The sequence below is a fragment of the Coloeus monedula genome, assembly GCF_965178545.1.
Source record: "Coloeus monedula genome assembly, chromosome: W".
Lineage (NCBI taxonomy): Eukaryota > Metazoa > Chordata > Aves > Passeriformes > Corvidae > Coloeus > Coloeus monedula.
The window spans coordinates 21772918-21917096 of NC_138821.1; the positions used below are offsets into that span (position 1 = coordinate 21772918).

General features: G+C 44.1%; 1 protein-coding gene across 5 annotated transcripts; it reads left to right on the top strand.

Moving 5' to 3' along the window:
- The first annotated feature begins 12406 nt into the window (after positions 1-12406).
- LOC309584569 (uncharacterized protein) lies at positions 12407-94398 on the top strand. 5 transcript variants are annotated; one of them, XM_082300653.1, is made up of 13 exons: positions 24840-24973; positions 27606-28878; positions 32070-32193; positions 32485-32600; positions 52503-52667; positions 53686-53864; positions 54476-54606; positions 57681-57795; positions 67881-68000; positions 73143-73646; positions 91619-91705; positions 92399-92528; positions 93870-94398. In XM_082300653.1, the coding sequence occupies exons 4-13, from the start codon at positions 32538-32540 to the stop codon at positions 93978-93980; spliced, it is 1605 nt and encodes a 534-aa protein (XP_082156779.1). In that variant the 5' UTR covers positions 24840-24973; positions 27606-28878; positions 32070-32193; positions 32485-32537; the 3' UTR covers positions 93981-94398. The 5 variants fall into 5 exon arrangements, with proteins under 5 accessions (XP_082156776.1, XP_082156777.1, XP_082156779.1 ...); XM_082300650.1 differs by lacking the exons at positions 27606-28878; positions 32070-32193 and adding an exon at positions 12407-12573; XM_082300654.1 differs by lacking the exons at positions 24840-24973; positions 27606-28878 and adding an exon at positions 29637-31064.
- Positions 94399-144179: the final 49781 nt, after the last annotated feature.

Genomic DNA, 144179 nt, shown 5'->3' on the forward strand with positions numbered 1-144179 from the left:
AAAAAAATCATACCACACCTTCAGAACTCTTCTCCTCCCCCCACCTTCCTCCCTTCTCCCACTGACAATGTAAAAAGACAACCCTTGAGATGTTCAGTCTGTTTACCACTTCCATAATAACCTTGTTCAGTCCATTTAGGAAGAGGAGTCTCTCTTGCCCATGCTATGAACACATTATCACAATGAGACAGCCGCCCACTTCCAAATAACTTTGTTCAGTCCATTTAGGAAGAGGAGTCTCTCTGCTCGCATGTGAGTCCCTTCCCCCCAACTTGCAGCTTTTCCCACAACTGCTTTCGAGGGTCCACTCTTGAAGGTTTTTGGGGTACAATTTTAAGGTTGAGCCATTCAGAAACAAAGGTTCTCTTCACCCATCTCTGGGAGCATTTCATCTCTAAGAAATCTTTGGGAGCATCTCTAGGAACTGAGGTTTTCTCCTTTCCCATTTGGAGCAAAAGTCCTCATCGCTTCCATCTCTCCCTGTTCAAACTTCTCATGAAATTACAGCTGCTTCAGCATCTGCCTATCTCAGTGCAGGTGCTGAGATCACAAGTACGAGTTGAACACTCCACCCCCCATATCTTCATGAAATTACAACGGGTACTCTGATAAATCATAGCTTTACAACAGAATTTCAGCTTCAAGCATCTCCTCTTTCCCTTCCCTCAGGTTTTCAGCTCTTCACAGCACTAAAAGGGTTAATCTCACCTAGGCCTTGCAGCTGGAATGTGGCTTATCGCTGTTGGTCACATGACCTCTGCCAGACAGCAGTGCAGCTTTAGCTGAATCTTGGCCACAGTGGGGGGGGGGGGGGGGGGTCCGCGGGTGGAACAGGGCCCATCGGCTCCAGGATGGCTGTGGCCCGGCCCAGGCCTGCTGGCCCCCGCACAGGGCCCGCAGCCACCTGTCCCAGCACCGGAAACGAGACAGAGAGGCTCTGCCTCGGAGTTTCCTATTCTTAAGTGTGGATCACAGAGGCAGTCACAACTTTAAGTGGCTTAAAGAATTGTCCGTATTCAAACTGGCTAGCTGATAGGTTCTGTTAGGCCACAGAGAAAGCTGTAAGCACCCCTTTGCAAGAACATCACTTCTGGGACTATGCTTGCTAACCCGTGACAGCTTCCCCAACTTTTTCTTTACCTCCCACTTAATAGGATATTGTTTTTGCTTTACTTGTCTGGCTTCAGGTTTGAGAGTAATCTTCTCTGGTTTAGCCCCCTTTGGTAATCCAGGCATCTCAGTTGCCCATACCAACAGGGTTACAGCATTCTCTGCCTCCTCTGGGATTTCTTCCAACTCTTCTGATTCCTGTAACATAAAATCTTTGCCTTGACGGCTTTTGATTCTGGTGTTTGAATTTGTTTTTCCCCATCCCGGAAAGTTATTTGAGCATCCAATTTTCCCAATAAATCTCTCCCCAACAAAGGGGATTGGGCATTCAGGCATATACAAATTGGTGTTTCCTCTACTGTTTTTTTAAATTTAAATAGTAGTAGTTGTAAAAAAAGGCCTGTTCTCTTTCCTCCCCGTTGCACCCACAACGCTTACAGGTTCCAAGCTAAGTTTTCCTCTGCACATATTCAGTACTGAATAAGTTGTTCCTGTATCAATTAAAAAAAATTACCTTTTAATTTCCCAGCGATAATGTAACCAGGGGCGCAGCTGAGGATGATTTTGTTGGTCCCCTTCAGGGGAATTCTTCATCTTCACTTAAGGTCTTAAGCTTGATGACTTGAAGATCCGGGTTTAGATTTTCTGTCCGATTTCCCCTGGCTTGGGGACACTCCCTTTTCCAATGTCCCCTTTCTTTACAAATTGCCAAATACGCTGCAACCACCAATCATCACAATGCAAATTGCCAAATATACTTCAGACACTAATTAATACAAACTACCAAAGTATACTTTAGCCACCAATTATTATAGTATTCAACCAATTGTTTCCGAGTGAGGGGGGTCCTGAGTTCTAATTGTGGTTTCAAATTCTTTAGCAACTCTATCCAGATCTTCCCTATAAACTCCTGCCACCTTTCTCCATGACATTAAATCCACTATTAAAAATGGGGTTTTTACTGTTACTGGACCATGATTCCCGACTGCCTGCTGGAGGGAGACCATCGGAATTTCCCCCCCCCCCATTCTTTGCTTCAGAGAAATCATCAGCTCTATATCCTCCTCCTCCTCTCGCCTGCACTTTAAACGGCTCTGTCCTATGCTGCATGCAGAACAACATCTCTTCAACCCTTTGCCTGTCTTTTCCTTTTCAAGTGCTAAAATTAATGGATCTTGTGGGGTCCTCCCACATTCCTTTTGCCATTATGGATGATTTCTTAGGGTGAAAACCAAGTCAACATAAAGAATTTCATCCCACTTTTTTTCCCTTCTACAAAACGACATTAAATGCAATATCGGGTTATACTGTAAGGTTCCATCCTTAGGCCACTTCTCTTGATCTCCCAGCATGTAAAGTGGCCACTGCTGATTACAAAATTTTTAGTTTTTCACGCGTGAGAGGATCACCCCCAATTTGTTTCCAGTGTTTCAAGATACATCCCAGCGGTGACACCTGTGATACACCTTTCGAGGTTTTGTTTCCCATTATAACAAATTACTGTTTAGGAGCTCCTTAGAAGGGACTCTAACCCTTCCCTTTTCCCACCTTAGGTACCTTTAAACCAAACCCTGCATAGCTTTTGCTGCACCTTACTGGCAGGTTAACAGTTAACACCTTTAAAGTAAAGTAAAGAATGCCTTTATCTCATCAGGGGCCTTGCTCCGATTTCCTTCAGACCGGGGGTTGAAGGTTCTCCCCGAGAATCCCTCAGTGCCAGCTGGAGGTCCTGTGATCCCTCAGATCTGTTGAAATTCAGAAGTATGTTTCACCTGGGTTGCCAAAACTGTTACCAAAAATTCGGTAAAATAAAAAAACTCCTTAACACCAGTGTAGCATTAAGAAGCAGGCATTCTTTATTCAGCTGCATGCTGTCCTGGGTTGCAGTGTATTCTATTACCATCCTCAGGAGCTGTTGAAATCAGGTGGGGCAGTGTTTCCTTGCCTCCTCCCCCCAGACTATCTTTCTGTTAATGGCCCATCAATGCCATGCCACATGACTCAGAGATAACTCCCTCTGGACCATCTTCTGTTAATGAGCCTAATCAACACTTGGCCTCATGACTCATTATCCCATTGTGAGATGCTCCACCCAGAGGAAGGAACCCAGCATTCCATCCTGGATATAATCTGAGATTCTGAACACCAGAGGCAACCTTTCCATTGGATTTCCAGAGGACAGGAGCTACATAGCCACCACTGGATTTTCTGAGGAAGAGCAGACCTTCTTTCTACAGGATCACTGCTTCAGGAGGACTGCAGCCAACATTCTGCTGGACTGCTACCACCACCCTGATTAACAGGGTGTCCGGTTGTATCCTGACTCTGTCAGTTTAACACAGTGTTATCTGCCTTTATATTTTATTTTTTTCCTCTTTTTATTTCCCTATTAAATTGTTATTCTGATTTGGTGTCTCCCACTAGTTTGTTTTCATACTAGTACACATGCACAAGGGGATAGCTCCTCCTAAAGCTGTGCATGCTGAGTACAGGAAAGTTTCTGTTTATATACTGTATTTTACATACATATTAATTGATTGTCCCAGAATAAACATGCATGTGATAATAATTTCCACAAAATCATTAATATATTTTCCCTCCCCTTTATGCATGCGTTCTTCTCCAGGACAGAAGAACTGGTCTCTCTGGAGGTCCCTAGTAGTCATGGACCCCAATGTTACAGCTGATGTAGTCAACTTGGCAGGGTACTGGGGCTGGTGAACGTCCAGTTCTTCTTACACAATGGGCATTGTGCAGTTCCATAGGCCAGCAGTTTTGGAAGAACAAGCATTGTGTTAGCTCACCAGGTGTAGACAATTTATCATCTGGTAACATTTTCTTTGAATGTTCTATTAATTCTATTTCTCCTGAAGACTGGGGGTGTGTCCTGGGTACAGAGGCGAGGGAGTGGAGTTTTCAGTGCTGTTTATTCAAATATCATTTATGTCATAGTCATGGGCATGGTTTCGGCAGGGGAGATTCCATGGCTGGAACCGGAAGGGAGTTCTTTTTGTCTGGCTCACTCCAGTGAAGGGATGAGCAGACCTTGGCACTGCACGCCTGGTGGGTCTCTTCCCATTTCCCATCCCTCTAGGATGCTTCTGCAGGACAAGGGGGTTGAGAAGAGGCAGCGGGGCTGCTCCCGAGCCACAGTGCTGAAGTGACAGCTCCAAACCACAGCCTGGACCGGTGGGGCCACGGCACAGTTTTCTAAGATCATCAAGTCCAACTGTTAACCCAGCACTGCCATGTTTACCACTAAACCATGTCCCCAAGTGCCATCTCTACATACCCCCTGAACACTTTCAGGGATGATGGCTCCACCACTTTCCTGGGCAGCCTGTTCCAATGCCTGACCACCCTTTCAAGTGAAGAAAATTTTCCTAATATCTAATCTAAACCTCCCCTGGCGCAACTTGAGGTCGTTTCCTCTCGTCTTGCCGCTTGTTACCTGGGAGAACAGACCGACCCCCACCTTGCTACAACCTCCTTTCAGGTATGAGCTGCTTTACTGCGAACAATATTTATCTGTAAAGGACTATTTTGACCTGCACCAAAACCATCTGCATTTTGACCAGTTATCCCAAACAGAGATGGAAAGAGGATAAAGATGGCTAGGCAATAAAAGGCATTTTACCTGGATTGTAGATGTCCTGGATTCAACTGCTACCTCTGCAAGATTTTCAGCATAACACAGAGCATCTCTTTTATGCTGCTCCTATCTCTTCCCATCTACATAATAAAATAATAATGCTTATTTTAAATTGCTTTTTATGGCATGAATTACAAAACAGTGTTAGGAAGGCAATAAAAATGCTCCCAAATCAGCTTGAGACAGGAGTGAACGTGTAAGTAAATTCAGTAACGGGAAATGCTCAGATCTTACAGAAATAAAAATATCAAGAGACTGATAAGGATCTAAGAGGGATTTTTCCATCTGTAATTGCCCAGATGCCACAGCTACTTTGCTCTTTCCATTACCTTTTTCCTGACATAGGAATTCCATCAATTCAGTCACTTTGAATTTTCTATTCAGCCCACCATTTTATTGTAAAATGTGTAAAATTGCATGAAATAAGGGGTACCATCCAGCTTGAAAATAAAGAGAAGAGAAACATCTGAGTCCAAATTTCCTGTAAAGTGAGATTTTAAATAATCTGGACAGCCTCTCTAACGCTTTCATTTTTTGTAAGGCATGTGCCACCTTTAGGGAGTGAACAGCAGAGAAGCAAGGTCAGCTGTGAAATTGGCCAACAACTCACCAATGTGCAGCTCCAGCAGCTCCGCATCTCCCAGATGTTTGCACTGCTTGATATCAAAGTTATATTGAGGGGTCCTAGAGGGACCCCCTTCCCTTTCCTGCAGCTGCCCACCACCTCAAGACATGGGAACAGCTCAGCTCTCCCTCCCGCACCTCCAGGACTGAGTGACGGCCCTTCTCTGTCCACCTGGCAATTTTAAAGGGACTCAAAATCTTTGCTCTTTACCCTTTCTATAAGCATTTTATGGCTCACTTGATAATAAATAACTAAAAAGGAGAGGAAGGAAGGTGAGAGGTGACAGATGGACATCCAGATGGAACACTCACATAACCTTTATTTCTTCGGCAGCCTAAACCAACCTCCAAGCCAGCAGCGAAAAAGAGTTTTGAGGTCCAGCCCAGCTGTGATGCAATGTGACAGCACAGAGAGACAGGTGGCAATTGTGGCACGATGGAGCATCAACAAGCCCGTGGTGCCATCCCAAAGCTCAGCTGGGATCTACATTGCTGCTCATCAATGCACCAAGAGCTCAAACAAGGTCTTCCAGGAGTGAGACGGCAAAATCTGCTGTGGAAGAGCAGCAGCTTAAACAGGTAAGGATGTGTTTAACATCAAGGAAAGGCAATGTCTACACAGGATAAGAGATTTATATGTGTTAGTTTCCTCTCCCTGTCTCATAGAAACGGCTGGTTTAATAAAGCCTGTGAATCTGCAGCATAGTAAGCAAAATCATCCTGGAACTAGAAAGCTTCAGGTGCCCTGTGTGCGATGCATGCTGTACACCAAGGTAACTCAAGGACAGCACTTTTAAGAGAAAGATTTGCAGTTACTTTGACCTTGCATGCACTTAAAAATAAGCCATATGACTGTGCCCAGCATATAAATATTTTGTGGAGATGTAATTTTTTAACAGTAAGTTTCTCACAATCAGCAGATGACCCAGCCGTTACTTCCAACATAAGCAGGCAGGCTCAGCATCCCACTGTGCATAAGCCTTCGGGAGCTCATGAAAGGCATATCTATTATTGCTGAGACAGATCTGGGGCTCTGTTCATATATAACTCAGTAAAAGCCCGCATAAACTCACTAGACTTGTCCTGTGCACATGCTAGTTTTAGGAAGACAGGTACACTGGACCTCTGCTCCCAACCTGCTACTCCTATTCCACATCAGGTTGAATGAGCTAAAACCCAAGGGATTGGGGCTAAAAGGCACTAATTGCTCTTTCTTCCATAGAAATTTCCTACAACTTCCTAAGCTATGAGCGGGGCAGAGGTAAGATGGGAAGGATGTTTTCTTCTGTGCTGGGGGGAAGAGAGTGTTTTGCCGGTGGGCAGGGTCAGCACAAAAGACACAGACACCAATTTAAGGAATAAGTGTAATTTACTATAATGCAAAACTGCAAAGAATTACAAAAGGATAAGCTAAGCAATGCACCTAATCATTACTACAAAAGATTGCCTATAGTGATTAAGAAAGATACATCACCAGTTACCCCAGTACTTAAGTATCATTCAGGGCTGCACATCATCTGGGGGAAGCTGTCACAGCGAAGGACTGAAGAACCACTCCCAGTAACTGGGAAATCCTACAGGTACATCCACCTACAGGCAACAAGGCTTCTGACTTTGCTGTGAGAGGGTCCTGTTTTTATACTGTTGAATAAACAAGTGTACTAGTTTGAAAACAAACCAGTGGGAGGCACCAAGTCAGAATAACAATTTAATGGAAATTAAAGAAAAGGGGAAAAAAAGTAAAAGAAAACACTGTCAAACTGACAGAGTCAAGGTACAACCTGACACCCTGTTAGGCAGGGTGGTGGTAGCAGTCTGGTAGAATGGTGGCTGCAGTCCTCCGAAGCAGTGATCCTGTAGTAAAAGAGTCTGCTCTTCCTCAGAAAGTCCAATGGTGGCTGTGTAGCTCCTGTCCTCTGGAAATCCAGTGGGAAGGGTTGTCTCTGGTGGTCAGAGTCCCAGATTCTATCCACGATGGGATGCTTGGTTCCTCCCTCTGGGTGGAGCATCTCACAATGGGGTAATGAGTCATGAGGCAAAGTGTTGATTAGGCTCATTAACAGAAGATAATCCGGAGGGAGTTATCTCTGAGTCAGGCGGCAGGACAATGATGGGCAATTAACAGAAAGATAGTCTGGGGGGAGGAGGCAAGGAAACACTGCCCCACCTGATTTCAACAGCTCCTGAGGATGGTAATAGAATACACTGCAACCCAGGACAACAAGCTACCATAACTTCTAGTGCAGGAAGATCTGGTTTCATTCTCCTATTGGGTTTCTCCCAAAGCCTGGCCAGGGCTCAAGGAGGAACCAAGGGAGTTGTCTTTGATCCTACACCCCCAAACAAGGCCAGATGTGGCCTTGTCCGGTTTCTAAATACAGAAAGGTATGTTTTGCCAATGAGAGGATACGTATATCATATTGCTAATAGTGCTTCGTTAATGAGTGGATGCATATAACATCTGGTTGGAAGGTTCATCTAGAGGTCAACTTTGGCTCAGGGCCTGTTGTTCAGGCCTTGGTACTTCAGAGAGTCATAGAAAATAGAAAAAATTCAATTTCCATAGACTATAATATGTAGCAAAACAATGGTCTCACTGAAACAGTGGGGGAAAATGGTATTGCTCCCTGGTCCTGGCTAACACCTGCCCCCAAAGAATCCTACTTGTTATGTCTGTAGCACCAAATCCACAATATCCAGCATTTCTCTCCCCAGAGTCCACACCAAGCCTAGGGAGGGGACAGGACAGCGCTGTAGAGGTCTCAGCTCTGTTATACAAAATACAATACAACCACTGAAAGAGTCACTGTCCCAGTGAGGTGATGTGCTGCCCATCCAGCAGGTCCAGAACTCAAGAGTGATGGACACCAGAGACGCAAAATACCAGAAGGCTTCTTGTAATCTGCCCTCCTGGGTCCATTGGTTTTTAGAGGTGAAATTACCACTGCTTCTAAACTGCAGGAGACTGAAGCACTGACCCTACTTGGTCCTAAAGAGAAACTGAGCACAAAATTAAAGATTTCATTGGCTACTGGAATGACCAGACACAAAAATGGTAAAAGTTTTTAAACCCAAGAATGTAAGCCCTAGATCAAAACCCCAGTATGAATTCATCTTTCATGGCAGTTTATTCCATTTTGTATTTTTAACTTTGATCACCCCATCTGACTGTCTTTTAAACCCTTTATGGCAGCTATTGCATTTTTGTGAATTCTAACCAAATTTGTCAGGAGATTAAGGATCTCAAATAAAGGAAGTTATCACGAGTTTAATGAAAATCAGTTCTTGGGTGCAGTGTCCTCACTGATCAAAAGACTTCAACAGGAAGTTAACAGCTCTTTACTCAGAGGGTGGTAAAACACTGGTACAGGTTGCCCAAAGAAGCTGTGGCTGCCCCATCCCTGGAAGTGTTCAAGGCCAAGTTGAATGGAGCTCTGAGCAAGCTGGTCTAATGGAAGGTTCCCTGGCCATGGCAAGGGGGTTGGAATGAAATGATCTTTAAGGTTCCTCCCAATCCCAACAATTTTATTATTCTGTGACTCCTGAGCCTGATATATGGGCTGAGTACCAAAAACATGCTCCTCTATCAGCTGCCTCTTGGTAAATGGTACTCAGAGGCATCAAAAGTGGTGAGGCTGATGGCATTTATAGCTGCTGGGACCTCCTGGGGTGGGAAAAGGGGTCAAAGGACCCCAGTGAAGGTGACTGCGGTCTCGAGGCACAGGCTTGTAGGATACAAGTCTATAAGAAAGTGGACTTCATCGGTTATGCTGCTCCTAGAACAATTTTTCCACCAGACAAGTAACAAAATTAGTAATCAAGAGGATTCACAACCTGAGAGAATTAGTGCTTCTGATCTATAATAAACCTATTAGAAAGCTCAATGGCAGATTGTGCTGCCACAGAAAAAACAGTCAGCAGAGATTTTAGTGCCCTGTCCTTACTAAATCCTCACCTAAACCAGGTTAAAAAATAGCAATCCAATGGGTTGAATACTGATTTCAAGACTGTTATCATGGTACAACGCACTGAAAAAATTTAGCAACGTTACACATTTCTTAAGGTAAGTTCTTTCCCAGGATACTGAATTTACAGATAAAAACAATTTACAGATAAAAGCAAGAAACCAGCAGAACTAATCTATACATTAATGAAAGTCACTGTGCCTCATTAGAAAGCAGTTACTCTGAGACAACAAGAATTAAATTTATAGTGGTGTGTAGTGATACTAATAGTTTTGTTAACATTATCTACTTTGCCATAGACTTAATTATCCATAATAGTGGTAGTTATGGTAGCATAGTAAAAATTGCTGGCTTTCTGCCATTCTAATTCTCTCTTCAATCATCTGCAATTTTCAACCTTTTTCTCACCTATTAGGTTGCAATTTTTCAGTGGAGAACCACCCACTATTATTTTGCAAGAAGGATACAGAGAATCTAAGGGAAGAAATATTTTACTCAATACAGGGAAAAAATATTTTAAAAATTATTTTACTTTATATAAGAGCTACTGAGTCAAAATTTGATCTGGAAATAATTCTGCTCCCTTAGGGGACCAGACAGCACAGATGGGCTCCATCAAGGAGAGGAGCAATGGGTGATGGCCAACCATGACAGTGTCTTCTGGGGAAGCCTGCCTTGATTTTACTTCTCCCCCTGCATCCTATTAAGGGCTGTTAGGATAGGCTTTGCTCTGTTCTGGTGTACTGCAAGTTGTTTGAATAATCCATAAAAGAACTTAAAAGGATCAGAGCAAAACAAAGATGAAGTTTAGGAGCACAGGCTCAGGGGATTTTGGAGGGACTTGGAGGTGAAGCTGAACACAAACAACCTTCAAAATCCATTTTGTCAGTTCAAGTCTAGGGTATGGAAGGTTTTAAAAGCTAAAATATTAATGTCTGTAACCTTAAGTCTTTCAGTGCCAGTTCTTTAACACCTAAGCAACACTGCAGTTAGATCCTTAATACTGATCACTCACATGCATAGTGCTCAGTCTCATTTTCTCCAGTCAATTTAACTTTTAAAGAGAACTTGAACTGTAACTCCAGGTAAAATCAATTTAATTGGTATAAATTCCCAGTCAAGTTATAACAAAATTTGTCCCAAAATGGATCCTTTTGATGCCTTTTCCTGGTCTTAAAATCAAGAGTCACACAGGGTTAGAAGGGAAAAAGGGATTTTACCTTGGCATTTATTTTAAGGATCCTTAGGTGCACACATCCAGGTCAAATGCACCGAAATGCACCCCACAAAAATGCCCCCCCAAAAGATCTGGGATAACATTATAGGTTTTACTAATTAGCATATCTTTCAAAGATTCCCCAATGAGAGGCTCGAGTGAGCCCCCTTCCCCAAGGAACCCTCCCCTGGATGGTTCTATCTTAGTTTACAGAATGTGTTCTGGAGAGGACCTTGGGGTCTGGGGCACACTGATCCCTAGCGACGAAGCTTCTAAAATGTTTAGTCTCTTAGCTTGACAAACAAGTCCAAGAATGTAGGCAAAAAGCACTAAAAATACAGAAGTTGTAAAAAGGTATAACAGGGGTATAAAAGAAAAGGCAAAAAATCTTCATGGCATCACTTTCACCCAGTGTACAAGAGGCCAATCCACACGCTGATTTATTTACAGTCCTGTGCAGAAAGGGGGGCTGGGTGGCAAATGCACAAAGCCAGCATGATGACTATCAAAATTTTTAACTATTTATACATTTTAGCAAACAAAGGAATTAGTGTTCATTGGCTACAAGTTACATTGTTCTCTTATTAATTAGAATTCTATCTTTTATTGGTTAATGATTCTCTCCCTTTCCATGCTGATTAGTCCGCATGCTCAGTCTCTCTTCTTTTGGGTTGGTGGTCCATGAGTCGGTGGTGGCGATCTCCCCCTGCTAGAATTACCTTTTACCCAGTCTGTGCTGATTTCAGCACAGTTGCTGAGTTGGGTTTATTAATTTCTTCTTTATCTTGGGAGTTCTGCCAAATGTCCTTACGGCCCATAAATACTGCATTCTTTGTGTCCACTATCAGTGGTACATCCTTTTTACCAAGCTTTGTTAACCTCCCCCTAGGTCTGAGATCATTGAAGCATGTCAAGCCGTAAACCTTAACAAGGCAATTCTACCGACAAGCAATTTATCTTTCTAACACCTGGACATCAAAACCATTAACAACTTATTCCATTACAACTCTTCTTGTTTAAACATAGAGCAAATTTTCAAGGGTTTACTCCCTAGGGTAATTAAACTGCCTCTTATTGAACTTGGCTTCCAAAAGAGCATTTAAATGGGGAATCTATTTTCCCTTCCATTTCTTGTGGGCATGTTTTAATTTGCTGGCAGAGCATTCCATGAATTTCATGCCAAATCGATTAATAGAGCTAAACATGACCTATTAAAGATGAGGTTTTGTACCTAGACTCTGGTATTCCAGTTCTAAAATAAGAAGCCTTTTGCTTTGCTAAAGGACAAGGAAACCAGTTAACAAGGTACTCAGGCCCTGTTCGTGCAAGAATTAGTCAGGCGCTCGCAGCTGCACCTTCCCCACGTATGATGGAACTATCTAACCACCCTGCGTAGGGCGTCCGGGCCGTCGTGCTTGCTTCCTCCGCTATGCGACCTCCCCATCGCAGGATCTATGATCCAGTCTCCTGGCAGCCTGGGGCAGGTAGCGCGTGTGAAGGGAGGCCGGGGGAGGGGGTGGACGCGGTCCCGCCCTGGTAACGGCGTCCTGGGTAGCTCCTTGGGAAACCGGAGGGAAGAGGGTTTTTTTTCCCCCTCCCTTCTTGCAGGGGAACTCGGAGTCCCGTCGGCGCGGAGCGAGGGTGCCTGCTCCACCGTGAGCCCCAGCTAGCACGGGAAGAACGGCTGCCCGCCCAGAAACACCTCCAGGGAGCAGTCGAGTCCGCCGCTAGAGCGCCCGCATAATAGGACGCTCTGGCAGGCGCCACGCGCTTCTCTCTGTCGTTGGGCCCGCCTCTCCGACTGTGTGGCACTGTCGCGAGCGGAGCAGTCGTGCAGGCTCCGCCATGATGAGCAGTGGAGGGATCGGGGTGCCGCTAGGCTTCCCTTTGGGCCCCACGTCTGTCATCCAGATCACGAACCTCTCCTCGGCAGTGACCAGTGAGCAGATGCGGACTCTCTTCAGCTTCCTGGGAGATATCGAGGAGCTGCGCCTCTATCCCCCGGAGTAAGCAGGGTCTGCGTCGGCCTCCAGAGCAATAGAGACTTAGGATGAGGAAGAGGCTTAGAGGGGTCGAGAGGATGGAGGGAAAGGAAGAGGCAGAAGGTCCTATGTGCCATCTTGAGTGTGGGCACCAATCTCCCGCACGTGGGGATGTCTGTCACGTGGTCCCACCCCTTTGTATGGGGCAGGAACGTTAGGGGAAAGGGGCTATGCCTGGACCTAAGATGGCGGTCTCGGTCCGGAGGAGGGGAGCAGTCGCGGTATCTCTGGAGCGGCCTGTAGGAATACGGCGAGTTTTGTGTTCTGGTGGCGGTCAGAGCCGCAGTCACCCGGTGGCGGCTGTCGGCACTGAGTCACAGCTTAACAAGACGCGTGCTCGCAGGCTGCTCCGAAGCGCTTCCTAGGCGCAGGTCTCGTTTCCCCCGTTTTCCCGAAAACCTGTTTTCTGTGCCTCACTTTTCGCTCGGATTCATCCCAAGTGGAGGGGGTCAGGCGGGCGGGAGTGCCCCAGGCCTGACCCCCGCCCGGCTGTCTGGCAGGCCGGCCGCGCCACTCGGGCAATGCATGCCGGCGAGACCAGCTCTTTTTGTTCGAACGGCTGTTTTCTCCCGCGAGAAAAGGCCACTCGAGCAGAAGTCAGCGTAGCTGTTAACAGAGGAACGGTACCTGCCCTGTGCTTAGAAATGTTTCCGATAGGACGTTTGCAGTAAGTGAAAGTTAATAACGGACATTACACGTTTCTCTAAATTGTAGCTGTCCTCATTATGTCAACTGCATGCAAGGGATCTGCTCAAATGAGAGATAATATTGTTATTTTGCAAACCTCAATGTTTCTTCCAAGCAGATGGAACAGAAGAGGAAAAGAAATATTTTTTTCTTAACACGTCTGTTGTACTAGGAAGTGAATGGCAGACCGGCCCTTTCAAACCAATTATATATATATATATATATATATATATATATATATATATATGAAAATTAAATAGGAATAGCAGAAAGGGGCAGGGGGAGTCATTCACATTCAGACTTCAATTTTAATACAAAGAAGACAGGAATAAAGTTTCATTATAAAAAAAAACTAGCAAAAGAAGATGGTATTTGTCCATTTTAATGTGTTACTAGATTATACTTAGCTAGATTTGGATGAGGAACGTTCAGAAAAATTAAATGTGATTTGACATATATATAAAGTATGTATAGTAGGCATCCATTCATGTCAAGGTAAAACAGCTTTACCTAGTTTTAAACACTAGTAGATTTATGGTGATTTTTGCACAGTTTTCTAGGTTTTTATTTTGGACTTGTTCCACAGTACACTTAAGATACTTATCATAGAATAGAATCATAGAGTGGCTTGGGTTGGAAGGGACCTTAAAGATCATCTAGTTCCAACCCTCCTGCCATGGGCAGGAACACCTTTCACTAGACCAGGTTGCTCAGGGCCACATCAAATCTGGCCTTGAACACTTCCAGGGATGGGTACAATGTCTCCTTTTTTCCAGTCACCTGGGACTTCACCTGACTGCCAGGACTTTTCAAATATCATAGAGAGTGGCTTGGCAACTACATCAGCCAATTCCCTCAGGACTCTGGGATGCATCTCATCGGTTCCCATAGACTTATGTACATTCAGGTTTCTCAGGTGGTCATGAACCTGATCTTTACATACAGTGGGAGGGACTTTGCTCCCCCAGTCCCCATCCTGCTGTCCATCCACTCGAGAGGTGTGGAAAGAGAGGTTGCCATTGAAAACTGATGCAAAGAAGTTGAGTACCTCAGCCTTCTCATCTGTTGTTACCAGTTTACCAGTGTCATTTATTGGGTGGTGGGGTGGGTACACCTTCTTTGACCTTCCTTTTCTGATTAATAAACCTGTAGAAGCCCTTCTTGTTATTCTTTGCATTTTCTCCTGCCTTAATATAGTTTTGTTATAGCTTTTGCTTTTATCTTTACTCAATTATATAACAGATTTTAAGGGAAATAGATATTTGCTTGACATTTGTATGCAAATAATGTTTGTGCCTATGTATAAAAATCTGCCAGTCTGTGTATACACATAAAATATTATAATCCAGAACCACATCAGGGTTTGACTTGGAAATCCAGTAAACATCAGTTCGAAATGATTAATTTAGTTTTCAGAGAATAGGATGTGGGATTGTGATTACTTATTTTACTCTTGATTTTGTTTACAATTTTTATGCATAACTTTTAGAAATATGCATTTCCTTGTCAAATAGTTCTGGAAATTTAACCTGACTTTCAAATTATTACCTTGGAAAAAAATTAAGCATTTAATGTCTTTCTTGTGAAACAGTAAGAACATGCTTTCTATTGTCTCTCTGAAAATATATTTCAATAATATTGTTATAAGGTCAGAAAATAGTGTTTCATTGGCAAGTGCATGGGTAGATAAGGTATCCCAAGCAAAAAGATGCTACAATATATGTCTGCAATTTGTTACAATTATTTTCTGCTCCTATTTTTTTCTTAGGTATTTAAGGATGTAAGGCTTAGAGTTTTTTAAAAATATTTTTTTCTTTTAATTCAATTAAAAGGAAGTTTGGTTTTTACATTAGAGATGAAATCAGACAAAAATTCATGTCATTCCAGTCAGCTTTAAACTTCTGATGTATTTTAGAACTCATGAATTTCATTACCTTCAGGGAACAGTGGGAAACTCACTTTTTCAGTCCGGTTTCTAGCTGAAAACCTTAATTAAATAAATTGAATTAGTGAATTGAAGGTTTCATGGGTGTCGACTACTGAACAATAAATAATAATTTGCTCTTTTAAATTTATTTTGTGCTGAGGAATAAGAGAAAGGTGACATGGTAGCTTCTGGTCATTCCAGAATATTTGTGTTACTTAAGTAAAAGTTTTCATTGAGACTGGGAACCCATTTGCTAGTCTTAGTACAGAACCACATAATTAAATTAAAAAGCCAACAGTTCTTGTTTCAAGAATAATATATAGTATAATATTAAAAGAGTATTATCCTAACTTTTTTATAGATGACAGAATCATAGAATGGTTTGGGTTGGAAGGGACCTTAAAGATCATCTAGTTCCAACCCCCCTGCCATGGGCAGGGACACCTTCCGCTAGACCAGATTGCTCAGGGTCCCATCCAGCCTGGCCTTGAACACTTCTAGGGATGGGGCATCCACAACTTCTCTGGGCAACCTGTTTCAGTGCCTCACCACCCTCACAGTAAAGAATTTCTTCCTAACATCTAATCTAAACCTACCTTTTTTCACTTTGAACCTATTCCCCCTTGTCCTGTCACTACATGCTCTTGCAATAAGTCCAGCCTTCTTGTAGGCCCCCTTTAGATACTGAAAGGTTGCTATAAGGTCTCCACGATGTCTTCTTTTCTCCAGGCTGGACAGCCTCAGCTCTCTCAGCCTGTCTTCATAGGAGAGGTGTTCCAGCCCTCTGATCACCTTCATGGTCCTCCTCTGGACTCTCTCCAACAGGCCTATGTCCTTCCTGTGCTGGGGACCCCAGAGCTGGATGCAGTGCTCCAGATGGGGTCTCACAAGAGCAGAGTAGAGGGGCAGAATCACCTCCCTCACTCTGCTGGCCATACTCCTTTTGATGCAGCCCAGGATACAGTTGGCTTTCTGGGCTGCAAGTGTGCATTGCCAGGTAAAGCAATGTGATGAAACAAAGTTGTATGTTGCATTGTGTAGAATTGTAGCCTGTTTTCTCTCTTATTCTGTATTGCAAATATTCAGCATACACACAAAATATTTTTACTTAGTCAAGCATGTGTTTGCAGAGTACGATGAAGTTGTGTTCTCTTCTGTATGCATAATTTTATTTATTTTTAAAAAAGGGCATTCAAGTTAAGAGATTTACTGTAATATTTGTAATCCCATTGCCTTTGCTGGGCATGTTTATTTCTAATAGATATGAACTTGTAGTTCTGTTGATGTTCAACAGTAAACAGAATATATAGACATCTATATGTATATGTACATGTGTATATACACTATAAATCATATAAACTCTCCTTTTTCTAATTCAGCATTATGATCTTTCCAAATAAAAGTATCAATTTTCCTTCACCTCTTCGAAATGTCATGTTTGTCAGCCTTCTACTTTTCCCCTTAATCTGCTGAAGTCTAATACATAAAATCTTATATTAAATACTCAGTAGTGTTGTTATTAATTTTTTTTTTTTTTTGCTTGAAAGGAAATAGGTCTCATTCTGGTATTTGTGAATTAACTTGGTCAAGAACATGGACCATTTTGAAGTATTGATCTTGGTAATTTAATTTATTTTTGAAATATTTTTCCCCATTCTTGGAAGATGCAGCATTATATGTTTAGCTGTGGATTATTTTTTTCTTCCTAATTCTCTGATATTTTGCTCTGTCAGAGCAATCCAAGAGATTTATAGAAGTGGTGAATTTGATCAGGTGATCATTTCAACTTTATAGGAAATTCCTTTGATAACACTTTTCCACTATAGTTAATTGTGTAGCATCCTACTGCTGACTTGAATGAAAAAAAAAAGAGATTTATGACTTACTGGGGAGTGAGGATGATGTATCTTGTACGTATAGGCTCTTCAATGATTGTAGAACAAAGCATAGGGCTGTGCTATGAACTAGCATCATGAGAGAGAAGTTCTTTTTTAGCAATTTTCTACATTTTTCCAGGCTCTTGTTGTTGTCTCTAAAAGTGGGATTTGTCACCTGGTGTGCAGTAAGACAATCACACACAGAGACGAGGTATTTGTTTATTTCATATTTGCACAAAGGTGGGTGCTGGGTGGTAAATCCACAAAGCTAGCACACAGAGCAGAGAAGATGATAATTATTTATACGATGTTAATCTAATATATTCCACCTATCTACTACATATTCAATGTTTACTACTCTACTATTGATTACTCATAAAAGGGCTGATTGCACAAGGTATTTTGTAATTCGTTATTAGCTACTGCGCATGCTTGGGGCTCTTTCATTTGAATTGGGGGTCATTTGGTGGTTGTGATGTCCTCCTGACAGAATTACCTTTTACCCAGTTGGACCTGATTTCAGTACAGTTGATGAGTTTGCTTTGTTAGTTTCTTCTTATCTTGGGCAAATGTCCTTTTGGTCTGTAAATTCTGCATTCTTCTTGTCCGTTATCAGTAACCTCCCCCTAGGTCTGTGGCCCCCAAACCATGTCCAGCCCCAAACCCCAACAAGGCGATTCTATTGTCAAGCAACCCATCAAAGACATCATTGTCATTAACATATCCCTTGGTTTCATAGGGTGCAATGGAATATTTCTTAAAAAAACTAACAGGAAGTCTCAATTGTTGAATATAATTACTTGCACTTTAAATAGAAAACATTAATGTTAGATTAGTTGTCATATATGAAATGGAGTGTTGGCCTTTGCATATGAAGTGATGCCTTTTCCTGGTCTTAAAATCAAGAGGCATACACGGTTAGAAGGGGAAAAGGGATTTTACCTTGGTATTTATTTTTAAGGATCCTTAGGTGTACACGTCCAGGTCATATGCATCGAGATGTACCCCACCAAGTCTTTCCCTGTGTCTCTGTCTTTCTTCCCGTGTCCCTCCCAACATTGGGTATAACATTATAGGCTTTACTAATTAGCATATCTATCAAAGATTCCCCAATGAGAGGTTCAAGTGAGCCCCCCCCCTCCCCAAGGAACCTTCCCCTGGATGGTTCTATCTTGGTTTACAGAATATGTTCTGGAGAGGACCTTGGGGTCTGGGGCACACTGATCCCTAGCTACGAAGCTTCTAAAATGTTTAGTCTCTTAGCTTAACAAACAAGTCCAAGAATGTAGGCAAAAAGCACTAGGAATACGGAAGCTGTAAAAAGGTATAACAGGGGTATAAAAGAAAAGGCAAAAATCTTCATGGCATCAAAGTGTTTTCAACTTTTAATTGTTAATTGTTTAATTATTGTTTATTCAAATTACCCATCAACCCAGTTGAGAGTTATTAAGTTCCAAAGTTATTCCCCTGATTAGTTGGTTAAAGAGTGTTTTACATAATTCCTCGTTAAAAATCCTTTGTTAATATTAAGTTCCACAAGTTTGTTCCCCTCTTTAGTCCCTAAAAATTGTAAAAACCCACAATGTCTTAATTCCTGTATGTGTCCAAGTTAATTACCCTGTTTTTAAGAGTTCTCTGAAATACTTATAACCCAATTTTAGACCTTTTACCAAGTGTTCTTAACCTTTGTAAGTTTTAAGTGAGTTTTGAGCTTTGCCAAAAAGTAGACCTTCTAACTGACAGGGAGCTATTTTTAGAACCTGGCCGTTGGCCTGCAACTCAGCACCATGGCAACCTGGAATTTTAATGAGGACTTTTCCTGCCTTTGGAGCCGATGACATCTTTCCCTTAGACAGCAGCGAGCCATTGGCAGACTGAGATTACCTCACCTCAAGACACCACCAATCATCCAGGACCATGGAGGCTGGACAGTGGGCGGTCATGGGCGGGACCCAGACTTTATAAAACTGCTGGACACCAGATCAGAGGGGCCATTTTCACCTCTGATTAGCTGCCGGGGAAGCCCAACGCTGGGAGCACAGGCCTCTACCTCTTTCAAGAGGCAATTTAACCATTCTGACTTTGGGCTAGCTGAAGTCACCCCAGCATTGTAAGGTCTCTGCCTTGGGACTTCTGAGCCGGTTCGGCCAACAAGGTCTCTAATCACTGCAGACCCGGTTTTTGGTTTTTTTTTTTTTTTGGCTTTATAATTAGTTTGTACTTGGATTTTTTTTTTTTTTTTGCTGATTGTTCTTTTAATAAATTGTTCTTAATTATTTTAATTAAGAACCAAGAGTTGTCTCATTCCTCACATTAGTTCACTTAAAGTTCTTGTACGGATGCACAATGTGGAGAGGAAGAGAGAGAAACCACCCCAATTTTTTAATGCATTGAATAAAAGGCAGGTTCTTTAAGATGACTCTTCAGTATTTCTAGTGAGCTTCCTGAACCCAGTGACTTTTCCCAGCAATTAATATCTTAAGACTGGGGTTTTAAAGTAGCAGTTTCTGACAAGGTCCTTTATTTTGTATACTGAATTGATTGGGATGACTTTTATGAATGTTGAACCAAATCACACTATGCTCTTTGGTAGTTAGTCACTTCATGTTTTATTTTCATTCATCAAAGCCCTTCAGTTTCTTCAGTCACTGCTAATCAGACATCCCATTAAGAAGGATGGATTTCATATCTGTCATTTTCCTGAAAGCTTAGTTCTCTGTGAGGAAGTGTCTCATGTATTAGAGGTTTTCACACTTTATGCAGATGGCAGTAAATGCTATTTTATTATTGTTATTTTCTGAAGAGGCCTGCGTGAACTGCGAATAGTCTGCTTTCAGATTCAGCATTGAGGGCATTGGAAACTCTTGGTGCTGAAGAAGTTTCCATGTGGTCATCATTCTGATTTTAGCTATTTGTCAGTGAGACTTCATTGACACTGAAAACAATATTTCTTTTTATTGAAAAGCTATTGTGTATCATATTTCAGTAGGCCATAATGCTTGTTACTGATGGCTGTTTGTATTTATTTTCTTACAAGAAAAATTTAAATTTGACTTGACTGTACAATTATATACTGTTCTGCTCTCTGGAAGGCTTTAAATGGAAACTTTAATCTAAAAATTGAAAGCACCTATTTGATTAATAACATCAGTAAACAAGTTATGTGGAGGTGGGAAGAGGGTTGGGGTTTTTTTAATCCACTCATTTTACTCTTAAGTAATTTGTATTTGATTATCAAATCTTAAAGAGACTAGCTGAGTGTATATTTTATCATGTTGCAATGGTCTGCTGTATTGTTTTAAAATTGGTGTCAAAAACTTGCCCAAGAAACTTTGACTTAATGAGATTTTTAACCATTTCCTTATAAGACCTGTCTCTTATAGACTGCTGTAAGTAGCTTTCAGTGCTCAAAGACCCCTTTTGTTCCATTTCATTACTATTGCCAAGCATTTTGGTTACCTCTTCTTCCCTGTCCCATAAACAGAGCTTTAGCCTCAAGAAGTATGTTCAGAGAATTTGTGGGGTTTTTTTTCTTTTCCTAACTGTTCAGAAATGAAAGTAATGGATGTTTGTAAAATCCTTTCAGAAAACAAGATTTCAATGTTGTTGACTTTTTTTTATTTACTTGTATGTATAATATTTTTCCCTTTTGCTTACATCTTGAGGAAAATAGGAGGACTGAATTGCAGGTTTCTAATTTTACCAAATGAGATCTGGTTTTTTTCTGAAGCTAAAGACTTTAATATCATAAAGAAAAGTTAAAGATGTATATGAAAATGATTTGGAAAATTATTATTAGATAGGGTGAAGCTGTTAACAAGAACAGAAGATAATATTACAGTCGCAGCCTCAGTAAGAGAATTTATGTCCTAAGAGTTACTACATCAGGGCCTTGGTGTGGATTTTCCACTTGTGTGTAGAAGAGGGTGGCTTTAGTGGGGCTTCTGTCATCTTCAGTGATATTTTGTCATCAAAGTCTGAGGAAAAACTCCTGACATTTTGAATATCTGTGTATGGTCCTGATTTAGGTAGAGATCTAAATTCTCATGTTGAGAATGGAGAATTGCTGTCATTGTTTAACAGGTGCTCCTCAGTTTGCCATTTGCAAAACCATGCTTTTGCGTTAGGTTTGTCACCCAGTTGAAATCTGCGTTTCAGAGAAGCCTTTAAAATTACATTTGTAGTGATAAGCCTTCAAATGTGGCTGTAAGAGGATTTTTGATCAGTTAAATATTGAAAAGCTTTATAGAAACTGAATTTTTGCAGAATAAATTGTTTGAAAGCAGGGAGGCACAAAATGTCTGCATCAGGTGTTGAAAGCCCTGCTATAATACTGTTTGCTTCCAGGTGTTCTGGAGTTGTCTTGGAAGCTAATACACACGAGTGTTTCTTAGGTGTTATATCCTGCAGTGGCTGCAGTATAGATAAAGCCTTTGAGATAAAATACATAGAGCCTTATTTAAATGTGATCTGCACAATTATTCCAGAACATCTTATTTTGACAGGTTGTTAATTTCTGTTGTTTTCCCCACCATCACCACCCTGAGAAAATTTGGACCCTTAGAGGGATGTTTTGTAGCCTTTTATTTGGTTTTTCACTGTAGATTTCTGAATAGGTAATTTTTAAGTTTTTGGTTGGTTTTTGTTCTGTTGGGAAATGGATGTTACTGTCTCCCTACAAAGGAAAACAAAAATGGTAGAAACATCTGAATACTATTCATATCTTTATTTCTTTTTGAGTTTTCTTGCATTTCTAAAGAAACTGGATTATAGTAACCTTAAATCAGAGATGTAGGACTTGCTTTTTTGCATTGGTGCTTTGTAACCGTAGGAAGAATATGACTACTTCAATTCAGCCTTGAAAAGGATTGGCAAAAAAATAAATCAAAAAAATGGGTTAAAACAGAATAGGACTTTTCTGCTTTAAGAAAGACTTCTTACGAAGCCTACTGGAGAAGTTTAGGAGGCCCACTTTGTAAAAGAAGAGGACTCGGTCACTGTGAAACTTTTTAGAATTTTAGAACTTTTGGATCTTAATCGTCTCCCTCGATGTAGATGCAGCATTGATGTATTTTCAGCAGAGGTGGTCTCCTTTATAAGAGAATTTCTCGTTTTCATCACTTCTGCAGTGAATCTCATTATTAGCTTAACTTTCAGAAAACACTTTGTAGCAAAGCTTTTTTTTAGAGCCTTGTTGCAGTAGTATTCTTATGTTAATATATTGTAACACGCTTCTCAGATAGCTTTTGTGATTGAAATCCAGGAAATACAGAGAAGGAAATATAGAAATGACACTTGTCATAACTGGCTCTGTAGTTGAAATTTATAAGGTTTATTTATGGAGCCTGGAACTGCCTGGAACAGAATTATGTTTTTGAGTTACCAATGAAAACAATAAAGAAAAAAGCTAAGAGATGTTAGAAGTTTGAACCAGATAATTTTCAATGGAGGCTTCAACCGTTTGGGTTGTAACACTGGCATATGTATTAAATAAACAAACCCCAAATAACAATAAAAAAATCAAAAGACCCTCCCCCTCAAACTTACCCACACAGGCCCCCATCCCCCCCAACCCAAAACAAACAAAAAAACCTGTGGCCATTAAAAAAAAAGAAACCCTTTGCAATGAGCAAAGTCTGGCTCTTCAGAATATGTAATATTACAAGTTGCATGCAAACATTTCTGCTGAGTACTGAGATAGTCATAGCTCTTTGTCAGCTCTGATGGCAAGTGTTCTGAATCAAGACCTTACAGATGGCTCAAAAGCCATTTTTATACATTTATTTCCTTCCTGAATATGAAAGCTTGAAACTGGGAAAACGTGGTCCACTACAGACAGACAAATGGACAGAAGAAATGTAGTAATCTTGCAATGTTTTTATAAATTGCATAAGGTTGACTTTCATATTTATGTTTCTCCCCCTTCCTGTTTATTTTTCTTCCTCAATGTCTCTGTTTTCACAGAATTTTCCATCATAAATGTTTCTGATTGCCATTCTGAAGTTGACCAGCTCTCTAGATATTTTATCTAAATGTTACCTTTCTGGTAACCAGAGACATACCAATCTGCCTGCCTCAGACTAAGTTCTGGGTTCATTTATGCAATTAATATGATGAAATAACGTGCCTAAAACTTGTGATTTTTTATTTAAATACTAAAGCCTAATTATTTCCATACAACAACTTTGGAAGTACCTGCTTGGAATTTGAGGGACTGCAAGATGGATTGGACTAAACTTGAACTCCTTCTGGTACTTCTGAAAGTTGATAAGTGTTATAGTTAAGAGGGTCAAGATAAAACAGTTCAGACAGTGTATTTTCCATGATTTACTATTTTTCTAGAAGATAGATGGTTTTTAAATGGAACTTGCTGATGTTTCAGCAATATCCTTTTGTATTGTCTGAAGGTTTCACCTGTACTTACTTCATATGAAGAAATAAACTAATTGTGTAAAGAGTATAAATCTTCACTAGGGAATAAATTTTTTAAAGCAAACTTTGTTTTTGATCAAGATTACAAAATTTGCATATTGTGCTTTCTGATCTATCTGTTGGTGTACTTTCTAATGGAAAAGCAAGTTACCCAACATATGTATTTTTAATTTTCTTCTTTATTCTAGTCTAATAGTGAATTCTTCCTACTTCCTCCAGTGTTATCCTGTACCACACTATGCCAAACTAAGGCAGATGATAAAAAGGATTTTTGTTACATTAGTGAACTAAGACATAACAATTGTAAGAATTCTCAAGAATGTGTTTTTATCTTAATATGATTTAACAAAATTTCTTTTGTGAAGGCCTAAGAAAGAGTATCAGTTAATATGGGCTAATATCCAAAAGATCCACTAAAAATGACTGGGCTTACTATCATAGAATTTTAGAATACCCTGAGTTGGAAGGGACCCACAAGGATCATCAAAGTCCAACTCCTGGCCCTGCACAGCACCATCCCCAAGAATGACACCATGTGCCTGAGAGTATTGTCCAAATGTTTCTTGAACTCTGTCAGGCTTGGAGCTGTGACCACTTCCCTGGGGAGCCTGTTCCAATGCCCAACCACCCTCTGGATGAAGAACCTTTTCCTAATATACAACCTAAACCTCCCCTGGCACAACTTCAGGCCATTCCCTCAGGTCCTGTCACTGGTCACCGCAGAGGAGAGAGCAGTGTCTGCCCCTCCTCTTCCCCTCACAAGGAAGTTGTAGACTGTGATGAGATCTCCCCTCAGTCTCCTTCAGACTGAACAGACTAAGTGACTTCAGCTGTTCCTTGTATGGCTTCCCCTCAAGGCCCTTCACCATCCTCTTGGCCTTTCGTTGGACACTGATCTTTTTAAACAAGGTTTATTTGGAGGATAAAAGATAAACTATAAATTATTTACTCGAAAAATGTGTCCTGTAAATATGCTACTTACAATAGCAATGTAATTTTGTTTAGCAAGATTTGTAAAGAAAATCAGCCTTGTTAATTTGGGCTTTTGGCTTCTGTAAGTTTCCATTAAAAAGAAGGAGGGGCTATACTATGAGTTTTTAAGTGACAAGGCAAATTAGTAAATTTGTAAATGTTGTAAAAATTAGTAATTTTTTAAGAAGGCAAATTAGTAAATTTCTATACTTGTCTTTTGGGTAACTTTTCCAGGAAATCTAAAATTTTTTTTTATTAAGAAATAGTAGTTAAAAATATATGCATACATTTATTTAATATGGCTAATTGTTGTTTTTTTTCCTTTTATCTTACAGCAACGCACCTCTTACTTTTTCCTCCAAAGTATGTTATATTAAGTTTCGTGAAGCATCAAGTGTTGGTGTGGCCCAGCATCTAACTAACACGGTTTTTATTGACAGAGCTTTGATAGTTGTGCCCTGCGCAGAAGGTTGGTATTTTAGACATTCTTCTGTAGTGTTGCTCTTTGTCCTGTCTGCTAATTGTTTTAAGCTTTCTATCTAAAGAGGCAGTGCTCTGTTATTTTATTTTATTTCTGTAAAAAAAAAGTCTTGAAACAAAATTGAAAATCGAATGAAGAAACCCAATTATCTAGATTAAATTGAAATCCAGCATTAGAAAAAAAATAGTTGATTTGAATTAGGATAGTTCAATTTTCCACAGTTATTACATATTTTGTGGGAAAAGAAGGTAAAATAATACTCTTCATTATGGTTTGTGTTGGCAACCTTATTCCCACACAGAGTTCTCTCTGAAGTCAATGGAGCACTGAAAAGATAAAACAGTTTCCTGGCACTGTGATAACACTGCAGTTTGGATCTTAATGTGTTGCCCTTGGTGTGGTGTTTTGGTTTTGGGGTTTTTTTTAAGATAGTAATTATTTTTCTTCTTTTTTGGACCAAATTCCAATTTTGTCTTGTAGAAGTTATATATGAATTTGACTATTTTAGATTAATCTAATCTTACGTATTTTGCATTTGTGATTATAATTGCTGTTTGAATATAAATATTTACCTGCTAATTTAATAAAAAGAGTTTCAATTTTCCTTTCTTGTTCCTGTGGAAAATATTACTTTGTGTGCAATAAAAAGGCTTTCTTATGCATACTGGTACTCTTCTTTGATTTTAGATATCTTTAAAAATGCAATCAACTGTAAAGAATGCTTCTAGTGTAAAATATTTTTATAACTCTTAGTAAAGTGCTTGGTGAATACTAAATTTACAAGTGTTTCTTTAACTGGCTTTGAGGTCCTGCTTTTACATATGTGTTGAATACAAGGTAGTTCTTATTGTTAGTATACTATCCCAGATTTAAATGCAGTTCTATGAAGCATGGAGTTGGGCAGAGCCCCATTGACTTCATTGTGATCATTGTGGGAATTGAGCATTTGCCCATTTGGATCTGGATTGACTCTTTGGAGTGTAGTATTCCAGTTGATGGAGTGAAGCTAACTTCACATGGTAGCTGTTTTGCCATGAACAAAAATATTTAGAAAGATTGATCCATAAACTGCAGCAAGTCCAGAAATATCTGCTATTAGCAGGACTTTTATAACTGCAATAGTCAGGTTTTGGTTCAAAAAATACTGTTGACTTCTTGGAGTTTGTTAACAGTGGTCCCAGAGTACCATTTTTTGGCATTTTTGCCACATCATGGTCTAGATAGTATGAGATTAATGCTGCTGCAATGATGGTCTGGGGGTTTCCTAGCAAACTCTGAGAAGTCTTAAAAATGTCATAGACTCATAGATGACCTACAGTATACTGTCTATTCTTGGAGCCTTGTTAACATGGGCATATTGACAAGTCTTTGTGAAGCCTAGATTTTTAGTTGCTTTTATGGTTTGTTTGGGGAGCTTTTGGCTTTTATTTTTGGAACTTGTTCTTAAACCACAAAGAGGATATTGCTGTATCCACTTGAAGCTTTGTAGAGGCTTTGGGTAGGCAAAATGTACCAGAACAGAGTTTTTATTGAAAAATTGCCCTTAAGTAATTGACTGCAAATTCTTCAGAATCTTAGTTTTATGTTTCATTGAAAAGACCTTAACACTGGTTCAGTACTGCCAGAGAGGAAAGATTGTTACATAATGAATGAACAACACTCTGGTGTTTTTTCTTGAGATCACTGCATAACGTGATATGACAACAGGCAGGTAGAGCTACGTTTTCCTGTGTCTCTTGATGGTTGGCAATGAGGGGAAGGAGAATAAAATCAAAGTTCTGAGAAATCTTGTTCCAACCCTGTTTGTAGCTGACTTATTAGGCATTTCTCAGAAAATGTATTACAGAAAAATTGTCACTGTTCTAGACCATTCTGGACCCCACAGAGATTTATACATAATTAGGTGAACAAGTGATTGGGTTGTGAGGTCAATTATTTTTTTAAAGTCAGAGTGCTGTTTCCATGTAACTTTCTAACAGAATCACTAATTTTAATTTGCAAAGATGTGAATTCATATAGGTTTAACTTTCTGAGAAATTTATTCTGTGGGATAAGCATGGCTTTCAAGACCATAGTGTAACATTTTTTATTCACTATGTATAATTGTTAATGGAATCAGTGGAGTGTATAATGGGCTTTAAAAATAACAATGGCTATATTCTACTGGAAGGTTAAATTATATTGGTGGCCAACAGTGCCAGCAATAAAATGTTTCATGTTCTGAATCAAACATATAGGAGGGATAAAATGAAACTCTGAAAACTTAGTTTTAAAAAACAGAATAAAATCTGAAATTTGTAGTATATTTAAACAGTGGTAAATTAAGAGTATGAGGAAGGAATCACTACACAGTGAAATCAATGTTAATTTTGTGATATTTAATAAACAATTTAACAAAAATAGAATTGTAAATGAATTAACTAGTTGTCAAAATATAACTTTCTTTTGTATGTATCATTAGGTTTTTCTTTAAACATTATAGTTTGAGAACACAAAAGTTGAAAGATAAAGATACCACCCTAATAATTCTAAATTTTATGTCCACATTGTCTAGTAGATGGATTTTGACTATTAATTTGGTTTTGTATGTTTTCTCTGTGTGATATTTGTGCATTATTAGATGACTAGACTGGCCAAGGCAGACCTGTTACACTTGCCTGAGTTAGGCATTGTTTGCCATGCCACTAAACCTGCCGCCAAGTGAAATCTTCATGGGGGAAATGAGATTGAAGTCTGGCCTGCTGAAGATGGACGCCCTGTCTCTGTTTTTATTTTATTTTGCTTTCTTTCCTTTGTTTCTTTTATTTTTACTTTTAAATTTTTTTTCCCCTTTTTGTTTTGTTCTGTTAAATCCCTTACCCTTGTACTTGTGAACTGGTAATTCAGCACTGAAAAAAACGATGTTTTGTAAAGGATTCATAGTGTTTCATTTTGAAATTGACCTGAAGCTACTTGTGGATGGTATACAGAGAATTTAGGATATGTTTAAGTTTTATGCTGTGAATTATGGATAAATTTTGTTTGGAATACATTTAAGCATCTAAATTCAACAGATGAGCACATTGTGTCAGACTGGAATAGTGAAAACTATATCAGTTTTAAGATGCATTCTTTCATATGTTATGCTTTGTGAGCTTATCTTGAAAGAGGAAAGTTGAAACTTTCTGGAGAAATTAACTTTACAAAGTAAAATCATGATTTTTCTCTGCTATTTTTCCTTTTCTCAGCAGAGTACTTTTAGGTTGCATGATCTGTTTAAAAGAAGGCTTTCTATTTATATCTAATATGAAGTGTTTAAAATAACTATTTCTGATATTGAACTTTTGCGAGTATTGAATGTCATGAAATATTTGTTTGCTTCTGATGAAACCTTGCTCCAGTGAGGTCAGTGGCAGTAAGATTTCATCCTTTTGTTTTTGTAATTTTTAGAAAAAACTGTTTACCACTCATAAGTGCAAATGCAGCCTGAGATTTTTGTTGGAATGTGTTGTGAGGCACATTGTCTTTCAACACTGTTATTCATGGGAAGATTGAAAAGTTGTGTGTGGGTGTGTGTGTGTATTGCACTTTTACATACTCCAGTGGTCATTATTTCAAGAAGAGTTTTTTAAAAAGTATCATCTCACAATCTCAGAAGCCCTGGCGCAGTTCATGCTGGAGTGATTGAGAAAGTTCTCATCCCTAAATGATGTTTGTTCTTGTGAAACAGAAGCCCTAAAACAGAAGTGCTGGACCAGGTGATGTGTCTAGTCCTCAGGCATTGCTCTTCCCAGCCAGCTGCATTGGGACCAATTGGCTTGACTCTCATAATGCACCAAGCTGTGAACTGTAGCTGGGAAGAGCCTCATGATCTCTGTTGGATTTAGCTGTGCCAGTTGAGGTAATTACAAGTAGTTGTAATCTCTTTAATCTCTGCTGCTAAATCCAATAAGAATCATGAATTGAATCACACAGAAATTATTTTATTTGTAAGTGTGCATTTTCCATTGATTTAAAATAGTAGAAAAATAACAATTCCTTTAAAATTCTTTCAAGTAGATGGAAAAAAAAAAGTATTTAAAAAAGAAATGTATTTAGTTATTTTTGAAGCAGTTTTGGGGGGATGGGAGGATTAACCATGTAGTTTCAGTATAAAGTGTAAGAAATTAATTTCTGAGCACATGGACAGTGATAAAAATACTGTGATTAGTACCTGCTTAACACAGATATTTCTGTTCAGCATTTAGCAAAATGGATTCTGGTACAGACTAGGTTGACTAGGTCTCTTAAGCACTTACTTAGGAAAACTGTACATTTCTGAAGAAGCATAAGGTACCTCTAGTTAATACAGAGCTAATCTCATTTGCTTCCAGATTCCTTTGCAAAGTGAAGAATAAATAAATAAATTAATGATCATAGAATATAATTTACTAAACACTCATAAGATTCAAATAAATATTTCTAAGGGTGTGGTATAGATGTGCCATATTTATTTTGCCTGTTTCCCTTATTAAAAAATAAATATATTTGCCTCATTTCCATTCAGCTTTTAAATACCATGAGTTTAAAAACCAAAACAGTTATTCTTAAACTAAAGTGTCCTAATTTGTTATGTCATTACTGACATATTTTGTTGAATTTTTGTGGGTTTGGATCCCTTTGTAAAATAAATTAATGGAGGCTGTAACTTGTGAGGTTATTTGGCCTTACATATTAATTTATTTTTCAAAACTGTCTAAAGAACAGGGAAGTAAATTTGCAAGATATTTCAGGCTTTTGGTTTTGGGGTTTTTTTTCCCACAACAGTTTATTTTCTACAGAATTGTTTAAAAGTTTAACCTGATCTTAAAAAAACTTTAAACCTAGAAAGGGGTATCTTTTCAAAAGACAGTATCTGAAAATGCAGGCAAATTTTCAGGGTTCTGTCTGTAGAGATAGATCCTTCTTCATTCTTGAATAAAATAAATGAACAGATCTTTGTGGCATGGAACTGACCAACTAGATTTTGTATTTAACATTAAACATTATGTTGTTGAGGGACCAAAGTATTCTGGAAATAATGCTGCTAACTTTATAGTTTATATATGTATGTTATTAATTTTTTTGAACTATAATAGTTTATTTAACTGAAATTGTTCAATTGATTCCTTAAGCAATGTTTGAGCAAATGAATAATGAATAATTGTAATTATTTCAGTAAGGTGACCCATATGCTTAAAGTTTAGAATTGTATTTAAGTACATTTCTGAATTTGACTCCCTGTCAGTTTAGTTATATGCATATGCATAACTCAGTTCCTATCTAAAAGGGCTAAATGTCTTAAGCATTTCTTAAGTTTATCTGGTTAAGTGTGTATTGAATTGGCTGTATGTAAGTACATACTTAAATTAGGCATATGCTTATGTATAATATTGACCAAGGATCTAAATTAGAATGCAGATGTACCACTTTAGGAGCCATTTCTGCCACTGAATTTACTTGAGCCATGTCTGTTGATCCTGTAGAAACCTCTATGAGTACCCAGTTAATTGCAAGATGCTGGCTTAGCAATCATTTGAAAATGCTTAAGTATTTTGTTTTTCAGAACTGGTATATAATTGTATGCCTAATTTGCACACACGGTTGTTGGAACTGTATATTTGGAAGCCTGTTAGTTAGCTACATAGTAGGCAGGATGTGAGGCAAGGTACCTGATTCTCATGAGCAGTCTGGCAAATCAAATACACCTCTCATTGCATGCCTGACTTCAAAATGAGACCTGTTAAGAGTGCTCAGCATTGTGATGATGACTCAGATTTATGCATGTTTTTATAAAAGCCCTGGAAGACATAATTGCACAGTTAATTCTTAAGTGTTAATAATTTTCCTATTTTTCTCCTTTAGATAGCAAAATAAAGTGGTTTGTTACATGTTAAGGAGCAAGGTGCCTCGAAACTTAACATAAATAAAATAACTCTAAATAGGTGTGAGAAAAAAAGAAGACTACTGTTATTTTATCTTTTCTAATCCACTCATGCTACATATAAATTAATTTTCATTTATATTTGTCTTGTCCTTTGTATCTCCAACTCTGAGTCCTTGCTGCAGATCTGTAGAACAGGTTTGCAACTTTTGTCTTTTTTTTAAGTAGTATGATTCCTGTGGGGTTTATTTTCACAAATATAGCTAAAATTGCACAGTGTTTTGAAAATAATATCATATTTTGGTTTTTTATAACAATATTTATATTAATTTTTAAATTCTGAAGTTAAGGGGTTTATAGTTAAAACATATAATGTTTGAACCAAAGCAGTAAAAGCCACTGACACGGTATTTGTATATACCTTGACTTTTAAAACAATGTTTAAATACAAGCATTTACATTATTAAAATGCATGTGGTAATACCAAAGGGCTCAGATAGATAGCATATATACAGTTACTCCAGTAATTTTGAATAAATCATAGATAACTAATGTAATTAGAACTTCTTTTCTGTATTTTTTCAGTTCAATGTTTAATATTTGTACCAGTTTAAATGCCTTTGCATTTCAACTTTAAAACATACATTTAATTGCATTTGTAATTAACTATTACATCTTTTGATTTTTGAAGATTTTTTATTCTTTTGTTAGCAGTCTAATTGTAACTAACTTTGAATGAAACCTGTGTTTAGTTCAGATTAGATATTCCTTAAACTTTTTGCATGACAGGGAAAATATAATATAGTTGAAGTAGTAGGAAATATAGGAAAATATAGCTTGCTTAGCTGATCAGTTATATTCTCTTCAATTTCAGTAAATTTAAAGCTAATTTATCAAAATTGTAGATAAACTGAGGTGACCTAGAATGTAAGACAGTACAAATATGAATTTTTCTGCCCTCCCTCCACTCCCAACTTCATTTGTAGTATGTCTTGTGTGGAGTCACAGTAGGGGTTTTTTAATTTTTATTTATTTTTACATCAAAAGTAGGTAACACCAGAGGGTGGAAAAGCTCATGAATTTCAGTTAACACATACTTTGTTCCTTTCTTTTTTTAACTGATTTGGTTATTTGCCATTTCTGGGGATTAAACTTTAAAAAAATGTTCTTCTTTTCTGTATCTGATGTTCTGTGTGCTATTAGTGATGCAGCCAACACGAACGGTTGTCATGTGTAAAACAGCTTTCGATCACCGTGAAAACACCGCCCTGGGAAAGCGTCCTTGCTTGATATCGTTTGGTTCATGAACATTAAGTTTCCAGTACAGGTGACCCATAGCTCCAAGTGTTAAATAATTGTGTACATTATTCAGTTTTTAAAATAATAATCAGTGAATGACATTGCTAGTCTTTGAAGTTCTGCTCACTTTTGTTTTTCCTAGTAGAGGCAGGTTAAAAGGAAATACTTAAGTTCGTATCTGTTTCTTTGTAAGGATCCGGTAAATAGATTCATTCTTATTTATTACTTTTTTAAATGCAAGGGTAATTGTAAAATCATAGAAAGAGTAACATCTGTGTAGTGTTCCAACTCTGTATAATGCTTTCATTTGCTTCTTCAGGTAAAATCCCAGATGAAGCCAAAGCCCTTTCTCTATTGGCACCTGCTCCTACTATGACAAGTCTGATGCCTGGTGCAGGGTTGCTTCCTATACCTACATCAAACCCTTTGACTACAGTAAGTAAAATTCAGTCTCTATTTGATTTCTGGTTTTCCTTTATACTAAGTAGCCTTTCTGTGTTCAGAGAACAAGAACTATCTGATCTGTGGATGTTGTCCTCTTATATGCTAAATCAGTGAGGTTTTAGCTGTGGTGCCTAGAGGGTAGATTACAAGATGTCCATGCACTACCCTTCCTGGTGTTTCTTTCAGATTCTCGGTTTGCAAAATAGTGGATAAATACTGGGTTTGGTTGTTTTCATTTTAGTTGTTGTCCCTTCCCTAGACCCATTAATTTGATCCACTGGCAATGCTATCCACCTCCTAATAAATTGTTAAAAGACCATAGTTAAATTGAAAGAGTTCTTCATAATATTAAAATGCTGCAATAAGATGCTTTTCCTTTATATCTCTATGACATGGTTTTTGACTGTTAGCCTAACAATGTTTTTACTGCAAAAAGCATAGAAACTAGCTACTGCTGCTTCTACTCAGTTTCCTTTTGCCTCTGTAAGCGTTTCTTGACATCAGCAAGCTGCTGTGCCCTAATCAAGAAGAATTCTGGAAACAGTAAATCCTACTTCCAAAAATTTGGCTTAATGTCACTAACCCTATGTTATTTGAAGATGAAAGCCCTCAGTCTTCCAAACATATTGCAGTAGTGTGTGTATTGATGCTGTTACTGGTACCATCCAGGATTTTTGACTCATGTTAACGGTGTCCTGCCGATTCTCAAACCTATCTGTATGTCCTGGAAAACCCAAAATGTTATTGTATTTCATATCTATCTGTGCCCAAAATTGTTACTGTCTCTTTAAGACCCGGCGGCCGAAAAATGGAACAATAGGGCTGGGGCTGGGGAGTGCCCCAGGATTTTTAGAAGTCAGAGCACTCAGGCAGAGCTCTCTCTTGTCTCTTGCCTTTCTTGCCTCTTGGCTTTTGTCATAGAGCTGAGGCAGCGCGGATGTAGGCTCCCTGTCACTGTAACCCGCAGGGACGGTGAGAATCACGACACAGGAGTCCAGGGTAAATGGGATGGAATGGAATTATTTAATTAATTACAGACTCATTTATATAGCATTGTTTGCAAAAGTGATATAACATTATTGGGTGCTTGATCATACACCTCCCAGAGTGATTGGCTGAATGCTACGACACCTATTTCAAAATATTTTCTTCAGTGAACCAAAACAATATCCACTGCATTCTCACAACACCCTGCACCTGCAAATAGTTTACAAAATAGCAAACTGTCTCAGCTTAGTTTGCGTGAGAACGGAGACTTTCACAGAAGACTGTAAAAGGTGGAAAATTTCTCTGCCAACTTTTTTAGCATACATAATTCCCCCTTTTTGTTTTAAAGACCAAAAAGTTAGCGTTTATAATCCTCTGCGGGATCCCTTGCAGCAAGGAGAACAAACACAGCATAAGGGGTCCATTTGGTAGTGGCCAGTTACCAAACAGAATCTAAATCAGATACCAATTTAAAGCAGGCAGAGAGATCCTCCAGCGGTGCCAAGGGAAATGCATCAAGCAAACCCAACTTCATATCAACTATTACAGTTCTACATCAGCTTAATTCTAAATAGCCTTAAGGGCTTACATTAGTTACTAATTCTGGATAGCCTTAAGAGCTCTAACATTCTGCATAACATTCTGACTCCATAACATAAGAAACTGTCCTGGGGTGACTTTATGATGTGTATCCCATGTCGCTGCTCTATGCCCAGAAATTAACTTTGTGCCTTTCTATGCCTCTAAACTGATCCTGAGAGGGGGAAGGAAAAACTGAGCAAAACTTTTTCAAAGCAGTTTGCAGCTTGTTCAAGGTCACACAGAGATAGCAGTTTTTCCCAGCTGCCGCAGGGGAGCGAGGAGGCACCCAGCTTGCTGCTTTCCAGTCAGCTTTTGGCCAGTTTTTTCAGTTTCCTTTTCTCCGGAGAGAGACTGAGAGTTGAACTTTGCTTTTCCTTCCCTGGAATTTTGGATTTTCTCCCTTTTCTACTGGACTGCTTTCAACCTCAGAGCACATCAGGAGGACTTTCCACCAGGCACAGAGGGCCTGGCCCTGGGCCAAGCCCCAGCTCTGAGGAGACCAAAGGGAGGACTCTAACACTTTTCCCCAGGTTTTTTCTCCACAGCGAGAGATTTTATTATTTAGCATTATTTTCCTTTTCCTGTGTGTTTGGTAAATAAATAGTTTTATCTTCTTCACTTTCCTTTGAGGAAAATTTATTTTTTCCTGAACCTGGTGGGGGAGGGGTGGTTGTGCCTTCTCTCAGAGGATATATTTCTAAATTGGGCCAAACTGGAACAGAAACTTAAAGTTCAGTCTCTGCTAGTAGAAGGACCAAGCTGATGGTCAACATCTTGGTCGTCATCAGAAGGATCATTTGATGGATGATCTGCATTCTGGTCATCATCTGGAGGTTGCCTTGAATGTTGCTTGTTCTGCTTCTGGTGCCGCAGATCAGGGCAAATGTATCTTGCAGGTAGCCATCGCACCCCAGTATCTCTGGAAACGCAAGCATACTCACGACCCCAAGCTATGAGCTCATGAGAGCCTTCCCACTTCTTAGTGAGGAGGTCCCATACCCAGACTTTCGCTCGAGGCAGGTGTGTCTCGCCTGAAGACTGCAATGAGAGAAAATGATTCAAAATAACAGGATTGTTTGAATTTGGTGGCACTGTAAGATGATTAGTTGTATATAACGCTTTTTCTAGTTGGCTCTGTGGGGTTTCTCCATGCATTCCCCTTTTTTGTTTCTCCAGAACACGCTTCAAAGTACCGTGAGCGCGTTCAATAATGGCTTGGCCAGTAGGAGAATGCGGAATGCCCAAAGTATGATCTACACCCCATAGGTGCAGAAACTGCCACGTCTTCTGAGAGACATAGGCAGGACCATTATTGGTTTTCACAGAAGAAGGTACGCCCAAAATCGGGAAAGCGAGTTTCCAATGGGCCATGGCATTGCGACCTTTCTCCCCAGTATGAGCAGACGCCCACATAGCTGAGGAGAAAGTGTCAATAGACACGTGCACATACTTAAATCTGCCAAATTCAGGAATGTGTGTTACATCCGTCTGCCAAAGCTGCAAGGCTTTTAGGCATCTAGGGTTTACCCCCGATGGCAAAGGTGCAGCGAGTCTGTGACAGTCAGCACAAGCACTGACAATGTCCTGAGCCTCAGTTGGCATCAAATGAAACTGCTTCTGCATGGTATGCATGCTTTGATGAAAGAAATTGTGTGATGCTTTAGCTTGTGCAATTTTGTCAGGCTGAGGGGCTACCCATGCAGGATTAGCTAGCCTGTCAGCCCTAGCATTGCCTTCTGTTATGAAACCTGGCAAATTAGTGTGGCTTTGAATGTGCAAAATGTAATATGGATGTACTCGAGCTCGAATTGTATACCACAAGGCCTTCAATAGTGAAAACAGAGCTGCATTTTTCACTTCCTTCAAAAGCGAACAATCTAAGCGTTATATCTGCTACGTAGGCAGAATCAGTGACCAAATTCAAAGGAACCTGAGAAAACCGCTAAAAAGCCATGGCAACAGCCCTTAGTTCAACCAGCTGGGCTGAGGCACCTGCCACTCAGATTCCTCCCCTTTATTCTTTTTTTTCTTTTTTTTTTTCGGTTTTTTTTTTTCAATGTTCTAAGTTGACTATTGCTACAGCGTGCACATCCACGCTGGCCGATCCCTGGGTGCCGACTGCAAGCTGGCTGAGTAGGCCTGTCCCAGAGGAACTATGCCCTGAGGAAATATTTGACTGCCCTTTGCATTCCTGTTCAAGTTCCCTAAATGTATCAGAGGTCAGCCATTGGCATGATAGACTGGCAGTAGTCTGAAAAATGACCTGGCCTACCACATCTTTTGCATTGAAAACTTGCCTGTTCTTGTTTCTCTTCCTTCGTTTAAGCTGTTTCTGTGTGCTCTCAACCTTAGGTCTCTTTTGTCCACCAGAATTTAATTGAAGAGGTCTTAGAACTGCTGCTAAGGCAGATTTATGCTCTCCAGATCCCACCTTAGCACAGGCTTCAACCATCTGTGTAAGTGTGGGTTCTCCTGGCAAGGCATCAATAATACTTCTGCACTCATCATTAGCATTATCTCTTGCTAGCTGTCTGCACAACAGCTGCCTCACGGCCTTATTTTCAACTTGCTTCTCAAGGGCTGCAGCAATCTTTTCCACAAAAGACAAAAAGTGCTCTTTCGGCCCCTGAGATCTTTTCACATATTGTGTTTTAGGAGCAGCCACGTCTATGCCCTTTAATAAGGCTCCCATACCAATCCTCTGAGCCTGTTAAAGGATCTGAAGATGCCAGGTAGCCTGGGCATCAGGGTCCCCATAATTATTGAGTCCCATGAGAGCATCTGCAGGAACTCTACATCTGGGATCAGTTTGAGGCAACTGCATATTCTCAGCTGCAGCCCTCTCAGCCATCCTTCTCCAGTTGGCTTCAAAAACTTGATATTGTACAGGTTGAAATAACACCTGACCTAAATGCTTAATATCAAATGGAGCAAGCAGATCAGTATTCAGTACTCTAATAATCTTCATGACCTCGGGAGAACCCAATCCATACTGAGCGACCTTAGTTTGCAGATCCTGTACCACCTTCCAGGCAAAGGTCTCATGCTTGTCAGGCTGGCCTGAATTAGGCAGTGCCTTCTGTACAGGAAAAGCTTGGAATTTACCCTCTGTATCACTACCAGCTTGGTCCCTCGTTACAGCACTTTGATCTGCCTGCACATCACTCTGAGATAAGGTAGCAACCCGTTCAGGTCCCCTTTCCTCTTCAGGCATCCCAACTCTTTCTAGTAAATCCCAATCCCCAGCCTCCAATGCCCGCCTTTTAACCTCCTCCCAGGACCGTTTTGAATATTTTGGACGTACAATCACCATGCATTCCAGAAGGGTCCGAGGGCAGTTGCGGACTAGCTGAGTTCCTGACTGCTGGCGCCTGAGTGCCTTCACAGCCTCCTGTAGAGAAGTAAGCGTTTCTATAGCAACGCTGCTCGCATTGTCAGGCGGAGGTGTGTCCGATCTCCCGGGAGGCCGACAGGACGCAGGTGCCGGGCCAGCAGGCAGTGCAGCTGCCGGGGCTGGAGTGGCGGGGGCTGTAGGCGGCAGCACGGAGGGCCGCAATGTATTCGCTGGCGGCCGTGCAGCTTGGGGTGTTGCCGCTTGCAGCGGCACGGCTGTCTGTGCAGGCACTGTCATCTGCGCAGGCGCTGGCGCTACGCTCGGTGCCCCGGCCGGGGTCACCTGCACCGATCCCAGCGCAGATCCAGCAACGACAGCCTGTCGCACCAGCTCTGGCAGCGCTACGAACTGCTGCATCACTTCACGCAAAACAACCAGAAGTTGCTTGTAGCGGGTTCAGTTCGTAACCGGGTGGAAACACCAATTTAGTGTAGTGGTTTGGTCCAAAATACTCATTACTGTTTACCTTCTGTGGGATAAGAATTAGGAGAAAAGCAAAGCAGGCACAAAACTTGAAAGAATATAAAGAAGTTTATTAATAGACCTAGAAGAAGAAAAAAAATAAAATCATACCACACCTTCAGAACACTTCTCCTCCCCCCACCTTTCTCCCTTCTCCTACTGACAATGTAAAAAGACAACCCTTGAGATGTTCAGTCTGTTTACCACTTCCATAATAACCTTGTTCAGTTCATTTAGGAAGAGGAGTCTCTCTTGCTCATGCTATGGAGACATTATCACAACGAGACAGCCGCCTGGGTTGGTTCTCTGCTCGCATCATGTGAGAGTCCCCTCCCACGACTTGCAGCTTTTCCCACAACTGCTTTCGAGGGTCCAATCTTGAGCTACTGGGGTACCATTTTAAGGTTGAGCCATTCAGAAACAAAAGTTCTCTTCACCCATCTCTGGGAGCATTTTCATCTCTGAGAATAGAGGCCCTCCCACTTCCCTGGGAGAAAAAGGGCCCTCATCATCTCTAGGACTATCTCTGGGAGCATCTCTCGGAACTGAGGTCTTCTTCCAATTTGGAGCAAGAGTCCTCATCACTTCCATCTCTCCCTGTTCAAACTTCTCATCAAATTACAGCTGCTTCAGCATTTGCTTATTCCAGCACAGGTGCTTTTGCTCACAAGTACAGTTTGAATGCTCCACCCCCCATGCTTTCATGAAATTACAACAGGTACTCTGATATATCATAGTCCATCACCACCATACCTTTACAACAGAATTTCAGCTTTAAGCATCTCCTCTTTCTCCTCCCTCAGGTTTTCAGCTCTTCACAACACTAAAAGGGTTAATCTCAGCCAGGTCTTGCAGCTGGAATTTCGCTTATTGCTGTTGGTCACATGATCTTTGCTGGGCACCGGGCAGCTTCAGCTGAATCTTCATCTTTGGCTGCATTGGAGAGGGGGCCGCGCCGTCTGCATGTAGCAGGGCTGTGGGGGGCCGCAGGTGGAACAGGGCCACACGGCTCCAGGGTGGCTGTGGTCTGGGCTGGCCCGAGCAGAGCAGGTCCCGGCAGGGCCGCTGGGCCCCGCACGTGCACAGCCCAGTTACCAGTCCTCTGGCCGGAAGCAAGAGAGAGAGCTTCCCACATTCTTAAATGTGGACCACAGAGGCGGTCAAAATTCTAAGTGGCTTAAAAAATTGTCCATATTCAAACTAGCCAGCTGATAGGTTCTGTCAGGTCATAGAGGAGCTGTAAGCACCCCTTTGCAAGAACATAACTTCCCGGACTATGCTTGCTAACCCATGACATTGCTGTATCAGAGAGTCTGTCCCCGACGACTGTGGGGTCTGCGGCTGCGCTGGAAACTGCCCAGCTGTCGGAGCATGCGCATGAGAGCCAAGCGCTACAGGTCCTGGTGCAGGACCGAAAGGCACCGAAAGCGTGGCCGCGGGAGACCATGGTGCCACACCCACACCCTGGAGCGGTGTGGGCAGACCCTGCAGCGCCAGCGCAGCTGGTTGCTGAGCGGCAGGCAACGGCACCGGGCTTGGTTTCAGAGCCACCGGCACTGTGGCCGCCCATGGAGCGGCAGCCAGCACCAGACCCATCCATGGAGTGGCAGCCGGCGCCAGACCCGGCTGTAAAGCGGTAGGCGCCGGGGCAGAAGCCGCCATGACACTCCCCGGCTCTCCTGGTTGCGGCAAAGGCGGGGCCGTGGGAAGGGGAGATCCCGGTACAGCACTCGAGATAGGTGGCTGGATGGGCGGCTGTGACACGGAGAGGGGGAGAAGCCGGTGGGGCTGCTGCAGATCCCTCAGAATCTTCTCCGTCAGATTCATCAGAGCTTGGGTGCTCCTTTTTATCTCTCCCTGTTGCCAATTTTGCAATCACGTCATATAAAGTCCCCCACGTACGGAGTAAATCAACTACATTCTTATCGCCAAATGCGATCTCTTGCATCAATATATCCCCCAGCTTTTTCCAGGTTTCTGGGCTCAGAGCACTGTCAGATTCTGCGGTGAACCCGTGGTCTGCAGCCCAGTCAAGTAACGCACAGAGAGCTTCATCACTTATATCAGCTCCTGCGATTGTTATCACAGATTTGAAGGCGGAAAATACCGTGTTTTCTTTTGAGGCTTAATGTCCCTTCGTTTCAGCTTAGAGTCCCGTCCCCGCAGCCCAGGGCGGGGGGTGGGAGATGCATACCTTCTAAGTCTGGTTACGGTTGCAGTACACGTCGCGGGGTCACCAGATGTCGCTGTAACCCACAGGGACGGCGAGAATCACGACACAGGAGTCCAGGGTAAATGGGATGGAATGGAATTATTTAATTAATTACAGACTCATTTATATAGCATTGTTCGCAAAAGTGGTATAGCATTATTGGGTGCTTGACCATACACCTCCCAGAGTGATTGGCTGAATGCTACAACCCCTATTTCAAAATATTTTCTTCAGTGAACTAAACAATATCCACTGCATTCTCACAACACCCTGCACCTGCAAATAGTTTACAAAATAGCAAACCGTCTCTCAGCTTAGTTTGCGTGAGAACGGAGACTTTCACAGAAGACTGTAAAAGGTGGAAAATTTCTCTGCCAACTTTTTTAGCATCCATAGCTCCCCTTTGGGTTTCTTTTGTTTTTTTTCTTTGAGGGGGGTGCTTCAGGCGTTTTTTTCCAAGAGGCTGTGTTTTGTGGTCCTGGACTGCCTCAAAGTAAATTCTGCGAGTGCCTGACTACAGCTGCAGCATTGCACCCAGAAGAACATAACAGCCCTGCTCCATATGGTTGCCTCAGCCTGCCAGCAGCACCCAGTCGAAACGGGAAGGCATGGAGTCTGAGTTACCCCAGCTGGCTGCTTGCCGTCTTTTGCCAAGAAGAAAGCAAAGTCTCTCCAAGAGTTCTAGACATTGACCGAGCTCCAGCCACTGGAATTTGCCAGCTGCTTTTTGCCAATGGAGCTGCCACCACTGAAGACATAAAAGGAGAAGTAGGCTATTGGCATCTTTGTCTTTCCACATGCGGTCGTCTGCAGAGGGCACCATCTTGGCTGAGGGCGTGTCTTCCATTTTCCCTTTGTCTCTCTCTGTGGTTGTCTGTGGAGGGTGCCATCTTGGGGGGAAGGTGGTTACTCTGCCATTTTGAGTTTCTCTTTGTTCCCAGGGAGTCCATGAAATTTTAGCAACTTTGTAACTAGTGACTATTACTGTTATTTTTTGCCTGTTGCTATTTCATTCTTTTTTAAATAAAGTGTTATTTTTTCACTTATATCTACTTATATTCATTTGTCCTTATTGGTGGAAAGGAATTGGTTAAAGTTCTAAGGGGAGGCAACTCATTTTGAAGTGTCCACCTCTTAAATTGTCTTCAACCAAGACAAATTTGGCACCCAACTAAAGGGGCACAAGAGAGAAAGTGAAAAAATAACAGTTTTGTCTGAAATATTTGTGTATTGGGTACAGAACTCACTGGTCACCATACTGCTCAGTCTAATCATGGGGGTGTGGCACTTAAGCTTGTTTACTTCTCCGTCTATACAGTAAAATTTGCCCAAGATATGGCTCTTTTTTGGATCAGGGAGAATGTCATGGTTTTACATAGTTTGGGTTTTTAGTTAAAGAGGGCTCCAGCCACAGAAGTGATTCTCTTGCAAAGAGATGCTTACAGCTTCCTCTATGACCTGCAGAACCAATCAACTGTCTAGTTTGAATATTGGCAACTATTTTAAGCCACTTAAGAAGCTTGACAGGCCTCTGCGATCCACATTTAAGAACAACCTAACTCCAGGAAAGCTCTCTTGCTTCCAGCTTTTGGACAGGTAACTGGCGGCTCATGGCATGGCCCAGCAGGGCCGGGCTTAGCTGAAGATCTCAGCCGCTTCTGCTCGCTGGACGCCCGGCGCAGCCCCCTTAGTGTGGGCCGGGCCAGCCGGGAGGCGGCCGCCCTTGGGGTCGTGCGGCCCTGTTCCACCTACAGCCCCTCAGTGCGGGCCGGCCCCCCACAGCCCTGCTCCATGCAGGTGGCCCGGGGGCACAGCTTGGCCAGGCCGGCCCCCTCCCTCCTCTCCAGTGCGGCTGAAAATTCATCTGAGGCCGATGCCCGGCAAAGATCATGTGACCAACAGCGAGAGGTGAATTCCAGCTTCGGGGCCTGGGTGCGATTAACCCTTTTAGTGCTGTAAGATTCCTCCAGAGCAGATGAAGCCTGCAGACATCGATCCTCTCCCAAGTCAAAGGAAAGGGAAAGGTGAAGGCACGTGAAGAAAACACCATAAAGACACCAAAGTCAGTGAAGAAGGAAGAACTGAAACCCTGAGGGAGGAGAAAGAGGAGATGCTTCAAACCTAGAAGCTGAAATTCTGTTGTAAAGCTATGGTGATGGACTATGATATATCAGAGTACCTGTTGTAATTTCGCAAAAGCATGGGGGGGGTGGAGCATTCAAACTGGAATTGTGAGCAAAAGTACCTGTGCTGAAACAAGCAAATGTTGAAGTAGCTGTGATTTGATGAGAAGCTTGAACAGAGAGAGGTGAAAGTGATGAAGACCCTTGTTCCCAGGGGAGGAGGAGGGCCTCTGTTCCTGGAGCTGAAGATGCTCCCAGAGATAGGTGAAGAGAACCTTTGTTTCTGAACAGCTCAACCTTAAAATGGTACCCCATTAGCTCCAGATTGGACCCTAGAAAACAGTTGTGGGGAAAGCTGTAAGTCGAGGGAAGGGACTTTCACATGCAAGCAGAGAACCAACCCGGGCTGCTGTCTCGCTGTGACATTGAAGCCATGAGAGAACTGTTTCTTGTGGAGATGTCTCCATAGCATGAGCAAGAGAGACTCCTCTCCTTAAGTGAACTGAAAAAGAGATTATTATAGAGGTGGTAAACTGAAAATCTCAAGGGTTGTCTTTGTACGTTGTCAGTGGGAGAAGGGAGGAAGGTGGAGGGAGGAGAAGTGTTCTGAAGGTTTAGTCTGACTTTTTTCCTTTCTTTTAGGTCTGTTAATAAACTTCTTAATATTCTTTTAAGTTTTGTGCCTGCTTTGCTTCCTCCTAATTTTTATCTCACAGAAGAAAAATAAGTAAGTAATGGATATTTTGAACCAAACCACTACAGACACAAACCAAGATTGCTTTGTTGATACACTCTGCGATATCAGCTTATGTAGAGATAACATCAGAGGCAATGAAGATTATTTGGGATGTGTATTTGCTGCTGTTTGCCTGTCCTGGTCTCAGCTGCTACTTCTGGGGGTTTATTAATAATTGTACCCAGGCTGTTGGGGGAACAGTAAGGAATGATTTTTCCCAGCCTTTCACCTCCTTCTCCCCCTTCAGGTCTGACGCATCACCTTTTGAGAATGTTTATTTCCCTCTTAATATTAAAGACACTTTTTTGTTTGCTAATTCTGCTATGTCTCTTCCATATGGCCTATAACACATTTAGAATCAGAGCTGAGATTTCCTGGGAGGTTGCCCAGAGATCTGCCCCAGTGGTGGAAAATCCTGAGTGGCATGGGTTGTGGGAGGATATAGGCCAGGTCCTGAAGAAATACACTGCCCCAATAGTTTGGAATTTCTCCCTGAACAAATTCAGAACGCAGCTGAGGTAGGAAAATATCTGAAAGAAAATTGCAATGACAGCTCCAGAGAGAGGCAGTTTATTGCACTTTGCTGGGCCCTGGCTAATGCTTATCACCTGCTGCTCATTATTGTACAGCAGCAGCTACAGCCAGAGGGGAAGGAGAACAAATCAGCAGACACCACAGTCACTCAGGCTGCAGTAAAATCTGAAGGGCAGCCTAAGCCAATAGCAGTCGCCCCTGTCCAGAGGAGGAAATATAAGACCAAATCCATTGGGCCAGTGGACGATGATGGGGAGGCAGGACCCTCACAGCCAGCAGAGGAATCAACCAGAAATAATCACTGAGTCTTTGTCCTTAGAAAGTCTCTGTGATCTGAGGAAAGACTTTACCCAACAACCCTATGAGTCTATATTGAGCTGGTTGATCTGAGTCTGGGACACTGCAGGTGATGGTACAGTTTTGGACAGTACTAAAGAGAGACACAGGGATCTCTGTCATGTGATGTGGGTATCGACCAGGGGATTGCGAGGAGGCCAGAACCCCTCAGCCTCTGGACGTGACTCTTAACAAGAGTGAAGGAGAGATACCTTTGCCTAGAAGATCTTCAGCTGCAGCAAGACCTTTGGAAGACCACAAAGCAAGGAATCCAACGCTTGAGAGAACTGGCTGTGATAATATTTTCTCAAGTGACAACCAAACCACTAAGAGTCCAGACCTGATAAAATGTACAACACTGATGTGGCTCAAACTCACACAAGCGTACTCCCATTTCCTAGCAATGCTGCAAAAGAATGAGGGGAATGAGACAGTGGGCACTATGACAAGAAGTCTCTGGACATACGAAGATACTGTCCATGCCCTGACACAAGCCCAAATCTTGGCAGTGGAAACACACTTGACTGAGTGTATGTGAAAATTGGAAGACAGAATTGAAGGAAGTCACCAGAAACTTGGGAAGGAGATTAAAGCAGACATTCTCCAAGTTTTGTCAGTACAGACCAGAGCACCTGTTATTAGAAGTAGACATCCCCCAGCTCCGGAGAGGGGATGCACCCCACGAGACGACCTGTGGTTCTTCCTTTGTGAACAGGGAGAAGATATGAGAAGATGGGATGGAAAACCTACTTCTGTCCTAGCAGCACAGGTATGTGAGCTAAAAGAGGAAACTACTAACAGGGAGAATTCTGCAAGAATGATTTTAGCTCCAGTTTCCCAGGACTGAGCTCCTAGGCATAACAGAAGTGAGGATGACCTGTTTGACCCCCTTGAAGAGACCTCCAGAATGTATGCCCAGGGAGGGAATGATAGCCAGAACTAGATGGGCCCTGTCTCTAGCCAGGTAGAGGCCAGGGAAAATTGGGTCCATCTGACTGTGTGGATCCAATGGCCTGGCTCATCAGAACCACAGAAATACAAGGCTTTGGTTGGCACTGGTGCACAATGTACCCTGATACCATCGGGATATGTGGGGGCAGAACCTGTTTCTATTGCTGGGGTGACAGGGGGGTCTCAGCACTTGACTCTTTTGGAAGCTGAGGTGAGCTTGACCAGGAAGGAGTGGAAGAAACATCCTAATGTGACTGGTCCAGAGGCCCCGTGTATCCTTGGTATAGATTACCTCAGGAGTGGGTATTTCAAAGACCCAAAAGGACTCAGGTGGGCTTTTGTGATAGCTGCTGTGGAGACAGAAGACATTAGACAATTGAACACTGTGCATGGTCTTTCAGAGGACCCATCTGCAGTAAGACTCCTGAGGGTTGAAGAACATATGGTACCCATCACCACCACTACAGTGCATCGTCAGCAATACTGCTCAAAGCAACACTCCATGATTTCCATCCATAAGATGATCCATGAACTAGAGAGCCAGGGAGTGATCAGCAAGACTTGCTCACCCTTCAATAGCCCCATATGGCCTGTGTGTAAGTCTAATGGAGAGTGGAGATTTACAGTGGACTACCATGGCCTGAATGAAGTTACACCATCACTGAGTGCTGCTGTGCCTGAAATGCTGGAGCTTCAGTATGAACCGGAGTCCAAGGCAGCAAAGTGGTGCCACTATTGACATTGCTAATGTGTTTTTCTCTATTCCTCTAGCAGCAGAGTGCAGGCCACAGTTTGCATTCACCTGGAAGGGTGTCCAGTACACCTGAAATCGACTGCCCCAGGGGTGGAAACACAGCCCTTCCATTTGCCATGGACTGATCCAGACTGCACTGGAAAAGGGTGAGGCTTCAGAACACTTACAATACATTGTTGACATCATCATGTGGGGCAACACAGCAGAGGAAGTTTTTGAGAAAGGGGAGAAAATAATCCAAATCCTCCCAAAGTCCAGTTTTGCCATAAAGCAAAGTAAGGTCAAGGGACCTGCCCAGGAAATTCAGTTCCTAGGGGTAAAATGGCAAGACAGGCGCAGACAGATTCCAACAGAGGTGATCAATAAGATAGCTGCTATGTCCCCACTGACCAGCAAGAAGGAAATACAGGCTTTCCTAGGTGTCATGGGTTTTTGGAGGATGCATGTCCCAGAGTACAGCCAGATTTTAAGCCCTCTCTACCCTGTGACATGAAAGAAAAATGATTTCAAGTGGGACTCTGAAGAACAGCAAGCCTTTTGAACAAATTAAATAGGAGATTCCTCATGCAGTAGCCCTTGGGCCAGTCAGGACAGGATAGGATGTGAAAAATGAGCTCTACACTGCAGCCAGGGAGAATGGTCTTTCCTGAAGCCTCTGGCAGAATGTACCTGGAGACTCAAGGACGATCTCTCAGGTTCTGGAGTTGGGGATTCAAAGGATCTGAGCCCAGCTACACCCCAACTGAAAAATGGATTCTTGCAGCCTATGAAGGGGTTTGAGCTGCCTCAGAAGTGATTGGCACTGAAGCACAGCTTCTTCTGTCATCCTGACTACCAGTGCTAGGCTGGATGTTTAAAGGGAAAGTCCCTGCAACACATCATGCCACTGATACGATGTGGAGTAAGTGGATTGCTCTCATCACATAGCGAGCTCGTATAGGAAATCTGAATCACCCTGGGACCTTGGAAGTCATCACAAACTGGCCTAAATGTGATAATTTTGGATTATCATCTGAAGAGGAAGAAGAGCAGGTGACGTGCAGAGGAGGCCCCACCATATAACCAGCTACTGGAGAGTGAGAGGCAATACACTCTCTTCACGGATGCATCTTGCCATATCATAGGGACCAGTAGGAAATGGAAAGCAGCTGTATGGAGCCCTATGTGGTGAGTCGTGGAAGCTACCGAGGTGGATGGAGTCAGGTTGCAGAGCTGAAAGCTGTCCAGTTAGCTTTGGACATTGCTGAGGGAGAGAAGTGGCCAACACTCTACCTCTGCATTGACTCATGGATGGTAGCAAATGCTTTATGGAGGTGGCTGGAAAGATGGAAAAAGGCCAACTGGCAGCACAGAGGGAAACCCTTTTGGGCTGCCGAAGTGTGGCAAGACATTGCTACCTGGGTGACTGTGAAAGTGGATGCACATGCACCGAAGAGTCAGGCTAATGAGGAGCACTGCAACAATGAACAGGTGGATCAGGCTTTCAAACTCAAGGTGTCACAGGTAGATCTGGACTGGCAACACAAGGGTGAGTTATTTCTAGCTCAGTGGGTCCATGATGCCTCATGTCATCAGAGAAGAGATGCAACATACAGCTGGGCTTGTGACTGAGGGGTGGACTTAGACACTATATCCCAGGTTATCCATGATTGTGAAACATGTGCTGTGATCAAGCAGTCCAAGCCGGTAAAGGCCCTGTGGTATTGGGGGTGATGGTCCAAATACAAGTATGGGGAGGCCTGGCAGATCAATTACATCACATTCCCACAAACCTGCCAAGGCAAGAGTTGTGTGCTTACAGTGATAGAAACAACCACTGGATGGCTGGAGACAACCCCATGCCTCACGCCACTGCCCGGAACATTATCTTGGGCCTTGAAAAGCAAGTCCTGTGGTGATATGGCACCCCTGAAAGAATTGAGTCAGACAGTGGGACTTATTTCACAAATAGCCTTATAAACATCTAGGCTAGAGAACACGGTATTTAGTGGGTGTATTATATACCCTATCATGTACCAGCCACTGGGAACATCAAATGGTGTAATGGACTGTTAAAAACAACATTGAAGGCAGTGGGTTGTTGGACCATCAAGCAGTGGGATCTGCACTTAGCAAAGGCTACCTGGTTAGTCAACACCAGATGTTCCACTAACTGAGCTGACCCTGCCCAATCAGGACCCCTGCATACAGCAGATGGAGATAAAGTCCCCATGGTGCATATGAGAGATATGTGAGGAAAGACAGTTTGGATTAATCCTGCCTTGAGGAAAGGCAAACCCATCCATGGGATTGTTTTTGCTCAAGGACCTGGTTACACTTGGTGAGCAATGCAGAGGGATGGGGAAACAAGTTGTGTACCTCAGGGGGATTTGACTTTGGGTGAAAACAGCCTGTAATGTTGAATTGCATACATAACACTGGTTGCTGAATGTCACTGCCACTGCATGTCATAACTACCATGGACAATGAGAATGGACTGCTCCCATTATATCAGTCATGGACCAAATGAACTCAGTCCATATCCTGGGAGATAGTCAGTGGCTACTGAAATAATAATTGTATTTGTATATATTTATATGTATATATGTGTACAGGTGAAAGGTATTAATTTGGGCAGGAGTAGATGATATGGAATAAGGGGTGGATAATGTCCTGGAAAACCCAAAATGTCATTGTATTTCACATCTATCTGTGCCCAAAATTGTTACTGTCTCTTTAAGACCTGGCGGCCAAAAATGGAACGGTAGGGCTGGGGCTGGGGGGTGCCCCAGGATTTTTAGAAGTCAGAGCACTCAGGCAGAGGTCTCTCTTGTCTCTTGCCTCTTGGCTTTTGTCATACAGCTGAGGTAGCATGGGTGGAGGCTCCCCTTTGAGTTTCTTTTGTTTTTTTCTTTGAGGGGGGTGCTTCAGGCGTTTTTTTCCAAGAGGCTGTGTTTTTCGGTCCTGGACTGCTTCAAGGTAAATTCTGTGAGTGCCTGACTACAGCTGCAGCATTGCACCCAGAAGAACATAACAGCCCTGCTCCATATGGTTACCTCAGCCCGCCAGTAGCACCTAGTTGAAACAGGAAGGCAAAGAGCCTGAGTTACCCCAGCCAGCTGCTTGCTGTCTTCTCCTGAGAAGAAGGCAAAGTCCCTCCACAAGTTGACTGAACTCCAGCCACTGGAATGTGCCAGCTGCTTTTTGCCAATGGAGCTGCCACCACTGGAGAGGGGAGTAGGCTACTGGCATCTTTGTCTCTCCACATGCGGTCGTCTGCAGAGGGCACCATCTTGCGGGGGGGTGGTGTTACTCCTCCATTTTGAGTTTCTCTTTGTTCCTGGGCAGTCTGTGAGATTTCAGCAAGTTTGTAACTAGTGACTATTACTTTTATTTTCTGCCTGTTTCTATTTTGGTTTCTTTTAGTAAACTGTTATTTTTTCACTTGTATCTACTAGTATTCGTTTCTCCTTATTGGTGAAAAGGGATTGGCTAAAACTCTAAGAGGAGGTAACTCATTTTGAAGTGTCCACTTCTTAAATTGTCTTAAACCAAGACATTGTACTTAAATGATTCCTCATCTGTCTCCATGACCAGAAACATTATTCCCACTCTCATATTTTTAGCTGATACTGATCATCATCTTAAAAAAAAAATATATCTTCCTTTCCTTCCTTTCCTTCCTTTCCTTCCTTTCCTTCCTTCCTTCCTTCCTTCCTTCCTTCCTTCCTTCCTTCCTTCCTTCCTTCCTTCCTTCCTTCCATTTAACCAGGTTTCTTCTGCAGTATTTCAAAAACTTGCACAAAGGTCACTATCCTTTGTAAAGATTGTGGTCCAAGAGCTGTTTTAAAGTGTGCAACTTATATAATGAAACAGTGTATCCAAAGTCACCAGTTAGAGGTTCAGGCTACTTCTGTTTATGGTTCATAACTGTCATTGTATGAGAGACATTGGATGACTTTGAAAATAATTTTTAGTTCACAAGAATGTTGGCACTTTTTGGTCTTAAAATATGAGAAGTAATAGTTTAGGTATTTCATTAAAAAACTCTGCTTACTCATGTTTCCACTGCATAATTGTTGGTAATGAACCCTAAATAACCAAGGAATCATTTAGGTTAGAAAAGACCTTTAAGATCATCAACTGTAATCCTAACACTGCCAAGTCCACCACTAAATCATGTTCCCAAGTGAAATGTCGGGGTCCCTTTCCCCCGTGCCATGTGGTCCTGGAAGAGGGGCCCTGGGGGGGAGACACAGGGTTTCCCTAGCCCCTGGTCAACCTCGTTCCCCATTGGTTGTTTTGTGTTCCCCTGCGCGGGCAAGGACCCTCGGGTTCCGTGATTGCCTCAGTTCCTCGGCAGAGCTCCGGCCATGCGGCTGGAGAAATAAACATCTCTCTGAAACATCTATCAAGAATCGGTCCATATCTATTTCTTTTCCATGGGCCTCGTTGTCTGATACACGTGTTGCAGTATCCCCACTGCATGCGGGAACTGCCTCGCTGCTGCTCAGAGAGGGCTCGGTCCATGTGGGTGAGGCCGCACGGTCTCTGAGGCATGCATCCCTTCGCCAAGACACAGCTGACATTGCTCAACAGTCTCAGTAAATAAATAATATTCATGAAAATATTCTTCCATCGGCATATATTTTGACTCAGAAATTAACTGTGTTCAAATGGTCTTCCAAATGTCTTTGGTAAGAATCAAATCCCAAGAAACATAGAAAAAGTTCTTAAACAACCATGCCAGGAAGTGTTTCAGTTCCTTTTGAGCTTGAATTAAGCTAAAATTTACAAATCGTTGTTCAAGAATCTTTTCAAGTTTAAGATAAATGTCCATACGCAGCTCTGAGAGACAAGAGTCTTTCCACGGTTCCTCCATAGTTTAGAGATGGAACATCAAAACAAAAACAAGAAGAGAAATCCAGAGTTTACTCACAAATCAGTCACTGTCCTTAGGGATCGGGGATTGTTTTGCTCGCATTACCCACCATTTGTTACAGTGGGGATACTGCAACACGTGTATCAGACAACGAGGCCCGTGGAAAAGAAATAGATATGGACTGATTCTTGATAGATGTTTCAGAGAGATGTTTATTTCTCCAGCCGCATGGCCGGAGCTCTGCTGAGGAACTGAGGCAATCACAGGACCCGAGGGTCCTTGCCCGTGCAGGGGAACACAAAACAACCAATGGGGAACGAGGTTGACCAGGGGCTAGGGAAACCCCATGTCTACCCCCCAGGGCCCCTCTCCCAGGACCACATGGCAGGGGGGAAGGGACCCTGACACTCCAGCATCTCAGTGTCTTGTCATGAGGGGCCCAAACCTGAACACAGTATTAGAGGTGTGGCCTCACCAGTGTCAAGTACAGGGGAAGAATCACTTCCTAGTCCTGCTGGTCACACTATTGCTGATACAAGCCAGGATGCCATTGGCCTTCTTGGCCACCTGGGCACATGCTGGCTCATGTTCAGCCAGCTGTTGACCAACATCCCCAGGTCTTTTTTTGCCAGGCAGCTTTCCAGCCACCCTTCCTCAAGGCAGTAGTGTTTCATGGGGTTGTTGTGACCCAAGTGTAGTACTCAGCACTTCACCTTGATGAATCTCATACAGTTGGCCTTGGCCCATCAATCCGACCTATCCAGATCCCTCTGTAGTACATTCCTACCCTCCAGCAGATCAACACTCCCACCCATCTTGGTGTTGTCAAACTTGCTAAGGATGCACCCCTCATCTAGAGCATTGATGAAGATAGATATATTAAACAGGACTGGTGTAATAGTGGTGTTTAGAGACATTTGTTTCTAAACTAACCATCTAAGGTAAATTCACTTTGTTTTTATATACATATTTAATAAATTATCTGTGAATTTTAGAATATCAAAGAGGAAGTCAAGCTGTATAACTAATGGGTTGACCTTGGTTGGGTGCCAGGTGCCCACCAAGCTGCTCTATCGCTCTCCTTCCTGGCTGGACAGGAGAGAAAAAATAAGAACTTGTAGGTTGAGATAGGGCAGTTTACTAAAGCAAAAGTGAAAGTTTGCATGTGAACAAGCAAAGAGAAAAAAAAGTTTATTCTCTACTTCCCACCAGCGAGCGATGTTTAGCCACTTCCCAGGAAGCAGGGCTCCAGCATGTGTAGCAGTTGCTCTGGAAGGCAAACATTGTAAATAACGAATGCACCCCCTTCCTCCTCCTTTTCTTAGCTTTATATCTGAGCTGACGTCATATGGTATAGAATATCCCTTTGGTTAATTTGGGTCAGCTGGCCTAGTTGTGTCCTCTCACAAGATCTTGCCCACTCCCAGCCCCTTGATGGGGGGAGTGTTGAGAGACAGCGCTGCTCAGCAGTAGCCAAAACACTGGTGTGTTATCAACACCTTTCTAGCTACCAGTGCAAAGCACAATACTGAGGGCTGCTATGGGAACATGAACTCCAGATCAGCCACACCCAAACAGTAACCCTCTGTTTAATAGTAAAAGGATGATTTCAAATAAAGAGAGTAGTTTTGTTACATAAAAAAACTACTGGTGGCTTGTTGACAATTTCTAACACTTGTTAGAAACTTTGCTGGAAAGGAAGTTGCTTTTTTGGATGGAGAAAAAATTCAAACCAGGAACTCAGCAGACCAATTTAGTGACCATTTTAAAGTGACTTTTTTTTTGTAACATTCCCCAGTAGAAATTTCAATTCCCAATTCTGGGACCTTACAGTTTAAAGTCTTACCTATATTAACTAGGTTTATTTTTACAGAAGTGCACAAGGAAGGCAAGTATTAAAAGGTGAAATGTCTCCTTCCTGTGCTTGGTTGCAAAGTATATCCTATCTTTATATTTTTCAGCTTGGTGTTTCACTTGGCACTTTGGGGGCTATACCAGCAGCAGCACTGGACCCTAACATTACAACACTGGGAGAAATACCACAGCCACCAATTATGGGGAATGTGGACCCATCCAAGATTGATGAAATTAGAAGAACAGTCTACGTTGGAAACTTGAATTCACAGGTAGCTTTTTTGTTTTTGTTGGCAATAATAATGGAAGATACAGAATTGTTAATTAGTGAATTACAATCTTACATTTTAAGAGTTTTCATTAGTTGATGCCAATCGAAGTTTAAACAAAACAAAAAAAATACTCTTTTTGGTTACTAGAGATATTTCAAATTCTTGAATGCTCTTTTGCCAATCAGATCAGACCAGACTGTGGAATTCATTCTAGCAGGAAACCAGAGAAATCACACTCTAGCTGAATTCAAGAAACATACTTATGACTGTGTGTGTTGATTAAATGTCCAGCTGGGTTATATTAGCTGAACAATGCCTCAGAATTTGTGAGAGCATGGTAGCTGTCCCCCACAACACTGCAGTTGCTTAAGTACAGTAAGAAGAAATTATTTGTCCTAGTAGAAGTTGCAAAATTAGCACAAATACATTTGAGTTGCTCTGACAGGAAAGTTGGGTCTGTCAGAAATTTCTTTTTCAGCAATTGATTGAATTGATTGAAAAACAATTTGGTTTTGATTTATGGAAATATAAGTATTTGATTTTTGTGTTTCTTGACTGCCAAAGTAACTACTAGAGTATAAAACTACTATTGATTGCAACAAAATAAAACAAGCTTGAAACTAGTAGAAAAACAGATAAAAGTGAAGTCTTGTAATACTGCTTGGATTTTTTTTAATTGATCAGAATTCACGATCACTATCTTGGACATAGGTGTATCATCAGTTATTTCAAATAAGTTGTCTGAAAACTGCAAAATCCTGTACAAGTGCTTTTTTAACCTAGATGTAGGACTTTAGGGCTCATGGTGGTACTATTTTAAATTGTAATATATTTTTTATATTAATGGAAGAAAAAAATACCTTTCTCTCTTAAAGTGTAACATTACCAAATTCATGTCATCTGTGTAATGATGATGAGATGTCTTTCCAAAATCTGTAGCTGTTAGATTATCTGATCTGTTGGATAAGTGATTTTCATTATATATTTTACTTCAGCTGAGCTCTTTGACTCTTTCTAGACTACAACAGCAGATCAGCTGCTTGAATTTTTTAAGCAAGTTGGAGAAGTCAAATTTGTGCGAATGGCAGGTGATGAGACGCAACCAACACGATTTGCTTTTGTGGAATTTGCAGACCAAAATTCTGTACCTCGAGCTCTTGCCTTTAATGGAGTTATGTTTGGAGACAGGCCACTGAAGTAAGAAATTAATTATCCATATGAATATTGAATGAGAGATGTCTTAGTATCCTTATACATTTATGACTGGTGTGCGGGAAACTAGTGTGATTAATATTTTTTTCAATGTAAAGACCTATTTTTAGTAAACTGGAATGCTTTTATGAACTCAAATTTCAAGGTTGGACATAACTTTTTTCCCAAGAAGAATATGGTTGGCATTGAATAAGATATTTCTACATCTAATCTTGAATTGGTGAAAGCCATAACAGTGAAAGAATCTGCAAAGTCCTTTGTACTAATTAAGCTTTATATATGATGTGTATGTAATTAGTAGGTATTAATGTAGGAAATTTGATCTGGAATAGATTTATAGACTTCTACTAGAAAATATTTTAACACAGAAAGAAATATTGTGCCACAATTATTTAAAAGTCATAAGATTTGAAAGCAATAAAAACCAGACATTTCAGATACTTAGAAAAGATGAGTGTTAGGAAAAATCTGCAGTTTTTCTGAACTTTGAAGTTTTTAGTCATACATGGAAGTTGAGGTGTTTTCATTTTTTTTTGTTTTCATTTTTCCTTTTCAAGAGTTTGGAAGTTAAAGTTTTTATTTTTGTCTTAATTTAGAATAAATCACTCCAATAATGCAATAGTGAAGCCTCCTGAAATGACACCCCAAGCTGCTGCCAAGGAACTGGAAGAAGTGATGAAGAGAGTAAGGGAAGCCCAGTCTTTCATATCTGCTGCTATTGAGCCAGGTAGGTATATTATGTTCATTACCTAACAGATGTGTTCTGTGTGTACCTTGACACATGCTTTTAAGAGCACTTTCAAACACAGGAAAAAGGCACTCAAAGGTGAGCAACATATATGTGGGTGTGTTAGTTTAACACAGCCTGGCTTTTGATGGGGGCGGGGGGAAGCCACAGAGACAACTTCTGAAAGAGAAGCTGCTCGAAGCTTCTACTGTGTCCAGCAGAGCCAATCCTTGAAGGCTCTGACGATAGACATGTGGCTGGCCCAATTAGAGAAGTTGGTAACGCCTCTGTGATGACATATTTAAGAAGGAAAAAAAAAGCGTACGCAGGGCCTCTTCTTCCGAGGGGTGGGGAGGCGCCACAGCCAGGGCCCTCCCGGAGCCGGGAGAGGCCGCGCAGCCGTTGCCGCGCAGCCGTTGCCGCGCAGCCGTTGCCGCGCAGCCGTTGCCGCGCAGCCGTTGCCGCGCAGCCGTTGCCGCGCAGCCGTTGCCGCGCAGCCGTTGCCGCGCAGCCGTTGCCGCGCAGCCGTTGCCGCGCAGCCGTTGCCGCCGCCATCTCGGCAGGGCTCACAGTGAACTTTGTCTGCTTAGCTGCTTTTAGCCAGCTGTGCTGCAAGCAGAAGGGCAGAGGCGGCGGCAGCGGTTTCTCTTTTTCGGCTCTCCACATAAAGAGAGACGCTGAATGGAGCCGGCGCCACGGCGTCCGGCACCGCCCGTGCAGTGCCGGTGGGGACCACGTGACCAGCGGCGAAACCATGGCGAGCAATTCCCTGACACGGAATCCAGATGAGATCAACTTCTCAGCGCTGCAAAAGTCCTACAGAAATCTCTGAAAAGGTGAAATGTGTTGACAATGGTACTTATGAGCAGCAGTTTTTTCTTCTTAGTCGAAGAAAGAGGAGAAAGTGAGGACATGTGGAGAAAACCAACATGGCACCACCAAGGTCAGTAAAAAGAAAGAGGGGGAGGAGGTACTCCAAGCATCGGAGTCGAGATGTCTCTGCAAGCCATGGTGAGGACTATAATACAACAAATTGTTTCCCTATAATCCATGAAGTGCATGGGGGGATGCAGAGATCCACTCGCAGCCCATGAGAAAAAGTGTTCACATCGAAGCGGGTGGATGCTGAAAAGCTGTAATCCAGTGGGAGACCCGAACAGAGAGAGAAGACCCTTGCTTCCAGAGATAGAGAAAGAGAGCCCTTGCTTCCAAACTAGAGCAGCTTATCCTTAAAAGACTACACCCCATGGACTAGTGACCCACGTAAAACAGCTTTGGGAAAACTGCTTTGCCCGTGGGAGGGACTCACGTTACAGCAGGTCGGGCGGGACTGCTGCTCGTGGAATTAGAACCACACTGGAGAAGTTCACGGAGAACTGTCTCCCGTGAGAAAGACCCCACGGCATAACAGAAAAAAAAACTTCTCTCCCTGGGTGAGCTGAAAATGTCAAGCGACAAACTGGCCAAAACTCCCACACCCTGTCTCCATGTGCTGTCGGTGGGAAGGGGGGGGAGGTGTTTTAAAGGCTTATTTCATTCCTCATTATCTTCCTCTGACTCTGTTAATAATAAATTTTCTTTATACTCTTTAAGTTTGAATCTGTTTTGCCCTTAGAGTATTTTTCTCCTAATCCTTATCTCAACTCATGAGCCCTTTGGTTTTTTCCCCCTCCTCTGCTTAGCTATAGCAGAGAAAAATGAGGGAATAGTTTTTCATGGGTGCCTGACTTTTTGGTCAGTGTCAAACTACGACAGTGGGAAAACAAAAGAAAATAATCGAAATTGTTTTAATGCAACAAAGCAGTGGAATGAAGCTTTTTATTTCATCATGTCTTATTTTCAGATACATGCTCACTGAATGTTTTCAGAAATGCAAAGTCAATACTAAATTAATATTTAATGTTGGTGGTTTTAAAGTTCAAAGTACTTACAAACTTAAAAAATGCTTTATATTTTGTTTTCTAGCACCCATTAATACCTTAGTTTCATGATCAGAGCGAGCTAGTGTGCTGCTGAAAGCAGCAATATTATGCTTTTCTTTGGCAGGTTAATTTTATCACTGTGCTATGCTCTTTTTCATACTGTCTCAAGACTATATGCATCCTCATAGCAAATGGAATCAGAGAATGAATCTGGGATAAAACTTAACATATTGTAATGGACTTTTTTGCATTCAGATTGGTTCCCTGATCCCTGTTAACACTGAAATACCAGGTCAACGAGGAAGGTATCAGTGGCTCAAGTGGTTAGGCGGACACTTCAGTGATGATTTATGCTGACTTAAAGTGATTGCAACACCACAATATAAAAAAAAAAATCTCAATTTGTTAAACTTGCAGTTGAAATAATCCTTTTTCTTTTCATCAGCAAGAGTTTTGTCATTAGATAGTGGATGTTCTTGAGGGTTTTTTCTTTTTAGGGGGGGAGGCATGGAGTACTTTCTGTCTTTTTTGAGAGTTGTGAGAAAAATAGTTCTAACATTTCCCCAGTGTTAAGCAGGAGAATGATAATCTTTTAGAGTCTGAACCAAAGTCTGCAGAGGTCACTGGTAAGTGTTCTGTTGACTTTATGGCCTTTGGATCAAACTTTTTACTCCCTTCTCTCCATCCCTCCTCCCCCAAAACAGTGTTTGAGGAATAGAACTTCAATATTTGTACAGTGGTTGGAATACTTAAAAGTATAAAAAGTACTAATTATTATTTGCATTTTATGCTTGTTTTCAAAACTCTGCCCTCTAAATTTATTCTTCTGAGGTTATTAAAAAAGTAATTAAATTAAATAATATACCAGAGGAGAACCTGTTGTAATCTTGTGCATTGTGGCAACAACATAAATCCCATTCCTAACAGAGCTAGCTGTTTATCTGGTTTATGTGTACTGCTGCAGGGTGGCTGCACTCAATGAGTATATGCAATGACTTTATTGGATGTTTCTCAAGGATATTAGCAAAGAAGGAAGATGTGCAAAGCATGGGCCCCTTGCACTATATGTGTGGTACATTACACTTTTGCCAGTTTGTTAACTGGGATCTTTCAATGTTCTGAGCTTACATTGCAGTGTTTTCTTCCTCTCAGAGGCTGGAAAGAGCAGTGAAAGAAAAGGTGGTCGATCTCGTTCCCATTCTCGTTCAGAATCCAGGTCTAGCTCAAAATCCCAATCTAGAAGGAAAAGATCTCACTCAAAACACAGGTAGGTATATTTATTATTTTGGACTAAGAATTCATACTGGGGTTTTTTTGAGTGGTGGTGGTTACTGAGATTTCTTACTGAGTTGTGAGACAAGTTTCCCTGTAGAGAAAATTAGTAGCTTAAACTGATCTAGATAGAGTAACTAGGAGCTTTGTCTCTGAACAAATACTCTTCCCCTCTAAATGCTGCATGTTTTCAGTATTACTTTCAGGTAAAACACACTAGAAGGTACTTTTTGTGCCATGTAGCATAACCATTTTTATGGTTTCATGGTACATTTTGTGCCATGTTGCATAATTTAATTTTGTAACCTTTGTATTTTAAAAATAAATGGTTATCTCTGTTTTGTGGATGGAACATTTAGTTTGTTGTTAATACTGCAAACAGACAGGCTGGCTGGTTTTGCTAGTAGAAAGTTGCTGCTGTCCTAAACTTCTAAACATCTAGTTAACAAATGCTGTATTTTTATTTACTGTACTGTAAATGTAAAGCTGTATTTTTTAAAAGTCAGAAAAAAAAGGCTTTAAGGGTAGTTTTTAATTCTTCAGAATTTGTTTGCTTTGCTAATTTCTTAAGTTGTGAAACAGGCTTTGAAATATAGGAGAAATAAAATTACTAGATCATCCATAAAGTTTACCAATTAAGATTTTTTTTCCAAGAATGAGACAGTCTTTCTATGTAAGACTTATAAACACTTCCTGAAATGGTACAATGTCAGGAATGTCTTTTGATCACTTACATAATCAATCTAAAGATATTTGACTCCATTAAGTATAAAAAAAAACAACAAAACTTCAGTGTATTTGATAGCTTGCACTTTAAAAAGGCAAGTGTTTTCAGTGTTGCAGTGACAGCACTATCCCATTCTTTCATCCATTGTTTTTTTAACAGGGCAGCTAGAGTTCTTTCACATACAGAAAAGCTGGCCAGAGGGAATATACCACATCAGTTATACTACCAAACATGATCTAAGTGTGCAGGCTTCAGATTTCATAAAATCATAGAATGGTTTGGGTTGGAAGGGACTTTAGAGATCATCTAGTTCCAACCCTCCTGACATGGGCAGGGACAGCTTCCGCTAGACCAGGTTCCTCAAAGCCCTGTCCAACCTGGCCTTGAACACTTCCAGGTATGGGGCATCCTCAACTTCTCTGGGCAACCTATTTCACTGCCTCACCACCCTCACAGTAAAGAATTTCTTCCTAATATCTAATCTAAACCTACCTTCTTTCATTTTAAAGCCATTCCCCCTTGTTCTATCACCACATGCCCTTGTAAAATATTCCTCTCCAGTTTTCTTGTAGTCCCACTTTAGGTACCAGAAGGCTGCTATAAGGTCACCCTGGAGGCTTCTCTTTTCCAGGCTGAACAGCTCAGTCTCAGCCCTCTCAGCCTGTCTTCATAGGAGAGGTGTTCCAGCCCTCTGATCACCTTCATGGTCCTCCTCTGGACTCTCTCCAACAGGCCTATGTCCTTCCTGTGCTGGGGACCCCAGAGCTGGATGCAGTGCTCCAGATGGGGTCTCACAAGAGCAGAGTAGAGGGGCAGAATCACCTCCCTCACTCTGCTGGCCACACTCCTTTTGATGCAGATTATTTTTGATATGGTTGGCTGTCTGCGCTGCAAGCACACGTTGCTGAGACATGTCAAGCTTTTTGTCCACCAACACCCCCAAGTCCTTCTCCCCAGGGCTGCTCTCAATCTGTTCTCCACTCAGCCTTTATTTGTGTTTGGGATTGCCCTGATCCAGGTGCAGGACCTTGCACTTGGCCTTGTTGAACTTCTTCATGAGGTTTTCACAGGCCCACCTCTCAAGCCTGTCAGGGTCCCTCTGGTTGGCATCCCTTCCATCCAGTGTGTCGACTGCACCACAGTTTGCTGTCGTCAGCAGACTTGCTAAGGGTGCACTCGATCTCACTGTCTATGTCACTAACAAAGATGTTAAACAGCGCCAGTCCCAATACCAACTCCTGAGGATCACCACTGGTCACTGCTCTCCACTTGGACATTGAGCTGTTGACTGCAACTCTTTGAGTGTGATCATCCAGCCAATTTCTTATCTATTGAGTGGTCCATCGTCACATCACAGAATCAGAGAATCATAGAATATGCTGAGTTTGAAGTGACCCACAAGGATCACCGAGTCCAACTCTGCACAGTACCATCCCCAAGAACCACACCATATGCCTGAGTATTGTCCAAACACTTCTTGTCCAAACTCTGTCAGGCTTGGGGCTGTGACCACTTCCCTGGGGACCCTGTTCCAGTGTCCAACCACCCTTTGGGTGAAGAACCTTTCTCTAATATCCAACCTAAACCTCCACTGACAAAACTTCAGGCTATTTCCTCAGGTCTTGTCACTGGTCACCACAGAGAAGAGATCAGTGTCTGCCCCTCCTCTTCCCCTCACAAGGGAGTTGTAGACTGTGATGAGGTCTCCCCTCAGTCTCCTCCAGGCTGAACAGACCAAGTGACCTCAACCACTCTTCACAGAGCTTCCTCTCAAGGCCCTTTACCATCTTCATTGCCCTCCTTTGGACACTCTCTAATAGCTTAATATCTTTCTTTTATTGTAGTGCCCAAATCTGCACACAATGTTCAATATGAGGCCACACCAGTACTAAGCAGAGCGGGACAATCACCTCCTTTGACTGGCTGGTGATGCTTTGCCTGATGCACCCCAGGACACGGTTGGCCCTCCTGGCTGCCCAGGGCACACTGCTGACTCATATTCAACTTTCCATTGACCAGGACCCCCAGGTCCCTTTCTCTGTCACTGCTTTCCAGCATCTCATTCCCCAGTCTGTACATAAATCCAGGGTTACCCCATCCCAGGTGCAGAATCCATCACTTTCCCTTGTTAAACTTCATGCATTTGGTGATTGCCCAGTCCTCTAATTTGTCAAGGTCTCTCTGCAGGGCCTCCCCACCTTTGAGGGAGTCAACAGCTCCTCCCAGTTTTGTATTCTCTGCAAACTTGCTTAGTATCCCTTTGAGTCCTGCTTTCAAGTAATTTATGAAGATGTTGAAGAGCCCAGGGCTAAGATGGAGCACTGAGGAATCCCACTAGTGGCAGGTTGCCAGTCTGATGTCACCCTATTCATTATAACTGTGCTCAACCTGTGAGCCAGTTGCTCACCCATCGCATGACATGTTTATCCAGCTGTGTGCTGGATATTTTGTCCAGAAGGATTCTGTGAGAGACAGTATCAAAAGCTCTACTGAAATCTAAAAAGATTACATCAACTGGCTTCCCTTGATCAATGAGGTGGGTTACCTTCTCAATAATGGAAATCAAGTTTGATAAGCAGGACTTTCCTGTCATGAGGCCATGCTGGCTGTGACCGATGACCGTGTTGTCTTTTGGGTGTTTTTCAGTACCTCCCAGAATAATCTTCATAACTTTACCAGGCACTGAAGTGAGACTAACAGGTCTGTAGTTTCTGTGGTCCTTCTTCTTGTCCTTGAAAATCGGGACAACGTTCGGCAGCTTTCAGTCATCTGGGACTTCTCCAGATTCCCCAAGACCACTCAAAAATCATTAAGAGAGGTTTTGTGATGACATCAGCCAGTTCCTTGAGGATTCTTGGATGAATCCCATCAGGCCCCATAGATTTGTAGGAATCCAGCTGGAGCAGCAGATCCTGCACAATTTCAGGGTTGACTAGGAGTTGATCATTCTTGCAGTCATGGTCCTCCAGCTCAGGACACTGAGACCCCCTTGGTCCATCATCCATGTTGATGACAGGCAAAAAATGCATTAAACACCTGTGCCTTGTCCATGTCCCTGTTTGTGAGGTGACCATCCTCATCCTGTAACAGGCTGATGTTATTTTTACACTGCCTATTGCCATTAATGTATTTGAAAAAACTCTTTTTATCATCCCCCACAGTTCTGGCAGCTTCAACCCCAGTTGAGCTTTACCATACAGATTTTCTCCCTGCAGTGGCAAGCAGCATCTCTGTATTCTTCCCATGTCACCTGACCTTGCTTCCACCTGGCATACACCTTCCTTTCTTGCCTTATTTTCAAGAGAAGATTCCTGTTCAGCCAAGTTGGCCTTCTGCCTGGCCTACTTGGCTTCCGACATTTAGGAATTGCCTGCTCCTGTGACCTTAGGAGGTGATGTTTAAAAAGTGACCAGCACTGATGGACCCCAGCACCTACAAAAACATTTTCCCAAGGGACCTTTGCACAAGTCCAGGTAGATGACATCAGTCACTCTTCCTTCATCCACCACTGCTGTAACCCCATTGTAGAAGGCTACTAAATTTGTCAGGCACAATCTGCTCTTAGTGAAGCCTTGTTGGCTGTCAGCAATCATCTCTTTATTTTCCAGTGCCTGTGTTTTGTAATAATGTTACACAGTAAATGTTATATAATGACATGAAAACATTGGGTACCTTTTTAATGCAAGAAGAATCGTTTGTTCAATTCTTTATTGCTTGTTTCTCTTCTCTAACTCAGGACATAACTGAAAAACAGTCTTTGTTTCGTGTAACTGCAGTAATCAGTGCTATTTTGTACTGATGCAAATCTAATTGATTTTTAGGAGATAAATTTGGATCTCTTGCTGAAAATCTGTGGTTTAAACAATTGTTGATAGGTATATATATATATTTATATATATTTATGTATATACATGTGTGTATATAGATGTATATTTTTTTTAAAGTGATTTTACCACTGCTACTGTCGGTTTTGAGAACACATGGTGGTGTGGTTTAACACCAGGCAGGAACTAAGTATCATGCAACTGCTTGCTCACTTCCACTCCTCCCTCCCTGCTGGGATGGGGAGGAGAATCAGAAAAAGATAAAACCCATGGCTGAGATAAAAACAGTTCAATAAGAGGAAAAAAAAGTAAAATGTAACAATAATACTAACAAAACCAACAATAATTTTAAAATGTAATTACAATAAGAGGGAGACAGAGGAATAAAACCCAAGAGAAACAAGTCATGCACAATACAATTGCTCACCACCTGCTGACCAATGCCCAGCCTGTCTCCAAGCACCGATTGGTGGCTCATGGCCAACTCCCCCCAGTTTATATACTGAACATGATGTTCCATGGTATGGAAAATCCCTTTGGCCAGTTCGGGTCAGCTGTCCTGGCTATGCTCCCTCATGGTTTATTGTGCACCTCCTCACTGGCAGAGCATGAGACACTGAAGAAGCCCTTGTCTTAGGGTAAGCACTACTTAGCAACAACCAAAACATCGGTGTGTTATCAACATTATTCTCATACTGAATCCAAAACACAGTGCTGTACCAGCTACTGAGAAGAAAATTAACCCTGTCCCACCTGAAACCAGAACTGTATCCACCCCTTATTCCACACTATTTATGTCATGCCAGGTCCCTGTTACAAATGGAGACGAGCTTAGACAAGTCCTGCTTTTGACTCAGATTTCTGGCAGTAGCTCTGTTTGAGGTGACCTGCACCCCAAATAGCTCTTGCTCCCAAGTTATCAAGAATGGCCAATTAGGTCTATTATAAAATGAATTATTTATTGAATAGACTCAAGATTAACAGACAGAAGACTTTAAACAGACTACTTACTACACAGGATAAAACAAAAAGAACTACTGGTAGATAAAAAATAAAGTGCAGAATAAAGGGCACCTATATTACAGCTAGTGAATAAATAGTATAGACTAGGAGTCAATGTCACTTACCACCAAATTGACGATGGAGTACACATAGAATCCTTTCACTCAGTTCCTGGGAAAGTAACCACAAAGATGTGTCCAAACTTCGGGGGGAAAGTCCTACATGTTTCCAAGGTGTGTGTGTAGGAGACTTCTGACTCTCTGGAAGTTTGTGTAGCTTTTATAAAGTGAAGTGTCTGATAGTCAGAAATTCCAGCTTATCTCCCTACATCCTGTTCTCAAGGCAAGATGTTTATTGTATCCCATCTCTCTGGTGTCAGAGATAACTCCTTACTGGACAGGCCTGGGTTATCTCACCAATTCATGTGAGGGGGAGAATGCCCAGAGCTATCGTGCCAGCTGATGGACAGAACAGATAAGCTCTTCTGTGGTAGAGGGGAAGACATGTACATTCAGGTTTCTCAGGTGGTCATGAACCTGATCTTCTCTTACAGTGGGAGGAACTTTACTCCCCCAGTCCCCATTCTGCTGTCCATCCACTCAAGAGGTATGGGAAGAGAGGTTGCCATTGAAGACTGAGGCAAAGAAGTTGTTGAATGCCTCAGCCTTCTCCTCATCCATTGTTACCAGTTTACCAGCGTCATTTATCGGGGGGTTACACATTCTTTGACCTTCCTTTTCTGGTTGACATACCTGTAGAAGCCCTTTCTGTTATTCTTTGTGTCCCTTGCTAGGTTCAGTTCCAGCTTTGCCTTGGTCTTCCTCACCCCATCCCTACGCAACTGTACTTTGTCTTTATGTTCTTCCCAGGTCACCTGTCCTAGCTTCAACTGTCTATGCATTTGCTTCTTTCCCTTTAGTTTGACCAGCAGTTCCCCACTCAGCCATGCCGGTCTCTTGCCTTCCTCGCCCGATTTCTTTTTCCTGGGGATCACTAGCTCTTGCACTCTATGGATGGCTTCTTTAAATGTCAGCCAGGTCTGTTCCACTCCCTTATGTCCGAGGACAGTCTCCCAGGAGATCCCACTGACTCTCTTCCTGAAGAGCTGGAAGTTTGCTTTCCTAAAGTTCAGAGGCCTAACTGCTCCTTACCTGACCCGTATCCCTCAGGACTATGAACTCTACTAGTGCATGATCACTGCAGCCCTGGCTGCCTCTAATGTTGATGTCCCCAATTAGCTCAGTTACATTGGTGACCATCAGATCCAGTACCTCATCCCCTCTGGTAGGGCTATTACCTGGCTCAAGAAGTTATCCTCCATGCATTCCAGGAGTCTCGGATTGCCTACAGCTTGCTGTGCTACTTTCCCAGCAGATGTTGGTGTCACAGGTGGAGTGGGAGCTTCAGACAAAGTTTATTAGAGAAGCCCTCCCATTGAGTCACAAGGTGCAGAAAGGACCCCCTTGCTTTCTAAACTCTTTCTCAGAGAGGAGCCTGAGTGTGACTGGATCCAATCTTAGCCCCAGACTTTGTCAACGGTTTAAGTCTAAAGAATAACAGAGGTGTAATTGAACCTGTGTACAACTTTGTCCGTTGGGATTAAGGATGGCAAACCAGATATATTTATATAAAAATGAATGATTTATTATGATAAATTATTAGACAAAAAGATCTTAATCAGAATTATTTAATACAGAGTATAGAAGCTAAAACTACTAGTCTAGTATAGCGTACTATATCGAAGCAATTATATTAAAGCTACGAAACCCACCCAATTTTTAAGTAGAGATTGATGTTACTCACCCATACCAACAACTGTGGGCTCTTTCAGCCTCAAGGAGTGACCTTGAGGGGCATCCTCACCCAAGGGAGGAATCTTCATACACACTCCAAGAAAGGGTGTGTTAGAAGAACCTGCTGTTTGAAAGTGGGACTAGACTTTTATAGTATAAAGTGATTGACTGTCAGTCATATGTATCCAGGTCAACTGTGCCAGCTTAGCATTTTTAGCTAAGGATATTTTGCCATACCTGCCACATCTTCACCTCCATATCAGGATGCTTAACTTTGGGATTGATGAGTCAGACTGACTTTAGCATAATTCAACATCAAAAGCAGCATGATACCTCCTCTTAGTTCACCATTAATAGCTTTGCAAAATAGGGCATTGTTCGAGTTGTTTTACCTGCTCATTGCTGTTCTTCAGAGGCAACTCTACACACTCAAGCTGCTTCTTGATGTAGAGGGCAACCCATCTGCCTCTTCTTCCTCTCCTGTGTCTTCTGAACAGCCTGTAGCCATAGATAGCCACATTCCAGTCATGGGATTCATCCCACCCAGTTTCAGTAATGGCAACAAGGTCGTAGCTTTCTAGCAGCATGGTGGCTTCTAGTGCCTCCTGTTTGTTGTCCATGCTGTGTGCATTGGTGTAGAGGCACCTCAGCTGGGCTGTTAGGTGTGTTGCCTTCCTAGAGGAAGACCCCTTAATTCATTTGAGAGAATTTTCTGGTGTTTCCCTGTTGGCTTTTGTTAGCTTCGGAGTCTATGGCTTGTCCCCATAAGACTGCAAATGTGTTCCACTGTGGCCAGCACACTTCAGAGTCAGCGAGGTCTAGATGCACTACAGCTGGGCTATTGGTTTCACCCCCAACACTGTCATGCTGACCCTTATTTCTGCTGAGCCTGGTCTTTTCCCCTCTCTCCTTCCAACCTAGTTTAAAGCCCTCTCAATCAGCCCTGCCAACTCACAGACAAGAATCCTTTTGCCCTTGCTAGACAGGTGAACCCCATCTGTCTCTAGCAGGCCTGGTGTTGTATAAAGCACCTCATGATTGAAAAAGATGAAATTCCACCAATGGCACTGGTCTTTGAGACACATGTTGACCAGGTGGGTTCTCCTGTTCTTTTTGGCATTCTTCCCTGCTACTGAAGGAATTGAGGAAAATACCACCTGTGCTCCTGTCCCTTCAACCAGTTGCCCCAGTGCTTTGAAGTCCTTTTTGATTGCCCTAGGACTTTTCTCATCAACCTTGTCTCTGCCAACCTGGGCAACCAGCAGTGGGGAATAATCAGAGGGCTGAATCAGTCTAAGGAGTCTTCTGGTAATATCCCTTACCCAGGCCCCAGGGAGGCACCAGACTTCCCTGTGGGATGGGCCCAGTTGGCATACCAGGCCCTTGGTTCCCTTCAGAAGGGAGTCGCCTACTACAATTACCCTTCTTTCTTAACACCCATAGTTGTGATCCATCTGGTTGACGGACTTGTTCTGGTCAGCCCCCTAGATAGATCTTCATCTCCACTATCATCTGCCTGACCCTCGAGTTCCAGAGCCTCATACCTATTCTATAAGGGCACCTGGGAAGGAGAGGGAGGCCGGGAGGGGATTCTCTTACCCCCCGAGCAGACCTGTTTCCATTGCCCCCCATCTTTTAGGTCTCCTTCTGCCTGATGGTGAGAGAGAGGGTCAGGGCTTCTCTGACTCTTGCTGAGCTTCCATCCACTGCATTTCTCTAAGGGATGGAAAGGTGTGACTCCACCAATCTATTTCTCTCTCACACTCCTTGATACTCTTCAGCCTCTCCACTTCCTCTTTAAGCTCTGCCACCAGGCTGAGCAGATCATCCACCTGGTCACACAGCATGTAGGTGTTGTCTCTGCTGTCATCCGATATTATCATCAGGAGTACATGAGTATTACTTAAATGGTGCATTGTTTCAAAGAAGAGCATATACACTTAGTGAAGCTTAAAGTATCCATTTTTACAAAAATGTTTATAGGCAGTATATTCTTGAGTTGTAATTATATAATTTTATGTAGTGAGGTGTCTTGGGGTGACTTTATGATGTGTATCCCCTATCGCCACTCTATGCCCAGAAATGAATTCTGTGCCTTTCTGTGTCTTTAAAACTGGGTGCGAGAGAAAGAAAAAAAAAGCCAAACAAACTTCTCAAAGCAGTTTGTGCTCCAGGGTCACAGAGATAGCAGCTGCTGCTGTTGAAGAGCGGAGAAAAAGCACCTTCTGGCTTTTCCCGGCTCTTGGCTCCTTTTCTCAGAAGAGACAGATGGAGAGTTAAACTCCTTTGTTTTCCTGGGACTTTGGCTTCTTCTTTTCTTCTGGAACTGTGCAACAACACCAAAACATCATCTGGGAGGCCCATGCCACGGCCTGGAGGGGCCACACCCCAGCTCTGGAGAGTGAACAGCCACACCTACAGGAGGACTTTGAATTTTATCAGGTTCTCTCCACAGCGAGAGGTTTTATTATTTAGCAGTATTCTTTTCCTGTGTGGTTGTTAAATAAATAGGTTTTTTCCTTCACTTTCCTCCGAGGAAAATTTTTTTTTCCCGAACCTGGTTGGGGAGGGGTAGCTGAAACCTGCCTTCTATCAGAGGATATTTTCCTCCAAATTTGTCTCAAACCAGCACATGAGGCAAGATTTATGTGGGGTTTTTTTTTCCTTCTTGGTTGACCTAATTTTCATGAAGTTTCAATATTAAAGTATTTTTCTTCTGGCATTATTCATATAGAAGTAGATCTGGCAACAGATCACTCTCAAGACATAAGGACAGATGCAGATCCAGAAGTCCCCTGAAAAAACGGTCTAGATCTAGGGAAAGGTGGAGATCAAGAAGTCGTTCTCATTCTCGGTGAGTTCCATTCCTCAGAAATTATACTGTTCATCTTAGCACATAGTACAAAGTTTTTGAAAAAATCTAACAAACCTTTTAGGTCATGGCAAAGGATGGAATCTCTAAATGCTGTAGCCTGTCCCTAGGCTTTGTTTGTGGAACAAAAGAATAGAAAGTAAATTTTTTTTGTGCTCAGTGTACTAGTTTTGTCTGTGATATAGCTAATTTTTTTCATAGTAGTTCATATGGTGCCTACAGGGGTTAAACCACAACACTGAGGTACCTAAACTTTGATACCAAAGTCTAGTCTGCATTTATACCAACATCAAGCTGATTGAAAGTAGGTAACTTGTCAGACTTCAACCAATGAATTAATTATGTTCTGTGTAGCCTGTGCTAAAAAAAAAGTGGATAATGCTTCTTCACCCTTGTCAACAGTTATACTTTGGATTCAAGCTGAACTTGATCCTGCATTCTGAGAACATGTGTAAAGTTTTTGTGCACGAGATTTTATTTTTGCCTTTGGCTATTTCATATTGGCCATACACTGCTGTAAGCATAAATGTATGTCTGTTATGTAACATATTTACATTTCAGCATCTAATACACCTATATTTTACCTAGTCTATTAAAGTCTGATTATCTAATTATTGAACTGTGAAATTCCAACAAAATAATTCCTTTATCTACTTGGATGATAATGCAACTTTCTGAGGGGCAAAATAGTGAATATTCACAAAACAAAAGTGCCTGTTGTCATGGGTTAGCAAGCATAGTCCTGGAAGTGATGTTCTTGCAAAGAGGTACTTACAGCTTCCTCTATGACCTGAGAGAACCTATCAACTGGCTAGTTTGAATATAGACAATTTTTTAAGCCACTTAGAATTTTGACCGCCTCTGTGGTCCACATTTAAGAATGGACAAACCCCGGGAAGCTCTCTCTCTTGATTCCAGCTGGGGGACAGGTAACTGGGCTGGGCCCATACAGGGCCCAGCGGGCCTTGCCGGGCCCGGACTAGGACCTGCTCAGGCCAGGCCCGGGCCGGGACACAGCCATCCTGGAGCTGTGTGGCCCTGTTCCACCCATGGCCCCCCATCCCTGCTACATGCAGACGGCACAGCCTGGCCCCCCCCCCTCCAGTGCAGCTGAAGATTCAGCCAAAGATTCAGCTGAAGCTGCCCGCTGTCCAGCAAAGATCATGTGACCAACAGCGATAAGCGAATTCCAGCTGCAAGGCCCCGGGTGAGATTAACCCTTTTAGTGCTGTAAGTGCTGCAGACATTAAGTAAAGAAAGAAGAGCTGAAATCCTGAGGGAGGAGAAAGAGGAGATGCTTAAAGCTGAAATTCTGTTGTAAAGGTATGGTGGTGATGGACTATGATATATCAGAGTACCTGTTGTAATTTCATGAAAGCATGGGGGGTGGAGCATTCAAACTGTACTTGTGAGCAAAAGCACCTGTGCTGGAATAAGCAAATGCTGAAGCAGCTGTAATTTGATGAGAAGGTTTAACAGGGAGAGATGGAAGTGATGAGGACTTCTGCTCCAATCGGAAGGAGAAGACCTCTGTTCCGAGATACTCCCAGAGATAGTCCTACAGATGAAGATGATGAGGACCCTTTTTCTCCCAGGGAAGGGGGAGGGCCTCTATTCCTAGAGATGAAATGCTCCCAGAGATGGGTGAAGAGAACTTTTGTTTCTGAACAGCTCAACCTTAAAATTGTACCCCATTAGCTCAAGATTGGACCCTCAAAAGCAGTTGTGGGGAAAGCTGCAAGTCAGGGGAAGGGACTCTCATATGCGAGCAGAGAACCAACCCGGGCGGCTGTCTCATGATACTGAAGCCGTGAGAGAATCTCTTGTGGAGATGTCTCCATAGCATGAGCAAGAGAGACTCCTCTCCCTAAGTGAACTGAACAAGGTTATTATGGAAGTGGTAAACAGACTGAACATCTCAAGGGTTGTCTTTTTACAGTGGGAGAAGGGAGAAAGGTGGGGGGAGGAGAAGAGAAGTGTTCTGAAGGTGTGGTATGATTTTTTTTTTCCTTTTTTCCCTTCTTTTAGGTCTCTTAATAAACTTCTTTATTTTCTTTCAAGTTTTGTGCCTGCTTTGCTTTCTCCTAATTCTTATCTCACAGAAGGTAAATAGTAATGAGTATTTTGGACCAAACCACTACACCTGTAAATGTAGTTTAATTAATAGAAGCCTTGGTACTTTTCTTTCTGTTTCATCTCTTTAATTCCCCTGACTCATTTAAAGGGAGCTTCATATTTAGGTTTTGCAGTTGTTTTCTGAGGAGAAAAGTTTTGTGGGAAATAGAACTGCAGATCTGTGGACCTCAGTGGGAACAGTTAGGAGGTAGGCTACACAGCTGGGCTTCATTGATGGATCCTTTTGACTCTGTTGCTGCTGTCTGGAGCTTCTTGACATATCTGCTCATTGGAAGGGCCAAATCCAATGAAACCTCTGTGATAAATTACTAGAAGATGTTTTTTGGGTCATTGTGAAATCCCTTGCTTTTGCTGGGACTGTGTGCTGTTTCATCTTAATGATCTTACATTCCGTATGTGAGACATCCAAAGAGGTATTTGCCAAAACCTGATGGGAACCAAAGTCTTCAGGTCACAGACCATGAAACAAGCCTACTATTTATTAGTAGCCAAACACTTGTTCCAATGAAAAAAGGTGGGGGCTGTGTGTATAAATATCCTAGAGACAGGTCTAGGAGTCATGTGTCTCCTTTGTTAGAAAGATGGTTCAAAGTCTCATGCTTCCAAATAATCCTTTACCAAAATGTAATCTTCCAGTGTCTTGATTTGAAAGACAGGTGTCTGCCAAGGAAGGTGGGGACCTCCCTTGGAATGGAAAATATGACCCCCTTCCCTCCAAATTATTATAACTTTGAAATTAAGGGGCTTTCAGGCAAAGATATGGGAAAAGGAATAACAGTTCTTTACTAGTATGTATAACAAGGCAAACAAACAACAACAACGGCAGCAACAACAAACAAAACCAGAAACTCAATAACAGCCTTCTCTTGGCTGTCAAGCACTTTCCCCTTTGGTGTAGTTACAGTCACAGCCGGCAGGGGCGCTGTTGGCTCCCAGCTGGGCAGGGCAGGTGCAATGATGCCCTCGGGGCTGCAGGGGTTGCTGTGGCACAAGTTCAGCTGCACCTCTCACGTGGTAATGGTGGGTGTGCCAGATGGCAAAATGGGCTGCAGCAGGAACCTCGAAGCAGCAGCTGGGATGGCAGGGGCTGGCTTACCCGGGGGTAGCAAGCAAAATGTAGCAGAGATGCTGGGGCCGTGCCCGAAGCTGCGGGGTGTTCAGGTGTTGGGTTACAGTGTAGCAAGAAGTCCTGAAGCAGTGGCAGAGAGCAGTGGGGCTGGGTGGGGGATCGCTCCCCTGTGTAGCTCACTGCTGATGGCTGGTCCCTGGGTCAGGCTGCACAGAGTGGGGGGCAGCCCCTGGAGGGGAACGGCGTGGTCCCGGGTCCCAGTGCGGCAGTCACTGGCTCTTGGCTCCCAAACAGCAGAGAAGCAAACCAGTAAGCTCCAGTCACAGTGCCAAAAGGAAAGGGAAAAAAAACGGTCAAAAGCCAAACGGTAACTATATCTCTCCTCAGAGACATCCCACTGCATGTCAGTGGAGGCCAAATCACCCCACCGGAAGAGGAAGCAACTGCCCCTCACCCTCCTCCCCCCCCCCCAACTCCAGCAGGAAATCATGGGCTGGCTCTCACCCATCGCAATACTCCTGGAGCCAGGGGCAGGGGGGGCAGCGACCACCCCGGACACAAAACAAAAAACAAAGAATGGATATGGGATAAAAAGAACCATCCCTAAGACATCCAGCCAAAGCTGTGATCTAACTGTGTGCACTTTTGGGCTCCAGAATGCAAAAAAGATATAAACCTATTGGAAAACATCCAAAGGAGGGCTATGAAGATGATGAAGGGTCTAGAGGGGAAGCCATACAAGGAACAGCTGAGGTCACTTGGCTTGTTCAGCCTGGAGAAGAGGAGACTGAGGGGAGACTTCATCATGAACTACAGCTTGCTCACAAAGCGGAGGGGCAGGCACTGATCTTTTCTCTCTGGTGACCAGTGACAGGATCCAAGGGAATAGCATAAAGCTGTGTCAGGGGAGGCTTAGGTTAGATATTAGGAAAAGGTTATTCACCCAGAGGGTGGTTGGGCACTGGAACAGGCTCCCCAGAGAAGTGGTCACAGCACTAAGCCTGTCAGAGTTCAAGAAGCATTTGGACAATGCTCTCAGGCACATGGTGTGACTCTTGGGGATGGTGCTGTGCAGGGCCAGGAGCTGGATTTTGATAATCCTTGTGGATCCTTTCCAACTCAGCATATTCTATAATTCTATGATTAATAAATTTTTATTTGGCTTGTCTACTAGAACATCCTGTGGAATTTTTCTCACTGTTTTTATGAACATGTATCATTCTCCCTATCACAAAGAAGCTGACTTGTTCTGTTACCTTGCTTCTGGTTTTATGGTCTTACTGATTTTTCAATAATTTTCTAATTCCTAATGACATTACAGATAGTTGAATTGTCTTGGTTGAGTTTTTACCTTACATTTACCTTTTGAGGTAATGTGGTGAAATTTTATCCCAGTTTTTTTGTTTCTGTGTATTAATTAATGTTGGATTTCCAAGCAATTAAAAGATATTTATGTGAGAGAACACCATAGAATAAAGGCTTCAGTCCAGTCAGCTGTCATTATTCACATGGGGGTGGTTAATCTGTAGTCCATTTTACATGCACACATATTTAGTAAAGAATGGATTTACAAATTGTAGAGTGTCTCACTCCTGATAAAATGTAGAAAATTTATGTATGGTAATGTAGCTGTGAGGTGAAAAGATATTCTTTCAAAGTGTAATGATGTCACTTTGACGATCGCAGTTTGATTTGATTTTTGCCTCCTCTTTCCCAATTTGGTTTCCAAATTTTTCCTATCTATATAGGCTCTCCCACATGGTGAACAGGGGTGACAAATGAAAATTTTGAATAATTACTATTTTTCAACAGAAACATATATTTTGTCTTGAACAATTAATGTATGCTAAAGAGTTAGTTGTAATTTTTATTGGAAAGTTCAAATATTAATTAATGGATTTGTGTTTGGCTTTTAACAGGGACAAGAAAAGAGACAAAGAAAAGGTCAAGGAAAAAGAAAAGGCCAAAGAGAAGGAGAGAGACCGAGACAAAGAGAAGGAGAGAAACTGGGACAGAGACAAAGAAAAGGAAAGAGAGCGAGATGAAGAGAGAAACAGGGATAAGGACAAGGAGAAGGACCAGGAGAGAGAGAAAGAGCGGCATAGAGAGAGAGTTAGAGACAAGGACAGGGAAAAGAACAAGGAGAAGGAGAAGGAAAAAGACAGAGAAGAGGTAGACCAGAACAAGGAAAAAGATGATGTTATGAAAGAGGGGGAGAAGGATAGAGAGAAGATTAAGGACAAGGAGGGAGATAAGGACAGAGGGGAAAAAGAGAAGGACAAAGAAAAGGAGAAAGATGAGAAGAAAGAGAAGAAGGAGCGAGAAAGAGAAAAAGAGAGAGATGATAGAAAAAAGAAAGAGAAGAGAACCAGAACACCCCCAAGAAGCTATAGCTCTTCAAGAAGATCTCGTAGCTCCAGCAGGTTTGTTTAGAATTTTTTAATGCTTTTTCTGACTTGTCAGTACAGTGATGCACCATGTAAAATGCGCATCCTAATTTTTATGTATCGGTATCACCATGTCACTTACTAATTCAGTTTGTATTCTTTCTGTTTTTTAGATTTCCCTATAAAATAAAATCTATTACAAAGAGCTCTATATGATGCTTGATGGAAAATAGTTTCTTGTTGGGCAACTGATACTTGCCTTTCACATAACTGTATAGTCCTTGAGGACAGTAAGTAGATGGTTCTTATGCCATTTCACTGTTGGAGCCATCCAAAAGTTATGATAGAGGGACATACTGTACAGTGTTGGTCTGTAACAGAATTTGTTGGGTTTATGAACAGTTGGGTGGTAGTATTTGCCACTTGGCCACCTTTAAGGATGGTGAGCAATGAGTTTTCTTGGCTGGATGGCTGAAGAGCAGGAAACAAGCATGTCATTTGGCTGACTAACCATTCAGAAAGTGAATGTATGTATCTCAGTTGAAAAATAAGGATACCTTGATTAAATGTCCAGATACAAGTAAAAATTAACACTTCTTAACCATTCTGATAGTAAACAGGAAAGCAGTCAAGGTTAATCTAGCTGTTGTTTTTGCCTGTGAGGGAGGGTAAACTGGGTAGAAGTCTGGGTAAATTCAATCCAGCAAAAGGAGACTGTGAGATTTATTATAAGCTCTGTAACTGGACTAACTCAAGCATATTCAAAAGCATAGTAGCTAACTTAAGTTCAGAAGCTTTCCAAATACCTCAGCAATTATGGAGTTCAATATCATGCGTCAAATTTAGATAGCAAATTTTATCTGTTACCTTGAGAGAATGAAATGCTGGATGAATTGGGAAAAGTTCTACATATAATAATCACTTCCCTGGACAAAAGCAAAATTTTTATAGGCCTCAAAATTCAGGAGTTCATGGTTCATATAATGCAGAAAAAGCTGTAATGGTTTCTAAATATTGTTTGGGTTATATGAAATGTCCATGTTGTTCTGGAGGTCTATGGGCAAAATATTGTGGCTTCTTTAAACATATGCAGTTTCCTATTTTAATGCATTGTTAACATTATTTCATGGGTTGAATACTTGCACAGAGTAGAGGTAGTTCTATTAGCTTTGAAAACAACAATTGCTGCATGTATGTATCAGGAGTCAGTGTCATGGGCCCACTGAGCCAGAAATAATTCACCCTTATGCTGCCAGTCCAGATCCACCTGAGATGCTTTAATCTTGGAAACCCAATCCACCTGTCCATTGTTGCAATGTTCTTCCGTAGCCTGACTTTTGGGTAAGTGTGCATCTACATAATGTACTTTTACAGCCAACTCTCTACCCAGGCAGCAATGTCTTGCCACATTTCTGCAGCCCAGATGGGTTTACCTCTGCACTGACAATTGGTCTTTTTCCATTGGTCCAGCCATCCCCACAGAACATTTCCTACCATCCACAGGTCAGTGCAGAGGTAGAGTGCTGGCCATTTCTCTTATTTAGTGATATCTAAAGCCAGCTGGATGTCTTTCAGGTCTGCAACCTGACTTGATCCACCTTGTCCCTCAATAGCTTCTACAACTCGATGCGTAGGACTCCATATGGCAGCTTTCCATTTTCAATGTATCCCTGAAATAGAGCAGGAACTGTCATTAAAAGAGAGTGTATTGCTTTTCATTTTCTGGTAGCTGATTATATGGTGGGGCCTCCTCTGCATGTTTTACCTTCTCCTCCTCCTCTTATGATGATAGTCCAAAATTTTCACCTTTGGGCCAGTTCATTATGACTTCCAAGATCCCTGGGTGATTGGGGTTTCCTATTCGAGCTTGCTGTGTGATCAGAGCAATCCACTTATTCCAGGTAGCATCAGTGGCATGATGTGTTGCAGGGACTTTCCCTTTGAGCATCCAGACTAACAGTGGCAGTCAGGGTGCCAGGAGGAGCTGAGCTTCAGTGCCAATCACTTCTGAAGCAGCTCCAACCCCCTTATAAGCTGCCAGTATCTTTTTCAGTTGGGGTGTAACAGGCCTTGGATCCTTTGTGTCCTTGACTCCAGAACCCCAGGAGTCATCCTCGAGTCTTCTCGGGTACTTTTTCCTAGAGACTCCAGGAAAGATCATTCTCCTCAGATGCAGTGTAGAGCACATTTTTCACATCTTGTCCTGTCTTGACTGGCTCAAGGGTTACTGCATGAACAATATCCTGTTTAATTTGTTCAAAAGTTTCTTGTTGTTCAGCACCCAACTTCTTAGAAGGTAGAGAGGGCTTACAATCTGACCGTATTCTGGAATATGCATCCTCAAAAAACCCACAGTGCCTAGGAAAGCCTGTGTTTCCTTCTTGCTGGTTGATGGGGACATCGCTGCTATTTTTTTGACCACATCCATTGGAGTCTGATGATGTCCATCTTGCCATTTTACTCCTAGGAACCGAATTTCCTGGGCAGGTCCCTTGACCTTACTTTGCTTTATGGCAAAACTGGACTTCGGGAGGATTTGGATTATTTTCTCCCCTTTCTCAAAAACTTCCTCTGCTGTGTTGCCCCACATGATGATGTCAACAATGTATTGCAAGTGTTCTAAGCCTCACCCTTTTCCAGTGCAGTCTGGATCAGTCCATGGCAAATGGAAGGGCTGTGTTTCCACCCCTGGGGCAGTTGATTTCAGGTGTACTGGACACCCTTCCAGGTGAATGCAAACTGTGGCCTGCACTCTGATACTAAAGAAATGGAGAAAAATGCATTAGTAATGTTGATGGTGGCACCACTTTGCTGCCTTGGACTCCAGTTCATACTGAAGTTCCAGTATGTCCAGCATAGCAGCACTCAGTGGTGGTGTGACTTCATTCAGGCCACAATAGCCTACTGTCAGTCTTCACTCTCCATTGGACTTATGCACTGGCCATAGAGGGCTATTAAAGGGTGAGTGAGTCTTGCTGACCACTCCCTTGCTCTCCAGTTCATGAATCATCTCATGGACTGGGGCCATTGAGTCCCAGTTAGTGCAGTATTGCTGACGGTGCACTGTTGCGGTGTTGGAATTGAAAAAAGAAGAAAGGCCCGGTGGCTCCGGCAGGGGGAGAAAATTGCAGTCCAAAACCAATGTGGTTGATAAGAGCAAAACTCCATTTATTAGCAATCCAGAGGCACTTATATAGTATACCAGCTTGTTAACTCTTAAGTGGCTTAAAACTTATCAAAGCGCATTTCTGCTTCTACCTAATTGGACTTACATTGGCAAGCTTCTACAGTTATGTTATGATTAAAAAAAATTCAGAGTTCACCTCCCTTCTCTCCCGGTCTTATCTGAACAGCTGCAAATCTTCAAACTCCCTCTTTGTTCCCAGCCCTGTTTTTTTCACACAAGAATTTTCTTATGCAGAGTTTTTCTCACACGCAGGCCTTTTGCTTACAAGCCTATTGCTACAGTTCTTTTATTGATCCCATAATTCTATCAATGATCCATGCCCCTGATCCTTTAATAATTGCAACAAATTCCCCCTTTTTCTTTTTGTACAAGCAATACTTGATTGGTCACAGATGTAGTGACTTTGTATATTATCTTTTTCAAGCATTGGAAGGCAAGGTGAACACACTATTAATAATATTACTAGTCCTACAGTAATCAAATGCTACACAAATAAAACTAGCCATGATTTTAAACGTAATAAATTTAACCATCCCTCTAAGCTGAGACCATCTTTTTTCTGTAATTGTGTAATTAATTGATGTAACTCACTTATCTGCTTGTGAAGTAGGAAAAAGTGGTTAGAGAGATTTGTACGGCACATACCTTGGAACTTTTCACAGCCGTGGCTGTGAGCTAATGGTAGAAAATCAATGGCTGCTTAATCTTGTAATATTATATGTCTGACACTAATAACATTCACACTTAACTCATTAAGCATTTGCAAGGTTATATTAAACTTATCCCTCTCCCAGCAAGCAAGTTTATGTAAAATAACGTAAGCCCTGGCTGCCAAAGTACCAGGTAAAAACATAAATGCTAACTAAATTAACTGCTTTCACTTGATCTAAATGGGCAGACAGCTGATTGAAAATGCCTGCTAATGCTCTTGTTTCAAGACAGTTAAAAAACAATTTTTCACTTTACTTCTGTGTTTGGTGTTATACTCAAAATTTTATGCAATATACCCAAAAATTTATGCAATTCTTCTTCTTAGTTTTGTCTTTGGAAAGGGTTCCATGACACCCACCACAAGTCACTAGCAACCACCTAGGGCAGCTGTTACATTCGCCCCAGAGTCTCACTATTTCTCCTGCTACGGAGAGTGGTGGATCTGGCAAATCCTCAGCTCCTTCACTCAGCCACGTCTGCAGCCTCTCCCAAGGCTCCTCGGGACGGAGGTTTCAGAGTCGAGCTGTTGAAGTAGTGGCGTCACTTTCCTCAGGAGCTGATGCTGACTGCGCCTTCTCGTTTCGGGGTCCTGTAGCATGGCACCACTTTGCTGGGCACAGCTCTGGTCAGTGATGCAGCGATGACTTGTCCCTGTTGTTGCAGGACATTCTGCAGCATTGCAGGAACTGTGAAGGGGTTAACAACAACTGTGCAATGTTGATGCAATCATTTAGACACAGGACATCTGCTGTAAAGATAGACTGCAAAACGCTTTGTGTAGATAAGTCAGCAAGCTTTTGATTATTTTTTGCACTTTTTGCATTATTTGTTGGTACTTCTCCTTTTGGGGCTGCTTCCGGGTCGCCCCAGCCGGCTTTGGCTTTGCAGGCGAAACCGCAGAAGCCGTGCTGCTGCCGGACGTTCCGCTGTTCGGTGGGGGGGGGGGGGGTTACTCTCTGCTGCTTTTGGCCGGGTTTTAGGACCTCTGGGTTGCTCTGCCGCTTTCGGCAGGACAGCAGGACTGTCTGTGTCTCCTTGGCCCGCCTGCGCCCCGCCCCCTGGGTCTGGTGTCTCTGCTTCCACGTTCGCAGCCATTTCTCCCTCGGCCGTCGGAGGGGTAACATCTGGCTCTGCCAAGTGTAGCAGCTCCTGCAGTAAGCGGACGCGTGCTGCTGTGTTTTTAACCGTTTTTCTCGTGGCCAGCCCGAAGGACCGTGCTACCCCGGACTCCGCTGCGGTCTCTGCCCACCGCTCCATAAGACCAGCGTCTGTTTCTTTCCCGGAGCTGCTACAGCCAGCGCTGCCACTCTCTAAAGTCTCTATGGCAGCTGCAGCCACTGTCTGTTCTGTTTTTATTTCTGCAAGAGTGCTAGTTACTGCTCTCCAGGTGAATTTGATAGCTTTTGTTTCTTTAGCTTTCTTTTTAAACGATCTTGGATCAGCTAGTCCCTTATAAAGGTGCACTTCTTTAAGTCCCCACTTTTCTAAAAAGCATAAAAATAAGTCAAGGGCCACCTCTGGTTCCGCAACTGCGTCTTTCCGCAAACACACTGCGTCTCACCACAAACTGCGTCTACCCCCAAAACCACATCTTACCGCGCTGTCCCTGCTGTCAGGGTCGTGCAGCCTTGCAGGTTTAGCCCTTGTCAGCCGATTCGGCGGACCCCTGATGTCAGGTCAGTCCAGGCACGGATCAGACACTGGCCTGCAGTGTTGATCTTTTGCCCTCCAATTGCTGCTGTATCGGTGCCACGTTGGCTCCCACCGAAGTCAAAAAAAACAAAGTGCCAGTCCCAGTCCGAGTTCCGAGTTCGGGCACCAAATGTTGGAATTGAAAAAAGAAGAAAGGCCCGGTGGCTCCGGCAGGGGGAGAAAATTGCAGTCCAAAACCAATGTGGTTGGTAAGAGCAAAACTCCGTTTATTAGCAATCCAGAGGCACTTATATAGTATACCAGCTTGTTAACTCTTAAGTGGCTTAAAACTTATCAAAGCGCATTTCTACTTCTACCTAATTGGACTTACATTGGCAAGCTTCTACAGTTATGTTATGATTAAAAAAATTCAGAGTTCACCTCTCTTCTTTGCGGTAGCAATCGGTACTTGTTGTTCTTCAACCCTCATCAGTTCCACAGCAGAAGGGTCCTATAAGAGACCAGGCAAGGTATTCAGCTGTTTAATTTCCACTGTCTCCACAGCAGCTATCCCAAAATCACAATGATGCCCTTTGGGGTCCTTGAAATACTCTCTCCTCAGGTAATCTGTGTGAAGGATGCATGGGGCCTCTGGACCAGTCAAAGTGGGGTGTTTTTGCCATTTGCTCTGGGTCAGGCTCACTTCACCTTCCAGTACAGTAAGCTGTTGGGATCCCCCTGTCACCCCAGTAACAGAGATGGATTCTGCCCCTAAATATTTTGATGGCATCAGGGTACATTGTGCACCAACGTCAACTAATGCCTTATACTCTTGTGGGTCTGATGTGCCAGGCCATTGGATCCTCACAGTCTAATAGATCCAATTGTCCCTTTCCTCCACCTGGCTGGAGGCAGGGCCCCTCTAGTTCTGATCATAGTACTCATTGCTCACTTCTGGTAAATATGACATGGAGGTCCCTTCAAGAGTATCAGAAGTAACATCATCCCTTCTATTCTGTCTGAGGACTTGCTCACTGGAAACTGGAGTGGCATTTATCCTTGAAGAATTTCCTGTGGTGGTTGCCCTTCCTCTCAACTCACGTACCCATGCTGCTAGGGCAGAGGTGGGTTTTCCATCCCATTTACTCATGTCCTTTCCGTGGTCACACAGGTAAAACCACAGGTTACCTCGTGGTGTGTACCCTCTCTCTCGAGCAGGGGGGCGCTTGCTCCCAATAGCAGACTCTGGTCCATACTGGTGGGGCATGGGACATTTCCTCTAACTCTCTCGAGTCTTTCAAATCTGTCTGCTGTCTTGGACAGTCTTTCCACAGCCAAGGTACCACAACCACGTGAACAGACCAAGCAACATTGTGATCAGTGTCTCTGTACCTAATATAACAAATGCTCGTGGATGCCCCGCTTGACTCCCTACACAAAATCAGACTCGTTAGGGTTGGAAGGGCTCTCTGGAGATCATCTAGTCCAACCCTCCTGCCAAAGCAGTGTATATTGGATCTGACTGAGGTAGAGTTCATTTTTCCTTAGCAGCCATCACAGTGATGTGCTTAGCATTGGTAGCTGGAAGGGTGTTGATAACACACCAGTGTTTTGGCTACTGCTGAGCAGCGCTGTTCCTCTAACATTCCTTCCCCCCATCAAAGAGCTGGGAGTGGGCAAGATCCTGGGAGGGGACACAACTAGGCCAGCTGACCCAAATTAACCAAAGGGATGTTCCATACCATATGACATCAGCTCTGATATAAAAGCTAAGGGAGAGAGGAGGAACAGGGGGCATTCATTATTCTACAATGCTTGCCTTCTGGAGCAACCACTATTAGTGCTGAAGCCCTGCTTCCTGGGAAGTGTCTGAACATCGCTCGCTGATGGGAAGTAGAGATTAACTTTTCCCTTATGCACGCGCAAATTTTTGCTTGCTTTTTTCCTTTGCTTTAGTAAGCTGCCTTATCTCAACCTACTAGTTGTTTTCCATCTTATTCTCTCCTGTCCCAATGGGGAGTGATAGAGCAGCTTACTGGGCACCTGGCACCTAGCCAAGATTAAACCACTACAGTCCTTTTGGCACCCAAATGTGGGATAAGATAAAGGCAGTTATACATATATATATTGCATGCTATAGTAAATGGTAAATAGTAGTTATCAAGTATCAAGCTCTTATGAGGGACATGGCGTTTGTCAGCTGCACTGCTTATCTCTTTGTTTTGCTGCATTTGGGAACATGTTAAGACAAACAATGACGATGAGTGAATACAGCTCCTTCTCCTTGCCCAGGGTGGATGTGAATGATTTTATACTGCAGACTTCCATGGTCTTTGCTCATCCTTATGTAAGCTGTTTAATACTATTAATAATATTAGCTAATACTGTTGGTACGCTATGGAATTCATGGAATCTGTCATCATCCTGGTGTAAGAGAAAACCTTTAGGTGAGGGGCTATTGAAATCTGCTCTGAGGCATCCAGTTCCTGGGTGGCAGGGTGAGTGGAATAGGGTAGTTATCACATCCCATTGCCTGGGACTTTACACCCAAACAGGTAAACAACACTAATAAACTGACCTGTCAACTGATAGAAGGGTGCCTTGTTTACCCCCACTAAAACCAGCAGCTTCTTGCCCAGTATTGGGGCCTGGCCTGTGCCTACCGAGCCACTGTTCAATACTCTCACAGGACTGTAGTTGAGGCAGGAATCCAAACTGCAGTTGAGGACACTATAGCTGAGACAGGGACTCAAACCACAGCAACTACAGTAATTGCCCCAGTAGTGAAAACAAAAAATGGACAAGGCAAGTTGCAGGCCCATACCACTGATTAGTAAGGGAGGAAGAAGAAGAGAAAATAACAGTAGGAAAGGAGGGGTTAGATCAAGAGGCAGGCCCTTCAACAAAGAAATTGAAAGGAGTGAGGCAAATCAAACGGGGAACCGAAGTTACTTGGTCCCTGACCTCATCAGAACTTCGAGACTTGCGAAAAGATTACAGCCACCAGCAAGGTGAGCGGATTTCTGCCTGGATGCTTTGATGCTGGGATAACGGGGCCAACAGTCAGTAGTTAGAAGGTTATGAAGCCCAACAGCTGGGATCCCTTGCTAAAGATCAGGAAATTAAAAGAGGAATTGGAAAGGAAGTAGCAATTTGCAGCCTTTGGAAATGGCTTCTTGTTGCGATTATTAAAGGATCCGGGGCATGGATCATTCATAGAATTATGGGATCAATAAAAGAACTGTAGCAAGAGCCTGCAAGCAGAAGGCCTGTGTGTGAGAGAAACTCTCCATGAGAAAAATCTCTGTGAGAACCAAGCTGGGAACAAGAAGGGAGTTTTGAGAAGGTACAGCTGTGTAGATAAGACCGAGAGAGAAGGAGGATAAACTCTGAATTCTTTTAATCATAACATAACTGTAGAAGCTTGCCAATGTAAGTCCAATTATGTAGAAGTAGAAATGTGCTTTGATAAGCTTTAAGCCACTTAGGAGTTAACAAGCTGGTATACTATATAAGTGCCTCTGGATTGCTAATAAATGGAGTTTTGCTCTTATCAACCACATTGGTTTTGGACTGCAATTTTCTCCCCCCGCCGGAGCCGGGCCTCTCTTCTTTTTACAATTCCAACAGTGTAGGTGCAGGGAGCTTTGGGTTCAGTCTGGACCGGGCGTAGACGGACGGAGACGAGGAGATCTCTGAAGTCAGATCTTGGAACATGCGGTTTATTGCAAAGGGCGTGGGTACAGGGGCACTGCTTAGAGCTGCAGCTGGCAGCTCTGAGCAGGCCCAAGAGAGCAAGAGAGTAAGCAGGTAAGTAAAGAGAGAGAGAGAGTGAGAGGAATGAGAGTGAAGAAGTAGGGAGAGAGAATGTGTGTAGAGATGAGAGTATAGTAAGAGTGAATAGTAAGAGTGTCTGAAGTCCTGGTTACAATACAATAAATCATCTTCTGTACTGAATATTCTAATAGTCACTAACCAATCTAATACAAGATACAAATCCTATAGCGTTTACATACAGCCTATAAGAGTTCTTATATTACCATAGAGTGTTACATCTTAACTTCTAAAAACTACTCTTTGGACCCCTTCTGCTGAGCTAGTAGGGTCTGCTCTGACCCTTGGACCTGCCTGCAAGCAGAGGGTATTGTTCAATCAAGAGGGGATTACCTTCAGTTGGCCATACCATTGTTTTCCAGTTGTTCAGTAACTAAGACTTGGTATTTCAAAAGGTGGCTTTCATTTCGATGTCGCTTATAGTTTTCATATTCCCAAAATCTTTTGTCAGGCAATCATATTTATAAGGCTTTCCTGTTTCATCTTCCCCAACATCTCCCCCGTTCTGACGAACAACTAAGATATTAGACACAGTCCTACTTGTCATTTTTTGCACGCACTGAAGTATACAAGGTACTGCTACTAAAACTATAATTATTACTACTAGAATAATCAAGCCTATGTTTCAGAGTTCCCTTAGCCAGGGTGCAAAGCTCCAACCATTAAACAAACTGTCTAGCCAAGACGGGTTATCTGTTGTAATTTGGTTAGCTAGGTCCCTTAGGTTTTGTAACTGTACTAAAACCTTCTGGGAAAGGCACTCAATAAGTTGAGAAAGGTTTGTCAGGGCTTGTGTCAGACAGACAGATGGTATCGGAGCCTGCAGATTTGGCTAAAGCAACCCAGACATTTGTCTTTGGTTGATTTACAGGTAAAGCTTCACTGCAAAAACAAAAACAAAAGGTTAAAAACAACATGCATCTACACAAATAATACTAAAACTCCATTCTTTTCTTGAGCCGTTTCTGGCAGACGAACTTCTCTCAGTGGTTCTGCCTAGTTCACATTTGGGTGATGGCTTCTCGGCTTCCACTCGTGGGGTCACTGGCTGAAGTGGAACCGACAACAGGCTTTGATGCGTGGTACAGCTTCACGTTCTTTGCTGGAATCCACTTGGTTCCTTCACCTGTGGAGAGACATGCAAATCCCTTTCCCCACATTATAAGATTGTATGGTCTTTCTATTTTTCCTGATTCTAGATTCTTAATTAAAACTGGGGGGTGTTCTTTCAGTTTTGCTTTTTTGTTTAAGAAATGTCTGAAAATGGGGGTGTCAGGCTCTTCTGCAGAGCTGTTCAAGAAATTAAAAACATACAAGGCTTTATTCAACCTTCTTTGAGGTGTAGCCTGGGCTTTTCCCCCTTTCTGTTGATTTAAAATGCGTTTTAAAGTTTGATGTGCTCCTTTTAGGGTACTTTTTAGCAGTTGTTTAAGATACGGTGAGCAAATGCCACTGTATCTTACAGCCCTTTTTAGTTCTTTAATTTCGAGAGTGGGGATGGGAGCCCACGTTTTAGGACTGTTAGGCTGTTGGCTAGCTATCACAGGCTTAGCTAATAGACTAAGACTTTCATCTTTATAGATTTGGAGTCTTATTTCATGCCAATCTGTTAATTGAGCATAATCTGAGCACTTTGGAGGATTTTTTGATTCAGAAGGTAGCGCTGACAAACTCTCAGAACTCGTTTTCTCTTTCTGGGTTGCAAGATCCCTGTCGCTCGCTGGCGGGACTCTGGGGCTCATTGCAAACAAATCTGGCTGCTTTTCAGTTTACTTGTGTTAGATTTAAAGCATCGGCTCCGGCAGAGGGGCTCTCCGTCTCCCCTGCCACTGGAGCTGCATCATTCCCATCCGTTCCCTCCCTGCTCGCGGCTTCTGAGGCGAGGCTGCGCTGCGCGGAGGGATACGGCTAGGCGGCGGAGGGATACGGCTGCACGGTGTTGGGGGAGCTCGGCGGGGGCGGCTGCGGTGCGGGGATGGGGCCCGGCGGGGGCGGTGATGGCACGGCAGAGCTTGGGAGTGGCGCAGCCGATCTCGGTGGCGGCGGGCGAGGAGGCGGCGGGGCCGCGGGGGACTGGCTCAGTGACTCCGGCACGGCCGATCGAGGCAGCGGCGGGCGAGGAGGCGGGGGGGCCCTGGGGGACTGGCTCCGTGACTCCGGCACGGCCGATCGAGGCGGCGGCGGGCGAGGAGGCGGGGCGGAGCTGTGCGGCGGTGGGGGGGGCGCGGCGAATAGTTCCATTAACGCTGCACAAGCCGGGATGAGTTCTGCGGTACTCTTGTCCCAGCGTGATATGGCATTAAATAATTTGATTCCCACTGAGTCCCAAAAGTCTCTGGTGTAGACCGCTGAACGGTCAGCATTTGGGAAATTAATCAGAGTCCATTCTAAGAGGTTTTTTTAGCTCCTGTTTAGGTAATTGTCTTGAACCAGAGCTTAGTAAATGCTTAAGTTGCTTATAGAGATCTCTGTCATGGGCAGAGTGCGTTTGTCCCATTAGTAGACCAGTATGATACTCACTTAGATGATGTCGTAGGAGCAGTGTCCTTACTCAGAGGTCCGTCGTGGGGGGCTGGCCAGGCACTCCACTCGGCGCTCAGGACGCTGCTTTTGGGTCCTTTCTCAGAGCTCCGGTTTTAGGCGTCGCGTGGCAACGGCTTTCCGTGCTCAGGACCTCACGGGTGGGTCCGAACTGAGAGCTCCAGTGTGGGCGGTGCTGAGCACTACTCGCCTGTGCTCGGGGCACACGGCAGGGTCCCTCCCTAGAGCTCCGGTCGGCACTGCTTAGCAGCGTGTCCGTGCTCGAGGGGTGCCACGGCAAACTTCCTCAAAGAGCTCCAGGTAGCCGCTGCGCAGCAGTGGCCGTCTGTGCTCGAGGACTGCCAGGCAATTCCCTCCAAGAGCTCCAGGTAATCCCCGTGCTCGAGGGCTGCATCGGCAGAATTATAGATCTCCGGCTTTTACGATGTGCAGCAACGGTATGCCGTGCTCACGACACGTTCTAGGTGGCTATAAATGGTCTTTTAGTTACCGTCCATGGAGAAGTCTCCCACAGATGGAAAAGGCTGAACCGAGCCTTCAATCACGTTGTGCGCCAGACTGTAGGTGCTCGGGGGGTTCGGCAATCACGTTGGGCGCCAGACTGTAGGTTCTTCGGGAGCTTTGGGTTCAGTCTGGACCGGGCGTAGACGGACGGAGACGAGGAGATCTCTGAAGTCAGATCTTGGAACATGCGGTTTATTGCAAAGGGCGTGGGTACAGGGGCACTGCTTAGAGCTGCAGCTGGCAGCTCTGAGCAGGCCCAAGAGAGCAAGAGAGTAAGCGGGTAAGTAAAGAGAGAGAGAGAGTGAGAGGAATGAGAGTGAAGAAGTAGTGAGAGAGAATGTGTGTAGAGATGAGAGTATAGTAAGAGTGAATAGTAAGAGTGTCTGAAGTCCTGGTTACAATACAATAAATCATCTTCTGTACTGAATATTCTAATAGTCACTAACCAATCTAATACAAGATACAAATCCTATAGCGTTTACATACAGCCTATAAGAGTTCTTATATTACCATAGAGTGTTACATCTTAACTTCTAAAAACTACTCTTTGGACCCCTTCTGCTGAGCTAGTAGGGTCTGCTCTGACCCTTGGACCTGCCTGCAAGCAGAGGGTATTGTTCAATCAAGAGGGGATTACCTTCAGTTGGCCATACCATTGTTTTCCAGTTGTTCAGTAACTAAGACTTGGTATTTCAAAAGGTGGCTTTCATTTCGATGTCACTTATAGTTTTCATATTCCCAAAATCTTTTGTCAGGCAATCATATTTATAAGGCTTTCCTGTTTCATCTTCCCCAACACAACAGCTTCTCTCAAGCATAAGGGCAAGATATCCATTTAAGGAAGCTTATGAACTCCCCAGGGAAGTGGACCACTGCAGATGAAGGTATCTAGTACTTGAGAGAAGTAGCAGTGCTGGAAATCATCTATAATGATCTAAAGAATGACAAAGTCCCTAAACATCCAGAGGATGTCCCTTGCACAATGGCCATGTGGAGGAAGGTGGTTCAAAGCACCCCTGCATCATATTCCAGCAGCTTGGTATCATTGTATTATCCACAAATGGATACATCAACTGTAGAGATGGCATCCTCCTATCTCTGAAATGTAGAAGAAACTCTGGGTACTTCCTCATCCCTACAAGCCAGCACCCCTGCTTTTAGGGGCAGCCCAAGAGATCAGTCCTCTCCTGCCCCAGTCAGAGGGAAGCCCCAAGCACAGGCTATGTAACAAACTCTGGTTCTTTCTGCATGACCAGGTGGGGGGGACATGAGGAAGCAGGACAGTGAACCCACCTTTAAGTTGAAAGCCTGTGTCCAGGAACTGAGAGGGAAGAGAGCTGTTAAGAAGGGGTCACCCAAGTAGACTGTCAGTGTAGTTGCCACAGAGACAAGAAGGCGATCAGCAATCTCCCAGACATAAAAAAACTGAAATCATTTCCTTCAACCCTGGTGAGGGAACTTCTGATCTGGCATCGCAAAGGTCAGACAGTGAATACTCTGACCAGGAACAGGAATAAAGGGTCCCTGCCTTCAGCCAGGAGGAGGAAAGGGATGACCAGGTATACTGGACTGTGTGTATTCGATGGCCTGGCACATCAGAACCTCAGAAGTATTAAGCTTTAGTAGATACCAGTGCATACTATACACTGATGCCATCAAGGCACAGGAGTGCAGAATCCATCTGCATCTCTGGAGTGATGGGGAGGCCAGGAGTTGTCTTTATTAGAGGCTGAGGTGAGTTTAACAGGGGACAAATGGGAAAAGCACCCCATTGTGACTGGTCCAGAGGCACCTTGTATCTTTGGCATCAACTACCTCAGGAGAGAGTATTTCAAGGATCCAAAGGGGTATCGATGATCTTTTGGTGTACCTACAGTGAGTACAGAAAAGATCAAACAGTTATCTACCCTCCATGGCCTCTCAGAAGATCCCTTCCTTGTAGACTTGCTGCAGGTTGAAGATCAGCAAGTACCAATTGCCACCAGGACAGTGCATCGGCGGCACACCAACCGAGACTCTGTAACTCCCGTCCATGAACTAATTCGTTGACTGGAGAGCCAAGGAGTGATCAGCAGGACCCACTCATCCTTTAACAGCCCTATATGGCCAGTGTGAAAGTCTAATGGGGAATGGAGGCTGATAGTAGACTATTGTGATCTGAATGAAGTCACCATCTCTGAGTGCTGCCATACCAGACATGTTGGAACTTCAATATGAACTGGAATCAAAAGCAGCCAAATGGTGCCACAATTGATATTATTAATGCATTTTTCTCAATCCCTTTGACAGCAGAGTGCAGGCCACAGTTTGCTTTCACTTGGAGGGGCATCCAATACACCTGGAACCGACTGCCCCAGGGGTGGAAACAGAGCCCCACAATCTGCCATGGATTGATCTAGACTGCACTGGAACACAGGGTCACCTACAGCAGGTTACACAGAAATATGTCCAGTTGAGTTTTGAATGTCTCCAGAGAGGGAGAATCCACAACCTCCCTGGGCAACCTGTTCCAGTGCTCTGCCACCCTCAACATAAAGAAGGTTTTCCTCATGTTGAGATGGAACTTCTTGTGTTTTAGTTTATGGCCATTGCTCCTGGTTCTGTCACTGGGCATCACTGAAAAGAGTCTGGCATCATTCTCTTGGCACCCACCTTTGAGATATTTATATGTAGTGATATCCTCTCTGAGTCTTCTTTTCTCTAGACTAAACAGGCCCAGCTCCCACAGTGTCTCCTCATAAGAGAGATGCTCCAGACCCCCCCCACCATCTTTGTGTCCCTCCACTGGACCCTCTCCAGTAACTCCTTGTCTTTCTTGTACTGAGAAGCCCAGAACTGGACACAGCACTCCAGATGTGGCCTCAGGAGGATCATGTCCCTCAACCTGCTGACCACACTTCCAATGCACCCCAGCATACCATTGGCCTTTCTGGCCATGAGGGCAAGCTTGGCTCATGGTCAACTTGTCATCCACCAAGACTTCCAGGTCCTTCTCCTCAGAGTTGCTCTCTAGTAGGTCATCCCCAGCCTGTACTGGTCCTTGGGGTTATTCCTCCCCAGGTGCAGGACCCTACACATGCCCTTGTTGAACCTCATTAGGTTTCTCTCCACTCAACTCTCCAGCCTATCAAGGTCCTGCTGAATGGCAACACAGCCTTCAGGTGTATCAGCCACTACCCCCAGTTTTGTATCATCAGCAAACTTGTTGAGGGTACATTCTATCCCTTTGTCCAGGTTGTTGATAAACAAGTTTATTGTGTTTTTTACACACCCCACTCTCACACAGTTTCATTACTGGCTCAACCCCAGGTTTCCCGTAGCAGAGTCTCAGACATCTGGTTCCTTAAAACAATTTATTAATGGTGCAGTAACAGAAACAGCTCAAGCTGGTGCCTCCAAGGAGGGATCCCAAACAACCGAATCCCTGGGCTTTTATATCCTTCCAGTCTATCTGCACAATAGTCTGGGGTCTTCCTGCTGAGTCCTCACCTCCTGCTGTGTGTCTGTCCGGTCACCTGGCTGGTGCTACAGGTCCCTGTGCCCTTTGTTGTGCAAAAGGTCAGTGCCAGTTCACAGCTTCTTCCTAGGGGTCCTGCTATTTCCCACCACCCAGAGTTTAATCTGCAGCTCACACTGCAGCTGCACACTGAGCTACCTGCACAGAATGTATTCCTCAACACTCATGAGAGTGAAGTAGAGGGGGAGTTAGTCCACACTACCACCATTCTTCCAAGTACTGCTAGTTTGAGACAGGTGTTGTGAAATGTCTCTGCCTCAAAGCTTCTGTCTCAGAATTCAAAAAATTCTAGCACTGCTAGACCTGATGTTGGTCTAAGGCAAATCTTGGAGTGATTTCTAGTGAACTTTATTTAAATCAACAGGAAGTTGGCTCCAGTCATGACCCTGTGGAATTTTCCCTTTGAGACAAGAATGTTTGTTCTGTGTATGATTTAGAGTCACAAAATCAGTATCAAAGTTTTCAAACTTTTTCCTTAAATTTTGCTGTATCAGTGTTCTTCAAGTGTGAATAAAAACAGCTACACAAAAATCTTTTTATAGACAAATGTAACATAGAGGTAGGAATGGTGTCAGACACAGCTGTAGTTCTTCAACTTGAAATATGAAAAGCAGAAACTGAAAATTAGATTTCATGAATAAACAGCTTATAGTTGGAACACAATTACTAGGGCACTTACTTGGTTGCTCACAGATATGTATGCAGGAAAACAAAATAAAGGGGATGTACTCAATGTAGACCAAGTGGGAGCACTGTCAGAACAATATATTAATTTCCAATTTCCATTATCTGATGATAAATGTGAGGATGTTCAAAATGAGGTGCATGTTAACCAGTGAACAGCTGATCAATGATTGTGGGGGTTCTTTCCATTATTTTGAGGCCACTTTATATTTTTGTTTACCAAAAATTTAACCAAACTTAAGAGCTTGCTGAACAAAATAGTTATGAACTTTTGTCCTGTGCAGCATCAGGAGATCAAGCTAGATACTGTCAAGAGTATGAATCCAAATAGTGATACTAGGTATATCTTGATATATGCTCTTGTAATTTATCTAGTAACTGTTGTTTTCTTGGCCTTCCTAAATATTAAAGAAAATCAGTGTGAATTGCAAAAGCTGGTACACAGAAGTGTAACTATTGTGTTGTATCTTAAAATGCCCTGACAATTAGTTTTTAACTTCCCTGTTGTCTTTGATGGTTCTTCCTGTCTGCTTTTCCTGCCCTATGAAGAGGTGATAGGAAAGAGTCATCTTTGATAGATAGGTTATATGTTTATGTTGAATGAAGCTTTTAGTTGATCAATTTTTACTTTATCATGTGCCTTGGTATGTTTGCAACCAGTTATTTAATGTTCTGTTCTATTCGAGATCAGACTCCATAACAGCAACTTCATCAAATTTCATACATCTGTATAAAACATCTGTTTTGTAAAATACTAAGAGCTCTTCAGTGTGTTGTAGAATGATACATAGGTTTGCTGAGCATGGACTGCTAGGAAAACAATAGATATTAACTTTTTCTTTTTGATTTTGACAACAGCTTGAGATTAATTTTGCACTGCTTGCTACTAAACCAATACAAATGCTAGTTTATGTATTCAGGAATTAAATTTCAGTCATGCTGAACTGGAATTCCAGTGATCTTAAGCTTGCAATGTGAATTTTCGAAGTTTGTAACTTGAGCACAAGTTTATGCCTTTTGTCTTAATGTGGCTTTTCATTCAACTCTATTATTTTATTGACTGAAGAAACTTAGTACAGGATTAGTGAATTCACTGTGTTTCCATTGTTTTCACATATAAGTACAAGCATGTGAGGATAAGCATAAAACTAAAATCTGAAAGGAAGGGCACAACTTTTTTTCCTACTTCTCACTTCCATTCTCTCACATCAAACTGAAACATGATTTTTTTTTTGTTTGTTTGTTTGTATGGTTCATATATTATTGGTCATAGATAATGTTAAATTCAGGGATATTTACTTAGTTGTGTCAGATCATTTTAAGAGCTTTCTGGTTTTATCCAGTTGCTGAGTTTATTATTTTTCTTCTTTGGTGATCTTGAATTTCTTGGTCCTCCAGAGAAAGGCGTAAAAGGAAGAGTAGAAGTCTCTCCAAGTCTCCTAAAACAACAAAAAAAAAGTCTTCACGAACTCCTTCTCCAAGAAGGTTAGTTTGCTGTAAACATAAAAGTTAATGAGCAGTAAAGTTATAGTATTTTTGTTAAATTGAAACATGATATAGAGATCAGTGTTATGAAAGGAGCTAACTCACTTTGTGTTTTTTCTGGGTTTTGGTATTTTGGTTTGGAAGAAGCTCTTTAGTAATTTTCATTTCTAAGGAAAAGGTCTATTTTTCAGAAAACAGAACACTCAAAGGTGGATGCAGATGCATATATTGGAAACAATTTGGGAAGTATTTTCATTGATTTACTGTCCTTTCATTAGTTATCTCAGATAATTTCAATTGGTCAGTATGATTCAGTTCTAAGTTAAAACAGACCAAAAAGCCCTTTATGGATTTGATCTTTGGTGTGCTTTCAACTGGAAAGTTTTAAATCTGTTAGCGATGTAAATTTGCTTCAAATCAATAAAAGCCCTTCATTAGATACAGATTAATTTGATTTTCTCTTTGCAAATACCACATATACTGAAGACATGCATTCTTTAGCTCTCTTCCCTTGTCTTTGTGAAGGCATTTTTGTTATTTTGAAAGTGGCTGAACCTTTCTGAAAGAAAGCAAACCAGGATACCAACATTCATAGTTATTGTATGATTTACTGTACAGTACAGAGTATGCATTGGTAGTACATTTGTTGCTGTGGGATCAAATTCTGATTTGAGTAAAAATTTTCTTAAACAGAAACAAGAAAGAAAAAAAAAGAGAAAAAGACACAAATAATGAAAGAAAAGAAAAGGAATACTCCAAGAAAAAAATTAGTAAAGAAAAAGAGGGAAAAGAGAAATCTGACAAAAGCACCACTACTTTGAAGGTAAGCTGTGTGACCAGGTGATAGAGTGGAGAGCTGCAAGTGGAACAATTATTGGAATTTCCTCCCTTCTTTATCTTTCTTTTCATCACCCTTCTTTTCCCCCTGTTTATCAAAGTATTGCCACTTGATGGAGCTTGTGTGAATAGGTTACTGAAACACTTTGTTTTGGTTTCTCTCTCTTTTCTGTTCTGTGCCATATGTTAGGAATTGGCTGGCTGCCTATCTGTATGGGCAGGTATAAAGGAGATTATATAACTAAGCAGCAGGGTTCAGGGTTAGTTTGCCTGTGTCATGGTTTAACCCTGGCCAACAACTAAGCACCACACAGCTGCTCTCTCACCCACTCCTCCCCAATGGGATGAGGGAGAAAATCAGAAGACTAAAAGGGACAAAACTCGTGGGCTGAGATAAAGACAGTTTAATAGGGAAAGCAAATGGTGCACACACAAGCAAAGCAAAACAAGGAATTCATTCACCACTTCCCATGGGCAGGCAGGCATTCAGCCATCTCCAGGAGAGCAGGGCCCCATCATGCATAGCGGTTACTTGGGAAGACAAACACCATTGCTCAGAATGTCCCCCCCTCCTCCTCCTTCCCCCATCTTTTAATTCCTATGAAGAAAATTAGCTCTATCCCAGCCAAAACCAGCACAGGCTTTCGATCTGAAAAGATTTTTAATAAACTGCAGTTCAGCCTCTCCCTGGTTGCTTTGGTCCTGGACTGCATATTTGACTCTGCAGGAATAAAGCTGAAGATTTGAGGACAGAGTAGTATGGGATTTTTCCCTTGCAAAATAGAAGGTGGCGTGGTTAAGAAAAGAAACATATTCAAATGTTTAATCTTAGAATTAAAAACCCAGCATGCTTCTAAAGAGTAGTTTGTGGTACTCAGAATTATTCAACTGTTATAAAACAGCTGATTTAGGTGACTCTGTCCACATGCTTAAGTAATTGTCTTACCCAACAACTCTCTTAAAATTTATCAATTACCTGACAAAAAATATAAAAGAATAATTGCAATTCTGTTTTACTTTTAAAATATGTTGAAATCCTAATTTCTGGAGCTTTTTCTCATAGGTGCCATAATGCTGCTTGTTCTGTATTACCTGAATATTGATCATAAAGACAGATCACTTTATGGCAATGATTTCTTGGGTGACAGGTTATTATGAGTGCTTAACTTCAGCCAATTAAAAAAAATACTTTAAAAACCTCTATTCTGATAATTGCTGAAACAAGGCATGTAAAACTTGAGGCAATCAAAATACCAGTAATTGGTTGGAAGTCATATCTTGTAATGCTAAGAGAATTTTTTTAAAAAAATAATTTTATCTTTGGTAGGACAAAGATCACACTGAAGAGGCTCAGAATTCAGAAACTGACAAGGAAGTAGGCAATAGAGATACAGAAAGGATTGGTGAAGTCAAACTACAACAGAATGGGAACTGTTGACCAAATGACAAAAACCTCTCAATTAAAATGGAAGAGGTTTAAAGCAAAGAATGGACCTCTGACTCAACTAAGTGATGAAATCTCAAGCTTCTTATTTCCCTGAACAAGGAAGAAAATATCAAAGTAATCAACCTGAACATGGTGATAGTACTAGTAGCTCTTCCAATTCTAGTGACAGCTTTGTCAATTTCTTGCTGTAAAGCAAGAGAGCACGGACAAGTAGTTATACCCTGAAAAGGCAGATGCCATCAGAACTATTCATGTCTGATAATCCATGGATCTCCATGATGGTTGTACTTACTTGTGAAATGATTTATGTTAAGTTTTGCCATTATCTGTTACAAATAAATAGAAACTGAAAGATGTAAACCTGTACTATCCAAAAAAGCTGAATATACGCATCGAAGATTGTTTAAAATTCTGCTTGTTCATGAATTTTGTATTGGTTTACTTTTTGGGTTAAAAATCCACAAAACCTTCAATGTGTACCGTTTGATGTGCTTCAAAATGGTGCATAAATGTACACACTGTCTTCTGTTATAAATGAAAATTATTTTTAAACATAAACACAGTTTTATGGTTCTTATGTTAAATGCCCACTGACTAGTTTGTTTTTCATTTTCTTACTGCTTGAGATTCTTGGGTTTTATTTAAAACAATTTCTTACTGTTATGCTTAAAATAATTATTTCTTTTAAAGTCCTTGAACAATGCATGATACTTTTCTGTTCCAAAAAGGAACATTGCTATGTTATAGATAATAGGTTAGCTTACGGGGTTATTTTGGGGTTGTTTTGGTTTTTTGTTTATTTTTGTCCTTCCAGAAGTGAGCACATTTATATGATATTATTATAACTTACAGCTTTGTTTAGAGCCGTACTGCAGTGTGTCTGTTCAGCTGCAAATAGTACAGGTGCCATTATGAAAATGTTTTTTTCTTATTTGTTTAAAAAACTATGGGAGCACGAGCAGAAGCTTTTGTGCCTTCTTAATGCGATATTTTCCAGAAATGTTTATGTGCTATTACTTATTTTCATCTAAATCTTACATTATCTCTATTGCTATTTGTCACCACAATACTGTAGACAAGAATGCAAGTTATTTCTCAGAATGATTTTTTGATTCACTTGTTAAAATACTAAAACTCCATTTTTACTTTTTTTATTACTAGAAGAGATTTATAGGTGAAAGCAAAGATGCATTTCGGGTACCACCACTGTACAAAAGCAGTAGCTGAATACAAAGCATTTTCTGATCACCTGCATCAAAGACAGCCCTTTAGACATTTAATCTACATTTGGATGGCCTTAATTGTTACCTCTCCATCATCATCTCTGATACCTGTTGGGTGATATAAAAGGAATCGTACGCAAAGCTGAAGGGATAAATAATTTCGGAAAAAAGTTCTAATTTACAGAGGAGTGATATAGTAGAGATTCTTTTTTCATTCTTTAAAGAAAAAGCATGTAAGAAGAGAATGACAAACCAAATATTTTTGTCAAGCTAAAACATGGCTTGTGCTCTCTGAACTAATTTAATCAGTTTCATCATTGTAAGATTTCTTAAGTCATACCTTTGAAATTTATACCTAAAATCAAGTAGATTATTTTTAAAACAACTTAATACAATCAAATTACTTAATTGCCTTACTTCATGGGAAGTTATTTCCTTCAACTAAAAAAAAAATAATACCATATTAACTATTTGCTTTCAATTTGGTTTTATTTTCCTTAGCATAAGAAATTCCTACCACAAAAGCAAAATCAAAAAAGAAAAGCATATTACAGGGAATGTAAAATAACCCAATTTGATTGTAAGATGCTTAATCACGTTTTTTAATAGGATTTTATGTTCTTGGCTGTGTACACTTAAGACTAGAAAATGCTTTACCATGTAAAGTATAGACACTCATTTTTGTGATGTTTAAGCCACATGCTGTTGATTGGTAAGCAGCTTATTTTGATGAAAGGATGACAAATCTGTATGCTTAAAGAAAGACTGTGAAGGACTGTCTTACAACAACTGTCTTATTTATGATGTGTAAGTAGCATAGAGCGAAGAAATTCTTTGTATATTTGTTGTCCTTGGTACCATTTCACTAATAAAATTAAGTATTTTAGAGGGAAGTTTTTGCTTTTACATACTTTCAGTTGATCTGATGCTGGCTGAATGCCAGGCACCCACCAAAGCCTCTCTATCCCTCCCCTCCACAGCTGGACCGGGGAGAGAAAATTTAATGAAGGGTTCATGGGTTGAGATAAGTACCAGGAGAGATCACTCATCAAATACCATCATAGGCAAAACAGGCTCAAATTAGAGATAATTGAATTTATTTCTAACGAAATCAGAGCAGGATAATGAGAAGTAAAATAAGACCTTAAAAACACCTTCCCCCCACCCCTTCCTCCTTCCCAGCTCCACCTCCTACCACAGTGGTACAGGGAGACAGGGAATGGGAGTGTCTTGGGGTGACTTGATGTTGTATTCCCTATTGCTGCACTATGCCCAGAAATTAGTATACATGCCTTTCTATGCCTTTAAACTGAGCCTGAGAGGGGAGAGACAAAAGTGTACTTTTTCAAAGCAGTTTGTTTTCATGTTCCAAGGACACAGAGATAAAAACCTGTCTGCTTCTGCAGAGCGAGGGTGGGGAAGCAGCCTGCTTGCTTTCCAGCCAGCTTTTGGCCAGTTTTTTCAGCTCCTTTTCCTCCGGAGAGTTGAACTTTTGTTTTCCTAGGACTTTGGGTTTTTTTCCCTTTTTCTCTGCTGGACGGTTTCAACATCAGAATACATCGGGAGGAATTTCCACCAAGACCTTGGCCCTGGAGGGGGGCCCACCACCCCGTCCCAGCTCCAAGGAGGGGGAGAGAGAGACTACGGAAGGACTCTGAAATTTTCCCAGGTTTTTCTTTCCACAGCGAGAGGTTTTATTATTTAGCATTATTATTCTTTTCCTGTGTGTTTGTTAAATAAATAGGTTCTACCTCTTTCACTTTCCTTCAAGGAAAATTCAATTTTTCCCGAATCTGGTGGTTGTAACCTGCCTTCTCTCAGAGGATATATTTCTGTTTGGCCAAACTGGCACAGGGGGTTATGGTCAGTTCATCACACATTGTTTCTTCCACTGCTCAGGGAGAGAAGTCCTTCCCCTGCTCCAGCGTGGGGTCCTTCCCATGGGAGACAGTTCTCCATTAACTTCTCCAACATGAGTCCATCTCACAAGCAACAGATCTCTGCGAACTGCTGCAACATGAGTCCATTCCACGGGCAACAGTCCTCCCCAAACTGCTGCAATGTTGGTCACTTTTCCACAGGGTGCAGTCCTTCAAGAACAGGCTGCTCAGACATGGGCTCCTCTCTCCACAGGCCTCCTATGGGGTCACAGCCTCCTTCCAGGCATCCACCTGCTCCAGTGTGGGCCTCTACAGTCTGCAGGTGGATCTAGGCATCCCCATGGATCTCCATGAGCTGCAGGGGAACAGCCTGCTTCACCATGGTCTTCAGCATGGGTTGCAGAGGAATCTCAGCTCTTGTGCCTGGAGCACCTCCTCCCCATCCCTCTCCACTGACCTCCGTGTCTGCAGAGTTGTTCCTTTCACATATTCTCACCCTACTCTTCTCTGGCCGCAATTACAACTGCGTCACAATGTTTTGGTTTTTTTCTTCTTCTTAAATATGTTATCACAGAGGTGTTACCACCATTTCTAATTGGCCCGGCCTTGGCCGGCATCATGTCTGTCTTTGGAGCTACTAGGGATTGGCTCTGCTGGACATGAAGAAAGCTTCTAGCAGCTTCTCACAGAAACCACCCCCGTCACCCCCACGCTACCAAATCTTGGCCATGCAAACCCACTACATTCAGGCAGCTTCTTTGATTTGAAATGGGGATACAAATGAAAGTAATATCTTTGAAAAGCTAAATTTCTCCTTTGGGAGAAATTAGAATTCGTGCAGTGTATCACATTTCAGCTGAGATTAATTTGATTTCCGGAGTGTTATCCTGAAATGGCATAACTCTATTATATAGCAGTTACAGAATATGCAAAGGATTGTGTACAGTTAGCAAAGAAACATGCCTTTGAAAATTAATAGTTAAGGATGGAAGCCTAACTAGCTAATGCATCATGTGTAAGTCAATATGCAGCACATTGTTATATCATGTGTGAATTAATCATTCCCTTACAAAAAGTTTTGGGGTTTTTTTATTAAAAAGATAAACAAACAAAAGCAAATCTGCCAAGCACATAAATTTCCTCCCCAGGCCAGGTCATATTTTCTTAAAAATTCTATATTTTCTGATTTTGCTTTATAAATACTATGCAGATCTGTGAAGTAGTTGTTATATCTATTCATATTAGGTGATTTTTGGTTCCCCTCTTCCTAAAAAGCCACCAGTAGAGAGCTATTACTCTGTAAAATGCCTGTCTCTACAGAAGGTAGCTAATTTTTAAACCAGTAGCATAGCACATTAGTGAAGTTCCTGCTTGCTCTGCCAGGATTGTGTGCATCATCCATTAAACGTGTACCTCTTCCACTGAAAGTTCATTGCCTTCATCATTAATACATTTGCATGCTGCCTTGCCATGTCAGAGTATTTGCTTTTGTACTTTTGTTCCGGTTTGGCCAAATTTAGAAATATATCCTCTGAGAGAAGGTACGACCACCCCTCCCCCCACCAGGTTCGGGAAAAAATAAATTTTCCTCGAAGGAAAGTGAAGAAGATAAAACTATTTATTTACCAAACACCCGGGAAAGGAAAATAATGTTAAATGGTAAAATCTTTCACTGTGGAGGAAAAAACCTGGGAAAGCGTTAGAGTCCTCCCTTTGGTCTCCTCGGAGCTGGGGCTTGGCCCAGGGCCAGGCCCTCTGTGCCCGGTGGAAAGTCCTCCCAATGTGCTCTGAGGTTGAAAACAGTCCAGTAGGAAAGGGAGAAAATCCGGAATTCCAGAGAAGGAAAAAGCAAAGTCCAACTCTCAGTCTCTCTCCGAAGAACGAGAAACTCAAAAAACTGGCCAAAAACTGAGTGCCAAACAGCAAGCTGGGTCCTTCCTCACTCCCCTGCCGCAGCTGGGGGGAAAAAAAAACCTGCTATCTTTATATGACCTTGAACGAGCTGCAAACTGCTTGGAGAAAGTTTTGCTCAGTTTTTTTTCCTCTTCCCCCTCTCAGGCTCAGTTTAGAGGCATAGAAAGGCACAAAAATTAATTTCTGGGCATAGGCAGCGATATGGGATACACATCATAACGTCACCCCAAGACATTCCACCCCTTATCCCATATTGCTGGCTCAATGCCCAAACTAAGATATTTTAATTCTACACACACATTAATACGTATATATATATATATATACACAGCTATATATGAACAGTGACTGTGACACTCAGCAAGCAGTGGTACACAGGCATTCCACATTACGGTGGTTCTCACACAACAATCAGATCTCCCTGTGGTACACAACGCGTTGTTCCATCTTTCTGCATTACCCACCATGTGCAACCAGGTCCCTGAGCAAAGACAACCCCACAGATGGGTTTGTCTGTACTCGAGGCAGAATTTATCCACACAGTCTTTCCTATCAGACCTCTGACATGCACTACTGGGACCTTATCTCCATCTGTCGTATGCAAGGATTCAGACTGGGCTGGCCCAGCTCTATTGGTGGAACCTCGGGTGTTAACTAACCAGGTGGCCTTTGCTAGATTCTGTTCCCAATTTTTGAAAGTTCCCCCACCCAGTGCCTTCAAAGTGGTTTTCAACAATCCATTACACCGTTCCACTTTGCCTGCAGCTGGTGCATGGTAAGGGATATGGTACACCCACTCAATGCCATGTTCTCTAGCCCAGGTATTAATAAGGCTATTCTTAAAATGAGTCCCATTGTCAGATTCAATTCTCTCAGGGGTGCCATGCCTCCAAAGGACTTGCTTTTCCAGGCCCAGGATGGTGTTCCGGGCAGTAGCATGAGGCACAGGGTAGGTCTCTAGCCATCCAGTGGTGGCTTCTACCATTGTGAGCACATAGCGCTTGCCTTGGCGGGTTTGAGGCAGTGTGATGTAATCAATCTGCCAGGCCTCCCCATACTTGTATTTGGACCATCGCCCACCGTACCACAGGGGCTTCACCCGCTTGGCCTGCTTGATCGCAGCGCATGTCTCACAATCATGGATAACCTGGGAGATACTGTCCATGGTTAGATCCACCCCTCGGTCTCGTGCCCACTTATAGGTGGCATCTCTGCCCTGATGGCCTGAGGCATCATGGGCCCATCGAGCTAGGAACAACTCTCCCTTGTGTTTCCAGTCCAAGTCTACCTGTGACACTTCTATCTTTGCAGCCTGATCTACCTGCTCATTGTTTTGGTGTTCCTCATTAGCCCTACTCTTGGGGACATGGGCATCTACATGGCGGACTCTCACAACCAGCTTTCTTACTCGGGCAGCGATGTTTTTCCACTCTTCAGCAGCCCAGATTGGTTTTCCCCTACGCTGCCAATTAGCTTTTTCCCACTTTTCTAACCATCCCCACAGAGCATTGGCTACCATCCATGAATCAGTGTAGAGGTAGAGCTTTGGCCACTTCTCTCTTTCAGCAATATCCAGGGCTAGTTGAACAGCTTTGAGTTCAGCGAGTTGGCTTGATCCACCTTCTCCTTCAGTGGCTTCTGCAACCCGTCGTGCAGGACTCCATACGGCTGCTTTCCACTTTCGTTTCATCCCTACAATGCGACAAGAACCGTCGGTGAAAAGAGCATAGCGTGTGTCTTCTGATGGCAGTTGGTTGTATGGTGGAGCTTCTTCAGCGCGTGTCACTTGTTCTTCTTCATCAGCGAGACCAAAGTTTTCACCTTCAGGCCAGTTTGTAATTATTTCCAAAATCCCAGGGCGATTCAGTTTTCCAATATGGGCACGCTGTGTGATGAGAGCAATCCATTTGCTCCATGTGGCATTGGTGGCGTGGTGGGTAGAGGGAACCTCTGCTTTGAACATCCACCCCAGCACTGGTAGTCGGGGTGCTAGGAGGAGTTGTGCCTCAGTGCCAATTACCTCTGAGGCGGCTTGGATTCCTTCATAGGCTGCCAAGATTTCCTTCTCTGTTGGGGTGTAGTTGGCTTCAGATCCTCTGTAACTTCGGCTCCAGAATCCCAGTGGTCGACCTCGAGTCTCACCAGGCACCTTCTGCCAAAGGCTCCAGGACAGACCATTGTTCCCGGCTGCAGAGTAGAGCACGTTCTTCACCTCTGGTCCTGTCCTGACTGGGCCAAGGGCTACGGCGTGAGCGATTTCCTGCTTGATTTGGGCAAAAGCTTGTTGCTGTTCGGGGCCCCAATGGAAATCGTTCTTCTTGCGGGTAACCAGGTAAAGAGGACTCACAATCTGGCTGTACTCAGGAATATGCATCCTCCAAAAGCCTATGGCACCTAGGAAAGCTTGTGTTTCCTTCTTGTTGGTTGGTGGAGACATTGCTGTGATCTTATTGATGACCTCAGTGGGAATCTGACGCCGTCCATCTTGCCACTTTACTCCCAGGAACTGGATCTCTAGAGCAGGTCCCTTGACTTTGCTCTTCTTGATGGCGAAACCAACTTCCAGGAGAATCCGGATAACTTTCTCTCCTTTCTCAAACACTTCTGCTGCAGTGTTCCCCCACACAATGATGTCATCAATGTACTGCAAATGTTCTGGGGCCTCACCCTTTTCTAGAGCAGTCTGGATTAGTCCATGGCAGATGGTGGGGCTATGCTTCCACCCCTGGGGCAGTCGGTTCCAGGTATACTGCACACCCCTCCAGGTGAAGGCAAACTGAGGCCTGCACTCTGCTGCCAAAGGAATGGAGAAAAATGCATTAGCAATGTCAATAGTGGCATACCACTTCGCTGCTTTGGACTCCAACTCGTACTGGAGCTCCAACATGTCCGGCACAGCAGCGCTCAATGGTGGAGTCACTTCATTCAAGGCACGATAGTCCACAGTTAATCTCCATTCTCCTTCAGATTTGCGCACAGGCCAAATGGGACTATTGAAAGGTGAGTGGGTCTTGCTGACCACCCCTTGGCTCTCTAGCTCACGGATCATCTTGTGGATGGGAATCACAGCATCTCGAGTTGTTCGGTACTGCCGGCGGTGCACTGTCGAGGTGGCAATTGGTACTCTTTGTTCTTCCACCTTCAGAAGGCCGACTGCAGATGGGTTCTCTGATAGCCCAGGCAAAGTGTTCAATTGCTTAATGCCCTCTGTCTCCACAGCAGCTATTCCAAAAGCCCACTTGAGTCCTTTGGGTCTCTAAAATACCCGTTCCGGAGGAAATCTATGCCCAAAATGCACGGGGCCTCTGGGCCAGTCACAATGAGATGTCTCTTCCACTCATTTCCAGTCAGGCTCACCTCAGCTTCCACCAAGGTCAAATTTTGTGATCCACCTGTTACACCAGAAATAGAAACAGATTCTACCCCCACAAGCTGCGATGGAATTATTGTACACTGCGCACCAGTGTCAACCAAGGCATCATATTTTTGTGGTTCTGATGTACCAGGCCAACGAATCCACACAGTCCAAAAAACACGGTTTTCCCTGACCTCTACCTGGCTAGAGGCAGGGCCCCTCTATGCCTGGTTATCCTTCTTTCCCTGGGCCTGTATCTTAGAGGTTCCTTCATGGGAATTGGACATGCCATCGTCTTTTCCATCATTTCCGGCAGTTTGGCTACAGGCAACTGGAGCTACTTCCTTTTTGGTAGATCCTCCTTTCTGAGACTTGCGCTCCTTCAATTCACTCACTCGTGCTGCCAGAGCAGAAGTGGGTTGTCCACCCCACTTCCTCATGTTTTCCCCACTGTCACACAGGAAATTCCACAGCTCACTTCGTGGGATGTACCTTCTCTCTGGGGAACGTCCACAGAGAAGGCACTCTTTAATCTCCTGGTGATTCCTTTCCATCTTATCTTCCATTTTCTGCATACGTGTTTCCACAGCTGAGATTCTTGCATGTGTTGGGCCATGCACAGAGTCTGCATATGCTCGGAGCTTCACTGCCATATCCTGCACGGTCTCATTTGCACCATAGTCCGGCTTCATTATTGCTAAAGCAGAAGCGTATTCTGGTGGCCCAAGATGTATGAGTTTTCGCCACATGTATGGAATAACTCTGGCCCGGTCTGGACTTCTCAATCCTGGGTCATTTGTGAAGATAACCTCTACCACCCCTAGTTCTCTCAGGCGCTGGATCCCTTGTTCTATGGTCTTCCATGGGGTTTGCTGCATGTAGAGATCATCTCCGCACATATATCTTTCAGCCACGCCTGTCAAAACCCGCCTCCAAAGACTGGTAGAGTCAGCCCCCCTTTTCATCACTTGGTCGATCACTGGATCATGTGACAGGGATCCCAAATGCCTCACTTCAGCACCGTCCAGCATTACATCATCACCTGCCGCATCCCAAATACGGACCATCCAACTTATTATGGATTCATCAGACCGTCGGGTGTAATCCTTTCTTAGGCTGTGAAGGTCCTTTATGGACATGGACTCAGTAATGGTTTCTGTGCCTGAGTCCATTGGTGGTTTTGAGGTTCCTTCCCCGGCATCTTTTGAGGTCCCTTCCCCTGCATCATCATCATCTTTCACTGGGCGATCAGTTTTGGTTGTGTGTTTTTTCCTTGTGACAGGAGCCACTGTCAGTGGCTTAGACTCTCCATCTGGTTTGGGCTTGCTGTCTGGTTTATCTGCAGCCTGAGTGACTGGGGTATCTGCAGGCTTTGCTGATTGATCTTCCTGCCTCTCTACCATTACCTGCTGCAGTGTGCGATAGGCATATGCCAAGGCCCAACATATTGCAAGGAGTTTGTTCTCATTAGAATTGTCATTGTATTTCTCTTTCAGATATTTTGCCACCTCAGCTGGTTTCTGAACTTGTTCAGGGGGAAACTTGCAAACCATTGGGTCAGAGAATTTCTTCAGGATTTGGCCTATATCCTCCCATTCCCCACACCACTCAGGATGTTCCACCTTTGGGTCAGGTGTCTCGGCAGTCGCCCGGGAAATCTGAGCTCTTATTCTAGACAAGCTGCGAACCACATAGAGGAAGCTTACCAGATAAAATACCAGGAAGGTGGTCTCTTTAACATCCAGGGGAAACTGAACATTCTCAAAAGATAACCTATCAAATTTAAAGGGAAGGGAAACCCCGACTCCTCCTCCTCTAACAATCTGGGTGGAGTTACTAATAAATTCCCAAAACAGGCTACTGAAGCTAGGACAGGAGGGAGAAACCATTTATCATACACACTTCGAGCAGCTGCCTGTACCTCTGTCAACTTCTTATAAATCATTATCACCGAGCACAGCAAAATAGAAATCCGAATTCGTGTCCCTGCTCTGCAAAAATTCCTTATCAAGGATAAGATCGGACCAAGTTGTGGATAGGCAAATAAGCCTAGGGACCAGAAAGGCACTAGTACCTTAAACAAGCCTACGGACCAGAAATACATGAATACATCAAGCCAGAGAAATGTTATGAACTCAACCAGCATGGTGACTACTTTGCCCCAACACAAAATAAGTAAATTCCAACCAAATCCAACCAAAATGTAATTAGCACAAGTTTTTTTTTCACTTTCCTTCGAGCCACACAGTTGGGCGCCACTAAATTTGTTCCGGTTTGGCCAAATTTAGAAATATATCCTCTGAGAGAAGGTACGACCACCCCTCCCCCCACCAGGTTCGGGAAAAAATAAATTTTCCTCGAAGGAAAGTGAAGAAGATAAAACTATTTATTTACCAAACACCCGGGAAAGGAAAATAATGTTAAATGGTAAAATCTTTCACTGTGGAGGAAAAAACCTGGGAAAGCGTTAGAGTCCTCCCTTTGGTCTCCTCGGAGCTGGGGCTTGGCCCAGGGCCAGGCCCTCTGTGCCCGGTGGAAAGTCCTCCCAATGTGCTCTGAGGTTGAAAACAGTCCAGTAGGAAAGGGAGAAAATCCGGAATTCCAGAGAAGGAAAAAGCAAAGTCCAACTCTCAGTCTCTCTCCGAAGAACGAGAAACTCAAAAAACTGGCCAAAAACTGAGTGCCAAACAGCAAGCTGGGTCCTTCCTCACTCCCCTGCCGCAGCTGGGGGGAAAAAAAAACCTGCTATCTTTATATGACCTTGAACGAGCTGCAAACTGCTTGGAGAAAGTTTTGCTCAGTTTTTTTTTCCTCTTCCCCCTCTCAGGCTCAGTTTAGAGACATAGAAAGGCACAAAAATTAATTTCTGGGCATAGGCAGCGATATGGGATACACATCATAACGTCACCCCAAGACAACTTTATAAATTAGATGAAATTGAGTGGAGGTTTTGAGAACAGTGTAGTTCATTACAGTTATATTGTTTTAAATGTAATTTCATTTGAATCAGCCTTTATTTGAAAATGTGATTTGTAATTGCTCAGAAAACTGATGACATGGTGCTGTTTTGTTAAGATCAATGTAAATCATTTATGTGGAAGCTTCCATTAGCGACCACAGTTATTTCACAATTGTGTTTCTGGAAAACAGATAGGATTTTATTTTGGATTTTAAGAGGGAGATAGCATAAGACAACTGCTGGTGGATGAAGCAGGATTCCAAGCTCAAAATAGAGGTGGCTATGGCTTAGATAAATTCACTGAAGTAAATGGTAAACCCAGATGTGAAGGATGAAATTTTGTTTGCAAACACTGTTAGTAGTATGGTGTGCAAAAACTCTTAGTTTTCAGGTTTCAGAATTAGAACTAAGAGGGGAAAAAAGCACCTAAGTTGGAAACTAGAAACATCTGAACAATGCCTGAGAAACTGGTGAGACATGAGTTATGCCTATTCATTATTTGCCTGCTAATTTCTTTGATTGCAATTTCAGATAGTTCAGATGTATCTATCTTTAAATTATCTGGCTAGCAGTGGCAACCTTCATACAGCTTGGACTCTGAAATGAGCTGACCATTTAAGTGCATTTACTCTGCTGCTAAGAAGGTAAACTGCAGTCTGAAGCATGCTTGTATTTCTTGATAATGTTCTCCAGCTCAGGTACATCTTAGGCATTATCTGAAATTAATTTGAAACTGCAAATCTATTTGTTACATGGTGGCTTATCTGTGTTGCCCTTAGTTTGAACTGATATTTGTAATAGATTTAAGATTTAGGGATTTCTGTGATTTTTCTTTTGGTCTGAGGAACAGATAGTAAGTAAAGGCTGCTTTGTATGATAAAAATTCTTGTATACTGCGTACTTATCCTAATTACTATGACCAGTTATTTTTTTCATTCATGTGTAGGACTGTTGCAAGCAGTAATGACATAGTGATGTCTGTATCTTCTACTTTTAGGTCTGAAGAATCTTGGCTTCACTGTCATGTTAGTTTGTAATGAAGTTTTTGTTATTAGTTTGAAAATTGCATTATAATGGTAAACCAAATAGTTTTAAAGACATGAATTCTGAACAATGAAGTATTGCAAATTGCGGCATATTATGGGTCCCATCTGTCACTTGATACTTTCAGTTTTATAGCAGTGGATTATGGCCTTTGGTGTTGTCATAATTTTAAAAGTGAGAATTTGACTCAGTGAAACAAATGCTGGTATTTGAAAATAGTAAAAATAATGTAAATCAGTAGGGGCTCACTTCAGAGGGATGTCATTTTCTCAGCAGAGAATGGAGTGTGGACAGTTGAAATTTGTAGATAGTGTTATTACCTAAAGAGAATCTAAAACTTAATTTTGTTTGCTATTACGTAAACAGGAAAAAAGTTTTCAGTCTGTATCTTAGGTTTATTTTTATATGTTGAAAAGTGTAATTAAAATAATATTGAAAACTAAAAGCACTGTATAAAAGGGATTTTTTTAAATATAAGAGAAATATGCTTTCAGTTGTGTTTAATTTTAAACTCCTAAAAATGTCTCTTCATGAGGTATTTATTTTTATTTCAAATTCAATAATGCTTCATTTGTAGGTAAGTCATTGCAGGATCTGAGCATGTTAGTAACGGGTTTTTTGCTGTACTCTCTTCAATATAAAACAGCGAAATAAACTTGTCTGACAATATGTGGAGACAGCTATTTTTCCCCTAGTTTGAGGAGGCACAGCTCTAACTTCAATTCTGTATTACTTAAGGAAATAGTACAGTTGAGAAGCTTTCTATGGACTTCAGTTTTCACAATGTTTTCTGAAACCATGAAGTCTTACTACCCAAGAGGGGAAAAAAATTGTCATGGCAGTTTTATGATTGTTGAGCCTAATACAGGAGGACACTGACAGCAAAAATGAGGTTTAGCTGTTTATATATTATCTTCTGTAAAGTTCCAGCTTACAGTTATTTTTGCATTACATTTTTTTTCCATTTATCTAGTGCTAAATAATTACTCACTAAAGCATTAGAGATGGTGATTGAAAATTGACTAAAAAAGTGTCAGTCATTTAAAATGGATTTTTTTTTTGCATACCTGTCTTGTTTGGCCACGTATTTTAAGAAAACAGGCAGACACGAGTATTAGTATTAGTCTTTCCTTAATTGTGCTGCTTCAGTTTCAGACCTAGGAAGACTCCATGCTTCTCCTTCTCTTCTGTTGTTGATCTCTCTATAATTCTTACATTGTTTTTTTTTTTAATTAAAGCCTAAACAAACCCTTTAATTTTAAAGTAATATTTTAAAGCATTGGTTCAAATTGCTGGATTTAGACATTCAAAGCAAATGTATAAGGATCTGCTTTCATCAGATTTCTGTATTATAGTGGAGACCTAGCATTTTCCATAACTACTTCTCTAGTTTGTTCAACATTAAGGAGTTACTATTATTTTACTAAGACTCATTTAATAAGTCTTCTGAGCTGTTGTGGTTTAACACCAGGCAGGAACTAAGTATCATGCAACTGCTTGCTCACTTCCACTCCTCCCTCCCTGCTGGGATGGGGAGGAGAATCAGAAAAAGATAAAACCCATGGCTGAGATAAAAACAGTTCAATAAGAGGAAAAAAAAGTAAAATGTAACAATAATACTAACAAAACCAACAATAATTTTAAAATGTAATTACAATAAGAGGGAGACAGAGGAATAAAACCCAAGAGAAACAAGTCATGCACAATACAATTGCTCACCACCTGCTGACCAATGCCCAGCCTGTCTCCAAGCACCGATTGGTGGCTCATGGCCAACTCCCCCCAGTTTATATACTGAACATGATGTTCCATGGTATGGAAAATCTCTTTGGCCAGTTCGGGTCAGCTGTCCTGGCTATGCTCCCTCGTGGTTTATTGTGCACCTCCTCACTGGCAGAGCATGAGACACTGAAGAAGCCCTTGTCTTAGGGTAAGCACTACTTAGCAACAACCAAAACATCGGTGTGTTATCAACATTATTCTCATACTGAATCCAAAACACAGTGCTGTACCAGCTACTGAGAAGAAAATTAACCCTGTCCCACCTGAAACCAGAACTGTATCCACCCCTTATTCCACACTATTTATGTCATTCCAGGTCCCACACTTTCCAACACACCATGACCTTTCCTGTCTTTTGATAGATATACACACAGATATTGTTCCCTTACTCTGTGGACCATCTCTATAAAAGTCCATTGAGTTAATTTCATCCATGACCTTGGGCTCCATCTGACATAACAGTCTTTCAGGGCAGGAAAGATAAAAGATGGTGTGGTGTTGTCACATGTTAAAGCCAGTTCAGATTCCATCACTGCTGTGCTTGTCCAGTTTCATCAGAGTTCATTCCCCATTAATGTGGTGATCAAAGGGGAGTCAGAGTCACATCCCCTTATCTGGAGTGGCAAAGAAGGGCATTGCGGGACACCAAATAGGGTGATGAGCATATGTTATGAATGAGAGGGGAGAGCTTAGACAAGTCCCTGCCTTTGCCCAGGTTTCTGGCAGTAGACAGCCGTTTTATTGAGGCGGTCAGCACCCCAAAACCCACTCTCGCTTGCAAGTTCTTAATAATGACCAATCAGGTCTATTACAACATGGAATATTTATTGAATAGACACAAGGAAAAGACAGATATGAGACTTTAACAGGCTTACCTACTACACAGAATAAACCAAAAGGAACTATTAGTAGAAGAAAAACGATATGCTCACAGCTTGCTCAGTCGTCTAGCTCACCGTTCTGTGCCTTAGAAAGCCCCGAGCTGCCTAGAGAGATGGCACAGGCAATCCAGCGACTCAGTGGCTCCGAAACGCAGCAAGTGATAGCTGTAAAGCCAATGCCAATAGCAGAAGCAAAGAGGTAGAAATACAGCTCAAACTCTGTGCCTTAATCCTGTTCCTTTATTCCTCCTGTCCCGAGAGAGAGACAGGAGCAGCTGTTCACAGAAGGGAGGCAGGAGCAAGAGGGACGGAGCCAGCTGTGCTGACTTTATTCGGGGGAAGGGAAAAGGGGAGAGCTAGGGGTGGACCCAGGGTAACCAGCCAATCGGACTCTGTTTCGGGGGAGTCCGCGCTACTTTCAAGTTTTACCCGCGCTTAGAACAAAGGGGATTCAAGGCACATGGTTGAAACAAGTCTGGACCTGTCTGGCCAGTCCTGGGGCGGTGCTGCACCTTGGGGGCAGGCAGCAACACACGACAATAAAGGTACCTATGTTACAGCTAGCGAAGAAATAGTATAGATTCGGAGCCAATGTTACTTACCAATGAATGATGGTGGTGTGCAAAGAGTCTCCTAATTTCTCTCAATCCCCAGGGAAGTAACTAAACGTGAACGTCTTCACTTTCGAGGAGATCTCTCCACATACTCAGAGAGTATGTTGTGGAAGGTATCTTTTCAGCTTTATACCAGCTAGCGCTTGTATTTCAATGCCTTAGAAAGCCTCGAGCAGCCTTGAGAGGTAGCACGGGCGATCTAGCACTTTAGTAGCTCTAAAATCGGTACCTGAATCAGCTGCAGAGCAAATACCATCAGCAGAAGCAAAGAGGGAGAAATATAGCTCCCTGCTCGCTCAATTCCCTGCAGTTAGAAGCTTTCAAATGAGACAGACAACCAGAGATGTTCACAGGAAAGTAGCTGAGCTGAGAGAGAGGGCGGAGCCTCCCCTCGACCATCTTTTATTAGGAGAAGGGGAAAGGGGAGGACTGGGGGCGGACCCGGGGTGACCGGCCAATCAGACACTGCTAAAGAGTCTGCGTTACATTTGGTTTTTGCCCGCGCTTAGAACAAAGGAGCTCGGAGCATATGGGCAGGAGCAAGTGTCTTTGGGAGGGGGAGGGGAAGCTCAGAACAGGCAGCAACAATTCCCTATTTTTTTTTTCTTTAAAGCTGGGTTGTAACTCTTAGTAACTTAAAAGTGCATAGAACAGTAACAAAACAACAGTGCAAAATATAATTGGAATCTATTGTCCCTACAACTCGACAGTACCTAGGATGCCTTTAAACTAGTTCCTCAGTCAAAACTCAGGGGTTTAGTCAGGACATCTATGGTATGGAGTATCAGGACAAAGATTTACAAAACACAGTGCAAAACCTGAGTGCAAAACAGTGCAACTTAACTTAAGGGATTAACATCAAAATCTGCAGTAGGGGATTTACATGAAGGTGCAAAATCAGGATCCTTTTTACGGCATCTCTTCCAGGAGGCAGTTTTAACCTCCTTAACTTGTGAGGAAGTGACATAAGGTTTTACCCATTTCCCTGGGATCCATCTCAGTCCTTGAGGGGTAGATACACTGGCATACCCACGTCCCCAAGTTACAAGTTTGTATGGTCCTTGGATTTTTTGAGTCTCTGGGTCCCGGATCAGGACTTCTGGATTCTCTTTCAGTTTCTGTCTCCCGGTGTTCTGGAAATGACGATAGATGGGAGGGTTTGGATCCTCAAACGTGCCGTTCAGGAAGTTTATGGTAAACAGTGCCTTGCGGAGTCTGAGGACAGGTGAGTTGAGTTTAGTGATCCCTGATTGTTGTAGCAGCATTCGCTTGAGGGTTTGATGGGCACGTTCAGCAATGCCTTGTCCAGTTGGGGAGTGAGGAATACCTGTAACATGTCGAAATCCCAAATGCTGACGGAAGTTTTTAAACTCCTGAGAGGTGTAGGCAGGTCCATTATCAGTTTTTATCTCCTCAGGTATACCGAGCACAGCAAAAGCTTGGACAAGATGTTTTTCAACATCCTTAGCTTTTTCACCTGCATATGCAGAGGCATACACAGCACCAGAGAAGGTATCAATAGAAACATGAACGTATTTTAATCTCCCAAATTCAGAGAAATGTGTGGCGTCCATTTGCCACACTTCACCGCTATTGATTGACCCCCATGCCCAGTGATGGAAGCTGTAGCTTCTGGCAGTTGGGACATGTTGCCACTATTGCTTTTGCCTGTGTCCGTGACAGATGGAACATGCCGATAAGAGCAGGAATATTTTGATGGTACATGGCATGGCTCAATTTTGCCTGTTCAAAAACTTGGGGGAGCATTGGTAAGTCGGCTGATAGAACTATGTCTGCTGGCATAGCCAGAGCATCAGCTCTACAATTACCTTCTGCAATAAATCCTGGCAGGTTTGTATGTGATCTCACATGCATGACAAAATAGGGATGCTCTCTGTGGGAAACCAGATAAATTAATTTTGAGGGCAAATCATAAATTTTCTTGTTTGAGATTTCTTTTAGGAGAGCATGCTCAGCTCTAACAGTTACTCCAGCTGCATATGCTGAGTCTGTGACCAAATAAAAGGGTTCTTTGAACCTCTCAAATGCTCTAACGACAGCTGCTAATTCAGCTACTTGTGGTGATCCCTGGATTACCTCGATGTCAGATTCCCACTTTTGCGTCTTTGGATTTTTCCATGTGACCACGGACCTTTTACTCTTTCCTGAAGCATCGGTAAAAAGAGTAATCGCATCGAGGGGTTTTCTACTTTGAATCTCTCGAGGGATGAAAGAGAATGGCAGATTAAACATGTCATGTTTTGGGTAATGATTGAAGATTTGGCCTGAGTAACTATCTAATGCAAATTGTAAATTTATATTATTTTGAAGTAGGTGATCTAATGCGTCAGTTGTTACAGGTAAGTAGATGCATGCAAAGTCACATCCTGCCAGGGTGCAGAGCCTTGCTCTACCCTTCATGATAATTTTTGCCATTAGTTCTTGTGGCTGTGTGATGGTTTTAGGAGGTTGGAGTGGAAGGAATACCCATTCAATTATGATGAGGGGTTCCTTCTGCTCTTTGTCCCACTGAAATATGAGGCCATGAAAGCGTGATACCTTCCCTAGAATGACAAGCTTAAAGGGTACGGAGGGCTGATACCTGTGTGCTTGTCTGGTGGAAATGAGCTCTTGTATCTTTGTGAGACACTGCCTTGCCTCTTCTGTCAGGGATCTAGGGGATGCTGGACCGCCTTCCCCTTTTACTAGGTTTGCAATAGGAGCTACATCCTCTGTGGTGAGTCCTAACCAGGACCTTAAATACTTCAGTATCCCACAGATCTGTTGCACTTCCTCTAGTGTTTTTGGGTTTTTATTAATGGTGACAGGTGTTGGGGTGATAGAGGTTTCTGTGATTTTGAGTCCGAGGTATTTCCAAGGGCTTGTTCTTTGCATTTTTTCAGGTTGTAATTCAAAGCTCTTGGCCTCTAGGGCCTCAATCACCATGTTAAGTGTCTGCTCGAGATACTGATTATTGGGAGCACACACCAGCACATCATCCACGTAATGCAGGATGATGGCTTTCTCTGCTTTGGCACGGATGGGAGATAGAATTTTAGCAATATACTCTTGGCAGAGAGTTGGGGAATTTTTCATACCTTGGGGAAGCACAAGCCAATGATAAGATTCCATGGGAGTTTCACGATTAAGAGAGGGCACAGAAAATGCAAATCGAGGGGCATCTGCATGGTGGAGTGGAATATGAAAGAAGCAATCTTTAATGTCAAGAACAGCTAAATGCCAGTGTTGTGGGAGCATTGAAGGTGATGGCATACCTGGTTGAAGGGGTCCCATGTCTTCAATAACCTTATTAATTTCTCTAAGATCTTGGAGAAGCCTATATTTGTTCTTTCCCGGTTTTTGTATTACAAACACGGGTGTGTTCCATGGGCTGTTAGTTGGAACTATATTTCCTTTAGCCAATTGTTCAGCTACTAATGTTTTGAGTGCCTCTAAGTTTTCTTCTTTTAGCGACCACTGGTTAACCCACACTGATTCATCTGTTTTCCAAGTTAATTTCTGTGCATGGCACTCTGCTTCAGTGGCCTGCAAGGGAAAATTTTGATGTCTAGGGGTGATATCAGTTTTTATTCCCCACTGAGATATGGCATCCATTCCCCACAAGGTGAATTTGGTGTCTAGGACATATGGATGGAGTGTCACTATTTGTCCTTCAGGACCTTCAGTCTGGATGGTGTGTTTGGACTGCTTTGCAATTTGGGTACCTCCAATCCCTTGTATGATACCCTGAGACTGCAATTCCCATTGTGTAGGCCACTTATCAAATGGAATGACAGACACATCAGCACCTGTGTCTATCATTCCCATGATACTGATTTTATGTGATTTGTGACGGAGCTTACATTCTACTACAGGTTTATTGTTTCCCAAAACCTCAGTCCAACAGATGGCTGGGATATGATCATCTGTGGGCAGGTATTTGGGCAGTGGAATGGCCTGTGGAATGACTTGACCCTTTGGCATAAAGTACGGTGGATATATACATTGTACAATTAGGTTAGAACACCCGTTCTGATCCATTTTAATGAGTGTGGGTGTAACCTCTATCCCAGCAGGTGTTTCCCGAGTGCCCCCAATAACAAAAAGATATGGAAAGTCTTGCATGTGGTCCACATTCTGGAATGAAATGGGTATTACAGTCTGTTTGTTGTTGTTGAAATGGTGTGTTTCATCACAGGTTACCTTAAAGCTGAGTCCAGAAGTCCAAGTTGCTTTGTCTGCAGCCCTATTTATGTCTGAACACGGAGCTGTTAGGACGCGTTGAGTCGCTAGTTTCCCTGCTGTTGACCTGGGGAAACAGTCTTTGGAGAGTTTTTATCAGCAGTTATAATCGCTCTGCAATTGCGAGCTACATGTCCCTTTTTCTGACAACGATAGCATATAAAGTTACTACGCGATTGAGTTTCTCCTGTACCCGTAGCATTCTCCATAACTTCCCCAACCATCCCCACTTTTTTCAAAAAGGGAACAGCTTTTATCAGCTGCACCTTCTTTGTACAGACTTCGAGGATGGATTCAACAGTAGGAGGAGGATGCAGAGGGAGAATGAGAATGACTTGTTTGCAAGCATCATTCGTATTAACTTGGAGAAGTTCGAGTAGGAGCGCTTGTTGGAGGTCAGGATTAGGGACCTGGGAAGAGACAGCTTTGCACCAACGGTTATAAAAGTGAATAATATTTTCATTTGGCAATTGCTTAATGGTGGTATAATGAGAGTTAGGAGTTTGAGATGGTAATAATGTTAAGGCCTTTTCAGCAGCACGTGTGATTTCAGTAAGAACTGGACGAGGGATAAGCATTGCTTGTTTTTGAGGATTTGCCATATTATTGTCACCAGATAAAAGGTCTAATGTGATATAATTGTTTTCAAAGTCCAGGTAATTATCTGGAGTTTGCCACAAAATTTTTGATAAATCAGATAAAATTATTTTCCATTGCTTTTTCCACATCATAAAATCCCCAGGTGTGAGAAGAGTTTGCATTAATGTAAATAAATCATGAGGTACAAGTAAGTGAGTTGCAAAAGTAGCACTTAAAAGGCTCTTAAAATAATTACTATGCATCCCAAACTCCTTAATTGCCTTGCCCAAATCCTTAATATCAGAATAAGGAATGGGTTTCCAGTCAGGGTTAGCTCCATTGCTAGTACGAGAGAGTGTAGTAGAAGCAGTTGTAGTTACTTCCTGGTAGCCATGGGTTCCCGGATTCAGAGGGGCAGTCACAGGATTGTGGGAACCTGGGGCGGGACAATGAGAAGCAGGGGCGGGGAGTGGAGGGGCTGGGGTGGGGAGTGGAGGCGGGGACACGGCCGGAGGAGGGGAGGGGTTGTGGGAGTGGCTTAGACTCTCCATCTGGTTTGGGCTTGCTGTCTGGTGTGGCTGCAGTCTGAGTGACTGCAGGGGTGTCTGCCGGCTTTGCTGATTTATCTTCCTGCCCCTCTACCATTACCTGCTGTTGGAATTGTAAAAAGAAGAAAGGCACGGTGTAGGAGCTTGGGTGGGTTAGACGGTCGGGACGGACGGAGACGAGAGATCTCTGAAGTCAGATCTTGGAACATGCGGTTTATTGCAAAGGGCGTGGGTACAGGGGCACTGCTTAGAGCTGCCAGCCGCAGCTCGGAGCAGGCCCAAGAGAGCAAGAGTGTAAAAGTAAGAGCAAGTAGGTAAGAGCAGAGTAAGAGTGAGCGAAGAGGAGGTAAGTAAGAGAGTAAGGGCAGAAGTCTTCGTTACAATACAAGAAATCATCTTCTGTACTGTGTGGGAGTGTGTCTTGTTTGGTTCAGTCCGGGTCTCCCCTTTGGGTTTCGTATTACTGTACCATCCCAGTTTATACCCTCCTGGTTTCGTGTTCATAACCCTGCTTTCTCTATTTCTCTCCTCCCAGACCCCTGCCAATCACTCCGGCACCCCTCCCAAGCTTCTAGAAAGTTCTGGCAGGGGCGTTGAGTGATTGGTCTTGGGGGGAGGATCCCTCCCTTCCTTTCCCAAGATAGGTTCCCTTGTGTGTCCCTCATCCCGCAGACCCGTCCTTCTCCTTCCCTGATTCGATGCCATTGTCATCCCTCCCCTGTCGCCACCCCCCCCATAAAACCCCTGGCAGGCGCGTTCAGGGTTGCTCATTGCTGGACACCCCCGGGGGGCAAGGTGCCCTGTTCGGAGACACAATAAACCTTCCGGATTTCATCCACAATTGATCCTGCCTCCTTCTTCCACCACCTGCCTCTATTGCCGCGGTCCTGTGGAAGGACCCACGAGCCAGACCTCTGGTCTCCCGGATTCCGGAGGCTGGCCCCCGCAGCCTGCTGCGTCCAGAGCTGACCGGGCAAAGTGGGAACTGCTCCAAAAAGGACGCAGAGGCGATACTGAATATTCTAATTTTCACTAGCCAGTCTAATACAAGATACAAATCCTATAGCATTTACATACAACCTATAAGAGTTCTTATATTACCATAGAGAGTTACATCTTAACTCCTAAAAACTACTCTTTGCACCCCTTCTGCTGAGCTAGTAGGGTCTGCTCTGACCCTTGGACCTGTCTGCAAGCAGAGGGTATTGTTCAATCAAGAGGGGATTACCTTCATTCGGCCATACCATTGTTTTCCAGTTGTTCAGTAACTAAGACTTGGTATCTCAAAGGTGGCCTTCATTTCGATGTTGCTTATAGTTTTCATATTCCCAAAATCTTTTGTCAGGCAATCATATTTATAAGGCTTTCCTGTTTCTTCTTCCCCAACATCTCCCCCGTTCTGATGAACAACTAAGATATTAGACACAGTCCTATTCATTATTTTTTGCACACACTGAAGTATACAAGGTACTGCTACTAAAACTATAATTGTTACTACTAGAATAATCAAGCCTATTTTACAGAGTTCCCTTAGCCAAGGTGCAAAGCTCCAACCATCAAACAAACTGTCTAGCCAAGACGGGTCATCTGTTGTAATTTGGTTAGCTAGGTCCCTTAGGTTTTGTAGCTGTCTGTGAATGGAAACAGAATGATCGGATAAGTTCATACAGCATAATCCTTCAAAATCTTCACAGCCATGCCCATGTGCTAATAAAAGATAATCAATGGCAGCTCTATTTTGTAAAGTGGCATGTCTGACTGCCTCTTCATAGGTTAACAAATCACTGATCATAGTAGAGGTGGCATTTACCTCCTTGCTGAGCCAACATCCCAACTTGTTTAACTCTTTTAATGCAATGAGGAACTTAACTGAGGTAGAAAAATGCTTGCAACAATTGATTTTTCAGAGTTCCAAGGGTGAAAGTCACTATCACAGTCGCTCTCATACTGATGTCCCCAGGAAGATCTAATCCTTCTGCTTTTCTTTTTGATTACCTCTTTGACACTGGGAGCAATAATTGTAAGTTGTCCCAGAGCACAAGGGCCACCATCTATTTTTGAAGGTATACCTTGCCAGGCCCTGTCTCCACAGATGAGCCAAATTCCTCTAGGGAATCGAATAGGAAGTTTGTTAAAACGATCTGCATGAGGTTCATCATATATAAGAAGCTTAGCTTGATTACACCAAGAAGTTATATTGCTATAAGCTGGGTGATATGGGGTAACGTTTAAATGAGGACCGTTTTCTCCTAGAAAGTGAAAGAAATAGCAGGTATCCATAGTTAACGAGCCTAGGATTTCTAGCTCTTGAAGGTCAGATTTATCAATTTTAGAATTATCAATATAAGTTTGGTGTCTATGGCTGGGAGTTGGAGATATATTACCGCAGGCCTGGTTCCTACGGTATATCACCGTGTCCCGCAGCTATAGGGAGGAGGAGGAGGAGAAGATCCAGCAGGCAGGAATTGTGCAGCAAGATTGATTTATTTAATTATTTTACAAACTCTTTTATAGACTTTTTTCTTCATAGTCTAATTGGACAAAGGACCAGCCACCCCTTGGGGGTGATTGGCCAAAATCCTAAAACATCCATTATCAAAATATTTTCTACTATACCATAAACAAGACTTTCCAAGGTTGCAGGTGGCTTGGTTGTTTACATTCCCTGCTACCTCTTCTGTGAGAGAGAAAAGTCGCTCACGGACTTAGAAAATAACAAGAAGATCCTCACTAACAGCATTTTTGTACCTACAATTCCCCCTTTGTGTTTTATAACAACTCTACTATTAATCCTAAATAGAAATCTACATCAGTTATTAATTCTAAATATGTCCTTAAGGCTTTAACTATCTGACTCCATAACAAGAAATTTAAAGTTCAGTCTCTGCTTGTGGAAGGACCATCCCAGTCTCTGCTTGTAGAAGGACCATCTGCCTGATGGTCGACATCCTGGTCATCATCAGAAGAGTCATTAGGCTGATGATCTACATTCTGGTCGCCATTTGGATGGTTGGCGTTCTGATAATCATCTGGAGGTTGCCTGTTCTGCCTCTGCTGCCGTAGGTCAGGGCGAACGCATTTTGAAGGTAGCCACCGTACCCCAGTATCTGTGGAAACGCAAGCATACCCACGACCCCAAACGATAAGCTCATGCGGGCCTTCCCACTGGTTAGTGAGTAAATTCCGTACCCAGACTTTTGCCCGGGGCAGCTGTCTGTCGCCTGCAGACTGCAATGAGAGAAAATGATTCAGAATAACAGGATTATTTGAATTTTGTGGTACTGTAAGGTGATTAATTGTATACAAAGCTTTTGCTAGTCGGCTCTGTGGGGTTTCTCCATGCATTCCCCTTTTCTGTTTGTCCAAAACACGCTTCAAGGTACCATGAGCGCGTTCGACAATGGCTTGGCCAGTAGGAGAATGTGGGATACCAAAGGTATGGTCTACACCCCATAGGTGTAAAAACTGCTGCGTCTTCTCCGAGGCGTAGGCAGGACCATTATCTGTTTTCACAGAAGCTGGCATGCCCAGGACTGAGAAAGCCAATTTCCAATGGGCAATGACATCACGGCCCTTCTCTCCAGTGTGAGCAGTAGCCCACATAGCCAAGGAGAAAGTGTCAATAGACACGTGCACATATTTCAGCCGACCAAATTCTGGGATGTGAGTTACATCCGTTTGCCAAATCTGCAAGGCTTTTAGCCCTCTGGGCTTTGCCCCCGCTGGCAAAGGCGCAGCGAGTCCGTGACAGTCAGCACAAGCGCTGACAATGTCGCGCGCCTCGGTTGGCGTTAAATGGAACTGCTTCTGCAGGGTATGTGCACTTTGATGGAAGAAACCGTGCGATGCCTTGGCTTGTGCAATTTTGTCAGGCTGAGGCCCTATCTACGCAGGGTTGGCCAGCATGTCAGCCCTGGCATTGCCTTCTGTTAGAAACCCTGGTAAATTGGTGTGGCTTCGAATGTGCAGAATGTAATACGGATGCACTCGAGCCTGAATTGCAGACCACAAGGTTTGCAACAGCGAAAACAGAGCCGCATTGTTCACCTCCTTCAGAAGTGAACAATCTAAGCGTTGGGTGATATCTGCTACATAAGCAGAGTCAGTAACCAAATTCAAAGGTTCCTGTGAGAATCGCTGAAAAGCCATGGTAACAGCCCTTAACTCGACTAACTGAGCAGAGCCTGACTCGTGTTCCTTCAGCACCTGCCATTCTGATCCCTCCTTCCAGGTAACAATGGCTTTCCCAGTTTTCCCTGAACCATCCGTAAAGACGGTGGGTCCTTGCACCGGCACTCGGCTATTTCTCGGCTGCAAGGAAAGTATGGTCAATTTTGCCAGCTGCAGTAATTTATGGCTGGGCAGATGGTAAGTGATCTGCCCTGAAAAGTTTTGCAGCGCGCTTTGCAAAGGAGCACTATGGATGAGGCTCCACTCAAAGTATTCCTTTGAGATCGGAATGACAATTACTGCAGGATCCGCAGCCATCAGTTGCAAACACCGTTGACGGCATTTGATTATCAGAGAAGCGACCAATTCAAACACTGTGGTCACAGTCCTTTTTGGCTGGTGAGGCAAAAAGACCCATTCTAGGATATGCAAAGGATCAGGCCATTGTGTATTCCACTGGCCAATGATACCTGTAGGATGGAGATCTGGAATAGTAATGAAAACAGTGATAGCAATGGAGGGATCCACTCGATAAACCTGACAAGCGGAAACAGCCCGTTGGACCTCCTGCAGCGCTTGCTGCGCTTCCGGAGTCAACTCCCGAGGTGAATTCAGATCAGGGTCCCCTTTTAATATATTAAAAAGAGGGGAAAGCTGCTTTGCAGTTAGACCTAAATAAGGTCGTAACCAATTGATGACACCCAACAGCTTTTGAGCATCATTCAAGGTTTTAATCGACTCCGGGAATTGCACCTCTTGGCATTGGATAGTTTGGTCCAAAATTTTTACTCCTAAATATTTCCAAGGAGGATGCTGTTGAACTTTCTCCGGAGCTACCTCTAATCCATAGGCATGCAGAGCAGTGAGCAGCTGAGGCTGTATTCCCAGCAGCTCGTCCCGAGTGGATGCTGCCACCAGGATATCATCCATGTAGTGGTAGCAGCGTGCATCAGGAAACTGCTTGCGAACTCCGGCTAAAGCTTGGGCGACATACCACTGACAGATAATTGGGCTGTTCCTCATCCCTTGAGGGAGGACCTTCCATTGGTATCTCTTAGCAGGTTCAGCATTGTTAATGGCAGGCACAGTAAAGGCAAATTTTGGTTTGTCATCAGGATGCAAAGGAATTGTGAAAAACCAATCCTTTAAATCAATGATCAGGATGTCCCACCCCGTAGGAATCATGGTGGGAGAGGGCATGCCAGGCTGCAATGCCCCCATACCTTCCATTACTGCATTAACTTTCCGGAGGTCCTGCAATAACCTCCATTTCCCTGATTTCTTCTTAATTACGAAAACAGGAGTGTTCCTGGGGCTAGTAGAAGGTTCAAGGTGCCCCTGTTGTAACTGTTCCTGAACTAGCTGATGAAGGGCGTCTAACTTCTCTTTTGGTAGGGGCCACTGCGGCTCAAAGACTGGTGTGTTAGTCAACCACCGCAAAGGCAGTGTAGGATACTGTGCGCCCTTACACACAGTGACCCCTGCTAAAAATTTGTCCCAATCCGTACGCCCCAAGCTGCCAACACGTCCCGTCCCCAAAGGTTAAGGGAAGTGGTAGCAACATAAGGCCTAATTGTAGCTGTGTGCCCCTCTGGGTCCTTCACCACCACAGGCCATTTGCTTAAATAGCTCTGTGTGGTTCCTCCTACTCCTGCGATGGCCGATCCCACCGGGGCTAAAGGACATGAGGGAGGCCATGCAGAGAAGGAGATGACAGTTACATCAGCACCCGTATCAATCAAACCTCGAAGCTGAGTCCAGGGTGGACGGGCGTTTGGCAGGATCAGGGTACATGTCATCTGTGGCCTTTGGTCAGAGATGTCTGCAGTCCAGAAGGCCTGCGGAAGTCCCATAGATCCACTGCCGTTATCTTCGTGAGTTTGTTCTATCCTGGGGACACAAGACTTAAAAGGCACTAATTTAGCAAGGCAGTTCTTTTCAGGAATAGTTACAGGGGGTTTTTGCGTGGAGACCATAGCGCAAATCTGACCTTTAAAGTCAGCATCAATAACTCCTGAGTGCACTAAGATTCCTTGATGGGCAACGTCAGGTTTTCCCACTAGCATCGCACTGGATCCCTGGGCTAAGGGTCCATATGCGTCTAAGGGAACCTTATAAATACCGCTAGAGTCTAAGACGACTGCGGCTGCGGTGTGGACGTCAAACCCGTCTGATCCGTGGGTGCTGTCTGATCCCTGGGTGCCGTCTCTAGGGTGGCTGGGTAGGCCTGTGCCTGTGCCCGTGCCACTCTCTGGGGGAGCGACTGCATCGGAGAGCAATTCCCCCTCCTTGCACCCCGGCGGAAGTTTCCCGGCAACGGCCGACCATCGGCATGAGTCCGGGATCTACAGTAGCCCGTGCAATGCCCTGGCCTGCCACACCTCTTGCACTGGGGGATCGGTGTGTTCTCTTTTTGGCTCGGCTTAGGCCGCTTCCGTTTTTTCACCTGTTTTGGTTGCTTTGGTTCATGACCAGAAAATGCATGAACAGGCTGCAGGAATGCAGCCAAAACAGGCCTTTTCTGGTTCCCAGATCCCACCTTAGCGCAGGCTTCGACCATGTCTGTTACCTCAGGATCCCCTGGTAAGGCATCTATGATTTTTCTGCACTCCTCGTTTGCGTTATCTCTCACTAACTGCCTCAACAACAACTGCCTTAACCCGTCATCTTCAACCTGCTTCTCGAGAGAAGCAGCGACTTTCTCTACAAAAGAAAGGAATGACTCTGATTTCCCTTGAACTATTTCAGTATATCGCTTTCTGGGTGCTGACAACTCTATGGTTTTCAACAGGGCAGCCATGCTGACCTGTTGAGCTTGCTGCAGGATGCTAGAGGGCAAGTTACCCTGTTGACTGGGATCAGAGAAGGGACCAGTCCCCATCAAAGCATCCACCCCTGCTGTCTGTCTAGGATCAGCAGCAGGGAGCTGCAAATTTGCCAATGCAGTCTTGTTGGCCAGCTTTCTCCAGGTCGTTTCAAAAACTGTAAATTGTACAGGTTGAAATAGAATTTGACCTAAGTGTCTGATATCAAATGGAGAAAGCAAATCTGTATTTATCACCCTTATTATCTGCATAACCTCAGCAGAACCTAGCCCATACTGTGCCACCTTGGATTGGAAGTCCTGGGCAACTTTCCAAGCAATTACCTCATGCTTGTCATGCTCCCCTGAATCTGGGAGAGCCTTATACACTGGGAAAGCTTGGATCTCTTTTGGGGAACCAGTACCATCCTGAACTTGGGGCACAGCCTGCGGATGGAGTGTAACAGCTCCCCGGTTACCCCCAGAATCCTCAAATCTATTTGGCATTCCAAGGATTTCTAATAACCTCCAGTCACCCTCCCCCAATGCTTGCATCTTAAGAGACTCTAGGAAGCGATTATAATGCGTCGGACGCACTGTTACCGTGCAGTCCGGAAAGGTCCAGGGCCGAGACCGGCGCAGCCTCTTTCTTCGCCGCGCGTCTACAGCCGCCTGACGACCTGGGGCCAGAACCTCATCTGCCTCACTGCCTGACGAGGAATCATCAGGCAAAGGCAACTTTGGGGTGCTGGGAGAGAACAGAAATGTACGGGGAGGGGGGGCACCTTGGCTAAGTTCGCCAGAGCCAGAACAGACAGGACAGACTGCAGCTGGCTGCGCGGCAGTTTTTACAGCAGTCTCTTTACGGGAGGCCGTCTCGGCCACATCCGACCGAGCCGGTACTGAAGCTGCAGCCGACTCTGGGGCTACGGCTGCGCCCGGCGCCGCGGCCGTCTCTCGCACAGCAGCCGCGTTCGGCGCAGTCGCTGCTTCCGCTGCTGTTTCGCGCTCCCCGGGCACGCTCAGCGCCGCCGTCTCTGGCCGGCGCTCCGCGGACGCGCCCGGCGCCGCTGCTGGTCCGTTCTCTGCGGACGCGCCCGGCGCCGCCGCTTCTGCCCGCTGCTCAGCAGCCGCCGCCGCTTCTGGGTTTTCCCGTGGCTGCGCTGTTTCTGGTTTCGCCGCCGGCCGCGCCATTTCTCGGCTCGGAGCCGCGGCTCCCGCTTCTGGCGGGGGGGGCGCGGACGGCACGGCCGGCGCTGGCGCCGGTTGTGGCGCGGGCTCGGGCATTCGCCGCTCTAACAGGCTGAGCAAGTCCTCCATCCTACGGGATAGGTTTGGTAGCTCTGCCAGAAAGGGCAAATGCTGCATAAAAAGGTCCATGGCTCGGTTCTGCGACTGCGCAGAACAGTCCAGCGCCAGGGAGGGCAGAGGGCCATAGCCAGGCAGTCCCGGGAAGGGCACGCCCGGCGCTACGCCCGCTAAGTTAGATCCAGGTGCATACGGAACCGAACTAGGAGCCGCTCTGGGGGTCCAGTTGGCTAAGCCGCTGATCTGCGGCCCTGGATAAGCCGTGGCTGCCGTCCAGCCGAACGGCAAGGCAGGCTGTGCACCCTGCCTCTGCCCTGACCCCCCTGCCTCTGTCGGCACGGGGTCCCTGGGGGCTGCGGAGTCCTGAGACTGTGCAGGGTGAGCCGGCGCAGGCTCTGCCTGTGGAGCCGGGGGGTTTATTCCAAATCCACCATCACTTGCCCCAGAAGCCCAGTCAGCGGGGCCCCCCTCGGACATTCCTCCGTCACTCATCACCGAGACAGGCGATCCAGCCCTGCTATCACAGTCAAGGGCTGTCAGCAGAATAAATAACGAACACCAGGTTTTGTATAATTCTAACGCTGCCGGCTCCCCAGTCGGGAGCTCGTGTCGGACAGTGCATCCGAGCTCTTGCCATAAGGAAAAGTCCAGGGCAGTATCTCTGTCCATGGAAATCCCTTTTAAAGCAGCCCAGTCTAATAATTCCCGAACTGAGTTTTCAGGAATGGAGGTGCGCAATATGCTAAACACACCTTTCCAGACCAGTACGACAGCGTCATTCTGTGAGCCGCTGTTCGCTATTTCTCAGTTCTGTCGGACCTCCCGGTCCCGGGGGGAAAAAGGAACAGCGTACCTCTACAGGAATTCGGCTTGGCTCACAGCAGCAGGACACGTCAGAGAGTGCAAATCACGTCGGGCAGCACCAAATATTACCGCAGGCCTGGTTCCTACGGTATATCACCGTGTCCCGCAGCTATAGGGAGGAGGAGGAGGAGAAGATCCAGCAGGCAGGAATTGTGCAGCAAGATTGATTTATTTAATTATTTTACAAACTCTTTTATAGACTTTTTTCTTCATAGTCTAATTGGACAAAGGACCAGCCACCCCTTGGGGGTGATTGGCCAAAATCCTAAAACATCCATTATCAAAATATTTTCTACTATACCATAAACAAGACTTTCCAAGGTTGCAGGTGGCTTGGTTGTTTACATTCCCTGCTACCTCTTCTGTGAGAGAGAAAAGTCGCTCACGGACTTAGAAAATAACAAGAAGATCCTCACTAACAGCATTTTTGTACCTACAGAGATACATTATGATTGTCATATGGCCAATACTTATCAAGAGTAACATTATCAAAACCTTCTGGAAAAGGTATTCCAACTAAACAGGTTGAAAAAGGTTTGTCAGGGCTTGTGTCAGATGTCTATCGGTGTCAGATGGTATCGGAGCCTGCAAATTTGGCTAAAGCAACCCAGACATTTGTCTTTGGTTGATTTACAGGTAAAGCTTCACTACAAAAACTAAAACAAAAGAATAAAACCAACATGCACGCGCGCAAATGAGAAAACTCCATTATTTTCTTGAGCTGTTTTTGGCAGATCACTTTCTTCTGGTGATTCTGCGCAGTTCAGGTCTGGGTGCTTGCTTCCTGGCTTCCACTTGCAGGGTCACTGGCTGGTGTGGAGGTATCGGCAGGCTTTGATGCGTGGTATGGCTTCACGTTTTTTGCTGGAATCCACTTGATTCCTTCACCTGTGGAAACACACGCAAATCCCTTTCCCCATGTTATAAGATTGTATGGTCCTTCTATTTTTCCTGATTCTAGATTCTTAATTAAAACTGGGGGGTGCTCTTTCAGTTTTGCTTTTTTGTTTTTTAAGAAATGTCTGTAAATGGGGGGATCAGGCTCTTCTGCAGAGCTATTCAAAAAATTATAGACATACAAAGCCTTGTTCAACCTCCTTTGAGGTGTATCCTGGGCTTCTCCCCCTTTCTGTTGATCTAAAATGCGTTTTAGAGTTTGATGTGTTCTTTCTATTATTCCTTGACTCGTGGGGGAGTAGGGAATGCCAAATGTATGGCGGACACCCCAGTCATTTAAGAATGCAGCTAATTCTTGTGAAACATACGAAGGACCGTTATCAGTTTTAATTTCTTGCGAGATACCCAAATAGGAAAAAGCTTGTGAAAAATGCTGGCAAACATGCTTAGCTGTTTCTCCTGTATGTACAGAAGCGAAGACTGCATTTGAGAATGTATCAACAGAGACATGGATATTTTTAAGTTTTCCAAAAGAGGGGTACTTAGTAACATCTGTTTGCCATTTCTGCAAGCTCTCCAACCCCCGTGGGTTGGTGGCTCCTGAGGAGGGGACAGGTTGAACAAGCTGACAGTTTGGGCAAGCTCGTACAATATTTTGTGCTTGCTCTAAGGTAATGTGAAAATCTCGTTTGATTGCCTGTGCATTTTGGTGAAAGAACGCATGACTCAATTTGGTTTGTTCAATAGGCAAGGTAGTTGCAGCAAACACCAAGGTAGGATTTTCGATGTCTGCTGCAACTTCTCCATCAGACGCTGCTGATGCCAATGCATCAGCTCGTGCATTTCCTTCTGCCATAAATCCTGGAAGACCAGAATGAGCTCTAATGTGGGAAACGAAATAAGGATTAGTTCTGTGTGATAAAATTTGGTAGAGACAGGTGAGCCAAAGACACAATTTGTCGTTGTTTACATCCTTTAAAACAGATCCTTCAATCCTCTTAATAATACTAGCAACATATGCCGAATCAGTGATTAGGTTGAAAGGTTCTGGAAAGAGCTGAAAAGCTCTTACAACAGCTGCCAATTCAACAATTTGAGGAGAACCTTCAACTTTTTGAACATCTTGTTTCCAGACTTTAGTATCTTTATTTTGCCATGTGACCACAGAATTGTGTGTTCGCCCTGACCCATCAGTGAAGATAGTGACCGCATCTAAAGGCTCTTCACTGATTAGGGGTTTTTCTTTGTAGCATAATTTAGCTTTGATCATTTTGTGTGCTGGATAATGAATAGAGCAAACGCCTGGAAAATCGAGCAAGGCATACATCAAGTCCTCTGATTTTTGCATTGCCCAATCAAAATAGGTTTTAATCATGGGCAAATAGATAATTGCAAATTCACAGCCTGCTATCGAAAGAAGCCTTGCTCTGCCTTTGATGATGATTTGAGACATCATTTCTAAAGGTGTGAGGATTGTCTTTGGCGACCTGTAAGGAAGAAAAACCCATTCAATTATTAACAGCGGTTCTATTTGAGAGGAATCCCATTGAAAAATGAGACCGCACAGTCTCAGCTTTTCTCCTAAAACCGCAAGGAAAAAGGGTTTATCAGGAATACAGCGATGTGCCTGCCTGTTCTGCAGAGCATCGGTAATTTTTTCCAGGGCCTTGCAAGCTTCAGGAGTGAGAGATTTAGGGGATTTAATGTCACTGTGTCCTCTCAACAAATCAAAGAGTGGAGCAAGTTCATCATTAGTGATTCCTAGCACAGGCCTGACCCAATTGATTTCTCCTAAAAGCCGATGCAAGTCCTGCAAAGTGCGAACATCAGTTCGAATTTGTATTTTTTGAGGTGCAATAGACTGTTCTGTTAGTTTCCAACCTAGATATTTCCAGGGAGCAGTCTCTTGTATTTTTGATTCAGAGATCACCAGTCCAGCCTTTTTGATTTCAGCAACAACACTGCTACGAGTTTCTTCCATTTGTTTTTGTGTTGACGCTGCGATGAGCAAATCATCCATGTAGTGGAGAATAACTGATTGCGGGAATTGCTCACGGACTGGGGACAATGCACGGGCTACAAAATATTGGCAAATAGTCGGTGAGTTCTTCATACCTTGAGGCAAAACTAGCCAATGATACCTTTGAAGCGGTTCTTGCAGGTTTGTACTTGGAATGGAAAAGGCAAAACGAGGAGCATCGTCTGGATGCAGTGGGATGTTGAAGAAACAGTCTTTTAGATCAATAATTACAAGCGGCCAATTTCTTGGGATCATGGAAAGGTTGGGCAGGCCAGGTTGAAGAGGGCCCATGTCTTCAATTACTGCATTGATCTTTCTGAGATCATGTAACAATCGCCAGGTGTCAGAAGTTTTCTTATGGATTACAAACACAGGTGAGTTCCAGGGACTGTTAGTAGGTTTAATGTGGCCTTTTTGCAGTTGTTCAGCCACTAGTTTTTTGAGGGCACTCAGCTTATGATCTGGCAGGGACCACTGGTCGACCCAGACAGGGGTGTCAGTTTTCCAGGTCAGTTTTAAAGTACTGAGTGCTTTAGTGGCCCCTATGAAAAATCCAGTTCAATTTTGGCTCCCCATTCAGAGAGCAAATCTCTTCCCCACACTGTGATGGGTTTTTGCACTACATAGGGATGGATCAATGCTTTTTTCCCTTGCGGTCCTGTAATACTGATTACAGATTCGCTCCGCAGGCATGGAGTGACACCTCCAATGCCTGTGAGAGCGCCTGGGGGGGTTATTAATTTCCAATCTGTTGGCCAACGATAATAAGAGATAACAGAAACATCTGCCCCCATATCAATCATCCCCTTGATATTAACTTGAATCCCACCATTTGACAATTCACAAGTTAGCATTGGTCGTTGTTGACTTATGTGTTGAACCCATATAACCTCAGGATTTTCAGGAGCAACTGAGAAACAGCGTGGTGGCATTTGTTCCGCAGCTCCCATGGGCAGTGCTATGGCAATAGCTATAGGGGTTCTAGGTGGGATATACAATGGGGGATGGCAGGCATTGGCTAGCACTAGCAATTCTTCATTGCAGTTAACAGATATTACACAAGGCAAAACAAGCAGTCCCAGGATGCCATTCCTCTCTTTACCAACAACCAAAAAGTCTTGTCTATTTTGTGAAGTCCCGGTCATTTCTGTTGAAATATAGTCATAGCCATTATCCTTTAAAAAGGTTGTTGGCTTGGAGGTTGCCAAAGTGCACCAGAACCCTGGGGGTAGCAGGCCTGGGTCATTACTTGGGATTGCGCTGACAGTGAAGCGAAGTGGTTCTGAGTCGGGGTATTCATAAATTTTATCTTGGGTGTTTGGGGTGCCACTACTTGTTTCGTCACACGATGGCATTGTGTGCTCATATTGGAGTTTTTTGGACTGTGTTTTCCACTTGTATCTGTGGGATATGCCCAGCCACTGCCCTGGAGGGATGTCTGCTGAGATAAGAGATTTCGCAATCGCCCAGCAGGACTCCCTGGAAAGGACTTTTGAGTCATGGTGAGGAAAAGTAGACCCACAATCCTTTGGGAGACCCTATGCAGATCTTTCTGTAACCCATTGGTCTATCCCAGACCCTCTGTAATCCATTGGTCCCCTTGCTGATCCCCTGTATCCTTATAAAAGGCCAGTTCACCTCTGTAGAAGAGAGAGCTCGTCACTGGCCTTCCCTTCGCCGGAGGGAACCCACAATAAAGCTACCTTTGTGCGGAACCAGCCATACGGGTCTTCTCGTCTCTCTCTCTGGTCTGGTTTGGCCTAGAGGCAGCCCTGCAGAGCTGAGCTGAAATCACGAGCTGATAATCACTAAAGAGCTGATAGCTTCTGCAAGGGCTCCTCTGCCAGCAGCTGAGAGGAAGATACCAGACCTCGGGCAGGCGATTCCTTTCGGGACCATGTCCCCGGACCGGTCATCTCTTCCTGGGTCGCAGCCACGGACCCCACCACCAGCTGTAATATGTATGTTGTCTGGAGCGACACTGCCAGGCAAAATGCTTTCCCTTCTTGCAGATAGAGCAGCGATCTGGTGCTTGTGCACCCCTTTTGAGTTCTGGGCAGTTCCTCATGATATGGCTGGGTTTTTTACAGGAGTAGCAAGGTCCTGAAGTTACAGCAGCTTGCATAACAGCCATAGTGTTGCCTTGTTGCTGGGAGTTTAGATGCAAGGCAGCCAGGATTTCAGTAAGTTTTTGGTCTCGTGCTTCTGCTTGTGCTGCCTGTGCAGCTGCTTGCGCTGTTTGAGCTGTTAGAGCCCTCTCAATTTTTTCTCCTAGAGCTTTTCCAAGTTCATTTGCTTTGATAGTTGCCACCTGCTGTGGACCTCCTATTTTGTTACAGGCATCAATCATCTCAGGCACTGTGGGTCTTTCTTTTCCCAGAGTTTTGATAACTTTTTTACATTCCTCATTGGCATTATTTTCAATAATGTCCCGTATCATTATTGGGCAAGCTATGTCGTCGCTGCATTGCCGTTCTGCTGCTTGGATGACCCGGTCCACAAATGTGAATGGTTCAGACAACTCTTGGCTGATGAGATTATAGGCTTTTTCAAAACTTCCTGCAGGCTGAATTTGCAAGAAGGCTTTGCGAGCCATCTTTTTGATGTCATCCAATGCTGTTTTGGGTAAATTTACTTGATTATCATTTTGATCATCAGGATGGTCACCAGTCAGCTTAGATATGACAAGGGTACAAAGGTCTGCATCAGTACTTTGTTTATAAGTGGCTAGTACCCCTGCAAGCAGTCTCTTCCATTTGAGTTCCCATAGCATATATTGTGAGTCTGTGAGAATTATACTAGCAAGATTTTTACAGTCATTTGGTGTAAGTGTATGTCCTTCCAGGGTACTTTTCAGCAGTTGCTTAAAATATGGGGAGCAGATACCACTGTCCTTTATTGCTTTCCGCAACTCTTTAATCTCATGGTGTGGGATAGCTTGCCATGTTCTAGGACCACCAGCTTGCTGGCTGAATAGTACAGGCATAGCTAAAGGATTTAGATTTTCCTCTTTGCAAATCTGGCATCTGACTTCATGCCAGTCTGTTAATTGAAAATTATTAAAACATTTTTGGGAGTTTTCTACTTTTGGGATTAATGCGGGCGAATTTTCAGGGTTTAGTGTCTCATTTTGGGTTGAGAAATCTGTCCCAAACACTGGGGAGACTCCGGAGCTGTTTGGGAACAGACTTAGTTCTTTTTTGGAATTGTTTTGTATTGGGATTAAGGGGTTGGCATTTGCAGGGGCAAAATAGTTCTCAGTCTGTCCTGTATTTATTAAAGCAGGTGTCATATTCCACCCTCCCCCTCCTCGTTGCAGGGTTTGTGTGCCTGGCTGTGGCTGTGCAGACGATTGGTGATACAAAGTAGTCCCATTTGGTGCCAGGAGCGCGGAGGGCGATAGCGCGGCTGGGTGTTCGAGGGGATGCGGATGCGGGCGTGATTTGGTGCTGCTTGGGTTGGCTCCAGGATGCGGCGGCGAAGGCAGGGAGGCAGGCGGCGGAGGGACAGGGCAAGGCGATGCGGGATACGGCTGCTGTGGTGCTGTGTATAAATTCGGCGGCGGCGGAGGCAGCGGAGGGAGTGCGGGTGGCTGTATTAAAGGCGAGGTGAAAGCCATGGGGGGTGGCGGCGGGGCTGCAGGAAGATAACTGCTGTGTGCAGCTAGTCCCGGGAGCAGTGCTGTGGTTGGAGGAGTGTGAGCGAAGTGATATCGCTGGTCCGGGGGTTGCAGCAATTGCGCATGCGTGGGTTGCGTCATCAGGTCAATGTGGCGGGTTGTGATGGTGGCTGTCTGTGTGGCGGGCGGTTCGGGGAGAGCGGGAGGTGGCAGGGCTGCGGAACCAGGGGCTGAGGCTGCGGCCGCGGTCGAGGAAGGGGGCGACGGGACGGTTATGGATGCCGGTGGTGGTGGGACCGCGCTATTCAGCAGCTGAGAAGCGGGAGGCTGCGGTGGAGACGGCACGGCCCGGCCTGGGGCCACGGAGGCGGGCGGCGGCGGCAGGGCTGCCCCGTCAGCAGGAGATGATCCCGGGGCGGTGGGAGGCAGGAGGGCCGGCGTGGAGGCGGCGGGAGTATGTTGCGGTGGGGCCATGGCGAACGGTGGGCCAGTCGGTGGCTGGACCGCGGCGTGCTGCAGCTGGGAGCTTGTAGGCTGGGCTGGGGTGGCTGCTAGTGCGGCGGGCAGGAACGGCGCTGCCGGAGCGGCGGTGCCGGGAGACGGGACTGGAGCAGCGGCAGGCACGGAAGAGGCTGCAGCCATCCGTGCAGACGCTGCGGCGCCGGCACCAGGTGGCTCGCGGGGCTGGGGCTCTCCGTGTCCCAGCGCGAGCGATGGTGTGCCGGGATCGGGGAATTGCGCAGGAACGCCAGTGGGGACGGGAGTAGACATAGGCATCTGTGCTGCCGCGGGGCCGGGGGACAGCTTGGGGCGTGCTGTGTGCGCTTGAACGGCAGGGCAAGGGGGCAGGGTTCCCGCGGCAACGCGCATGGGGGCGCCGGGGACGCCAGCGCGGCCGTGACAGACGCTGTCGGCACCGGTGGTTCGGGAGCGGCAGGAGACTGCGAAGACGCGGATGGGACGTTGGCCACCTCGGGCGCCGTGTCGGTGGCGGCGAGGGGGACCTGGGGGGCTGGAAGAAGGGTCGCCGCCTGGCTTTGCGGGGGGCCGGCTATAATGGCAGCCACGGCCATAACAGGCGCGGCTGGGGGAACGGTAGCACCCGTAGGTAGCAGGGAGGTAGCCGCTGGTCCCGCAGGTGTATAGGCGGGGGGCAGGGCAACCATGATGCCAGCAGTGGGGGGTGGAGTAACAATGACGGCAGCAGTGGGGGGTGGAGCCGCGATGACGGAAACAGTGGGGGGGCACGTGGGGGCAGGGGCAAGGGGCGGGGCCACGATGACGCTGGCGGACGGGGTGGTAGAAGCGAGGGGCGGGGCCGTGAAGATGCTGGAACCGAGGGCGGGGACCGCGGGAGCCGGGACAGCAGGGACGAACGGGATGGCGGGGGCGGGGATGGAGGGAGCGGTGGGAGGGGCCGTAGGGTCCGGTGGGGTGGCTGGGGCCGGGGTAACGGGTGCCGGGACCGCGAGGGCGGGGGCCGGGGCGGCACGAGTCAGCCGGACCGCGGGTACTGGAGCCGCGGGGGCCGTGCCCCGTTGCAGGCTCGCGGCGGCAAGGGGCGGGCTCGCAGCAGGAGCGGGACTCGGTGGGGTGACTGCTGCGGGCGGCACCTTAGCAGCAAACAGCTCCACCAGCGCTCTGCAAGCCGGGACGAGCTCCGCGGCAGCCATATCCCGGCGGGAGATATTATTAAAGAGCTTAACCCCAACTGTGTCCCAGAAGTCTCTTGTAAAAACGGCTGAACGGTCAGCATTTGGGAAATTAATCAGAGTCCATTCTAAGAGGTTTTTTAGCTCCTGTTTCAGTAATTGACTTGGACTGGAGCTTAGTAAATGCTTAAGTTGCTTATAGAGATCTCTGTCATGGGCAGAGTGAGTTTGTCCCATTATTAGACCAGTATGATACTCACCTAGATGTCGCAGGAGCAGGGTCCTTAGTCAGAGGTCCGTCGTGGGGGGCTGGCCAGGCACTCCACTCGGCGCTCAGGACGCTGCTTTTGGGTCCCTCCTTAGAGCTCCGGTTTTAGGCGTCGCTTGGCAACGGCTTTCCGTGCTCAGGACCTCGCAGGTGGGTCTGCACTGAGAGCTCCAGTGCGGGCGGTGCTGAGCAGTACCCGCCTGTGCTCGGGGCGCGTGGCAGGGTCCCTCCTTAGAGCTCCGGTCGGCACTGCTTAGCAGCGTGTCTGTGCTCGAGGGGTGCCACGGCAAACTTCCTCAAAGAGCTCCAGGTAGCCGCTGCGCAGCAGTGGCCGCCTGTGCTCGAGGACTGCCAGGCAATTCCGAGAGCTCCAGGTAATCGCTGCGTAGTAACGGCTCCCCATGCTCGAGGGCTGCCTCGGCAGAATTATAGAGCTCCGGCTTTTACGTTGCACAGCAACGGTATGCCATGCTCACGACACGTTCCAGGTGGCTATAACTGGTCTTTTAGTTACCGTCCATGGAGAAGTCTCCCACAGATGGAAAAAGCTGAACTGGGCCTTCAATCACGTTGGGCGCCAGACTGTCAGAGCTTGGGTGGGTTAGATGGTCGGGACGGACAGAGACGAGAGATCTCTGAAGTCAGATCTTGGAACATGCGGTTTATTGCAAAGGGCGTGGGTACAGGGGCACTGCTTAGAGCTGCCAGCTGCAGCTCGGAGCAGGCCCAAGAGAGCAAGAGCGTAAAAGTAAGAGCAAGTAGGTAAGAGCGGAGTAAGAGTGAGCGAAGAGGAGGTAAGTAAGAGAGTAAGGGCAGAAGTCTTCGTTACAATACAATAAATAATCTTCTGTACTGAATATTCTAATAGTCACTAACCAATCTAATACAAGATACAAATCCTATAGCATTTACATACAGCCTATAAGAGTTCTTATATTACCATAGAGTGTTACATCTTAACTCCTAAAAACTACTCTTTGCACCCCTTCTGCTGAGCTAGTAGGGTCTGCTCTGACCCTTGGACCTGTCTGCAAGCAGAGGGTATTGTTCAATCAAGAGGGGATTACCTTCATTCGGCCATACCATTGTTTTCCAGTTGTTCAGTAACTAAGACTTGGTATCTCAAAGGTGGCCTTCATTTCGATGTTGCTTATAGTTTTCATATTCCCAAAATCTTTTGTCAGGCAATCATATTTATAAGGCTTTCCTGTTTCATCTTCCCCAACAGCCCGGGCTCCGGCGGGGGGAGAAAATTGCAGTCCAAAACCAATATGGTTGATAAGAGCAAAACTCCGTTTATTAGCGATCCAAAGGCACTTATATAGTATACCAGCTTGTTAACTCTTAAGTGGCTTAAAGCTTATCAAAGCGCATTTGTACTTCTACATAATTGGACTTACATTGGCAAGCATCTACAGTTATGTTATGATTAAAAGAATTCAGAGTTCACCTCCCTTCTTTCCCGGTTAGAACATCTTATCAGTACAGCTGCATCATTTCAAAACTCCCTCTTTGTTTCCCAGGCCTTTTCTCACACAGGCCTTTTGCTTGCAGGCTCTTGCTACAGTTCTTTTATTGATCCCATAATTCTATCAATGATCCATGCCCCTGATCCCTCAGTAATTCTGCAACAACCTGCTGAAGCGTGCGATACGCATATGCCAAAGCCCAACATATTGCAAGGAGCTTGTTCTCATTAGAATTGTCATTGTATTTCTCTTTCAGATATTTTGCCACCTCAGCTGGTTTCTGAACTTGTTCAGGGGGAAAATTGCAAACCATTGGGTCAGAGAATTTCTTCAGGATTTGGCCTATATCCTCCCATTCCCCACACCACTCAGGATGTTCCACCTCTGGGCCAGGTGTCTTGGCAGTCACCCTGGAAATCTGAGCTCTCATTCTAGACAAGCTGTGAACCACATAGAGGAAGCTTACCAGATAAAATACCAGGAAGGTGGTCTCTTTAACATCCAGGGGAAACTGAACACTCTCAAAAGATAACCTATCAAATTTAAAGGGAAGGGAAACCTCATCTCCTCCTCCTCTAACAATCTGGGTGCAGTTACTAATAAATTCCCAAAACAGGATACCGAAGCTAGGACTGGGGTTAGGACGGAGAAACCACTTATCATACACACTTCGAACAGCTGCCTGTACCTCTATCAACTTCTTAGAAATCATTATCACTGAGCACAGCAAGATAGAAATCCTGATTCATCTCCCTTCTCTGTAAAATTTACATATCAGGGACAAGATTGAAGCAAGTTGTGGATAGGCAAACAACCCTAGAGACCAAAAAAGCACTAGTACCTCAATGAAGCCTAAGGACCAGAAAGACATGAGTGCATCAAGCCAGAGAGACATTATGAACTCAACCAGCATGGTGACTACTTTACCCCAACACAGAATAAGTAAATTCAAACCAAAATGCAATTAGCACAGGTTTTTTTCACTTTCCTTCGAGCCACACAGTTGGGCGCCACTAAATTTGTTCCAGTTTGTCCAAATTTAGAAATATATCCTCTGGGAGAAGGCACAACCACCCCTCCTCCACCAGGTTCGGGAAAAAATAAATTTTCCTCGGACAGTGAAGGAGATAAAACTATTTATTTAACAGACACACGGGAAAAGGAAAATAATGCTAAATAATAAAATCTCTCCCTGTGGAGAAAAAAACCTGGGAAAGTGTTAGAGTCCTCCCTTTGGTCTCCTCGGAGCTGGAGCTTGGCCTAGGGCCAGGCCCTCTGTGCCCGGTGGAAAGTCCTCCCAATGTGCTCTGATGTTAAAGCAATCAAGCAGTCCAGTAGAAAAGGGGAAAAAATCCGAAATTCCAGGGAAGGAAAAATTCAACTCTCAGTCTCTCTCCAGAGAAAAAGCAGCTGAACCACTGGCCAGAAGAAAACTGTCCTGGGAGCAGCCATCCGGGTGCCTCCTCCCTCCCCTGCTGCAGCTGGGAGACAAACTGCTATCTGTGTGTGACCTTGAACAAGCTGCAAACTGCTTTGAAAAAGTTTTGCTCAGTTTTTTCCTTCCCCCTCTCAGGCTCAGTTTAGAGGCATAGAAAGGCACAAAAATTAATTTCTGGGCATAGGCAGCGATATGGGATACACATCATAAGGTCACCCCAAGACAACTGGTCATTGTTATTCAGTATTCAGCAAGAAACCACTGAATCCCCAGGCGCATTTATAGAAAAATTAAGGGATAATATGAGAAGACACACTACACTGGACCCAGCTTCTGAAATTGGGCAGCAACAGTTAATATCCTTATTGATGGGGCAATCAGCACCAGATATACATAGAAAACTGCAAAAGATTAAGGAACCAGATAACCGAAACTTAGAGAAACTTCTAGCAGTAGCATGGGAAGTTTATAAAAACAGGACACAGCCCCACACAGTCGCAGTGGCCCAGGTCAGGGGATCGGGATTCCCCAGGGGTGGGAGAAGGCCCCCACCTAGAGGACAAAGGCAGCAACGCCCAGGCTCAGATCATAGTCTGTTATATGGTCAGCCCGGGCACTGGAAATGAGATTGTCCTATGAACCGTGCCGTGACCCCAGCGACACAATCATCAGCGCCGCCGGGACCAGTGACTGTAGCACAGCTGTACCATGAGTGACGGGGACCAGCGGGTCCTTCCCTAGCCGACCCACTGGTCAAAGTTAAGCTAGGGGAATGGGAGGTGGAGTTTTTGGTGGATACTGGAGCTACATTCTCAGTCCTGAATCAGACTTTGAGTCCTGTAAGTAATGATTATGTCCAAATTGTTGGAGCTACAGGGAAAACTGAGAAAGCCTGTTGTTGTTGTTGTTTATCAACCTTGCTTTTTATATATATATTTTTTTTCTAGTAAAGAACTATTGCAGCTGGGTTGAGGTCTGTGGCTCAGACCCAGGAAGCCGTGACCGACCAGAGAGAGTGTCCCGCAAGGGACAGTCTTCCAGAGGTCTACGGTGTTCCCTCAGCTGCCGGGGTGCCTCCGCAGAAGGGCACCTGTCTCAGCAGGCTGTCAGCTCTTTAGTGATTTCAGTGAGAGTGATTTTAGCTCTTGTTCTGCGAGGCAAACCCCAGGCTGGACCAGGAGGAGAGAGACGAGAGGCTCGTTTGGCAGTTCCACATGAGGCAGCTTTATTAGTGCTGCCTTTTCCAAGGGGATCTTGCTGGGAGGTTATGCAATCTCCTTATCTCAGCAGGTGTCTCTCCAGGGCAGGGGCTGGGCATACCCCACAACTCCCCTTTCTGTATTTAGTAAAAATGCATCTCTAGCAGCTCTTTTGAAGCAACGTAGGAGACATGAGAACATAAGTAACACGATAAGAATTACAATGAATGTCCACAAAACACCCTTAACTAAAGATGCAATCCATCCCATTAATCCCCATCATCCGAAAAGTTCATCGACCCAGTCTAGGCTCTTTTCTACTTTTGTCTTTTACTAGTCCTTGTAAATTCTGGATGTTCACCTGGATGGATGTTGAGTGTGAAGAAAGATTGAAGCAGCACATCCCTTCCAAGTCTTGGCAGCCATGTCTGTGGGCAAGCAGTAGGCAATCTATTGCTGCTCGATTCTGTAGGGTTGCGTTTCTGGTAGTCTCCTCATCTTTTAAAAGATCGCTCAAAGCAGCAGATGTCGCAGTGGCCTGCTTGCTAAGCCAACACCCTAGGTGATTGATATCCCCAAGGGCTTTAAGCGCGGCTAACCAAGGAGTGAACACAGAAGCTTTGGCTCCCTCGCCCATATTTAAATTTTAAATGCGGCTGTCGCAACTTTCGTCAAATTCATCAAAGGATCTCTTTTGGCATGTGGATACGTTTGTTTGTCTCCAGTTATGTAACAATGTGATATTTGGGGTGAGGGTAGAAAGCTTGCCAAGGCTACAGGGGCCTCCTTGGAGGCATGAGGGGATTCCGACCCATACTCTGTCACCACAGACAAGAACTATCCCCTGGAGTAACACTTTGGGGTGGAGAGTGGACATGGAGAGTACGTGACTGGTGTAATTGCACCAATCCTGACTATTATAGGCTTTGTTAATTGGTGATATGTCTTTTCTGTATGTGTTTTTTCCTTGGTCAATCCCTGGCCATTGTTGGCTTTGCAGTCTAAAATAAAATTTGACACAATATGTTGCTTTGGAGGATCCCAGCAGGTTCAATTCTTGGGGTTCATCTCGAGCATTTGGCAGAATCTTTGTTCACTCGTCCCATGTGTCTACCGGGTAGGGACTCTTACCTGTGGTACAGAGGAGCTCTGGGTTAGTGATGGGCCAATCATCTGGTACCAAGGGAATTCCTACCAGACACATAGAGAGTGGGTTGTCTACGCTGTCCATGGACAGGTACAGATTGTCTTGATTGAGTGTCTTTGCTAGGGTCACCCAAATATTATGGCTAGGCTGTGACACAAGCCAGCTGAAGGCATGTGGTACAGCAAAGAGCATCCAGACAGCGATGAGGACAGCATCAACGTAGATAAATTTCATCTTTGGACAAGGATGGGGCTTCTGAGAGGGAATATAAGTGAGACTTGTTAGCTTTGTGGTGAGAGGGGAGGTTTTAGGGTTTAAGGAGGTTTGACAAGGGTTGAGGGAAGGGGATATTTTGGGGTAAAAGGGGCGTGGTAACATATAGACTAGGGATCAATTTTTTCAGGCTGTGTCTGGCCTACGGCTTGACTTCTGCCATAGCATCTTGTTCAGCTTTCTGTTTTGTCTGCTGCCGTGTGGTGGGATGTTGCTGCCTGTTCCCACAGTGGGACGGTCTTTTCTTTAGTTTGCGGTCATTCGGCAACATCTCCGTCTCCATGCAGAGCTGGTCTGGTTTTGGGGAGGTCTTGTATTTGACTCAGGAGAGTTCTTGTTGGTGTTTGTGGGAGCAGTGTTTGTAGGGCCTAGGTATGGTTTTATATTTTTTCCTGGGAACCACTTCAGGCCAGATGGTAGCTGGACACAGGCGTAGCCTCTCCCCCAGGTAATCAATTGGAAAGGCCCAGAGACCTGGTGTGTTTCTGGGTCCTTCACCAGTACTGGCGGTTTCTCTGTGAGCTTGGCTTGGGTTGAATTTGAGAAGTGGCAGAGTGTTGGGGTCCCTCCCCTGCCATGTAGCCCTGGGAGATGGGCCCTGGGGAGGAGACACGGGGTCTCCCTGCCCCTGGTCAGCCTTGTTCCCGATTGGTTGGTTTGGGTTCCCTGATAACGCCAAGGACCCTGGGGTCCCGTGACTGTGGAGTTCCTGAGCTGAGCCCCGGCCATGCGGCTGGAGAAATAAACATCTCTGAAATATCTACCACGAATCTGTCCATATATACTTCGTTTCCACGGGACTCCTGGTTTGAAATATACTTGTTGCAGTAATCCCCGCTGCAACAAACTGGTGGAGGAATGCGAGCAACATACCGATCCCTGAGGACAATTCGTGAGTAAAATAACCACTCTAGACCTCTCTCTTCTCATCTTGGTTTGGATATTCTCTCTGGACTATGGAAGAATCGTGGGAAATGGGGCTCTCTGAGCCACAGAGAAAAATGTATCTAGAAGTAAAAGGAATCCTTGAACAACAAAACAAAAAAGTAATGCAACCGGGAGATCTAGAACACTTTTTCATCTGGCTTTTCAAAAGGTTCTCCTGTATTTCTCGAGACTTACTTTTTAATATCGAACCTCCTGTATCTTGTGAGGGGTGTTTCTGGGACGAGATATGGGATAAAGTATGGGGTCAAAGAGAAGCTTTCTGTGCATACCTTATAATCAGGGAAGTTCTTGAGGAGCATGTGTATGGTCCCATTACCCCTATAGCAGAGGATCCTACTTATCCCGTGGCCGAGCCCGCGCGGCCGCCATCCTGGGAGCACATGACTGCAGCCATGCCGGCGGAAGTGCCTGCGCCGGATGCACCCGGCCCCCTCGGGAGCCCATGCCTTATTGCGGACCCCATCCCTGTCTCGGGGTCCCCAGCCACGCGGCCGCAAGTGAGGGAGCGATGCCGCAGGCGCCGCAGGTGCTGTGGGCCACGAGCAGCCAGGAACCGGGCATCGGCGTGGCAGGCTGATCTGAGCGACTGGCTCGGAGAGCCCTGTGGAGGGAGAAGCTGCGGTTTCCACAGCGACACGAGAAGCCGCGCAGCGCAGCACCGAGCCGAAACGGGGCCGCTCTCAAAGCAGCGTGGAGTTGGCCGAGCAGAACCACTCACAGGGCACAGAGCCAGCGGGGATGGCAACGCGAGGCCGCGCAGAGCCCAGGCAGACGCCGGAGCAGCTCCGCTTGGAGGGCAAGGAGCAGCCGCAACGTGGGGGCCCGGCCGAGACGTCGGAGTCGGCGAGGCGGCGGCCACGCGGGACCAGCAGCCACGACGAACACGCAAGCACGTGATAGGAGAAGTTATAGCAACGAAAATCACAGGAACTGTGAAATGGTACAATGTCAAAAACAACTATGGATTTATAACACGAGATGATACAGGGGGAGATCTATTCATCCATAGAACTGCCATTAAAAGGAATAACCCTAAAAATTACCTGCAAAGTGTAGGAGATGGGGAGGTTGTGCAATTTGATATAGTGCAAGGAAAGAAGGGTTTACAAGCAGCAAATGTTACTTGGCCTGGGGGTATTCCAGTCAAAGGCAGCTGTTATGCACAAAATTATAAACAATATCCTTCCCAGCAATTTCCCTACTCACAGCCTACTTCCCCCTTTTACCCTATATCCAATATGAACCCCTTCCTAAGTTTACCCTATCCCCAGTTTATTCCTAATCCATTTTTCACCCCATGGCTTCCCTATACAATTCCATTTCCCTACAATTCCTCTCCGGTACCGAGGGGGGGATGAAAAGTGAGAGGGAAGAAATTAAACCCTCTCCTGCCTCAGTTTCCCCACAGAGCATGCCCGGAGAGTTCTGTCTCCCTTCTGTCAGCCCTAAGATGTTCCACAGAATCTGTTTGGACATTTAAAGACTCAGGAGGGTGGCTTGTCTTGTCTTGAAACTGTTCTTGTTATGTTTATCCAGTTGTTTTCATTCTCCTTTTATTAAAATAAAACCGGTGAGATGTCGGGTTCCCTCCCCTGCCATGTAGCCCTGGGAGATGGGCCCTGGGGAGGAGACACGGGGTCTCCCTGCCCCTGGTCAGCCTTGTTCCCGATTGGTTGGTTTGGGTTCCCTGATAACGCCAAGGACCCTGGGGTCCCGTGACTGTGGAGTTCCTGAGCTGAGCCCCGGCCATGCGGCTGGAGAAATAAACATCTCTGAAACATCTACCACGAATCTGTCCATATATACTTCGTTTCCACAGGACTCCTGGTTTGAAATATACTTGTTGCAGTAATCCCCGCTGCAACAGCAGAGTATTGGGGGATCGGGCTCTGATGATGTACAATTTAGGAATTTAATGATGTAGAGAGCCTTACAGAGTCTTTCAACAGGAGACAAAATTTTGTTTCTCTCCGTTGCTGATTGAGGACTCAAGGGTTTGGTGGGTCCTTTCCACAATGGATTGCCCTGTGGGATTGCCAGGTATGCCTTTTTTGTCTTTTATCCCCCATTGGTTGAAGAAATCTTTCAACTTATGGGAGGTGTAGGCGGGCCCATTATCTGTTTTGATTTCTTCAGGGACTCCCAGGGTGGCAAAGGCAAGGAGAAAATGCTTGATGGCATGGACGTCATTTTCCCCTGCGTGGGCTGACGCAAACACTGCCCCAGAAAACGTTCCGACTGACACGTGCACATATTTAGATCTCCCAAAGGATGGGAAGTGGGTTACATCAGTTTGCCACAATTGGCAGCTGTTCAGGCCACGGGGGTTGACTCGGCTACCCATAGATGGTACTTGGTAATTCTGGCAGTACGGGCATGTTGCGACGATAGCTCTCGCTTGATCTTTTGAGAGCTTGAACATCCTGACGAGGGCAGGAATGTTTTGGTGAAAAAATGCATGTGACAACTTCGCCTGGGCAAAGATGTTGTGAACGTTTGCAGTCTCTGCTGGCATGGCCAGTGCATCTGCTCTCCTGTTCCCTTCGGCAATGGGGCCAGGGAGGTCGGTGTGTGACCTCACATGCATAATGTAGTAAGGCTGTTTTCTGCGGGAGATTAAATGAATTAATGTAGAAACCAATAGGTGTAATTTTTGATTGGAGGCCTGAGAAAAGCATGTTCAGCCCTCATAGCTATGCCAGCAACATAAGCTGAATCTGTGACCAGATTAAAGGGTTCATCTTTGAATTTCTCAAAGGCTCTGATGACAGCTGCTAGCTCGGCAATCTGTGGTGATCCCTCTACTATTTGAATATCAGACTCCCATTTTTGAGTATTGGGATCCCTCCAAGTCATTACAGACTGCTGGGATGAATAAGAGCCATCTGTAAAGACGATTAGAGTTTTGAGAGTTTTTCTACTTTGGATTAATTTTGGGATCAATTTAAAGGCTGCATCACAATAGAAAAGTCTATGTTTTGGCATGTGGATGGAAATTTGGCCTGTGTAGCTATCTAGGGCTAACTGGAGGCTCTCATTGGTCTGGAGCAAATGGTTCAGATCTCCAGTGGTCAATGGCAAGTATATGCATGTGAACTCACACCCTGCAAGAGAGCAGAGGCGAGTTCTGGCCTTTTTATCAAATGTGCTATTACTTCTTGAAAGGTGGTTATTGTCTTTGTAGGTTGATTGCTTGTGAAGACCCATTCAAGTATCAACAAGGGGTCTCTGAGTTGAGGGTCCCATTGGAAGATCAGTCCGTGTAAACGGGGAGCGTTACCCAGGACTGCAAACTGGAGAGGCAGGCTGGGTTTGATGGGATGTGCTTGGCATGAAGACAGGGATTCCTGGACTTTGGTGATGGTACCTCGGGCTTCTGGCGTGAGGGCACATGGAGAGTCCAAGTCTCCGCTGCCGCGGAGGAGGTTGAAGAGGGTGGCGAGGTCTTCTGTTGTGACTCCTAGTAAGGGGCATATCCAATTTATGGACCCGCACAAGCTGTGCAAGTCTCTTAGGGTCTTTGGATCATCTCTGATGGTGAGTTGCTGGGGTATGATGGTTCTCTCACGGATCTGGAGGCCGAGGTAACTCCATGGGCTGGAGTGCTGCACTTTGTCCTAACGAATCTCGAACCCTGCTTCTTCTATGGCTTTGTCTTTTTAAGAGTTCTGTCCAGATAAGTTTTTTCTGATGCACAGATTAGGATGTCATCCATATAATGGTGGATGATTGCTTCTGGGAACAGGCTCCTGATGGGGGGAAGAATGTGGGCAATGTACCACTGGCAGATGGTCAGGCTGTTTTTCATGCCTTGTGGGAGGACGAGCCAGTGGTATCTTCTGAGTGGGGCTTGTTCGTTAAGAGAGGGGATGGAGAAGGCGAACCGTGGTGTGTCCTGGGGATGGAGCAGGATGTTAAAGAAACAGTCTTTTATGTCTCTATGATGGCAAGCATCCAGTCTTGGGGCAGCATCGATGGTGATGGCAGGCCAGGTTTGAGGGGGCCCATGTCTTCAATGACCTCATTAATTTTGCAGATATCATGAAGAAGCCTCCATCTGTCTTTGCCAGGCTTTTTCAGCACAAAGACAGGGGAGTTCCAAGGGCTGGTGGTCTCAGTGATGTGACCTTTGCCGAGTTGCTCTTCCGCCAGGGCTTCCAACGCGCGCAGTTTTTCTTCTGAAAGGAGCCAGTGTCTTGTCCATTTTCGGTTGTCATTCCTCCAGGTGAGCGGGGGAGTAGATGATAACGCATGTTTCTCAGTGGCCCCGATCAGAAATCCCGGCTGGGAATGGTGAGGGTAGCCCTGCACTGGGATAGCAGGTCTCTGCCCCATAGGGTGATGGGGGCCCTTACCACGAATGGTCGGGTGGTTGCTATCTTGCCCTCAGGTCCTTCGATGACGACATTTTGTTTGCTCCTCATGGATACTGCAACTCCACCAATCCCGGAGATCATACCTGCCACTTGCTCCAGTTCCCAATTTCCTGGCCACTCGGAGCAGGCGATGATGGTCACGTCTGCTCCAGTGTCCAACATCCCTGGACGGTGGATCCTCTCTCCCTTACAGAACAAGTTGCATTCAATGGTCAGTTTGTTTGAGCCCACAATCTCTATCCACATTGCTGTTGGATTGAGAGGAATCTGTTCTGGGTGGTTCTGTGGAAGCAAAAAGGCTTGTGGGAGAGAGAAAGGTGTGTCCATGCAGCAAAACTGGACAAGAATCTCTTGTCCAGGGTGCACTGTTTGTATCTCTGGAAATACAAATATTTGTTCTGGACCATGGATGGTATCACTTAGGATAAGAATGTCCCATGGGCTGTTCTGCGGTCCGTACTTTCCTGTGGGGATATGATAAAAACGCTTGTCAACAAGGTTGAGTGACAGTGACGTTGCCAGCTGGCGCCTGGTTCCCATCGGTAGCGCTCCATGTGTTGGATCCTTCTCATGTGTTCTGGGATCACCTGGGATGATGGTGCCTTGCGAAGTCCAGTTGTCTGCTCCTGGTAATCTGATGTGGGGTTCGCAGCCGGGGCGGGGTAGTATGGCCTTTGATTTGTTATCTGAGCACAGGGCCTTGATACCGCGCTCCGAT

Excerpts from the sequence above, each read along its gene's own strand:
- LOC309584569 (XM_082300650.1), top strand. The coding sequence starts at position 12,413 with ATGATGAGCAGTGGAGGGATCGGGGTGCCGCTAGGCTTCCCTTTGGGC. Across the intron at positions 24,974-32,484 it reads AGTTGTGCCCTGCGCAGAAG|GTAAAATCCCAGATGAAGCC; the intron begins GTTGGTATTTTA and ends TTGCTTCTTCAG. Across the intron at positions 53,865-54,475 it reads TTTGGAGACAGGCCACTGAA|AATAAATCACTCCAATAATG; the intron begins GTAAGAAATTAA and ends GTCTTAATTTAG.